At 48.2% G+C, this 113114-nt stretch overlaps 1 protein-coding gene and 1 long non-coding RNA gene across 4 annotated transcripts; one reads left to right on the forward strand and one right to left on the reverse strand.

Moving 5' to 3' along the window:
• Positions 1 to 1445: 1445 nt before the first annotated feature.
• JDP2 (Jun dimerization protein 2) lies at positions 1446 to 40133 on the reverse strand. Of its 3 annotated transcripts, none has more exons than XM_045578515.1 (3): positions 40000 to 40133; positions 33919 to 34139; positions 1446 to 2617 (listed from the first exon to the last, which is right to left on the reverse strand). In XM_045578515.1, the coding sequence occupies exons 1-3, from the start codon at positions 40118 to 40120 to the stop codon at positions 2432 to 2434; spliced, it is 528 nt and encodes a 175-aa protein (XP_045434471.1). In that variant the 5' UTR covers positions 40121 to 40133; the 3' UTR covers positions 1446 to 2431. The 3 variants fall into 3 exon arrangements, with proteins under 3 accessions (XP_045434471.1, XP_036286823.1, XP_045434473.1); XM_036430930.2 differs by lacking the exon at positions 40000 to 40133 and adding an exon at positions 11376 to 11480; XM_045578517.1 differs by lacking the exons at positions 33919 to 34139; positions 40000 to 40133 and adding exons at positions 11376 to 11480; positions 19033 to 19149.
• Positions 40134 to 41887: 1754 nt separating this feature from the next.
• Positions 41888 to 64693, forward strand: LOC123651967. Its single transcript, XR_006740996.1, has 2 exons — positions 41888 to 42372; positions 64493 to 64693. It is a non-coding gene; the product is annotated as an uncharacterized LOC123651967 (long non-coding RNA).
• Positions 64694 to 113114: the final 48421 nt, after the last annotated feature.

Here is a 113114-nt window from a genome sequence, read left to right on the forward strand (position 1 = left end):
CCCAGAAGGCCTCACTCATGATTTGGGAAGCAACGCAGTTATTGCTACGTGAAACCTCATCAATCACTAGTTATCTAGTCTCAGTGATGGAGAAGAGCTAATTCACCATAGAAAGTAGGAGAGCGGCCAAAGCTGGTTTGGCTCAGTGGATACAGCATTGACTATGGACTGAGAGGTCCTGAGTTCGATTCCGGTCAGGGGAATGTACCTTGGTTGTGGGCACATCCACAGTAGAGGGTGTGCAGGAGGCAGCTGATCTGTTTTTCTCTCATCGATGTTTCTATCTCTCTGTCTCTCTCCCTCTCTGTAAAAAAAATCAATAAAATATATATTAAAAAAAAAAAAAAGTAGGAAGAGTAGGGTTCAGCTCCTAGTTCTGCCTCTTTTCAGGTGGATGAACATTCATTTTTGTAAGCCTGTTTGCACAACTATACAATGGAGCTAAAAACACCTATCCCACCTACTCGTAGAGCTGTGATTGAAAATGAGAAAACATGCATGAAGTGCCTCGTGAACTGTTGTGTGCTGAGGTGATGGCAATTATTGCCTACCACTCTGAGCCATCCTTGCTTTCCGGAGTCATGTATTGAGCTGCGCAGGTGAGGCCCTGGCTGAGTGATCCACACCCTCTCTTCTAGGTCAGGCACACATTTCCCTGGGTCACTGGTTCACTCCACGAACATGACATAGCCTGACACTCTATCCAGCCCTCCGGAAACTACATCTGTAAAACCGTGGCCTCACAGGCTTCCTGTTCTAATCAGATGAGACATCCAACCCCGAGGATAACCACAGAGTCCTGGTGACAGGTGGAGAGTCATGGGATCCTGGAGGCAGAGTTCAGACACCAGCCCTGCCCCTCACTCGCTGGGTGACCCTGAATAAGTCACTTGCCCTCTCAGTTCAGTCATTTGTACAATGGGGCAGTGATGCCTATTTCCATGCGTTGGAAGAAGTAAATGAGACCATATTATGTCACACTGTAAAAGTCAACAAATGGTGGCTGTAAGTTCATCTCCCAGGGCCTCTAATTGGTCACCTGTGAATGGCGGCCATTGCTGCTCCCTGGCATGACTGTTGTGAAGATGAACTGAGACCATGTATGGAGCAAGCCCAGGATTTAGCTCAGGACTGGAAGCTCCATCAACGCTGGGCCTAGGTTTGTTTTATTCCCCAGTGACCGCCCTGTGCCTTGTAGGGTGTGCCTGGCACACAGGTGGAGGCACTCAGTGAACATATGTGGAGTGAATAAATGAAGTACTGCAGGTTTCATCAACTTCTCTGAGCCTCTACTTCCTCATCTGTAAAATGGGCAGATCAACACTTACCTGGGAGGGCTGCTATGAAAACCAAGGAGCCCGCAGCAGATATTCCAAACATTCTGGAGGCCCAGTGAGCATGGCCTGCGCCCCATCCCCTCCTAGGCAGATACCACAGGAGGCAGCTGGGTAAGTAAGAGTAATGTTTACTGAGCGATACAGGACTGAGTACTATGAAGGGTTTTACCAGGATGGAAATGCACCCCACCCCCGCCCCTGCCACCCCCAAAACCCAGACTACAGTACTTAGGAGTTACACGCAACGGCCATAACTGCTGAATATCTGTTCGTAACAAACAAACCATAGCATATTTATACTGTATCACATCAAGTGATTATAGAAATCCATTTATATATTGCTTGTATAAAATCTTTTTTTTTTTTTGTAAAAAATATTTAAAAAAACAAAACAAAAGAAAGTATAAAAAAAACATGTGCAGTTGAGAGCCCTGCCAGGACAGCCGGTCTGTAAACATTCAGTGAGTATGTGCTTTGGAAGGGCGCCCGCGCCTTGTGCCACAGCAGCTCCAGCAGGGCCGGCGAGGTGCGCCCCGGCTGCCACTCCGGGCAGGACCACGCTGGACCACGGCGGGTGGGTACAGCAGGGCCTGGCACTGTGCCCTTCTCCAGCCTTGCATCGGGGTCAGGGTCAGGGTCAGGGTCAGGGTCAGGGCTGGGGCAGGCAGATTGCAGTTTCACTCTGAGTTCCATCCTCAGCCGAATTTTGGTTGAACTCATGGCTTTTCCTGGCTGCTCGGAGGTCCTTTGGGTGCATGCCCTGGAGGAGAGGCCAGAGAAGTGCCCGCAGCTGCCTGGTTGGGCGTCTCTCCGGCCCAGAGCCTCTGTCCTGCCTCCTGCAAGGCTGGCCCCGGGCAGAGCAGGCCCCCCTCAGGACTACTTTGGTCTCAGCGCTTGGTCCTGGGTTTCATCAGCCTGGGCTTCCTCCCCTGCTGTGGCTGATCGGAGTTTCACAAAAAAGCAGGGCTGATGATGGCTGTGCTGAGCCTCATTGAAGAGTTTTTCATGCAGCAAGGAAGAGCCCCCTGGGACCCTCCTCCTCCTCCCTTTCCCTGTCTCCTCTTCCTCCTCCTCATCCTCCTCCCAGCCCATGGTCACTTCTTCTCCAGCTGCTCCAGCAGTGGGTTGCCTTCTGAGTCGGGGGTCTTAACGCTGTCGGTCCTGACGATGCAGGTGGGGCGATGCCGGTTGAGCATCAGGATGAGCTGCTGCCGCTCCTGCTTCAGCTCCTCAATCTGGGTTTTCAGCTCCGCGTTCATGAGCTCCAGCCGCTCAGATTCCTGTGGGCGAACACAGAGACATGGCTGTCAGCTTTCACGGCTGGGGACTGGCTCTGGGGACAGGCTCTGCCCTTGAGCAGGAGTACGGCTAGCATTTTCCTGCTTTCTCTAATCCTCACCCGAGGATATTTTCCCATTGACTTTTAGGGAGAGCAGAAGAGAGAGGGAAAAATAGAAACACTGATGTGAGAGAAACACATCAATTGGTTGCCTCCTACATGTGCCCCAACCAAGGCCTAGGCTGGGAAGGAGCCTGCAACCAAGGTACGTGCCCTTGATCAGAATCGAACCCTGGACCCTTTGGTCCACCTCTATTCACTGAGCCTAGCTGGCTAGGGCAACATTTCCCTGCTTTCTCCTCCTCCTCCTCCTCCTCCTCCTCCTTCTTCTTCTTCTTCTTCTTCTAATATATTTTTATTGTGTGTGGTTTTTTTAGAGAGGAAGGGATAGGGAGAGTTAGAAACATCGATCAGCTGCCTCCTGCACACCTCCCTACTGAGTATGTGCCCACAACCAAGGTACATGACCTTGACTGGAATTGAACCTGGGACCCTCGAATCTGCAGGCTGACACTCTATCCACTGAGCAAAACTGGCTATGGCAACATTTCCCTGCTTTCTGTCTGCCAGGTTTCCACTGGAGGAAGCACAGAACCTGCTCCTGAGCTGCTGGGATAACTGACTTTCTGCACGCAGTGTCTGTCACACCATGACACTGCCCTGTGTCCCTGGGGAGATGAACACTGTCAGGCTATACCTGGGCCAGCCTGGCTCATGTCCCACCTCTCCTACCTCACTCAATCCTCTCCAAACACAGTGGCTTCCTTACTGTGACTCAAACATGCTGAACACTCTCCTGCTTCGGGGCTTTTGCACAAGAAGCAAAAGGTGGGAGAAGACTGGAGGCCGAGTGGGCCTAGAACAGGTGGGCAGAGGGCCCAGAGGTGGCCCCTGGGTGGCCAAGTGCTTTGAGGGGTGACAAATGCATGCTGTGGGAATTCTGGCCTTTGGAAAGAACAAGTGTGGCCGTGTAATTCCTTCTACAACCTGTGCTTCCTGGTTATTCGCCTATAATTGTTTGAACAGCCTCTTCCTAGCCCCTGTTAGCGAGACACTTTGCCCATGGGGAGGCAATAACAGTCATTCTTCTCAAACTGAGGTCTCCGCTAGCCCTCAGGAGAGAGTCCCAATGACCTTCCAGCTCAGTTGGAGAGGCTCCGGGAAGGAAAGAATGTTGGTTTGACTGGGGGATTTATATGTTTATCGTGGGGATGGGGAGGGGCATACCAAGTAAAGCCTCAGGGAGCAACACAATAAGACAGAAAAGCTCCTGAATGATTTTCCTTGGACCGAGTCTAACAGCGTATAACCAGTTTGAGAACTGGAATTTATTCAACTCTGGCCGGCAACGTTTTAGGCCAGCGGTTCTCAACCAGGAGCAATTCTGCCTCCCAGGAGACATCTGACCATGTTTTCGGTTGTCACAACTGGCGAGGGGGCTGCTCCTGGCACCCTGTGCTGGGAGCCAAGGGCGCTCCCAAACGCCTGCCCTGTGGTGCCCAGAGTGGCCCCACAGAAAGAACTGTCCTGTCCCAAGTGTCAACAGTGCTGAGGTTGAGCAACCTGTGTGAGACAGAGAACAAGCTGCGGTTGCAACTGTGTGTGTGACAACAGGCCGTGTGGCCCTGGCTCGGGCCTGTGACTGCCCTCCACCTGGGGGGGCCCACACACACACACCCTGGGCGCTGTCTTCCCCACACCAGCAGGTCTGACTAAGCTGTGCCTTGTGCTCATCTCTGAGGGGGCCGCGTCAGCGTCCAGGGACCTCGGGACTGCTGAGACATGCAGTCCTCATGACTAGATGCTGAGGGAGAACAGCTTCACAGAAAGGGGAAAAAACGCTCAGGGGGAAAATATTAAAACTCAGCTATGGTGGCCGAAACCGGTTTGGCTCAGTGGATAGAGCATCAGCCTGCAGACTGAAAGGTCTCAGGTTCGATTCCGGTCAAGGTCTTGTACCTTGGTTGCAGGCACATCCCCAGTAGGGAGTGTGCAAGAGGCAGCTGATCGATGATTCTCTCTCATCGATGTTTCTAACTCTCTATCCCTCTCTCTTCCTCTCTGTGAAAAATCAATAAAATATATTAAAACAAAACAAAACAAAAACACTCAGCTATGGTGGTTTTTAGTTCAACAGGATGAGGCACCACGGAGATGCTGGTGTGGGCCACTGTTCTCGGAATCCTGAGAGAAGTCCACCTCTGAGGGCCAGGAGCGACCCCACATGAAACCATGAGGCCCTGACCTGCCAGGCTCCCTGAGTCTGAGGAGCAGCTGACCTTGGGAAGTTCTCACAAACCCGTTGATCATCTGGCTCTCCCCAGTCCAGGCTCTGACTCTGGATCATTCTGAGCCTCTGCCCCACCCACCCATGAGCCCCCAACATGGCTCCCATATGGCTTCCACTCTGAGGGGAAGAAGAATCCATACAGCAGGGCAGAGCCTACTATGTGCCTGTCAGCCAGGCTGTGCATCTGGAAGACCTCTCGAGGGGACTAACTGGCCAGGTCTGACACTGGGTCGGAAGAATCGGGGGACTCTCTGGTTGAGTAGAGAAGGTTGGTGGGAGTGAGGGATTTCAGGAAGGGAGGCCTGAGTGAACAAGGACACAGACATGGAAAAGCTTACGATGTATTTAGGAGATAAAAGCACCCATCATGACCATAGGTCATTCTAGGACAGAGTGGGGTACGTACAATAGAAAGCTGGGAAGGTGGTGTAGAGCCATCCTGAAAAAAAGCCTTTAGGATTTCAAATAAAAGCCTACCACAAGTTTCTTAACTTCGAGCCCTGGTCTTCTCATTGAAAAAATGGTGATAATCCTGGACTCAGTGGGAAAGGCACTTTGTAAACCCAAGGGTTATGGAGGCTTGAGGAATTTTACTTTAAGCTGTGAGCAAGAGAATAGGAAGCAAGAGAAGAAGGAGTAGAGGAGGATTTCCTGGAAAGCTTGGCAGGTCGTGGAGAGTGAGAGTCAGGGATGGGAGCTGCCTGTGAGCCAGGGGGTTGGCGGGGGCTGTTCTGGAGAGTGGTGGGGGAGGACAGAGAAGGGAATAGGCTGTAGGTACAGTGAGTGGAAGTTACATAACCCAGATGATGTGGCTCAGCTGCTGAGCATATGAACCAAGAGGTCACGGTTCAATTCCCAGTCAGGGCACAGGGCCCGGATGTAGGCTTGATCCCCAGTAGGGGGCGTGCAGGAGGCAACTAATCTATTATTCTCTCTCACTATTGATGTTTCTATCTCTCCTTCTTCCTTCCCCTCTGAAATCAACAAAAAATAAAATAAAAATTTAAAAATGCACAGATCCACCTCCTTAAAATGAATGCATGTCACCCCAGCCTTATGCTTGAACATCTGCATCGCACGGAAAGACCAAGCAGGTGTGTGGCGCCTCGCTTCACACCCGTGTTCATCCCAGGGACACTGAGGCATTTTGTTGGCTCGAATGTTAGGGTACATCACAGAATGCCATCTGGCTGTTCAGAATGTCCCGGACTGCTTTTTGGTTTTATTTCCTGTTTTATTGGCTGGTGCTACATATTTATTTAGTGTGTACAAGTGGAGTTTAGAATAATCTCTTCTTAACCATGACGGTGGATGTGGTTTGTGGCTTTATAAGCACAATGGCAGTATCTGTTTTCCTAATTACCCTGTTTCCCCGAAAATAAGACAGTATCTTATATTAATTTTTGCTCCCAAAGATGCACTAGGTCTTATTTTCAGGGGATGTCTTATTTTTCCATGAAGAAGAATACGGTACACATTTATTGTTAAATGAAAATAAAGGAAATTTATTACCTGTCTACGGTCAGGTAGTATGGTGGTTGTCAACACAAACCAGACAAACTGTGAATCCTACAGTATCAAGAATTTACTCATTTATTCAATGACAATCATGTCATCATCTTCTGGAACATCATCATAACAATCCAATTCCTGAATTTCCTGGTGAATTTCTTGTGACTCCATTTCTTTCAGAATCAGTGGACCAAATCTCTCATGTTTAGCCTAGGGGGGGCCTTATTTTGGGGGGATGCCTTATATTTCACTCAGAAGGAAACCTGTAAGTAGGTCTTATTTTCGGAGGATGTCTTATTTTCGGGGAAACATGGTGATTAGGACCATGGGCTAGGATCATCACATGTTCGTTACGAAGTGAAGAACTCGGCTTGCATTTCTGTTTAGCCTTTTGCCTTCTGGTGAATAGGTACTGCCCTAGAGAAAATGAGGCCACTTTTTGTTTTAGAACAGAATTAGAACATGAAGTTTTGGTCTCCTCCACTTTGGTCAGCAAAGGCAACAGAAAAAAACAGGGTGAGGGGCTGGGCATCCTGGCTGGGTGACCTCGGCCAAGTCACTCCCCTTCTCTCGGCCTCATTTCTGTCCGGAAAATATAATGACTAGCCCAGGGGGGATTTAAGCATTAAGATTCTCTGACTCTATTTTTTATTAAAGTTCCCCTAAAAGTTGGGAAGATGTCTGGTGCAATCTTCTGAACCCAAAAGACCTGTCTGGGTTAAAATCCTGACTCTGCCACTTGCTAGCTCTGCCGCTGTGAACAGTTCCAGTTTTCCTGAGCCGAGGCAATCGGGATAGAGTGCTGGGCAGGAGAGGAAGCCCTGGGTTCTAGTCCTGACTCCGCCAGTGTGTGGCCTTGAGCAAACTCTTATGCCTCCAAGTGTCAGAGTCCTCCTCGGGGAAATGGGCTGCCTTGTCCATTCCAGAGTCAGTGTGGCCGTCAGGGAGAGAGGCAATGAAGAGTGCAGTGTGCCATGGAGTATGAGATGGTGCTACTGTCACCAACACACAGGGAACTGGTGCCAGCACAGCGGTTCAGAGGCTGGCACTGCAAAAGGGAGACGCCTAGGGGGCCTGCCACTCCTCATGGCAGACAGAGGAGGTCCCGAGGTCACCCTGGGGCTGAAGGTGAAAATATGACCCATTCAAAGGCCTGCTCCTGCCTCCTGCCTCGCCTCGGCAGGTCCAAAAGAGTGAACTCTGAGATGTTACAGAAATCTCCTAGGGTGAATCTGGGTGTCCAGGGGTCAAGGATAGGAGAGTTGTTTTTTATATGCATGTGTAGGTGAACATGTACCGGTATATACGTATATACATACACGTGTGTGCATACGCACACACATACAACATCCCTTTGCACGTCTTGGCCTTGTATAATAAATACTTTACCCACTAAAAAGTACATTCTAAGAGAATTCCCCAGGTCTGGACACTGACTGTGAGCATAGCCATCTGTACCATGCCTAAACCTCACACCCAGCCTCTGTTTCCAAGGCCAGGAGGGGACGAGGGAAGGAGGGGGAGGGGGAGACAGACGGGAAGGACTGGCTTAGGCCCTGCCAGACCTGTGCAAGCCTCTCTCCTAGACCCAAAGGCCATACAGTTCTCCACATGCTCACAGCTGCCTCCTTCTCTCACCCGGACAATACCATAGCCACATAGGGATCTTCCCACTCTATTCTCGGCTGCCCCAATCCGTGCCCATGCTGCAGCCAGAGGGATCTTTCCCCTTCTGAAACCCTCCCACAGTTCTCTAGGATCATATAATTCATCTCCTAATGGGGACATTTGTGCGTGCAGGAAGGTGTAATTAATAATGAGACCAAGCCCAGCCATCGTGGCTCAATGGTTGAGCATCGACCTATGAACCAGGAGATGATGGTTCGAGTCCCAGTCAGGGCAAATGTCCGGGTTGCAGGCTCGATCCCCAGTGTGGGGCCTGCAGGAGGCAGCCGATCAATGATTCTCTCTCATAATTATTGTTTCTATCAATTAAAGTATATTTTTAAACATTATCAATTAAAGTATATTTTTAAATCAATTAAAGTATATATATTTTTTAAATAATGTGGCCAGGACAAGGGGCACACACTGGGATTGCCCCAGACCACCCAGCATAGAGGAGCACCTGACACACCAAGGTTCTGGGGCCTGCCTGCCTCTCCTTCCTCCCCCTGTGCTGGAAACCCCAGCCTTTCTTTTCAATCCCTTCACCACAGTCTCAAACACCTCTTGCCTCTGGTGTTTGCTTGTGCTATTCCTGGTATCCACCTCCATGCCTGTCCTTCCCCTCAGCTAGCTCCTCCTCCTCTTTTGTGTCTCAATTAGCAGTCTTTCCTCAGCCCAGGCCAGGAGAGGGCCCCTCTGTATGTTCTCACAGCCTGCCGGGCTTGCCCAACGCAAGGATCGCACACGTTACCATTCCTCATTTCCCGCCGCCGCCGCCCCAATGCAGATACCGCCTGCTCGTCCTCTGTGCAGCGGGTACTCACTAAGCACTTTCTGGATGGACAGATGGGTCAGCAAATGAATCAATGAGGCCCAGCTCTACCGCTTGCTAGTAGTGTGACCTTGGGCAAATAACTTGACCTCTCTGAGCTGCACAATGTCTAAAATGGGGATAATCAATCTTTAGCTCACTGGAATGTTGTAAGACAAATGAGACACATGTAATGCCGGGCAGGCAGTACATCCTGGAGTGTGAAGAGCAGCTGGCAGCATTCACTTGGCGCTGACTGTTTGCTGCACTAGTGTGTTATCGGTTTACATTCACTGGCATAGCTTGCCTGCTTACTGGCTGACAAGCCCTGGAAGGCCGGGGCCTGAGGCTTCTCTGAGGCTGTCTCTGTGTCTCACCCAGCTCTGGGCTGGCACTGAGTATGTGACACTCCATCCATTCTAAAGGCCCATGCGACTCTATCCATTCTAAAGTCTTAGAAACTTCTTGAGAACATCCAGCTCCGAGATCTAGAAGTCTAATCTGGCCAAGTGCTCACAGCCCAGAGGCGTACACACGGCACCATGCTGATTACATCCATGACCTCAGGTTTGCTCTCTACTTGCTGGAAGCATGTGAAGAGAGCCACCATAGATCCCTCACTGCCAGAGAAAAACAAGGCCAACCTGGCCTTCTCTCTCCAGCTCCCACAGGAAGGAGTACATCTGCTCCTACATATGTATCCCCCAATGTACACAGCACAGTGCTGGGCACCTGGTATATTCTTTAAAATACTTGTCATCCAGCCGGGACCGGTTTAGCTCAATGGATAGAGCGTCGGCTTGGGGACTGAGGGGACCTGGGTTCGATTCCGGTCAAGGGCATGTACCTTGGTTGCGGGCATATCCCCAGTGGGGGGTGTGCAAGAGGCAGCTGATCGATGACTCTCTCTCATCGATGTTTCTAACTCTCTATCTCTCTCCCTTCCTCTCTGTACAAAATCAATAAAATATATTTTTTTTTAAAAAGAAGAAAAAAAAAAGAGAAGGATTTCACTGTGAGAAAAAATAATAATCTATAAAATAAAAAAATAAAATAAAATAAAAATAAAAATAAAATAAAATAAAATACTTGTCGTCCAGCCAGCATGGCTCAGTGGTTGAGCATCGACCTATGAACCAGGAAGTCATAGTTCAATTCTCAGTCAGGACAGATACCTGGGTTGAGGGCTCAGTCCCCAGTGGGAAGTGGGAAGGAGGCAGCCAATCAATTATTGTCTTTATCACTGATGTTTCTATCTCCCTTCCCCAACCCCTTCTTCTCTGAAATCAAAAAAGATTATATTTTTTAAAATGCTTGTCAACAAATCAGTGGACAAGTAAAAGAATAAACAAACAACTAACTGAATGTACAAATGAATGAATGTATTAGAGCCAGTATAGCAGAGTGTTAAGAACAAATACTTTGAAGTTAGCATTAGTCTCAAATCTCAGTTCTACCACTTAGTTGCTGAGGGACCTGGGCAAGCTTTTAAACCTTGTCATGCCTTAGTTTCCCCATCTGCAGAAAGAGAAGCATGAAGGCATGTATTTCATAGTGATTATACCAATAAAATGAGATAATAGACACACAGCAGTTAGCACAGTGCCCAACTTTACAAAAATCAGCAACTACTGTTCATTGTTGCACACTATAGAATAGAGCCTGCCCCATGCTGTTATTATTATAATATTGTTACTCTTCTTATTTAGAAGTGAAGAAGGGATTGGGGGTGGGGAAGCTGGAGATCACTGGCCTGGACTTCCTGGTCATGTTCCTTCCCTGCCATCTGCCATTTTGGAGAATCAGAAAAGGCCTCTTAGATGGGACTCAGCGGAGAAAGAACAACCTCCTGCTTGGTGCATTCCAATGAAAGGGCAGGGGCCTGCTCTGAGGGTCAAGGGGAAAGGCAACCCTCCTCCAGCCTTTGCATCAGAGCTGAACTCTGGTCCCCGGGGGCAGGAGCAGAAGCCAGCCAGCTGGGGGCAGAGCTGGAAGAGCCTCCTGCAGCTAAGGGAGGAGCTTTGCTCTGCCCAGATGCTGTGTCCACTGTCCACATGCTTGGCGCTATCACCTCCTTCACCAGCACCCACCCTAGACAACTTTGGTAGCCACCAGGGTACCAAAACGGGTAGTACCAGTCCTGAGCCAAAGGGGTCCATCAGCACCAAGGTCTAACCTCAGGGGAGGGAGCTTGGCTGCTCCCACCTTCTCTGCCCTCCTCTCCTTCCCCTCCCAACCCCCATTCCACACCCGGGATCTGGGTGGGCTGGGCCTGCTGCAGGCTGCCCTGGGCCATCTTGATTCAGGATGGGACATCAGACGGAGGCAGGGAAGAGCAGGTACACATCGATTCCCACAGCGTTGATGACATCTTTGATCCGCACAGCCCCCACCCTGCCCGGCCAGTGCCCTGCTCACCCGCTGCAGAAACTCCGTCCGCTCCTTCTTCTTGTTCCGGCATCGGGCTGCCGCCACTTTGTTCTTTTCCCGGCGCCTTTTCCTCCGCTCCTCTTCCTCGTCTAGCTGTGAGGGCCGAGAGCCACTGGTTAGACACAGACAGGCCTGGAGCAGAGCTTCTCTCCTGACACACAGACAGACGGATCGGCAATCCCCCTCCTAACTCACATCTCAGCAGTGAGGGAGCTGTCCCTGTCTGCCAGCTCCCTGGCCTCTCAGCTGGCGACATGGGAACACTGCCCAGCCAGCCCATGGACCCTCTAGGCACAGGTGAGCACCCCTGGGGGAAGTCAGGGTGCCAGGAGGGCAGGGCCGCCCGGGTTCTGCCAGAGTTCAGGAGGCCCGGACCTGGGAGTCTCCTCACGTAGAGGTGGCACCCAACGGTGACTGTCTGCTCTCCTGCCCAGCCCACGCCCTCTGGGCACTGTTTTCCAGGCCAGCAGTTCTCAGGCATTTCCTCCACAACCAGCTTGGGTGTGGGCACAGCTTTTGCATTCTTCCCCCACCTCCCTGAGGTACCTTCTTCCTCCCTCTTGGTCCTTCCAAACACTTGGGTTAATCGCCTTGTCAACTCAACAGTCTCCCAGCCTCCTTGCCTGGCTCTGACTCTCTTACCTGCATGTTCTCCCCAGGACACCCACCTGCATCCCAGAGTCCCAAGGCTCCTACGGTGCCCTGCACGGGACACAGGCAGAAGGGCCTCCTGGGCCTCTGGACTTACTTCTCCCCAGGACACGTGAGGAAATGCACCACGCCTGAAAGAGGGCCCGTGACATGGGAAGGAGGAAACTCTGCCCACCGACACTGGTTTTCGGTCCAAGTGGCAGCTCTGTGTCATTAGTGACGATGAGAGCTGCTGCTTGCTGCCTTCTTTGCTAAATGCTTTAAATATGGGTCAATGATCCTCAAAAAGTTTGATGATCAGCCGAAACCGGTTTGGCTCAGTGGATAAGAGCGTCAGCCTACGGCCCGAAAGGTCCCAGGTTCAATTCTGGTCAAGGGCATGTACCTTGGTTTTGGGCACATCCCCAGTAGGGGGTGTGCAGGAGGCAGCTAATCGATGTTTCTCTCCTATCGATGTTTCTAACTCTCTATCCCTCTCCCTTCCTCTCTGTAAAAAAAATCAATAAAATATATTTTTTTAAAAATTTTTTCAAGTTTGATGATCAAAGTACTATTACTGTTCCATTGGACAGATGGAGATACTGAGGGTCGGTATTCACATTTTTTTACTTTAACCTTCCTCTCCCACTGGCTTGGCCCATCAGGATCACTTTGATGTGATGCCTCTCAGGGTCCGTTACCTGCAGGGGAACCTGGAGGTGACACACGACCAGCCAGGGTGGGGACAGCCTGGGGTGAGAGGCCATTGGAGAGGTCATGGATTGCTCTGGGCTTGCCAACTCTCTCACTTCTCAAGCCTGTGGGGGTGATTCTGGCAGCCTGAGGCCTGGAACAAGGTCTCAGCCGAAAGGGCTTTGGGCCAGGAAAATAAACAGCCTCTCTCCATGCACTCCCAGCATGCTCTGGGAGGTCAGGACCCAGGGCCTGGGCCAGAGACCAGCACCCAAAGCCATTATGACAGCCCCTGGCAGGGCAGCCCCTTCTCTTTCCCCACCACCTCTGAGCTCCTCGCTGCCCCACTCCCACTCCGCCCGGGAGGCTGGCTGGAGAGGTGCCCTGTCAACACGGCCGCACCCACGCACCTCCCAGCCCCTCGGCCTCCTTTGAAACAGAACCAGAAGTGACAGCTCCTCTGGCTGACCCGCATCTGGGAAAATAGAAACCTGGACAAAATCGATTCCGCCCAACCTCAACCTCACCCCCAACAAAGCCGAGGTAACCGTGACGACAGGCAGAGGGAAGGAACTGGAGGAAGTGGCAGGCGGTGCAATCTCCCCTCGGCCTAGAGGGTTTGCCCACAAACTGCTAAGGTGATGTGTGCAACCTGAGCGCTGCTCCGCTCTGGGCCTCGGGCCCCTCCCCCAGAGCACCCTGGGCTCTGGCAGAGCTGCCGTTTCCTAGGAGACACCACCTCTGTCCTCCAAGACCCAGCTTCCTAGCCCACCCCAGTGCAGGGCCTCAACCTACAACAAGTTGGGAACAAACAGAAGCCGCGCTAGCAGCAGGCTCGAAGAAGGCCGAACGCTGGAAGTTCAAGAAATCTACTGGGACGGGCTGATGCCCAGTCAGAGGACTGCCATACCCTCTCCTCCAGCCACAGGGACCCCCTCCTGCCATCATCCTCTACCCAAAACCTCTCATCTTTGTCCAAGCTAGCCATGCCCTCCTGAGATGGCCTTCCTTTCCCATTTGGAAAACTCTTACTCAACCTTCAAGAGCAAATGTCGCCTCCTCCAGGAAGGCTCCTTTTATTCCGGAGAGAATTAACTGCTCTGGCTGTGCTGCAACAGCACTGAGTACCCCGCTGTAGAGTCTGTCCTATCCCCCATAATTCTCTGTTTACGTAGGTACCTGACTTCCCTGCTGGGGGCCTCGCCATCCCCAGCACCTGGCACAGAATCTGGCACTTAGTAGGAGCTCAGCAAACGTTCTTCGAATGAATGAATAAACAAAGGATTATGGAGGAAAATGACACAGGCTTGGGTTCTATCATATAAAAAGTAATTTATGGCCTGTTTTGGTATCTGCATAACCTTCTCCCCACTGTTCTGCTGCAATAACCTCTCTGTGTGCGGGTGGCCAGCAAAGCTTGGGGACTGGGTCCTATCTTCTCAGGAGCACACTGGTTGAAGGCAGAGCCTAGATCAGGGTACAGAGCCCTGGTGGCTATGGCAGGAATGCACTAGCCCTGAGCAGGTCCTCAAGGCATCCAGGCTGTGCCCAGAAGCCAAAGCCTCCAGTTCCACAGCCACTTGGCACGAGCTTCTAAGGTCACCCCAAGCCTCTCTGCACCCTTGCCCCACCTTGGCGGACATCTCCCAGTGAAACAAGAAATGACCCTAACACTCCATTCCCCACACCTTCCCCACTGACACTGCTGCATCTCACCCAAATCCTCCTGCTGCTATTTAAGAGCCACCAGAGGACATGGAGAAAACAGCTGCTGAGGCCCCACCAGAAATATGGGACTGGGCAGGGTCCCTCAGCCGCCTCCATCCCCCAGGCTAACTCTAGCTCCTTTGCCTGGGCCATTGTGGTCTGCACATCCCCACTGGGACCGTTTGAAGACCCCCCAACCCCTAGCCCTCCTCAAGCCTCCTTTCATCCCCAGCGTCAAGGCTGCCGCCCCTCCTCCTGCCGCTCCCTGGATTAAAGCAATTGGGACGTGAGTGGGTGAGAGACAGCAGACTGTTCTCATCACACGGTTCAGGCATCTAAAACTGGAACCCCAGAACGGGAGATGACAGTTCCTTCTGCAGAACAACCAGGCTGCCTGAGGAGGAGGCAACTTGACATTCAATACATTTCAAGAACTAAGAGACAGGGGCTAGGGGATGGAGGGAAGCCTCTCTTTTCTGTTCTCAAACTTAGTTCTGGCTCTTTTTTCCAAATTCCCAGGCAAACCTGAGGCAAAGCTGTGTGGGACTTGGGGATCCATGCCAAGAGGGCCTCCTGCTCAGGGCTGGGGGACCCCAGCCCCTGGCCACAGCTGACTGGACAAGGGGCGAGTGGCTGACCCAAGCTGGACTGCATTTGCCTCCAGGAAATTTAAAATTGAACTGTTGGACTGGAGAGCAAGCAACCTCAGCCATGTGCCCAGAGGAGCAGAAAAATCAAGCTGCTGGAGATGAGCAGAGACTAGAGAACATGTGACAAGACACACCCACACACATACACACACACACACACACACACACACACACACACACACTCAGCTCTAAGAGGGATTCAGAGAGGCAGAGAGAAGGAGGGGTGACAGAGAAAAACAGACCAGGATGAGGCAAGCAAGGTGCCAGGGAAGCACATTTAAGGAAGCACTCAACCCTGGGGCTCATGGAAGGACAGCGTCAGAAGCCAAGAGTGAGTGCCTCCTTAAATGCCATGCCCTGGGCATGTTATTTGCCTCACCCAAGCTACAGACTGGGAAAGATGAAGACAGAGACAGAGGCAAAGAAACACAGAGAACAGAAACAAAGAGATAGAGAGAAAGACAAAGAGGCACAGCCCCCGAGGCACACACAGAGACACAGACAGAGGCCAGTGGTACAGACAGACTGAGTGGACAGACAGAAGCACACATAAAGAAACTCTCCTGGTCCTCCAATTCCACCCCTGGAGAGGCCTGAGCTTCCTGTCCGTGGTGTCCGTGATGCACAACCCCGACTCTCCCCGGAAAACGCTGCCAGGAGGGAGTCTGAGAAGGTGCCTGCCTCTTGCCCCTGAAAGATGCCAGGACACCAGGGCATCCCTTGTGAAGTCACGTGATGCCAGGTGAAAATGGAGTAGAAGGCGGTCCCTAGTGAGCTAGGGGAGAACCACTGCTACCCAGGAGCCAGCTTCTGGAACAGCTGGAAAGCGGCAGCCTGGGTGCAGAAGGGCCTCTGAACAGGAGTGGAGGGCACCTCTGAGGAATCAAGTACCTGGGTGCAGAGTCCAGTGGACTAAATGGCCTCAGTACCTCACCCGGGACAGTCTCCTCCCCACCTTCGCAGATGAGGAAACTACAGAAATCAAGGCTGCCTGGGAGGTGACAGCCTTTGGCCCCCGGGCTGAGGCCTCCTGCTCCCCCACACGTGGTAACACCTGCCCACCCCACCCCCACCCCCCCATCCCGCCTTTCAGCTCCATCTGAGGGCAATGACCATTTTGTGTTTTTCCCTATTTGGGTCTTTTCAAATAAAAACTATATGCTGCCGAGACCGGTTTGGCTCAATGGATAGAGCGTCGGCTTGGGGACTGAAAGGTCCCGGGTTCGATTCCGGTCAAGGGCATGTACCTCGGTTGCGGGCATATCCCCAGTAGGGAGTGTGCAAGAGGCAGCCAATCGATGACTCTCTCTCATCGATGTTTCTAACTCTCTATCTCTCTCCCTTCCTCTCTGTGCAAAATCAATAAAATATATATTTAAAAAAAAAAACTATATGCTGTACAATTAACAGTGAATGTGTAGCATTAAAGCGAAGTGGTTTCAAGGAGGGGCCTCACCGCTCCACTCCTGCTCACCCTCCTGGGTGGAGGGGGGGTGGGGGGTGGGGGGAAGGGTCCAGAGAGGGGCGGGCCTGTTTCCCAGGCCCATCTGCAGGCCACCTGACTGTCATACAGTGGCACCAGTTGTGCAGATGTGATTGTGAATTCTGACATTTCATAAGCCTTCCCCAAAATGTATCTTGTAGGACCCACAAATAGATGAGATGAGAAAAAGCAACGGTACTTTTTAACCTGAGGCGCTGAACGTACAGAAACTGTCATACGACAAAGCAATAGAGAAAAGAGCAATAAAGCTGGCAACAAGCAGAAATAGCAGAGGCGGGGGGGGGGGGGGGGGGGGGGGGATCAAAACCCCAACACTAATCAGAGCAGCGAAGGTCTGGAAGGCTTCTCTCGGACTGGAACCAGCATGCGCAGAGAGCTGGGCTCACAGCATCAGGGTTGGCAGCATGGGCTTTAGGGTCTAAGAGGCCTGGATCCCCAGCAGCCCTGCTTTGGACTGGCTATGTGCCTCTGGGCAAGTCTCTCAGCCTCTCTGAGCCTCCATTCCTCACCTGCATGAGGAAGGCACCGAGCGCTGCTGCACAGGTGTGCAATGAGGCCTGGAGCCGGGGACAGGAAGGGTCCAGTGAACGCCAGCTTCCCCGCCTGCCTTCCCAGGTGAGACAGGGAGGCAGGGAGTGTGCTGCCTGGGGTCCACCCAGCCTCCAGCTCCCATGGGCAGAATCTGGCATAAAAGAACACCTGAGCCAGGGGAAGCGGGTGGCGGTGCGTCAGGGCATGAGGGCTGTCGAGCAGACCTGGAGCAACAGCTCTGAGGCTTCTAAATCCAGCCCTGGCCAGGCCCGCTGGGTCCCTCCCCCTGCGTGAAGGAGACAGATTTCAACACTGGGGACCCACGAGCACCCTGGGAAGTAAACACCCAAATACCAAACATACCAGACATTCCCCCATATAAACAGGCTGCTCTGGGCAGTCCCTCCCCGCTCCCCTGAACCCCCCCTCTACCAACAAAAAAGTAGGGCAGTCCTGGGACAAGATCTCTCTGGGCATGCCAGCCAGCCTGGGCCCACGGATTCCTCTGCCTCCTCCCACCCGTGTAGGAGGAACGAGGAAACCCCAGAGCCCTTGTCCAATACCCCTGCTGACCCCCTGCAACCCACAGGGGCCAGGCCCTCCTAACTAGCGTCACCCCTGGAGCTGAGCTGTTGTCTCCCATCTCCTCTAGCCAGGCCCCTCTGCTCCTAATGCCAAGGTCTTGACTTCAGCTGTGAAATATTGGACAGTTTCTGTGAACACAAGACAGGGCCATAAGGGAAGAGTCAAGACAAATGGCCAGCCTAGGGCTGCCGTTGCAAACTCAAGTCACCTCCAAGGGCCAAGTAAGTAACCATGAGGGAGGGAGTAGGGCTAGATGGGGCCATGGCCTCTCCACTAGCGCCAGGGCAGTGCGGGCTCCGTGTTGTCAGGCCTCTCAAGTTTTCAAGACTAGCTGAAAATGTGGATTTTTAAGTTAACTCCCAGTTCGTAATGCTGGCAACGAATTCCATTTTGAAAAGGACACCGAGTGAGCCAAACAAAACACATCTGTGGGCTGCTAATTTATGACCCTTGGCAAGCGACCCCACAGGGATTGGTCATCAGACACCTGGTTCTGGCCACCGTGGTGCTCTATTCCTCAGGACCTTGGCCAGTCTGCTCATCTCCCCTGCCCTGAGGCTCATGGGTAACAAACACAATAGCTTCTACTTCTCACTAACCTCCAAGCACCTCTGCAAGATGGGTCATAGGGATCTCATTTTACTCTCCATCCCCAGGTCACCCAGCTGGGAAAAGACAGGGATTCCACCCCATTGCATCATGCTTCCTTCCAATGGGCGGGCTGGACTGAAATCTCTGACCCAGCTCTGACATCCCTGGGTTTTCATTCATTCGCTCTTCAGGGGCAGTGTTGGCTTATCAACACCCCACCGCCACCACCACCCTTTAAGAGGTTTCAGAAATAGTCTCTTCAGAGCCAGAAAGGGGCTCTTGGCAAGCCCCTAGGCCAATCTCTAGATTTTACAGGTGAGGAAACTGAGGTCCAGGAAAGGGAGAGGATTGTTTCGAGGCTCACACTTGAGGACAGGACCTGAGTCCTCTTGACCAAGTTCCAAAGGACAGTGCTGGTCCGACCGCCTGGGCTTCCTGGCTCCACCTGACTGAGCATCACTCCCGCTCCCTGGAATTTTTTTACTTCTCTGACCTCTCCTGTCTGTCTCTTGCCTGGGATCCTTTTCCAAAGTCCTCTCCTTGGCCTGCTGCTTCCCTCATGCACCACCTAAGGATCATCATTTCCATGTGGTTTCAATCGCCACCTACACAATGCCAACCAATTTTAGTTTCAGACCCATACATCCAACTGGCAGTTGGACATTCAACTTAAATATCCCTCAGCCTCTCAAAGTCTGTATCTTCAATTGGTGACTTTGTCTCTATTCCCCAGCCCACTGGTACCACTGCTCACCCGTTCACTGGAGTCTCCATCCCCATTACTACTTTCCAGGCCTCCTCTCTCTCCTGGACCACATCCTGGGTCATCTCCTGGCCTTGCAGGACCATCCTCCATCAAAGGCATCTAAAATGCAAATCCGATCCAGTGATTGGCCTTGGGGAGCAGAGGGGTGGGGGGGTGGGGGGAAGAGAATGGCCATTATCTTCAAGCCCAAGCTCCTAATGAGTCAAGCAAGGTTCCTCATGACTTGTCCCTCCTGCTATGGTCTCACCTCCTGTCTATGGCTCCCCTACACTCCATGTTCCTGCAGTGCTAAGCCACTTTTTACCCTACACGCCCCTAGCTTCATGCCAGTGCCCCTGCTGTCCCCTTGAGTACATTCAGCTCAAGAATCACCACCTATAGGAAGCCCTCCTTGATGCTCACCCCCTACAGGGCCAGGGAGGTGACCCTCTGCTCTGGGCTCCCATAGATTTCTTAGCTTATCTGGCCCCTACTGTGCTGTGTTCTAGACTCGATTCCTACCTCCCCCACTAAACTGGGAGCTCCATGAGGGGCACAGTCTGTCTCTGCTACTTTTTTGTGTGCCCAGAACCTTGCTAAGCGTGTGGCCATCAGTAATGCTCAATAAACTTTTGCTAAAGGGAGGCCTGATCTGCAGAATTGGTGACCTGGACAACACCCAGGACTCCTGCCTCCGAATCTGGTGCCCTTTCCACTTCAACTGCCCCCGGTGCCAGGCTGTAATCACACAGTCACCTACAAACACCCCACACACTGGATGCCATGCTCACTCAAAGCCTCAAACCAGCCGAGCCAACCACCAGGTGAAGGCTCCGAACAAGAGCTGGCAGCGGCGAGGGCTCCACCTGCCAAGATGATTCACTCAGCTCCCCTGGCTGGGAGCGCAGGTGGATAAGCAACCGCTCAGTGCATTGGCCTCTGCAGGAAGCGGTGGGGAGCAGCAGGGCTATCCGCTAAGTTCTTTCCTGAGGTTCTGGGACTGAAAAGACCTAGAGATCCTAGGTGCCTGCTGCACCCGCAGCTCAGGGACTGGAGTTCAGAGAAAGGGAGTGAGTCTGCCCAGGTCCCTAGGACAGGCAGTGACAGTACTAACTAGAGCACACTGCTTTCTGCAGAGGCAGGGAGCGCCTTCTTTATGAACAGAACATCTGACTCTTCTGTCACTGAGCATCAAAGCCCACAGGGGGATCCATCCGAAAGGCTTCCCCATCTGCTCACATCTCAGCAGGATGCAGCATTGACCTTGGCCCTCCCAGCCCACTCCCCTCAGTGAAAACCTTCTCCAGGGTTCAGAGAACCCATGAGAGAACAGGCCGCTGGGGCTCAGGGCTGGTTTACAGGAACAGAACAGGGAGAGGCCTCTCTCTCAGAAAGCACTGGCGGACAGCTCGCTGGTCTCCACTGCTGAGAAAAGATGGCATTGTGTTCGGAACAAAGCCCCACAAAGCCGCTGGCAGAGTGACACCCACTTGCGGATGGTCCCGTTAAGGACAGAGCAAACACTGTTACTACAAAAGGGAGGTAAGAGGCCAGGAGACAAGGGAAAATCTCCCTGGCGCGGGCAGAAAAGCTAACATTGAAGAGAAAAGGGGACTGTGATTAACTGGAAGTTCTTTTGCTGGAGAAGAGCTATTTGGAGAACGATGGCTCTTCTTTGTTGAAATATGTCTATTTCAGGCCCATTTTGTACTTATGGTTTAGTTGAGGTTTCGTTTCCCAGTAGGCAATCAACCAATTTTCTTGCCCAGTTGACAATCGCTTCCAAAGAGGAGAAAAGGAGAGAGATGGTGGCTCTGACAAGGCTCTCCCCACCTCCCAAAGACTGGTACAAAGCAGGCTGATTCTGGCTTCAGAGAGAAAAATCTGTTTTCTTTTCAAAAAGAGTTAATAAGACAGTGGAAACCGTCAGTGTAATACACCATGATTGCACTGGGGCAAAAACACACCCAACACAAAACAAAAACCCCCTGAAAAACAGAGGCAGGAGCTTCTGCAAAACAACCACTTAGAATTCAATGAAAATGCGGTTGTTGCAAAGAATATCTATGAACAGGGATGCTCTGAAAGTCCCGAGTTCGCCAACGTGGGAGAATATTTCTAGTCCCACCATCCTATGAAAGCCCGGGAAGTCATTTGTCTTTCATCGTGAAGGTGAAAGCCAAGGTCCTTGGCTTAATTATTCTCCGCCAACGCAGTTCCGTTTAATCTGTATGCAGGCTGTGCAGCTAACAGACGGAGTTCAGCCAACTTCTTTCAGGCACGAGGCACAGATAACAGACAAATGGCTGAGCAGAACCAGCAACCTCTCCTTTGCGGGGACTGAACTAGCAAAAATCCCACCCAGGTGACGTGGCCCAACGAATTCACGACCAGGGATGCCTGGCTTGGAGGATGGAAAAATGATTTCATCATGAATGATGTATGTAATGAAGTCGATACACATAAAGCTCAGAGGTGGGGGAAGGGCTTCAGAGCACCCGGGCAGACTGAGGAGGAGGAGGAGGGGGAGGCACAGAGCAGAAATCTCCCTCTCCCTGCCCCCATTCTTAGACCAGAGCTGCTGAGAACTTCCAGCAAATGGAGGCTCCTTTGGCATCCGAACAGTCTGTCTGATTCTCCCTTCTTTAACAAAAAAGAAGCTGGCCTTCTGATGAACGCGGCAGCTTAATTAATTAGGAAGTCCCTTAGGGTGTGAATGCTGGCAGCAGGAAGGATCTCTAACCTGGAAATTAACTGCTCTGGAAATGCTTCAGCGTTTGCCTTACAAAGATCTGGGTACCACACACGTTAATGAGTATCTGATGGTGTGAGGGTCCCTCCAGGAAGCTTGAGACAGGTTTGGAGGAAAATGTGGGGCTGGATCCTTGAAGCCATTCTCAGAGACATCATTCACAGTCGGAGCTGGGCATTCAGGTCATTTAAAGACAGGGTCGCCTGGACGACTTGTTACATCCCAGGTTTCTGGGCACACGGGCTGGAGAGTCGGCTTCAGACCCCAAGAAACTGCACTTCTGATATGCGCCCAGAGGCTGGCGCCGCTGGCCTGCAGACCCTGCTCTAAGTAGTGCTCATGTAAACCAATGGATTTCAGACTGGTTTCAGCAGAAGGCTCTTGTTGAAATGATACCATAATATATTAAATAGATAAAGGCCATAGTTGAGGGACTCAGAGTTGTATTTTATACTTATCGTCCTTCAGTACAATGAGTTATGGTTGATGACTTGAACTCAGAGGTTACAGGGGATGGTTACAGATTTCTGACAGCCTCAGAATCCAAATTATTTGCTTTATGTTTTCCTTGCACATGCAGATCAGTAGTTACAAACAATATGGGTATATGTACACACACATACAGTCATGTGTTGCATAACGTTTTGGTCATTGATGAATCGCATCCTGACGGAGGCCCAATAAGATTATAGGGGAGTTGAAATATTCCTATTGCCTACTGATGTCATAGCCGTCATAACACTGTAGCACAAAGCATTCCTCAGGTGTCTGTGGCTGTGGCGATGCTGGTGTAAACAAACCTATTATACTTCCAGTTGTATAAAAATATAGCACATACAATTATGCATAGTACACAGCATTTGATGATGGTAATAAATGACTATATTACTAGTGAATGCATTTACTATACTTTTTTATCATTATTTTAGTGTGTACGTTTTCTACTTACAAAGTTTGCTGTAAAAGCGTATGCCGTCAGCAGCCTCACACATCTCGTGTTTACTTTGTGTTTTGTCTGCCTCATTTTCTTTTGTGTTTGACCTACTCTTGTGTTGTTTTCTACAAAAACATGCTGTGCAGGCTTGTAGCCTAGAAGCAATGGGCTATCCCACATAGTTCGGGTGTGTAGTAGGCTGTACCATCCAGGTTTGTGTACGTGCACTTGATGATGTTCGCACAATGATGAGATGGCCTAACAACGCATTTCTCAGAACCTATCCCTGACAATCCTTAAGCAGTGCTCAACTGTATATGTAAATAATGTCTTATCACCTGGCCCTGCACTCTCAGGATACTCATCAGTTACAGGAAAGTAGCAAGTAGAGCTTTATTCAGAAGTCTATGCAAAATAGATTATGCTGGCACCAGAGGTCACCTTGGCGGTGCTCTCCAAGGTGTTAGGTTTTATAACTAATAGGTATGTGCATGTGTGTGGATTTTGCTTTCTTAGAAAAGCAAAATAAATAAGTAGATTATGCTCTAAAAATGAGACCCTAGCAACTTACTTCATCTCTCTGAGCCTTGATTCCCTAATAATACTAATAACACCTACCCCATACAGTTATTGAACAGATCAATGGAGGTCATTGCTGGAAACCCATCATTGTCTCACTAATAGAAAGATGTGGAAGGCTGAAAGGTCAGAGCCAACCACTCCCTATCTAATTAAGACAATGGTAACTGAGGCAACTTCCCCACCAAATTCCCATGTAAATCCTTACTGATAAAATTATCTGCCTGTTATTGGAATTACCTGCCTAAGGGCAATGAGTGTATCTCAAACCTGAATAAAAGGGATGGCAAGGCCAAAAAGCAAGGTGGCAGTCCTCCCACTAGAGGTGAGCTCCCGCCTGGCCCCCAGTATTTTCAAATTAATACTTTTCTAGTCTCTTTCCTTCATGTGCGGCCTTCTCCAAAACCCAAACCCTGAACCACTTTGGAATCTGAAAGGGGTTTCCACAGGTCATTTCTATAAAAGTAGTTTGTAAACCATAAAGTGCATTGCTCAAATGAGCCTTCTCTCCTGAACGCAGATATTCTCATTCCTTCAAAGACCTGGGCCAGTTTATATTGTACCAGGGCTTTCCACCAATGGCTAGAACCACCTGCCGGCCCCACCCTGACCAACTGAATCAGAATCTCTGGGCTCCGCGTCAATATTTAACAGCTCTCCAGGGGATTCTAATGAGTAGCCAGGATTACTCCATATTTCCTCCTGAGTTCCATACAAAATCCTGCCAAATTGCTCTCATTGCTTCTAGATGGCCACTGGCAATAAAAAGAAAGAGGAGAAAATGCCCCTAACCAGAGTCTGACTTTTCCACTGCTGTTGGCCGGAAAGGGGGTTTTAATAACGACATACAAATTCTGGAGCACCCATAGATGCTGTGCGATGTACATACATTATCCCTTTTAATCCTCCCCACACCTCTGTGAGGTAGATGTGTTCTTCCCTGTTTCTAAAATAGTTTTGCCCAGTAGGTGTGACTCAGTGGTTGAGTGTTGACCTATAACCAGAAAGTCATGGATCGATTCCCAGTCAGGGCTCATGCCTAGGTTGTGGGCTTGATCCCTAGAGTGGGGTATGCAGGAGGCAGTCGATCAATGATTCTCTCTCTTCACTGATGTTTCTATCTCTCCCTCTCTGAAATCAATAAAAATATTTTTAAAATAAAATAGCTTTATTGAGATACCACATACTACACAATTTGTCCACTTAAAGTATAACATTCAACAACTTTCAGTACCTTCACAAAGTGGTGACTATCACCGCAATTATTTTTAGAATATTTTCATCCCCTCCAAAAAACATCCCACACTCCTTAGCTGCACCCACACACAACTTCTCCCATCTCCACCAGCCCTAGACACCAGGGAACTGGTTTTCCTTTCTGTCTCTGTGGGTTTGCCTATCCTGGACATCTCACATCAATGGACTCCTGCAACATGTGGTCCTCTATGACTGGCTTCTTTCACTTAACATAATGTCTTCAAGGTTCATGCATGTTGTAGCTTGTATCAGTGCTTTATTCCTTTGTATGGTCCAATATCCCACTGTATGGACATATCGTGTTTTATCTATGCAGTCGTCATTCATTGGGCAATTGGGTTGTTTCCATTTTGGAGAGATTATGAATAACACGGCTGTGAACATTCACATACAAGTTTTTGTGTGAGCGTGTTCTCCTTTCTATTGGCTGTATACCTGGGAGTGTAACTGCTGTCATATGGCATGGGTCTATGATTAGCCTTTTGGAGAGCTGCCAGACCCAAAGTGGTTGCACCATTTGACATTCCTGCCAGTAGTTTGAGGGTTACCGCTTCTCCCATCCTCACCAACACTTGTGATATCTGTCCTTTCTTATTTCAGCCACCCTCGTGGGTGTGAAGTGGAATCTCACCGTGGTTTTGATTTGCTTTTATGGCTAATGATACTGAGCATCTCTTCCTATGCTTCTTAGCCATTCACATATCTTGGGAGAAATGTGCTTTCAGACACTTTGCCAATTTTCTAATTGGCCTACTTGTCTTTCTTTTTGCTGAGTTGCAATAGTTCTTTACAGCCGAGACCGGTTTGGCTCAATGGATAGAGCGTCGGCTTGCAGGATGTGAGCAGCCTCAAGGGGTCGCTAAACCCAGAGAAGGCCTGTGACCTTGCTCTAGCACCTCAGCAGCCTGCTCTAATCTGCCCAATCACTGAGCTCTAGCCTCAGGCCAGATCATCTGTGACCTTTGTTTTTTTGTGTGTTTTCTGTTGTTGTGGTTGTTAATCCTCACCAGAGGATGTTTTCATTTATTTTTTTTTTTTTTAAGGGAGAGAAACATTGATGTGAGAGAGAAACATTGATCAGTTGCCTTGCTGTGCAATCTGACCAGGGATCAAACACACAACCTAGTCATGTGTCCTAATTAGAAATCGAACCCCAATCTTTTGGTGCACAGGACACACTCCAACCAACTGAACCACCCAGCCTGGGGTGTCTGTGTCTTTTGGACACAGAAGAGCGAAAGAGACTCAGCTGACTTGAGTTGTTCAGCCAGAGAAGGTCACCTGTGAGAAGACTCAGTTTCCCAATCCTAAATCCTTGTTGACAATGGATCTGGAGACACCAAGTAAGATAACCAGCACTGACAGGAAAGACCACTTGGTAGTGCTATTAAAAAATTGATGGTTCTGCCAAAACCAGTTTGGCTCAATGGACAGAGCGTCGGCTTGGGGACTGAAAGGTCCCGGGTTCAATTCTGGTCAAGGGCATGTACCTTGGTTGCAGGCATATCCCCAGTGGGGGGTGTGCAGGAGGCAGCTGATCGATGACTCTCTCTCATCGATGTCTCTAACTATCTGTAAAAAATCAATAATATATATATATATTTTTTAAATTGATGGTTCTTGCCCAGCTGGTGTGGCTCAGAGGTTGAGCATCAACTTATGAACCAGGAGATCATGGTTCGGTTCCGAGTTAGGACACATGCCCGGGTTATGGGCTCAATCTCCAGTGTGGGGCAAACAGGAGGCAACCAATCAATGATTCTCTCTCATCAATGATGTTTCTATCTCTCTCTTCCCCTCCCTTCATCTCTGAAATATATATATATATATATATATATATATATATATATATATATATATATAGTTTTTTCAAAAATTGATGGTTCTGGAAATCCAGCAATGACCTTAAAACATAGAAAATAAGATAAGAGGATACACGAGGCAGCTGAGGGGAAACCAGAGGGCTGAAGAGCCTTCTCATTTACAGTTTGTTATGGAAACGACAACTAATCTGCATAAACAACCAGCATCTAATTTGCATAAACAACCAGAAACAGGAAGGTCTGCTCACTTTCCTGTCACCCAGGTTGTAGGCACAACACACTGGAAAGGCCGAAGCAGTCAAAATTTGTTGTGCCATCCTCTGCAAATGGATTCAGTCTTCATACAGTAAGTGACAGATGCACTGAGCTGTTGTCAGTCATCCTTACACACAGATGAAAAAACAGATGCTCAGAAAGACCAGCTGACTTGTCCAAGGTCACACAGAGAGTGAGTGAAGGAGCCAGACTCTGAACCCAGAAGCTGGACCCCAGCCCAGAGCTCTTCCCAGGCCCCGGAAGCGGTCCCTCTGGGGAGAAGCCAGGATGGTGTCCTGCTCCCACAGCACCTGGGCCCCTCCACACACCTCCAAGGGCAAAGCGCCCTCAAGGAAATGAGAGCCCAAGGAACAGTGTTTGAATAAATTATAAATCTAATTTGCATAATTGACACATTCGAAAAGTAAATCATAATCACGTCTCACACTTCTTGCCCATCTCAGTAAGTGCCAGGCATTCTGTGAAACCCTTTAGCCACATGCGTTCATTTAATCATCACAGCAACACTGAGAGGTGGGGACTAATATTATTCCCATCTTTAAGACAGAGAATCTAAGAAAGCAGTACAGGACTCTCCAAATATCCCGAAAGTGTTTGATTTCTGCTAAGAACATGCATGTCCAGCCGTCAGCTCTCCAAGGTGACCCCATTCGAGGATGACAGCAGGGATGGCCAACCTCTGATGCTAAATCAGAGCTTCAGAACCCCTCTAAGTGCTCAGGGCATGGACTCAAATCAGAGGCCATTCCACAGGGGGCAGTGTCCAACAGTCATAGCTGCTCTAAGCTATCACTCATTCTCCTTCAAATTAAACTATCAAAGGGAGGGGAAACGCTAACAGCTTTTTTAAAATGTGCTAACAAAGTGACGGAATTAAAGTGGAAATTCGGGATTTCAAAGACGAGTCAGGAGATTCTGTTCCAAGAGAGGGACAGATTGGCTCTCGCTGCCAAACAGGCAGGAGACAGAAAAAGCGTCTGAGTCAGGGGGAAGCAGGCCAGCGCCATTCCGGAGAGCCGCAAATTAAAAACCAATTATGCAAGGCTTGCTGAAAAATCTCAGTGGGCTGCCTTTATGTGTTAAATCACTAAAAACACCGCATGCTCACGCCAACATTTACCCAGCATGTCAGCTGGTTGGGGGCAACGTTTTATGCTCAGGCCAAACATGCTGAACATTTTGGTCTTTTTGGTGGCGTGGACTCTGGAGAACCACCTGTGGCTGCTAGTGAGCACACCTTCCACGGCCACCCTGCGGTCCACAGATTCAAATTCACGTTTCCTGCAAAGGTGAAAACTTTATATTTATATATAAATATATATTATTGATTTTGTACAGAGAGAAGGGAGAGGGATAGAGAGCTAGAAACATCGATGAGAGAGAAACATCAATCAGCAGCCTCCTGCACACTCCCCACTAGGGATGTGCCCACAACCAAGGTACATGCCCTTGACGGGAATCAACCCCAGGGCCCTCCAGTCCACAGGCCAATGCTCTATCCACTGAGCCAAACCGGTTTCGGCGGTGAAAACTTTCTAAATGTCCTCAGAGACTCTGGAGAAGTTGGAAAATGACCAGTGCGAAATCCACAGACAGCTATGTCTCCTCTGGGACTCTGAGGACCTGGGGAGCGAGGACCTGGGGAATACTCGCTGGAAGGGCAAACTGCGATGGAACGCACAGAATCCTGAAGGTGAGGTCCTCAGAATGAGCCCTGACAAGGATCAGAAGAGCCTGAAGAGACGTAGAACGAACAAGGTCATCCCTGAGCTTCCTAAGCATACCGATTCCCAGGACTGCCCTCAGACAGCCTGAGTCCCTGGGCCTGCGCGGGGTCTGAAATTTTTGTTTATAAGAAGTTCCCCAAGAGGTTTTGGTGATCAGCCAAGTTTGGGAGTAGTTGGTTGGATTTTCACTGTGTTCCTTTTTTTCTGCCTAAAGTCGATAAAGTTCAGAAACAGAAAAGCAGATGGACAATGCTTGGAGGTTGAAATCAAGGCAGAGGACATTGAAGTGGCTTAACAGAAAAGCAAATGGACAATGCTTGGAGGTAAGAATGGAGAGATATAGAAATCAAGGCAGAGGTCATTGAAGCGGCTTGCCAAACTGACACGGCTAATTCATATTCAAAAACAACAAGCCTACATATAAAACTACAGTCTATGCAAGGCAGCGCACACAGGCTGGTGGAAATAAAAAGAAACGTAAGATCTAGTCCCGACCCTTGGCACCTACAAACAGGTCTCAAACTCAAAAGCGGGCTGGTGACACGGTGTGAAATGGGCTGGGTATAAGGCAACAGGGAGCAGTGGGGTCTGTGGTCAACTGAAGACTGCATGCTGATACAGTGAGCATCTACCACCCGGCGGTAGCTTTCATTGCATATAAGGGTGTGGGCCTAGAGTGGCCAGATAGTCTGGTTTTTTTTAAAGAAGCCAGAAAGTTCACATTTCCTGGCTTTTAAATATAGCAACTCATTCAATTAAAAAAAAAAAAAAAATACTGTGAGGGCCAACAAGATTCATCTGTAGGCTGACTCCTGCCCATGGAATGACAGTTTGCAGCCTCTTTCCTACAAAGTCATCCAGTCCTACTTCCTTTAACTCGAGATCCCTTTAGAGCCCTGCAGTGGCCCAGAGGGAGGGGTCCCAACTAGCAGGTGGTTAGGTAAGTGCCTGGTGTGTACATGTGTGTGGAACTTGTGCGTGGAACTTGTGTACATGTGTGTGGTACATGTGTGTGGAACTTGTGGCCTTCCCATCTGCCCCTGCCCCCACCAGCCACACTGGAAATGCATTCCAAGCTCGGAGGCAGGGCTTGGCCCCTGCAGCCACAGCAGCCCCCTCACAGATTACTCAGGAAGGACCACAATCTTCAGGCCGATGGGGACTGGTTAAGGAGTCCAGCTGGAACGGGCTACAGAATAAAATGTGTAGAAGGAAAAGCTCTAGAGAAAGCCAGAGAGCAAAACTGCCTTGAGAAGAAATGTTGGAAAGGAAAGAAGAACCAAAAGGCAAGAAAGAAGAGGAAGAGGTGGGTGGCGGGAGGTAGAAGAGGGGAAAGAGGGGGAAATTGGTGATGGAAGGGGACTTCACTCAGGGTGAACGTACAATACAATATACAGACGATATGTTATAGAACTATACACCTGCAACCTATATAAATAGCCAATGTCACCCCAATCAATTCAGTTTTGTTTGTTTTTTTTTTAAAAAAAAGGCAAGAAAGAAGCATGTGCTCACTCTAAAAGTCCCAAAATATAGCATCCTCAGACCCAAACCAGCCATCCAAACCAACTCTCTGGCCACTCACCACCCACTTGGTGTGCTTAATTTTTCTTCACAACATTGACTTACTCCATGACCTTTTATTTCTGGATGCCCCCACTACACTACACAGTTTCAGGAGAAAGGGTGGGGGGAGCTTGTCTACTCGGCTTACAGTTCAGTTCCCAGTGTCTGGCACAGTGCCTGGCACATAGTAGGTGTGCCTAGCAAATATCTGTTGGACAAATGGACCGCAAAAACAGCTTAGCATTACGTGTCAACCACCTAACAACATCAGCACAAAACACCTATTGTTTAACTTAATGCGTCCAGTTTTCTTTTACCGAATCGCTTCGTGGATTTGCACATGGCCCAAGAGACTACTGGTCTCCGCGAGGCGGACAGTCCCAGAGGCTGCTCTGGCCGGGCTGCCTGCACGGCCGCTCAGCCCACTCGCTCTCCAAGCCTGGGAGACAATGCGGCCACAGAACTGCTAGACTCAGCACTAACTGGGCCAGGTCATCAGTGATCCAATGTTCCTGGCCGGGTTCATTCCACCCCACCCCCTTCCTCAACCTGATAAAAGAGGCAGCGGCAGCATAAGGTGAGTAAAGCTTTGGCTCTGAAGTTCGCTTTCCAGCTGCATGACCTTGGCCCTCTCCAGGCCTTTTAACCTCATCCATCATGTGGGCATAACAGTAATAACGGTAACAGTAATTAGTACTTCCAAGTTCAATGAGACGTTGCACAAAGAGTGTCCAGCACCGTGCCTGCTGCTTGGCTCAGTGCATCCGAGACGTGACTATTGCAGCAGCAGCCTCGCCATCACCCCAGACGCCAGTTTGCCACTTTCCTGAGTGACTTGACCCCTTCCCTCCTCCTTGGACCTCCTATTCCTCTTCTCTAACCTGGGAAAAACCCAGTCACCAGGATAGATCAGGAAAGGAATAAACGAGATCACACATGATGTTAAACAGCACACATCCTAGTAGATAGTCAATATTTTATAATCCAAGGAACTTGACTAAAATGCCTGTGTGAAAATCCACTGAAGGCCATTTGCTATATGCAACGAAGTATTTGGGACATGTGGTTCTGCAGTGACAAGGTCTCTCCCCACCGCTTTCTGTTGTAGTTGCTCTAAGAGTAAGCACCCGCACCCCAAACCCCCCACCCCCTTGAGTCGAACCCAGAAAGCATTTGGAGGTGAGTTCTCAGGGAGGAGCTGTCCTTACTTCCCGCCAGCAGTCTACTTCATCGGCGCCCCCCCAACCCCCCGCCCCCACAATGCTGCAGGGTGACAGGAGGGAGAGGCATGCAAATACGCCCAGCAGAGGCTGGTTATCTTCACGGCTCGGATGGTGTGCGTTTGTGGGTGTCTGTGAAGACAGCACGTCACTGCCAGGTACGGGGTATATGCCACCAATGTGGGGGAGGCTGCAAAATGTAAAAATACTCAACCCAAATAAAGGCCGCCCCCACCACCTCCACCACCACCAAAAAAAGAAGGCTTCTCCAGCACCTTTTGTAGAGGGAAGAGGTGGTCACTCCACTTCCCAGGCAAAGCTTCAGGGGTCCAGCCCCTGGCGAAGGCTTTCATAAACACTGAAGCCGCAGCAGCCCGGTGATGCACCTCGGGCACTGGTTTAAGGGTGATTACACTGTGGAATGACCCCTGAGCCTGGTGCTTTCGAGATATGAGCCTGGGAAGATGAATAGCAAGGATCCAAAGGCAAGGGCCCTCGGAAAAGAAAACAGAAGCCCCCAGGACAGGTGAGCATTAGTGCTGGGGACGCCCCGGCCCACTTTCCCAGGGCTTCCGATTTGGCCAAAGGCCTGAGGTCCCCACCCAACAGCATAGCTGCCCACCTGGAAGGGAGAAGGAGCCAAGAAGTGCCATCGACAGCATGTTGATCTACAATGTTCATTTATCGACAGCACATTGATCCACAATGTTCATTCACAAGAATGTCATTACCATCAACTCTCATCTTGAAATCATTAGTGGGCATCTATAATGCACCTAATTCAGGTGCCTCAAGTGCAAATGTCTACAATAGGGGCCAGGCAGTTAAGTAAATGAAAGCAGCTGGTGGTAACAAAAGCAAAACCAACAGTGGAAGAAAAATGAATTGCCCTGGCTGGTTTTGCTCAGTGGATAGAGCATCAGCCTGCAGAATTGGGGGGGGGGGGGGGGGGGGGGGTCCCAGGTTCGATTCCAGTCAATGGCACATGCCTGGGGTTGTGGGCTCAATCTCCAGTGGGGGGCGTACAGAAGGCAGCCAATCAATGATTCTCTCTCATCATTGGTGTTTCTGTCTCTCTCTCCTTCTCCCTTTCTCTCTGAAATCAATAAAAATATATTTTAAAAAGAAAAATGAAGAATAATAGGGAGGTGTGGTGGCCTGTGGCAAACGGGGAAGAGGAAAGAAGAGAGGGGGTCTCAACATTCTGTGTAGCCATTGCCATGGGCACCTGTGAGCAGATCTTCCCAGTTTTTAATCAAAGATTAAAGTCCAACTTTTTAAGTGAAGTGTTGGTTCAAGTGTCTTTTAAAACATTGTGTGGGCCAAACAAAACACATCGGAGAGCCGGATCCAGGATGCCCATGGCCAGTTCATCACCCCCCGGCGGCCCTTCTCTCAGTTTTCATGGTATTCCTGGGGAGAGCGAGGGCCGAGCAGTAGCTGCATGATACTCCCAACTCCCCTCTGCCAGGATCCAGACCCCTTTCTCCACAACCTCTTTCTTCGCAAGAGCGCCTCCGCTTTGGAATGTCGAGTCCTCCGAGCTTCAACCTAAAGCATGAGTCCCCTCCAGGGCACCTTTGTCTGTGAATGCTCCTCATCAGAACGGCTGAGCAGCTGCTTCCCATGTCCTGTCCCCCACACCTGTCCCCAGCCTCCTCTCCCCTCCCACCACTGGCTCCTTCTCCCTTCCAAGTGGCAGCTATTCCGTCAAACCTTTGGCCAAATCACAAGCCCTGGGAAAGCGGGCTGGGGCATTCCCAGCACCAATGCTCACCCCGCACTCGCACTTCTGCTTCTCACTAGTCCCCAGGGAAAAGCAGCTCTTCTGCAAGCAAGGCTCATGAGCGACAGCTGCAAGGGACCCGAGGAGGGAGTGCTCCCTGTGTGGGACCCCTGCAAACATCTGAGGCAGACGAGGTGAGTGGCTGAGGCCGAGCCCAGCTCTGGCAGCTCCTTGAGAAGAAAGGCCACACCATCCTTCCTCCAAGTTCCCACCTTCAGCTGCAGCCCGGGGCCAAGGGTATTAGAGCAATGACATGACTAACGATGATTTGAAAGATAACCCAGTATTAGTGTTCTCTTGTATACTTTCCAAAGCATGTGCACAGTTCCACGATATCCCTTGATCCTCCCAACACCCCAACGAGACTGCCAATATATTATTATTATTTTTAAGACACTACATTTTTTATTTCATTATTTTTTAATCCTGACCAGAGGACATGATTAGAGGGAGGAAGGGAGGGAGGGAAGGAGGGAGGAAGGGAGGGAGGGAGGGAGAAACATCGCTAAGTTGCCTTCTGTACACTCCCCGACTGGGGATCAAACCTGCAAATGTGTGCCCTGAGCAGGAATTGAACCAGCAACCTTTTGGTGCATGGGACAACGTTCAAACAACTGAGTCACTCCAGCTGGGCCCAATATGTTATATTCATTATTATTAATCACTCTACCCTTGGCCCTCAAAGAATCAGAGAGGTTCAGCATCCTGTCCCCGCCCAGGACCTCTCACACTTTACCATGTCCGTGAACTCCCCAAGGGAACTCATTAAAACGCAGACTCTGTTTCCGAAGGTCTGGGGTGGAGCCTGAGATTCTGCATTTTTAACAGGCCACCGGGTTGCATAGATGCTACTGGTCCCCAGGCCCCACGATGAACAGTACCGCTGAGGTCGCCCAGCGGCTGTAGGGCTAGTCCTGGGACTCTAACCCGGGCGTCCCACTCCTGGACGCTGCCTGGGAGGACAGGCTCACTCACCTCGCTTTTCACAGGTTGAGGCCTCTTGCCCAGTTTCACCTCCAGGAAGTGCAAGGGGGCGATCATGGCCCCGATGTTGCGGATGTCAGCGTATTTCAGCTCCTCTGCAGTCAGGGCTGAGCTGGGGAGTCCGGTCAGGGGGCCGAGCCCTGGCAGAGAGCCCGCAGTCACGGAAGGGTCCGGGATCTGCCCAGGCATCATAGCAGGAGTGGCAGTCCAGCCTGGAGTAGGCGGGAGGAGAAGACACGTGCTGTCAGCCGGAAGAAGTGCTAGGAGGGGCTTAAGGCCCCATGTCTTGCCAGGACCTCATCCTTTCTTTCACTAATGTCCCCTTCACCCCTTCCTTTCCCAGTGTCTCTCTCTGCCCTTATTTTATTATAGAGGGAATCTTAATCCACATCAAAGTTCTCCTTGGCACTGAAGGTAATGCTTAATCCAACCATCGGCTTATTGATGCAAGCATTCGCCATGTGCTTGGCACTGCTTAATCCTACAGTCCCATAGGGACTGGGTCAGTGTCCATGACACAAAGGAAAAAGCCGGAGCTTAGGAAGATAACTCACTCAAGACTGCACACAGTTGAAACTGGAAGAGCTGGGATTTAAACCACAACCTACTGCCTCCCAAGAGGATGGTTTATAACAGTGGAATCTCAAGCATCTCTGCACCTGTTTAAGAGGGAGCTATTTTGGGCCTGGCATGGTGCCTCCCCTCAAATCACACATCCCGTTCTGCACACTTGTTAAGACACCCTGAATATGAAATGAAGCAAATCGAAGTGAAAGGTGAGTGTGTGTGCCTCTGGAGTCTGTGAGGAGGAGATTGAGGCAAAGGAGAGGCAATTAATTAGCCTGTGCTTTCCCCAGCGGAGCCCAGGACCAGCAAAGTCCTCCTGAGTCTCCTGCTTCTCAAAGCAAACACGTATTCTGGCTGGGCCAGACCCAAAGGGTTTGCAAGGGAAGACGGATTCAGGCATGAAAGGCAGACAGAAATTAGACAGGTCAACATCGAGAGAATTATTTCTCCCCTCTTTTCCGGGAGAAGCTCGTGGGTAAGAAGTGATTACTACAAGGCACAGCAGGCAGTGCAGAAAGCTCGTCTTCCAATAAAGCCAGACGTATCCGGTCCCTTCCAGGGCTCCTACCATTCATTCAATCATTCATTCATTCATTCGTCCACTTAGCCGTCCACCCATCGGACGATGAGCAAGAAGTCACGTCCGTTCTCCCCAGCCTGAGCACGTCCTCCAGGCCATCTCAGAAAAGGATCTGAGACTCATTCTCATCAACTTACAGTCTGAGAGCTGGAGGAGGCCCCGTGCTTATCTAAACCACATCCTCATTTTGTGCACGAGGTGAAGGTGAAGGTTAGAGAGGGCGAATGACTTGGCACGGTCACAGAGCCAGCACGGGAAAGACCCAGAGCTAAGCTCCTGGGCCCTGGATTCTAGGTCCTGCCCTTTCCCCACTCCTGGGTTCCAAGAGAGTTCATGCAGAAGAGATGACCTTCAATGGCAGTTGTTCAGACGCTAGCCCAGAGTGGAGGATCATTCTCCTGCACAGAGGACCCTCTACTTTGCCTCCCATTAAGGTCCGGGTTTGGGAAGCTCCCTGAATAAGCCGGTGGCAGTTTGGGTGGGAGCCCAGACATAAAAGTGGCCCCCGATACGTCTCACATGCAATTGGTCAATGTGCTGTGACCCTCCCTAAACCTGAGCAGGACTTGAGTCCAGGATCAGGAAGAGTCTCCCCTCTACTCCCTGGAGCTGGGCCTGCAAATCGGAAGTTCAAGGTGAGGCCCACAGGGTGCCATGGCAGGAGGCTGCTCCAGGGCATGGTAGATGAGCTGCCCGGCTCCCAGGCTTCCTCCCGGGAAAACAAGAAAATGGCCAGTGTAAGGACTCATTCCTGGGTGGCAAAGGGATGCCTGGCAGGCAGAAGGAGTTGGTGTTTGGCTACCTGAGCCAAACTGACAAAGGAAACTCACATTTCCTTCTCAGAAGAGGAGAAAACCCTACAAAATCCCCTTTTCTAGAACCTGAACGGATGCCCCGAGGAGTCAATGACCCCCAAAAAGATGCTTAATTGAGCTACTCTAAACAGACCGGAGATGTGAAGCTGGAATATGCTCTGTGCCTAGTGCTTCAGTTGAATACAAACCCCAAAGAGGGGCCGGGGGTCCCACACACCAGCAAAAATACAGAGCAAAATCCCCTCCTGGGCCAGAAGCCCCCGAACCTCCCTCAAAGGGAAGGACCACGTTTTTCCTGCGTGGCAAAATATGCCACGTGGCCACTGAGCAAGTGGAAGGGTGATTTCAGGGGGAAAGCAGCAGTCATGGCTGGTTGACCCACATGACCCCGGCGTGTAGCATCATTTCTGGCACAAAAGGAGTCATCCTCAACTTCTTACTGGATTGTAAATATGCAAAGGAAGGAAGGAACAAATGATAAACTCGCGGTGGAACAAAATTCAGTGAGCAGGGTCGGGATCTACCTCTGGAAGTCTGGGTGCTCATCGCCAACCTCCAGCTGGTTGGTTCCCACGGTAGACCCCAGGAAAAACAGCCCAGAGGCTCCTGTGTGTTCCCTGCCTACGCCATCTCTGGGAGATGGAAGCCAGGCCCCACTGTTCCCGGAATGATAGGCCCTGCCTGCAGCTTCTGTTTATTTTCATGCAGATGGTATAAATGAGACACTAACAAATGAGCCCAAAATATCTGCTACTGTGAAATCCCCCCTCCAAGCGGGGCAACCGCTCTCTGGGAGCAGCGGCCTCATAAATTCCTGCCATTCCTGCTTCGCTGTGAACCCAGCCCAATGACAAGCCTCGCTCAGGGGACCAGGCTCCAGGCTTTCCTCTGCAGAAGCAAAAAAAAATAATAAAAATAAATGCCCCTCTCTTTCCTTCCCCCCGACAAGGGCACCCCGAACTGCTCAGATACAAACCACAAAGTCCTTAGTACATGCCTTTCCTAGGAGACAACCACAACAGCTGACATTCACCAGTGAGAAGTCACCCTAACGGCAGAGGATGCAGGCGGTGGGGCGGCTGCCTCTCATAATTGGACCCTCATTAACTGGGAAGAGCTGGCTGAGGATCCAAGGTGCAAGGCAACTTTGGTGATAGGAAAAATAAAACAATTTGATGTGATGTAGAGATCTATAAGGAGGGGAGGAGCGGGGAGAAAGACAGACAGACAGTGGCAGGGAACCAATAATAGCCAGGAGGAATTTATCCACTTCAAGGAAGACATAGGAAAGATGACAAGAGGTGAAATCATCTCCCAACTGCTTGTTCCATACGGAAACAATTTAGCGGGAAAAGGGGAACTAGGCACTAAAAGCTTTAGGGGAAGAACCCGGAGTTTTTTTCCCCCCCTTGAGGGCCCAGTCGGTCCAAAAGGCAGATAAACACCCTCCGTGTTTCCATTAGTAACTGGGACGCATAAATACAGAGCAAGTGCTATACATTGGCAGAAGACCAAAACTGGCAAATGAAGCTTTTGCCTCAAAAGACAGGCTTAGGATCCAAAAAGACTTTGGCAGTTTGGGACACTGACCAGGAACAGCTTGGAAACTAGCCAAGGAAGAAGAACTGGGCAATGGACAGATCAAGATGGGACTGACAGTGGCGCGTGAAGAGGACAGAGAGAGTGCAGGAGGTCACAGCAAACGCTGCTGCTGAGCCCAAGGACACGAGGGGTTTGATGCAGGTCTCTAAAAGCCAGCTTCGGAGAACCGGGGGGTCCATGAGGAAAGAACCTGAATTCCTGGTATTTGGTCTCTCTCCATTCTGACTTCCTCAGGGAGGGGAGGCACACAGATAGGGGTGCTGCCTTGGACAAGCAGAAAAGCCAGGAAAGCCAAAACTGGTTTGGTTCAGTGGATAGAGTGTCGGCCTGCGGACTGAAAGGTCCCAGGTTCGATTCCAGTTGGGGGCATGTGACTTGGTTGCAGGCACATCCCTAGTAGGAGGTGTGCAGGAGGCGGATGATCAATGTTTCTCTCTCATTAATGTTTCTAACTCTGTATCCCTCTCTCTTCTTCTCTGTAAAAATTCAATAAAATATTCAAAAAAAGAAAGAAAGAAACAAAGAAACAAAGAAACAAAGAAAAGCCAGGAAACATTTCAAGTCCAGAAAGTGGACCCTATTGGGAGATATTAAGATGAAACATCATTTTTTAGCTGACAGGAAAAAGATACATGTAAGTTGAGTTTTTCCCCTTTTCTTCTCGTTTCACTGTACGTAAATCTATGAAATATCATGTTTTTTAACAGGAGTATCTACAAATAACAGTCTTGCTTTGATGGATCAATTTTTACTAGAAAGTGCCAATAACTGGCCTCTCCATCTAGAATGGCAAAGATGGGTTAAAAAAAAAAATAAGACAGGTTAAGAGAAAGTTAGGATCTGCATCATGAAAGTTAGGATCTGTCCATAGAAACAAAAGTGTAAGTGAGGTTTTCAAATCCTTGGGCCTCTTTAAGGTCAGCTCCCCTCCAGGCAAACAGCTGACTAGGCTGGAATAAGGAGCCAGGAATGTGTGCAAGTGAGAATAACATTTGAAATAGTGGAGGTGAGTGAGGACAGGCAAGGAGCAGGGAGTTATGTCACAGGATCAGGCCCCAGGAGCACTAGTGGAGTTGGAAGAGCAGGTACCCAGCCCGGCTGGTGTGGCTTAGTGGGATTTGAGCGTCAACCTATGAAACAGGAGTTCACCAATTTGATTCCAGGTCAGGGCACATGCCCGTTAGTGGGCTCCATCCCAAGTAGGGGGTATGCAGGAGGCGATGATATTTCTCATCAATGTTCCTATCTCTCCTCCTCTAAAAAATAAAAACTCCTATATAATAAAAGGCTAATATGCAAATCAACTGAATGGCAGAAAGACTGGTTGCTGTGATGTGGACTGACCATTAGGGGGTAGACATTCAATGCAGGAGCTGCCCTCTGGTGGTTAGTGCACTCCCACAGGGGGGAGTTCCTCTCAGCCAGAAGCCAGGCTCATGGCTGGTGAGTACATGTAAGTTGAGTTTTTCATCTACAGCACTAAGGATGTCTGACTAATGGGGAGCAGGCCTGAGGGCTCCTGGACTGTGAGAGGGCGCAGGCTAGGCTGAGGGACCTCCTCTCCACTGAGTGCACAAATTTCATGCACTGGACCTCTAGTATATATATATTAAAAAAAAAAAAAAAGAGAGAGAGAGAGAGAGAGAGAGAGAGAGAGAGAGAGAGAGAGAGAGAGAGAGAACGAACCAATAGCCAGTACCTGGGAATCACCAATAGCAGGTAGGCAGTCTTAGAAGCTGGAGTCTGGGAAAATTCCCAGGACAGTGTGTATTGGTGGGAGGGAGGGTGGGCGGAGAAAGGTGTGCCAGGCCAGTGATCACAGAACAAAGTAATAACTATCATGAATCTTGGAGAATTAAACAGTAAACTTGTTCTTGAAGATAAGGGATTATCTGAGATGATCTCTCGCCTGGAGATCCAGAAGGCCAGGAGCAAATGGGTGGAGAAAGCCCCTGAGAACAAGGACAAGCTGGAAAAGGCCCTCCCCAGGTGGCTGTCCCAGCTCTTCAGGCAGGAGAGGGAGGCGGGTGATGGGGGGGAGCTTTGGAGTCAGGTCAGCCACATGTGCAAACTAGCTCTGCCCCTTACTCGCTGTGTGACTTGGGCAAGTTCCCTAACCTCTCTGGGACTCACTTTCCTCAGCTGTAAAGTGGGAATAATAGTGGTAGGTGCCCTGTAAGGATTCCAGTGGTGAAAACTTGGAAAGCACCTGGAACAGTGCCTGCCCCAGTATGAAGTCAGTGGAGCCACAGAGCCTTCCTTCCTGAAGGACACAAATGCTGGACGACCCCGCAAGGTCACTGTAGGGTTCCCACCTAACACTGGCCTCCTTTTCCTATAGCCATGAAGAGGACTCCCCCAGAGGATGCTCTGCTCCCCCACTTTCCAGCTCTAAACCCCAAGGGGCCAGGACCATCCTGTATCCAGTTGGTTACTGCAGAGTAGAAACCAAGGGGGCAGGTCACAGCTGTGTATACAAAGGTGCAGAAACCAGGCCCAGCACTTGACCTTTGCCCCAGTTTCTCCAAGGTCTCCTCCATCCTCCATTCCAGAACACAGCTCCACGGCTGGCTGGCACCACCAGCTGGCTAGGTCTCCACCCCTGCCTCCAGAAGCAGAGGGCCAGCATCTTCTGTGTCCTTCTGCCTACTCTATCCTGTCCGCTTAGAGGGGGTCGCCCCTCAGATCTGCCTAAGAAGAAAAAGATGGAGGAGAGCGGTCAGAAGCTGCTGCCAGGTATGGGCACACAGGCATGCATGACCCCTGTGAAGGCATCCCCGCTATGGGAGAAACTGGAACCTCTCCCCAGGAAAGGTTCTTCCCAGGAGACCAGAGAAATGCTTCCCACAAGGCCCTGTCTGAGGGCACTGTTTCCCCTGCCTGGTGTAGGTGTTCAACACACACACAGGAAGTTACTTCCGCCAGGAATCCTTATCCCAAGCTGCAAGAGGAAGCTGGGAAAGAACTGCCACCTGGCAAGCCTCTGTCCTCTCTTCCCTCTTCACCCCATCTCGGTTCCTTGGCTGCAGGAGCTCCCAGCATGATAACACTGCACAGTCATACACGCAGGGTGTGCGATAAATCCGTTGGCCCTTTTTTAAAAACGCCACCGGCCCTGCTGAAGCTTTGGAAACGAAGCTCCTCAGCCGGAATCCCAAGGGCTGCCGCAAGAAAACAGGCTTAAAAAAAGCCCCAGAGCGGTGGGCTCTGGCCGGGCCTCCCACAGCCAGCAGCGAGCGTAAAGAAACACAGGCTGAAATTCCAACCTGGGTCGCTACAGCATTTGTCTCCGCTGAGCTCCGAGAGGCCAAACCACACGCACGCACCAGAGTACACACACACATACACACACACAGGCACACGGAGCTTGGCAGCCCGTAAGTTCCAGAGCTGGTAACACAAGCCACGGAACCGACTGCCAAGACAAGCAACAGAGAGAGCCAGGCCCCGTTTCATTGGCCACCATACGCTGCATATGGCCCAGGACGCAGCCAAAACAGTGTTCTCACCCTCCTCAAAGGCATAGGAGACCCTCTGTTTTCAAACACACCTCCACAGAGCCTTAATTAAAGGAAAATGGAAAAATAATGTGTCTGCTGCTCTCCCCCTGCCTATATAGGTATGCACGTGTGTGCACGCGCGCACACACACATATTCATACACACTCACTCTATTTTTCTCTTCCTCCCATTTCGGTTTCAAGCATAATTCATTCGCATGGAAAAAAAGCAAACTGCATCCTGCAGCAGAAAAAAGCAGAGAAGAATGTTGCTTGCCCTCAGCCCTGGCTCCGATTGCTCAAGCTGAGCTGGGGCTGAATGAATACAGAGCGGGCCAACCTGAGCCTGCACTGACCCCTCTCTTCCAGAGCAGAGCTGGAAACAGAAACACTTGTGAGAGAGACAGCCCGTTGCAACACAGGCTGACCCACACGACAAACAAGGCCTGGAGAGCCTAGCCTTCTCCTTCTGCCAAGGGTTCTGCAGGTTTAAAAAGATGCCCACACAGATTGCAAACAGGTGGGGGAGACAGACGCTGGGGGCTGCAAAAAGCTAAGCAGTGAGCGAGTGAGTGAGTGAGTGAGTGAGTGAGTGAGGAGATCCATGTCCAAAGCCCCTAGGGGACACCGTTACCACTTATCCCCATGGCTCCTTAGACAGGGCTGCAAACAACGCAGGAGAAAAGTCAGAGGCCTCCACGCCCATGCCTTCCAGCAGCCTTTCAAAGCTCACGGCACCCGGCTCTTCAGGAAGATTCTGGAGCTGCCTGCAGCTCTGAACCAAAGCCAACGTAGAAGGGGAACAGAAGAGCCTTTGAGAAATCCGTCCTCCCGGTTTTAAACAAGGCAAAACCTTAGCCAGCCAGAGGCACGAGAATAGACCTTGCTTCTCTTCCCAGGTCCTCGGGTTAATCAGAGCCACTCTCACACCTGATACTGGGCTAAACTCTCCCCTAGAAACCTGCAGAGGAAGATCAGGCAGCCATCCAAGCTGCAGCCAGATTTGCTGGAAAGATGAAAGCAAGGGGAGGTGTGTTTAAAAAAAAAAAAAAAAAAAAAAAAAAAAAAAAACCTTTAGGATCGGGAGATTGGGGAGATGATATGTGAACACAATTTGTAGCAAGGCCTTACAGGACCAAGCAGGCACCGGTCGTGGCTCAAAGCTTCTATCTCTGATGCTCCCAAACCTGAGGAGAGCCCACCCACTTGGCTGCACGCACCCTGGGTCTGCATGCCCTTTTTTGAGTGACAGGCCTGGGTTCATCTGCATTAAGCACATGTGGTCAGGACGCAGCCCCATGCCCAATGCCCTCGATGCCAGTAGGGAGGACTGCACACCGGGCCAGGATCAGGCAACCTTGCAAGTGGAGCTGGCCCAAAGGGTGAGTTAATTTCCTTCCACCAGCCTTTGCATTTCCAGCCGCACGCATGGCCCATCCATCCCAGCACAAGAACCAAGACCTCCCCGTTCCCGGGCCTCCTAGGGTCTGGGGTCCTGGCCTTCAGACCCAATCCCTCAGCCTCCTTTAGAGGGGAGGAGCTCAGAGAGCCTTCTACACCGGGCTGGTCAGGAGAGAAGGGGCTGGTTCCCCAGAGGGAGCGGGCTTGCCTCCTTATGTAACCTGGCTGAGGAGCCCTCCCAGGGAGCGCAGAGCGGACCCGGGCCGCCCCCTAAGCCTCATTCCATCCCAGGACCCGGGAGCAATGCCCCCAGAGAAGCACTTCTCATTGGATGGAGAGAGGCCCGGGCCTTCTCCAGTCCTCAGGGAGGCACGCTTCCACCCTCCCAGGGGGTGGGGGCGGCACACTTGCCAGCCGGTCCCTGTCATCCTCCCCACGCACACCCAAGAACCCTGCAAGTCCCTGGCCTTTCCCCCTCCCATCTGCACCCCCAGGCCCGTCTCCCCCAGGCAGTGTTCTCCCCACTCACCCGCCTTCCCCGCCGGCCGCCCGAGGCGGGCGCCTGTGGGCAAACGCACGGGGAGAAGGGCGCTGGAGGGAGGCGGAGAGAGAGCCCGGCTGCCTGGGAGCGGACTGAGCCTCCCGTCCCAGGGCGGGAACCAAAGGGGACGCCCCACGGCTTCCAGGCGGCTTCTCGGGAACGGCCCGGGCTGCAGCGACCTCCGCCGGGGCTGCGGGAGCCTCCCCGCGCGCAGGGCGCCGGGTTCCGGAGCTCGGCGCGCTCCGCCCGCGCGGAGGCGGGCGTCCCAGGTGCCCGGCGCGCCCCGCCCGCCCGCCCCGCCGGCCCGGGCGCCCCCCGCGCTCGCGCGCGCACCCACCGTGCAGAAGCCGCGGGCGGAGGCGGCGTCCCCGGGGCCGGGGCCCGGCTGCAGGCGCCGTGCCCGCTCAGCGCCGCTGCCGCCCGGCCGCCGAGCTCCGCCCGGTGCCCAGGCCCGTCCCGGCCCGGGAGCCGCCGCGGCGCCAGCCCCGCCGCCGCCGCCGCCGCTGCAGCGTCCACCGCCGCCAGCGCCTCCCGTCGCGGCCGCCGAGCGTCCCTCCCGCGGGCTGTGGCGGGCGGCGGGACGGGTTGCATCAGCCCCGGCTATATAGCGGCCCCGGGGCGGCGGGGAGGGGTCGGGAATGCGGAACCCGCCGAGCTGCCAGCTCCAGACGTCAGAGGGGGACGGAGAGGAAGGGAAGGAGGGGACAGGGGAGGGAGGAGGGGGTGTGGATCCGGTGCTTCACACCCACTGACCTTCACCTCCCCCGCCGCCGCCTCGCGCGCCCTCCTCCCGCGTCAGATCGGGCCGCTCTCCCCGCCGGGGCCGCCTCGGCCCCGCGGCACCGGCTGCGGCTCCATCGCCGTCCCGGGCGCTCCCTCCCCGCGGCTCCGGAGCGCGCGAGGAAGCGGGACGCGGCGGGCGGTTATGTAAGAGCATCCCCCACGCCCGCCCCGCGCGCAGCGCCGGGGGCCACCCGAGACCCAAGACGGAGAAAGGAGGCGGCGGCGGCAGCAGGACCAGCCGAAAGCCCCCTGAAGCGTTCGCAGTCCGGGTGAACCATCTTCCTGGATCCTCAGCGCTCTTGGCCAGCCCGAGAGAGAGCATTTCTTCAGCACATTCTCATCCTCGGACGCTTCGCGACTGAGGGAGGAAGTGATCTCGCAAGCCGGCTTTCTCTTCCCAGGGAGCAGGATGAGCAGGAGATGAAGGCATGTGGGCGCCTCGACCCCACCCACCAGCCCACCTGGCCACCATACGTGCCCTAAGCCCGCGGTAGTTGGCTGCAGGAGGCCTGCCCTCCGCTGCTTTCTCTTTCTGGGTGGCCAGCGCTGCTTGACGTGGGCTTTTTGTCCCGCTCCATCAGCTTCTCCTTTCCTCTCAGGGGCAGAGAGCATACCCAGCCCTCCTCCCTCTGCAAACGGCCTTCTTCCCCATGACAACTTCCATGGCCAACTCGACGCCCACCTTGCATCTTCCCAGAGTGGTAGACGGTTCAGGGAGACTCCAGAGGACATGTGTGTCCCATGATGCCCTCCAGGATATAAAGCCCAGAGAACTCAAGCACACGTGTGGCACCTGAGACCTTGGCACCTTGGTTGGCATCTCCTACCTCCAGACGCCCTGCGGGCTCCGCCAACCCCTACCTTTCTGTGGAAGCCAGAGAGGGGTGACTGTTTATACGCAGTGACTGCCGGGCTCCTTCTCAAAAGAGTGAGGTCAGGTCATCACCCGAAGAAGAAAGGAAGTGAAAGAAAAAGTTCATGCCTTCTTGGAGCGCAGATGTTCAGAGTGAAAGAAACAACAGTGCTTGAGACAGATGGGAGCAGTAAGCAAAACTAAGTGAGCATGTCTCTGCAATGCAAGTACAGCGACGCGTTCTTTTCCTTCTCTCCCCCGTGCAGGGAAATCCTGCAGGGGGGCAAGAGGACTGGGAAGGCAGATCACATCCCCATGACATTGCCTGGCCGTTTTCACCTTCACTCAAAGCATTGAAGTTAGTAAGTAAAAGAAAGTAAGGGCCCTGACCAGTTTGACTCAGTGGATAGAGCGTTGGGCTGTGGACTAAAGGGTCCCGGGTTTGATTCCTGTCAGCGGCATGTATCTTGTTGCAGGCTGGTCATCGATGTTTCTAACTCTCTATCCCTCTCCCTTCCTCTTTGTAAAAAAGTCAATAAAATATATTTTAAAAAATAAATTTCTTTGAAAAAAAAGAAAGGCCCTGAAAGAATCTACCATGCAAAATGAGTAGTCATGTGATAGTTCTGTGGACGAACATGGCTCTCGGCATCTGAAAGGCCAACTGCCCCTCTGCTGCAGCACGAAGATGGAAGCTGGGTCCTGTGAAACTGCCTTATGATGTTTCCCCCATCAGTCGGAGGTCTGGACATTTATATGGAAGAAAACACTGAATAGGAACAGTGTTCCCTTATGCATCTTTGTCTAGGACTTTGGAAATACTGACCTGATCCATGTGTGGGGACTAATAATTAGTCTATGTGGTTAGAGCAAGTCCTTTCCAGGGATTGTTTTGCATGTAGCTGGGCCACTGGTAGTCCGCCTAGGCCCTTGCTTCCCCCACAAATTAAATATGCTACAGGGATGGCACCAAGGGGTGACTTGGGGGTTACTAGCCCCCTCCATTTCCCTGTTTTATCCATCCCGTCTCCTCCATTATTTGGTGCGGATGGTTTTCAGTTTTGATTCCTGTTAAGGAATATAAACGCTATATAATATATTTTTTTTGATTTTTTACAGAGAGGAAGGGAGAGAGATAGAAAGCTAGAAACGTCGATGAGAGAGAAACATTGACCAGCTGCCTCCTGCACACCCCCTACTGGGGATGTGCCCGCAACCAATGTACATGCCCTTGACCGGAATCGAACCCGGGACCCTTCAGTCCGCAGACCGGCGCTCTACCACTGAGCCAAACCGGCTTCGGCAGGAATATAAATGCTATATAAACATAGCTTCTACCACATTGCCCCCACCCGGCCCCTCTCCATGGCCATTGCCCCTGGAAGTGGCTGGAGGGCGAGGCCATAAGTGGGCCCATTTATGGAGACATTGGCCTGCGTCTCCCTGCTTTGCTTGGATGGAGCTCCTCTACCACTGGCTCGTAGGGATGGACAAGTGACCCAGACTCGGGCTGTTTGAACTTAGGTTTCCTATCCCTTTGCAACTAGAAAAGCCCTGATTAATACACCCATTCCTGGCCAGTGGTCTGGTCAGAGATTGCCAAGTATCCCAAATTAGTCCAGGGAGACTAGGAATTTTGTGGATCTGCCAGGAAGAGAAGCAGCCAGAAACTAGACCTGAAATTGCCAGAAGCTACCACATGGAGGGAGTCCACTGAGGCTGACGCTCATGCAAAGAAGAGGAGAGCCAAGCAATGAGGGAAAGAGGGCTACAGATAGCATTGTCTGAGCTCCTGAACCTGTGCCTGAACTCTCCACCTCTGGAGGTTTTAGTTCTAGGAACCAGTAAACTAGATCTTACCTAAGGCAATGTGAATTTAGCTTTCCTATTACTTGCAACTAGAGAAGACCTGGTTAATACATTGGACTTTGTATTTCTGACTTATTTAGACAATTGCATTTTTTTAAAGTTGAAACTTTATTATTATTTTTTTTTATCCTCACCCAAAGATATTTTTCCATTGATATTTAGAGAGAGTAGAAGAGAGAGAGGGAAAGACAAAAACACTGATGTTAGAGAGACACATCTATTGGTTGCCTCCTGCAAGCACCCCAACCAGGGCCTGGGCTGGGGAGGAGCCTGCAACCCAGGTACATATCCTTGACCAGAATCAAAACCAGGACCCTTCCGTCCGCAGGCCAACATTCTACCTACTGAGCCAAACCAGCTACGGCGACAATTACATTTTAAAGCTTAATAGACATTGATGAATCCCAAGCTCTTTGCAAACAGGAAAATATGCACCAGCAAGATAAAATAATTAATTCCCTAGAGATGTGTTCCTCCATTATCAAAGGAGGAAATGATAGTTCTGAGTAATTAACCAGTCTTTATACTAATTTTTTAGAGCGCTTTTATATGCCTGTGAGGTACATAAGTTTAAGACATGATCCCTCACTGGTCCCCACCTCTTGCCTCGTTAGAAAGAATGGCCTGAACACTAATGAAGAGCAAGACAAGGAGTAACTAAGAGCTAGTATGTGACATCGACTATAAAAGACTGTAGCAGTCTAGGTAGGATTGCTGCACAAAGAAAAATCATTCATTAATTGATCCCTTCTCTACTCAAACTGGGCAGACCCAAAACTGCAGACTATAGTTGGCAGGCTGAATTTGGCATTGGCAGTTCAACCTTAAATTCATATATATATATATATATATATATATATATATATATATATATATATATTTTTTTTTTTTTTTTCCCAAAGATTTCTCACAGAAATCTAAATTTCTAATTTCTCTTGAAAACAATCAGTCAGGTAACATGCCATAGTCAAGTTAGGATAGGTTATGCTGAAGTTGCAAGTGTCCTCAAAACTCAGGGGCTTAACATGAGACAACCTTGGATCAAAGTGATTGATGCCCAGGATGGCTGCCCTACAGGTGATGGCTCAGTATTGCACCTCCATACCACCCTATGTAGCCATGGTCACAATGGAGGAGAAATAGGGAGAAGTACAGAGGGCCAGGCACCAGCAGTTAAATGTTGCCTCCAAGAGTGATACATGTCACTTTAGCTTACATTTCATTGGCCAAAGCAAGTCACATGGCTATCCTTCATTTCAAAGAGGCAAAGACAGTCCTCTGGTGTTCCATGCAGGAGAAGGGAGCCATGTATAAGGGAACCATGTATTCGTGAACAATTAATATCTGACACAGCACATACTAGCTGATGACAACAATGAGCTACAGCCCACTGGAAGCTGCTCTCTTGAGATGGAAATTGACCTCCAGTTTGACCCAGTCTCCACCAGGCCTGCCAGGACATTTCTTAGCCCCTAGCAGCATCTGATTTTACAGCCTCTGATACAGATAAAGCCAATGTTGTTATCAGTCTTCCAGGTGTCCTTGGTGTTCCACTGAGTTAAAACAGTTGATTTGCTAACTTTAAAATAATAATACTTTAGAGAATTCATAGGTGAAAGGCAGATGGTATCATAAGAGCCAACAAAACGCTGAGGCTAGCTGTTACATTTCCTGCAAATGGCGCAGACCTGTTTACAATGGTTTTTTTCCTCCTGCTCTTCCCTTGCTTGATCAAACACCTACCAGGAGAGATCAGGGTAAATGAGCCTCTTGGAAAAAAAATCAAAGCCAGACTACATGAGAAGAGAAGTGGCATGGTAGTGATTTGGGGGGTGGGGGATGGGGGCGTCTAGTTTAAAGCTTAACATATATATGGCTGAACTATTTGAGAAGAAAATGTGTAAGTTGGGAATGAGAGGACATCTCTTTCAATAGCCACCAATGAGAATTTTATTAAACAACAGGCAACATGTCTAAAGGTTTAGTAGTAAGTCAGCACCCATAGAAATGCAGCCATCGCTGAGGAAAGCCCAGTATCTTTAATCTCCTAACACAGTAAGTCTTGGGAAGGTGAAGAGATAGTTCATTCTCTGGTCAAAATGCTGGGCCAAGGAAAGGAGGAGTGTGGTGGATGTATGTTCTCAGTATTTCTTTTTGGGTTTTTGTTGTTGTTGTTATTGCTGTTTGTTTATTTTTGTTTTTATTTTGGGTTTTGTTTTTTGTGGGGGGTTTTTAGTATTTCTTTCTTTGAAGAACCATTACTCACCCTCTCCCTGTGACTCTGGAGAGGTGCCAATCCTGGTGTCCCATCATCCCCAACCAAGTGTGGGTGTATGGCCTAAAATGGCCAATTAGAGTAGTTAGTCCATTTCCAAAGCTACAGTGATTGGTTAAAGGATTGACTCATGACCCAAACAGAGCCAATCACAGTCTTCCTTAAGATTTGATATGTGAATATTAAGAAAGAGGGGAGCAATCTTCCTTTTTTTAAAATATATTTTTTAATTTATTTCAGAGAGGGTGAGGGAGAGATAGAAACATCAATGATGAGAGAGTATCATTGATTGGCTGCCTCCTCCACACCCCACACTGGGGATTAAGCCTGCAACCTGGGCATATGGCCTGACCAGGAATCGAACTGTGACCTCCTGGTCTATGCTCAAACACTGAGCCACACAGGCTGGGTAGCAATCTACCTTTAAAACACCTTTTCTAGAATGTAGTTTGTGTCTGTCCACCGCCATTTTTCCTGTCATCTGACTGAGAATGTAACTAATACACAGAGGAATAGAGATCTAAGACACGTAAAGGGAGAATCAGCCATGAGATAACCATCTGAGTTTCTGGACCTAATGCACATGTTGAATTGGTCTTTGGACTTCACAGTGATGGAGTCAATACATCCCCTTTCTCTCTCTGCTAAGATGGGTTACGTTTTCTGACACTTGCCACCAAAAGAAGGCCAAAGAACACATGAATGAAATGGCCCGAAGTCAATCTTGTACAGGACTGCTGAACTGACACCGTAGAATTTTATCTGCTTGCTATTCTTGCCTCATCCATCAAGTGCCACTCAACCATCTGAAACTAAATACAGGACTGCACTGAGCTGCCTTCTCGAAGCTCAAGGTTCAGTTGTTTGAATAATTTAGTCAGACAGCCTTGTTTAAATGTTTTCTATGAGTCACGGACCATGTGTGTGTGTAACCGCCCCCCCCCCCCCATTTGAGAAGGCAAAGCAAAAAAGTTATTATCCCTGCCCATAAAGGGTGACAGACAAGAGGCCCGGGAAGACGGATGATATTCATAAAAATGGGGAAAGGAGGACTTGAGTGATCTAGGGAAAGCCTAATGCATTCTGCTTCCAGAATATTATGTGTCAAAATTAGTCCTAAAAACACCTGGGGAGGAGAGGAAAGCCCCATGTTGGGGGTGTCACTGGGTAAGCCATCCACACGCAGGTGCTCCCTGAAGCTGACACCAGGAGTGCAGATAGAATCACCAAACTCCTTCAGATCGAAGATGATTCTTAGGTGTGTTAAATTTCAAATATTTCATAATTAATAAATAAATGTTGAGTTAATGAATGAGTGAACAGAAGCTGGTCTAGGACTCAGTCTTAGGAGATGCTGACAATGAGTAAGCTGGAGAAATCAGAGAAGACAAAGAAGATAGAAGAAAGGTAGGCACAGACATGGACTTGGAGAACATCAAGGCTCTTCAAATCCGATTGCCCTGAACAAGGGAGTGAGCTTGCCCACCGCCATGGAAGCCAAAATAAGTTGTCAATATGGTCAAATATAACAGGGAAGTAAGATCTGAGATGAGTCTATTGCATTTATTCAGATCTAGAAGGTACAGTGTAACTTTAGGGATGTATATTTGAGAGGCTTGAGATTATTATTAAAAGAGGAAATTTAGCCCTAGCCAGGTTGCTCAGTGGATAGAGCATCGGTCCATGGAGTGAATGGTCCTGGGTTCAATGCCAATCAAGGCAAGTACTGTGGTTGCAGGTTTCCCAGCCCTGATTGGGGTGCATGTTAAGAGGCAACCAATTAATGTGTATCTCATACATCGATGTTTTTCTCTGTCTCTCTCCCTTCCACTCTCTCTAAAAATCAATGGACAAATATCCTGGGATGAGAATTAAAAAAATAAAAAAAGAAGGAATTAATCTGAAAATGAACATTATGCTACAAAGATGTTTATTTATTCTGATCTGGAAGGTACATTGTAACCTTAGGGGTGTATATGCAAGAGGCCTGACTATATTAAAAGAGGGAATTTAACCTGAAAACATAGAAATTGTGCTACAAAGATGGTTTCATCTAGCACCTCCACAATGTTGATTCTGGAGGGATTAAAGATCCTTTCCACTCTTTCCTTTCTTCTTAATCCCTGTCCCTTCACTCCCAGAAGGTGTTATGATGGAATGGTCAGATACTTAGATAAAACATTTGGACCTCAGTTTCCTCTTCTGTTAAATGGGAATAATATTAATAGTGCCTACATTAGAGAGTTGATGTGAGGATTGAATGGGATACTTAGAGGCCCTGGCCAGGTAACCGGGTAACTCAGTTGGTTAGAGCATCATCCCCATATGCCACAGTTGTGGGATCCATCACAAGTAAGGGCATACACAAGAATCAACCAATGAATGCATAAATAAGTGGAGCAACAAATCAATATTCTCTCTCTTTTTCTCTCTCTCTTTCACTCTCTTTCCCCCCCCTCAAATCAATAAATAAAAAGTTATAATTAAATGTGATACTTATAAAGCACCATATGAATACCTACCACATGGTAAGGTTTGGCTCAGTGGATAGAGCGTTGGCCTGCAGACTCAACGGTCTCAAGTTCGATTCCAGTCAGAGGCATGTACATTGGTTGCAGGCACGTTCCCGGTGGGGGATGTGCAGGAGGCAGCTGATCGATGTTTCTCTCTCATCAATGTTTCTAGCTCTCTGTCCCTCTCCCTTCCTCTCTGTAAAAATTCAATAAAACATATATATATATATATATTTTTAAAGAGTTCAATAAATTGGGCTGTATTCATCATCACCATCAACATTACATTTCAGCCAACTCAAGCCCTACTGTCATGTGGCTCTTCTTAGATCTGTCAAACCCTCAGTGATCTCTCCCTCTTCACACCTTACGTAGCACTTCCCTGCCCACCTAACACGAATTGTATGCTATTTTAAACTGTCCTGTTTATTCACATATGTCATTCTGTGGTGCTTGGGATTACCTGAAAGATTAGGGACAATGTCGTAGGTTTCTAAAACTCCTATCACACCTACCAGATACTGAGCTTATGGTTGGCTCTCAATGGGTACTTAAATAAACGATGGTCAGGGGCCAGAAATTTTTTTATTTTTTTTTAAATCTCCAATAATGTCAAAAACAGTCTGGGCTCTTGGCACGTAACGAATATTGGTTGAACAGATGCTGAGCAGAAGGCAATGCTCAGGCGCTCATTGTGCAGTGCACACCGGTGGAATGCTAACATCAGAGAGGGGCCGTGTTTTATAGATGAGGAAATTGAAGCCCACATTGATGACACAGATCGAGCCGAACAAAAGTTATGATGGGATTAATTCTCAGGGCTCTCTTTAGGCGACGTGTTTTAAAACAACCGCCAATAAAAAAGTTATTTCAGCCAATGTTTATTGAAGGGAGGGAAAAAGTCCCTCAGGTTTTCTGCGGGAGGTGGCCGTTTCCTTTTGCACTCAGCAATCTTGGTGGTGTGGTAGAGAGAGGTGTGGGAAGCAGCCAGGGGGCCCTATGACTGGGCTGTTGTGCAGCCTGGGTGGGTGGGGGAGGGCTGGAATGTTCACTCCTAAGGGAAGCTCTTCCAGGCCCGGGCAGTCTAGGCCAGGTTTTGACACCTGCTTTTGTAAGCACTCTGCCTTAGGTTGGCTCCTCCGTGCCTTCCAGAGGGTCCCACAGTTCCAGCTCAGTACCTGGGCTAGGGGAGCCCCAGGCCCAGCCCACAGACACTCCCGCCAAGGGCCAGGGAAGTTTCCTACGCTCAGAACCTGCTGTCCTTGGGCAATGAGAATAAAATGCTTACAATTAGAAGGCATCTCGGGGAGCCTCAGGAACTCTAGGAAGACCGGTGCCCTGCCCGGCTTGGACAAGGGCTTCTTTGGAAGTCTGGCCAGTTGCACAGGCTCCCTTTCAGGTTTTATGCCCACATTTCCCCTCCCCTTGCCTCTCCACCAGTGTTTCTCTATCTCTTAAATACACCTCCCTAATCCTCTCCTTCCTCCTTTTTAAAGCCTGCCCTTCCTTTCAAATACTTCCTCAAATGCCAACTTGTTATTTGTGGGCCCTCCCATTCAAGAGCTCTGGCGGAAAGTCTACTTTAGACCTCAGGGCCGGACTTTCACTCATACTGTTCATTCAACAAATATTTGCTTAACTATATGTGCAGGGCCGCGGCGATACAATCCTGGACCAGGCTGGCCCGGAGCTTCGGTGACTAAACAATTACAAGGGTGCAAAAGAGAAGGAAAGGGTGTGTTATGAGGCAGGGAGGAAAACCATCAGAACCAACCTTTGTCAACTTGTCAGGAACCATATTCAAGTCAGCTTGGCGTCCAAGACCTGACCTACTCACGGGCAAAGGGGCAGGTGTCCTTCATAAAGCTTTTCTGAGACTTACATGCTCCTTCTGCCCATCAGGCCAAGTTCCAGTGTGGCAGGGGGTCTTCTCAGACTCCACTGTCCAGCCCTAACTGTCCCAGACCTGTTCTCCATGCGGGGGGGGGGGGGGGGGGGGGGGTGTCTCAGGTGGTCATCCGTCATCCTATACACAACTTCCATCTAGTTGCCTGGTCTTCTAAGGTGAACACATCAAGCCGGGCAATTGAGCCTAGCAATAAAGAGTGTGGACTCTGGAACCAGATGTTCCCTGTTTACATCCTGTTTCTGATGCGTACTAGCTGTGTGGCCTTGGGCAAGTTACTTAACCTCTCTAGGCTCCATTTCATCGTCTTTAAAATGGAGAGGGTGTGATACTACCCAACCCAGAGGGATATTCTAACCATGTAAATACACAGATATACAAGCAGTTACTGCCTGAAAAGCACTGAGAGCCGCACTTAGCATGAGTAAGGGCGTGGGGAGAGAGCTGTTGGACGCTAGAGTTTGGATTTGCCCCTGACAAGGTGTCCAGCCATGGCTCCTGGAACCCAGCCTGGGTCAGCGTCTCAGGCTGCTGCTTGCCTGGGAGGAGAGGCTGGAACTTTTAAAAAGAGACAAGGTACTGGCAGCACTGAAGACTGCCCGGAGCTAACTAGACAAGGCGCTGAAGCCAACTGGCTGTGCAACATGTTGATCTCAGTTCCCTAATGCGGGAGCCATTCCAACTGTCCACTGCTCGGGCAATGAGAAGGGAGCCCAGAGGCCTGGCTTTGAGCTGGGCTCACCTACCTCTCGTCTCTTCTGTGGCCCCAGACCATAATCATTTCCATGCTTCTATCCCATCTTTTAATGGCAGAGGATACTGTTCATAGAGTCATTGCGTTTGAACTATTATACAATTGACCTCAGAGAGCCCATTTTGCAACCCTTTTATTTTCCACCTAAGGAAATTGAGACCCAGAAATATCATGTGATGTGGGCACAGGGGCTAGATTCAAATCCCAGCTCCACAACTTAGTCTCTTCTCTGAGATTCATTACACTCTTAGAAAAGTGAAGATAGGGCCCGGCTGGTGTGGCTCAGTGGTTGAGTATTGACCTATGAACCAGGAGATCATGGTTTGGAGGTCATAGTTATAGATTCCCAATCAGGGCACATGCCTGGATTGTAGGCTCAATCCCTGGTGTGGGGTATGCAGGAGGCATCTGATCAATGACTCTCTCTCATCATTGATGCTTCTCTCTCTCTCTCTTCTCTCTCTCTTCTCTCTCTCTCTCTCTCTCTCTCTCACTCTCTTTTTCTCTTTCTCTCTCTCTCTCCCTCTCTCTCCCTCTCTCTCTCTCCCTTCCTCTCTGAAATCAATGAAAAAAATGTTTTTAATGAAAATAGGAATTCCTACTGCAAGGCTGCAGCGGGTCAGGTGAGGTAACTTAATGTTCATGCAAGCCTGAGCGGACTTTCACCTCCCACACTATAGGACGTCCTCTCTCTCACAGTTGTCATTAGCAATGAAAGTGGGGCGACACACATAGATCTTTTTTTAAAAAAATATATATTTTTTATTTTTATTTTTTTAAATATATTTTATTGATTTTTCACAGAGAGGAAGAGAGAGTAATAGAGAGTAATAGGTCATGATGAAGACTAAATGAGACCACATATGATGTACTTCACCCAGGGTCTGGGTAGGATTGTGTAAGTATAAGGCCATTTTCCAGTGTCACATGACCATCCCTTTCTTACCTTCTTCACTGGGTTGACAAAAGAGTACAGCAAAGCAATATAAGATTCACTCTGGATGTAGAAATGTTCTGTAATCATTACCCTTTCTATTAAGATTTACTGAACCCTTTTGGGGAGCTGGCCAGGGTCCTAAGAATTTAGGGGTCGATATCCATGTGTGAAACTTACTTTCTGGTTCTTGGAGGTTTCTCATTAGGGATTGGGTCTCTCAAAGAGGACTTGGTAACCATGGTCTCATGAAGAAAGCTCACTGCTAGTAATGGAGCATGTGGTCTGGGGCTTGGCTTTCCTCCTTCTCCGAGAGCAACTGGGAGGCCTGAGTCCACAAACATTACCATCGGGTCAGCCACTCGGGCACAACCAGCAGGGCAGCTGCTCCCTCTCCATGAGCAACTCTCCCTGCTGTGTGGAAGGGCAGCCAAGTGCCATCAAACTGCAGAACAGCCTCGGTGCCTCAGAGATGAGCCAAAGCTCACAGGCCCAGAGTCAAAGGCCGCTAGCCAGGTGCTCTTTAAAAGAGGACCAGGAGCAATAAAGTAAGAATCAAAATAAAATGAGTCTGATAGAAATACAGTTAAGTCCTCACTTAATGTGGGGAGGTTCTGCAACTTTAAGGGAAATCATGACTAACAAAACCAATTTTACCATACACCGATCAATATAAACAAGAGGTAAGTAAGTTCCTGTGGCATCTCATCAACAATGTGGTAAAATGATGTTGAATGAAAAGCTATTCCAGGAGCTCTGCTCTAGTGAAGACAGTTTCTTCCATATTCACTTAATATATATATATATATATATATATATATATATATAATTGATTTTTTTACAGAGAGAGAGAAGGGAGAGAGAGTTAGAAACATTGATGAGAGAGAAACATCGATCAGCTGTCTCCTGCACACCCCCTACCGGGGATGAGCCTGCAACCAACTTGACCAGAACGGAACCTGGGACCTTTCAGCCCACAGGCTGATGCTCTATCTACTGAGCCAAATCAGTCTCAGCCCATTTTCACTTTTTAAGGTCAAAGAAACCTCTTCCTTAGATCTCTCCTGGCATGTCATTGGCCAGACGTAGTCATGTGTCCATCTCCAAGCCAATCCCTGACGAGGGTGCTCAGAGGATTGTGATTAGATTAGTTGCTTAGAATCCACAGAGGTACCTGAACTAAATGAATTAAGACTCTGTCTGCCGGGAAGGAGGAGGTGGACTGTGAGATGTGCAAGTAGTGATAGATAACCTACTCCAGCGGCCAGGTCACCGCCACAGGAGAAAGTGTTAAAATGTAAAGGATTGAATATGGCTTTGAATCGAAAGAGCTGAGTCCAAGTTATGCCTCTTACCAACTGAAAAGCCTTGAGGGGGACTTTGGCCTCTGAGAGTCTCAAATTGATGTAACAAGGCTGCAGCGGGTCAGGTGAGGTAACTTAATGTTCATGCAAGCCTGAGCGGACTTTCACCTCTCACACTATAGGACGTCCTCTCTCTCACAGTTGTCATTAGCAATGAAAGTGGGGCGACACACATAGATCTTTTTTTAAATATATATTTTTTATTTTTATTTTTTTAAATATATTTTATTGATTTTTCACAGAGAGGAAGAGAGAGTAATAGAGAGTTAGAAACATCGATGACAGAGAATCATTGATCAGCTGCCTCCTGCACACCCCCCACTGGGGATGTGCCCGCAACCAAGGTACATGCCCTTGCCCGGAATCGAACCCTGGACCTTTCAGTCTGCAGGCCGACGCTCTATCCACTGAGCCAAACCGGTCCCGGCGACACACATAGATCTTGTAGGGAAGGGAAAGTGTTTGCCATTGCCTTTTGGAGACACTCCCTCCTTGGTCTTTACAGGCTGTGGCTCAGTGACCCTTTTTTGGCCAAGGTCCACTGTAGTACTTGTTCTTATGTTAATAATTCTTTTTAAAAAATATTTTTTATTGATTTCACAGAGAAGCAGGGAGAGGGATAGAGTTAGAAACATCGGTGAGAGAGAAACATCGATCTGCTGCCTCCTACATGCCCCCTTCTGGGGATGGAGCTGGCAACCAAGGTACATGCCCTTGACCAAAATCGAACCCGGGACCCCTTCATTCCAAAGGCCAATGCTCTGTCCACTGAGCCAAACCAGTTAGGGCTATGTTAATAATTCTTCATCTGAAAACAATATATACAGCAGAATGTATAACACCAAAACTAATCCTAATAAAAGGGTCTTTTATTAGTCTTAGGACCTAAAAAAGTATGTATCCTTTTTTAAAAAAAATCCTAAATTGCAATGTAAACTACTTGAATTAATATGTATATGTATACATTCCAAACACAACTATGCCATTAGATCTATTTGGAAGAACTCCAATAAGTATTAAATGCACTTAAGTACCAAAAAAAAAAAAAAAAAAGTGTCGAAGTTTATCAGTGGTTCTCAACTACTCTCTCAGAGGCCATGATGTTCAAGGCTAGTTGCTAGGATCAAAAGATGTTTAGATCACCTTACCCTTGAACACCAATCTTAGTTTAATCCAGCACAGAGCTTTCTTCGCCAGAGTGACATCGGAAACAAACAATGCTGGTGAAGGAAAGAATGGGGACTGGCAGATCTGCCAAGTCATTCAGGAAAATGAGACATGGATTGAGCTCTGTTTTCCCTGCCTGATCCACTGGCATGGTCCATTAAGAGGCACTTCCTCTAAGCCTTGGAACGTGTGTGGGCTTGAAAGCTCTGGCTCTGCAAAGATCTACCCCAACGCAGAGAGAAAGGAAATCATCCCATCCCATCAGGCATCTGATTGTCTATCCGAGTGCAAGGGATCGCTATGGCCAAAGGGTAGTGACAGCCAATCAATTGGAATCAGCTCTTTAAAAGGTTTACTCTTTGAATAGCTAGTACTGGTTGAGTGCTTACTATATGCCAAGCACTGTGCTAAATGCTTTGTATTTGTTAATTAACTTAATCCTCACAAAACCCCATGAAGCAGGCATTATTATTATCCAAATTTTATAGATGAGGAAACTGAGGCATTTTATTTGTGTGTGTTTTTTTGTGTTGTTTTTTAAAATATATATTTTATTGATTTTCCACAGAGAGGAATGGAGAGGAATAGAGAGCTATTAATAGAAACATCGATGAGAGAGAAACATCGACCAGCTGCCTCCTGCACAACCCCTACCGGGGATGTGCCCGCAACCATTGTTCATGCCCTTGACCGGAATCAAACCTGGGACCCCTCAGTCCGCAGACCGACGCTCTATCCACTGAGCCAAACCAGTTTTGGCTGTCTGTTGTTTTTTATTTTATTTTATTTAAATATATATTTTATTGAGTTTTCACAGAGAGAAAGACAGAGGGATAGAGAGTTAGAAACATCGATGATGAGAGAAACATCCATCAGCTGCCTCTTGCACATCCCCTACTGGGTATGTGCCTCCAACCAAGGTACATGTCCTTGACCGGAATCAAACCCTGGACCCCTCAGTCCGCAGACCGACGCTCTATCCACTGAGCCAAACCGGTTTCGGCTTGTTTTTGTTTTTTGGTTTTTTTTGTTTTGTTTTTTTAATACACTTAATTTAAAACAAAAAACAGTTTTAGATTCACGGCAAAATTGAGGAGAAGGTACAAAGATTTCCTATATATCCCCACCCCCCACACACAGCTTTCTCTACTATCAACATCCCCACCAAGGTGGAACATTTGTGACAGCTGATGAATCTACATTAATACATCATTATCATGCAGTGTCCAGTTTTCTTAGGGTTTACTTCTTGTGTTCTACATTCTATGGGTTTGGAAAAATGTATAAGAGCATGTATCCCCATTGTAGTATCGCACAGAACAGAATAGTTTCACTGCCCTACAACTTCTCTGTGCTCCACAGACTCTTCCCTCCTCACCCCTGGTAACCACTGCCCTTTTTACTCCCTCCATAATTTTGCCTTTTCAAGAATATCATAGGGTTGGAATCATATGGTATGTAACATTGAATAATACCCCATTGTCTGGATGTACCACAGTTTATTTACCCATTCAGCTACTGAAGGATGTCTCGGGTACGACCAAGTTTTTGGAATAAAGCTGCTACAAACATTCTCATGCAGGCTCTTGTGTGGACATAAGTTTTCGACTCATTTGGGTAAATGCCAGGGAGCACAATTGCTGTGTCGTATGGTAAGACTATGTTTACCTTGTAAGAAACCAGCCCACTGTCTTCCAAAGTGGCTCAGAGACCCCTTTTTGGCCAAGGTCAACTATACTACTTGCAATTCCCACCAGCAGTGAGTGAGTTCCTGTTCCCGGTGTCCTCCTCAGCATTTGCTGCCACCAGTGTTCTGGATTCGGGCCCTTCTAATAGGTGTATAGTGGGATCTCATTGTTGCTTTAATTTGCAATTTCCTGATGACATAGGATATGGGGCACTTTTCCTATGCTTATTTGTCATCTGCATATCCTCTTTGGTGAGGTGTCTGTTCATCTCTTTTGCCTATTTTTTAATAGGGTTGTTCCTTTTCTTATTGCTGAGTTTTACAATACAGTGTTTTTTAAGAGTTCAGCACTCCTTCACCGAGTGCATTCCATGGGGCAATTTCCTTTGAGAGCAGTTAACTCCCCAAGGACAGGAGTCACACCTGGCCACCTGTCTGCCCCTCCCCCACACCATCCTGGCACACATTTAGCAAATGCGTGTGGGAGGGAAGGAAAGAGGGAGGGAGGGAGGAATGACTGTCCTCTAGCCTCCAGGCACCCTTTCCAAAGGGAGGCCCCTCTGACTTCTCTAATCTGTGAGGGAGGGAGAGAAGAACATTCTAGATATTCTATGGTGCAATAGTGGGGGCAGAGGCCAGATCAGGGTGTAATTCTTAACCTTGTCATCATCCCCTATGGAGCTTGTTAAAAATTGGATGCCTAGCCTTAGCCGGTTTGGCTCAGTGGATAGAGCATCAGCCTGCGAACTGAAAGATCCCAGGTTCGATTCTGGTCAAGGGCACATGCTGGGGTTGTGGGCTCGATCCCGTTAGGGATTTGCAGAAGGTAGCCAACCAATGATTCTCTCTCATCATGGACGTCTCTATCTTTCTCTCCCTCTTCCTTCCTCTCTGAAATCAATAAAAAATATATATATTTTTTAAATTGGATGCCTAAGCCCCATCCCCAGACATTCTGATTCCATACATTGCATTGCTGTTTACTGTGTACTAAATCCTGGGAGAAGCCATTCACCCATTATCCTATGTAATCCTTCCTTATGCAAATCTATGACAAGGACCGTATTAGCATTCCCTGCCTGTGAATGAGGAAACCATGGATCAGAAGGATTAAGGGACTCACCCAGGGTCACACAGCTAGCACGTGTTGGAGCTGCGTGTAAATTAAAAAACAAACAAACAAAAACAAAACAGAATTGTCGGCCAGCCTCTCTCCCTCACAGGTGAGCGTGCCCACAGACACTGAGGTCTTCACACTCCACTTGTGCGACCCCTACATGGTGAGCCTCTGAAAGCTAAAGGGCACATACACAAGACCCCCAGAAGCTGCCATGAGAAAGCTGCTCACAGGGGTACGAGAGCTATCTGTGAGGACGCGAACTAGAGCCCATCAGCTCCACCAAAAAACAAACACGGGGACCACGAACCCTCGTTCTCACATGCACACTGCTCAGACAGCGCTCACTCCTTTACTTTTCTAATACTTCAGGGGATTTTTGTTGAACAGCGACATGCAAACACAAGAGTGCACACAACTCCAGTGTTCAGCTGGACCTGTGTTCACAGTGGACGCATCTGGTAACCTGCTCCACTGATTTCAGGTAACATCCTTAGGCATCTCCGGTTACCTTTAAGGGGTCTCCATGAAGACTTCAAAGCAAACATGTTTTAGTTGAATTTCATATCACAGATACATATCCTTTTACAAAAGGGATATTTACAAAGACAAAAGAAACAGCCACCACCAAAAACAGAGAATTGCAAATCCAAAAAGACCGGAAATCACTGTGTTGCTATTCTAAGCCAAATTTGAACTTTTTAGGGGGAGGCTGATATTTATTCCAGATAATTAAATCCTGACAAGTGTGCTTCTTGCTCAAAGCATGCCACTCAGTATGGTAGGGTTGGAGGCCTCTCTCCTGGCTGTATGTCCTCTGGCTACTGATAGATCCTCCCTTCCTCCAACTGATGGACGGAAAAGACGTAAACTCCACTGCAGCTGGACATTCCTGAGCACCTAACCAGGCACCTTATATGGACTGTACATTGAACCACCAACCAGCACCTGCCAAATACCTAAGCCCCCAGTTCCTAAATCCCTGGGTCCCCAATCATCTGCCTTACATGAAATCACCAATCAACGTGTGCTGATTGGCCTAAGCCCCGTCCTTTCTCTTTCCTCCCCTTAAGGTGCCTGCACCCCGGCCCTCCTGCTCTTTCCCCTCTGGAAGGCAGCCGGCAGCGGTATTCTCCTCCAATAAAGCCTGTGTTCTGGCATCCCTGACTCCGGCCCCTCTGTTTCATCTTTCAGCTACGTTTCTACAACTCATCCTGTACCCTGCTTCCCCGCTGTCTGCTCACAGGACCCAGGCCGAGAGGCAGAGCGCTAGCGGTGCCAGCCCCACACTCAGATAACTGGGCTCAAACCCAGTTCTGCCACAGCCGGCTCCGTGACCCTGGGCAAGCCACTGACCCTCCCAGGCTCTCAGAGCCCTGCTCTGTGCCTGATGTGGCTGCACAGAGGGAAAATGAGGCGTGGAACATGCTTATCACAACAGCTGGCATGCTGATGACCTACTCCTCAGTCCCTGTCCCAAAACCTGCATCCCCCGTCCTGGGAAACATACAGGAACGAGAGCAGTCAATGCGGATCCAGGACCGAAGTGGGGGGAAGGGAGACGGTGAAGGGCAGCCCATGGAATACTCCTTCTACATTCAGGGGATATCTGTCACCTGCCTTCAGGCCCCGACTCAGAGCGTCAAGGGGCCGATTCATTCCTGCAGGTCAGCAAAGAGACTTCCGCCCTGAGACAGAAATAAAAATATTGATTCTTGAGGTTGAGTGCAGGAAGCCTAAGGTGTCAAAGCCAGAAATGCAACGGCCCCTAATTCTAGAGGGTCTCCGAGCTCAGCTTAAATGGAGGCTGTCAGCCAGGAAGTTATCAGCCTGCCTTCAGAAACACCCAGATCACCATGAGATTGGCTCAAGGAGGGGTTGCCCTGACAACCCAGGGCCAAGGACTTGAACCCTCTCCCCACCCACCACCACCCCACATGTGCACACACCACAGGTCAGATCTGCCTTGGAAGGACCGGGCTCTCTAAGCCTCAGAAGTTGTGTCTGGTGATTAAGAGAGAGCATGTGGCCCTGCCTCTCCGTCTCCCCACTCAGCACTGCAGCCTTAAGAGTCTGTATTTGGGAGGAGGGTAGGGGATGAAGATGCTCTGAGGATAATTGCCCTCCCAGAGTAGCTGCTGGAAATGCTCAGCCTTAAGGCCCCTGGGAAATCAGGTAGGGAGCTAACCTTGGACTGATCAAGGCCCCAGGGAAAGAGGCAGTGGGCCAATTAAATACTTTCAATCTGCCCCTCTCCTCCCTGCCCTGAGGCCCTCCTTCTGGCCCTCCCACAGGACTGCTCCATTAACCCCACCCTCTACACCCCCTACTCTTAGGCTATAAAATAAGGTTTAGGGGATTAATACTTCCCAGAGGCGTTTGTATTTTAATGGAGACTCTTAAAAATCAAAATGCTTTCCGTCTCAAAGAATAAATCTCTTAATAGGGAATATTTGGGCTCCTTGGGAGTTTGGGGGGCTGGGAGGAAAATATTTGAGGGGTCAGGTGAGAAACACCCAAAACTATAATTCAACCTTAAAGTCCACCAGATTTGGGTTTGAGTCCTTCCTGCTTGACCTTGAATATTGAGCACCTCCGAAGCCTCAGTTTCCATGTCTGTAATATGGGGTCATAATGCTTAAAGTCTGTATAAAGACCGAATAACTCTACTTGGATAGATTGTGAGTTAAATGTCATGAATATAAAGCAACAACCAGGAACATGTAGGTGCTCAACAAATGTTAACTTCCTTCTTTGGCAAAACGTCTCTCCCCACTATTTTCCCCTTCACCCTACACCCCTGCTGGCATGCCATCTACTACAAGTAATAGAAAACCATCTACCAATGAACTAAACAGGCTTTCGTTTCCTCAACTGAGAAGGATAAGAGATAAGAAGCCATTGACTCTAGTTCTGTGGCTCAGCAATGGGAGGACTATTGTCTCCTTGATTCTGTTGGTCTTTCATGGTTAAAACATGGCTACTATCTCTCTCCCAATTTTGGGGGGGAGGAGACAACCAAAATTTTTGGTGGCCCTAAAAAAACAAAAACAACAACAACAAACAAACAAACAAAAATGTGGCTACTGCAGCTGCAAGCATCACAGCTCAATTCCAGGCAGGAAGAAGAAGAGAAAGGAGCAGAACCAACTGTGAGGTCTCCTTGTTTTTTTGTTGTTGTTGTTATTGTTTGTTTGTTTATATATTTTTTATTAATTTTTTTTTTTACAGAGAGGAAGGAAGAGGGATAGAGAGTTAGAAACATCGATGAGACAGAAACATAGATCAGCTGCCTCCTGCACACCTCCCACTGGGGATGTGCCCGCAACCAAGGTACATGCCCTTGCCCGGAATCGAACCCGGGACCTTTCAGTCCACAGGCCGACTCTCTATCCACTGAACCAAACCAGTTTTGGCATGGACAGCCTTTTTGAACACAGAGCTATTGGGGGAGTAGAAAACTGGGGAGCTGCTTTGAGCAAGCTCAGCTGCCCTGCAGGCAAGGTCATTGGGGAGAGGAGAGACTCTAGACCTGGCCGGCTGGGCCCTGCAGTCTGGGAGGTCTCCACCTTCCATGGAATCCTTTACAGGAGACCTTGGCACCTGCCTGGAATTCTCAACCTCACCCTTGGAAATGTAGTTCCAGCCACACTTCCTCAGAGATGCCTCTTCTGACCAACACCCACCCTGAAATATGTCAACTCAAGGACAGTCCATGCACCAGGGATTTCCACCTTGTCACTATTACCACAGTAGTGATTTGATATCTATTTGTGTGAATTGAAAATATATGACCATCTCTTCTGGTAGACTTGTGCTCTATGGGGCAGCAGCCAAGGCTGGTTTTGCCCTATATCTTGCATTTTGCCTGGCATGTAATAAAAGCTCAATAAATATTAAGAGCTAGACCATATCAAACATAGAATGTGAGTAGTCCGAATATTGAATGAATGAATGAATGAATGAGTGAATTTGAGTTTTTCTGAGCACGACCCACTGCCGCATAAAGTTCAGTACAAGGAGGGTCCACCTTGGGCCTGTTCAAAGGCAGCTTTTCCCTGAAATGACAAAGAGCTGAGTATTTAGTCCTGGTCCTGGTCTGGACTTGAGCAGTAAGTCTCACACTTCTATGGACCATGGGAGCCCCTGAGGACCTTGCTACTGTGCAGAGTCGGACTCAGTAGGTCTGAGGTGGGGCCTGAGATTCCGCATTTGTAATGGGCTCCCAGCGGATGCCCAGGGGAAGGCAGCCAGAGGGAGGGAGGTCAAAAGGTTGGCCAAGATGCTCTGTGCCTCCAAGGAACTCCCCCTAAGGCTCCTCTTTCTCAACCAATTCAGAAATTCATTTGTAAAGCGACTGGACTCGGGTCATTGCCGTAGTAGCTGAGAAAGAGCTGAGCAACTGTCACATACAAATGAAAACTTTCCGGATCACTGAAAGTGAGCCCTCCACGTGCCCAAAACTGTTTTTCTTTTCATGGCTATTGGTGGAAATGTTTCAAATTAATGTTATTAAACACTGTCTTGCTTTCTTAAACAGAGTAAATTAGACCAAACCTGGCTCTTGCTTTTTTTTCTCCCTTCTTTTAAAAATATTGTTGGTGAAATACGTATATAAATAAAACATCCATGCACAGCTTAAAAGGCTATAAATCAAGTAAATATCAACAGAACCATCACCCAGATAAGGAGAAAAAATATTACGATGGTACCATAAGAATCCCTCTTTCCTGCCAGAGGTAACCTATGCACCAATTTATATGGTAATCCTGTCTTTGCTTTTCTTAATTGTTTTACTATATTTGACTGTAGCTCCAAACAATATAATCAGTTTTTCCTGTTCCTGGACTTTAAATACATTGAATCCTACTATGTGTTTTGTTGTGACTAGTTCCTTTTGTTGAATATTGTGGTTTTTTGTGTGTTTTTTTTATTGATTTTTTACAGAGAGGAAGGGAGAGAGATAGAGAGCTAGAAATGTCGATGAGAGAGAAACATCGACTAGCTGCCTCTTGCACACCCCCTACTGGGGATGTGCCCGCAACCCAGGTACATGCTCTTGACCGGAATCGAACCTGGGACCTTTCAGTCCGCAGACCGACGCTCTACCACTGAGCCAAACCGGTTTTGGCGAATATTGTGGTTTTTAGGTTCATCCATGCTGCCATTGTGTGGCAATAGTTTGTTCTGTTCTCTGCTGTATAATATCCATCGTAGACTATATACCATTGCTGGGAACCAATTCTAGCATGTAATAATTACACGAGTTCCATCAAAAGGTTGATGGGACTTGGGGGACTCAACAAGGGTGAGCCTCACGTGTAGTTTACCTGTTGGAAACAGCTGAACGGCACTTCCCCCAAACCTGAATAGGATTGTTAACTGCCAGACAGCTCAGGGCATTTTATTGCCTCCTGTTGGTCAAACACCTGAACAGCTGTAGGCTATTCCCCAAACTGATAATGCTTCTGTACTCTACCCTTTGATACCTTACCCTTTGAAGCTTATATTTCCACCTTGCCTTGGGACAAATTGTGTTAGAATAAAAGCACAGGTCCTAGTCAAGGAGGGAGTCTTCAGTTTCCTTTAGCTGAAGCTCCTCTGATCCCCAATGCCTTTCAAAAATATCTTTCGACTTGGACTCCTTCTTAATAATCTATGCGGAGCCCCTTTCTCCAGAATACTGAACCCTTTGTAAGGCTAGGAAAAGAACCCTGCCATTATGACCCCCTAACGAGGGACACCAACAATTATGGTGCCCAAACAGGGACTGGACCTGAACCCTTACAGCACCATCAGTGGAATGCTTCTGGAGAAAGAAGGATTCACCTGAGCGGATGGTCAAGTTCACTGTGCGTAGAGCCCATGTCAGCTTCAGAACCCCTTGGATCTGCAAGTGCGTGAGTGATTCTTTGTGTTTACATCAGATTATTATGGGGGGAAATTTGGTCAAAAGGCAAAATTATAAAGAAATTAGTATATCAAAAGGTACTTTTTAAAATCAGGCTGGAAAAAGAGTTCTGTGGTCATCTTTAATATGGTTTCTTGTTCAAATTAAAATTTTAATTTGTATTTGGAATCTAAAATCTGTAATAAGAAATGAAACCCAGCTGCTGAAATTGCCTTTAGTGCAGAGAAATTCAAAGGTGGCAGGAGAGGGCAGAGCAATCTGCTCTCCTGCAATGAGATTACTTAAAGTTTTGTTTAAAAATTATAGAAGAAAAAAAAATTATAGAAGAACTTGCTGGGAAATGCAAATTTAAGCAAAAATAAGCTTAAGTGCTAGTAATTACTTTGGAATTCAAAAAAGGGAAACATTTAAGATCTGTCTTTTATCTATTGAACATGAAAAGATATGTGGCCGAAACCGGTTTGGCTCAATGGATAGAGCGTCGGCTTGGGGACTGAAAGGTCCCGGGTTCGATTCCGGTCAAGGGCATGTACCTTGGTTGCGGGCATATCCCCAGTGGGGGGTGTGCAAGAGGCAGCTGATCGATGACTCTCTCTCATCGATGTTTCTAACTCTCTATCTCTCTCCCTTCCTCTCTGTACAAAATCAATAAAATATATATTTATTAAAAAAAAAACAAAAAAAACAAAAAAAAAGAAAAGATATGCGGCCAGATCTGTTACTGAAATCTTCTCCCAAAGCAGGATGTGGGGGGAAGGGAAACACGTGGCAATCCAATATGGATGCCAATTCTCTCAATATGCTAATTTAAAGTCTTCTTCTTCACCATGAGAAACCGGGAACCAATTCCAGTATACCATCATGCATTTATTCGTTCTACTGTCTGATGGACGTTTGAGGAATTTAAATATTATTACAAACAGTGCTGCCATGAGTTTTCAGGCCCCTGTCTCCCATGACCATGTGCAAGGAAGGGCTCTCTCTACATATCCTTAGAAGCAGAACTGCTGGGTCCAGGATTCTGCACATGCTCAGCTGTACAAGGTGCTGCCTGTGTGATTATTCTCCCAGCAGCAGTGGGGAAATCCCCGTTGCCCCACAGGTTCACCAATACTAGATACTTCCCACTTTTAAATTTTTCTTAACTTTTGGTGATGCCCACAGTTTTCAGTCCACCATTCTCCCAGGTTATGCAGCACCTGAATAAACCTCTTTCCTTTTGCACCAGCAAATAAACAAACAAACAAATAAACAAACAAATAAATAAATAAAAAGTTAATTGGCTCTGAGGAAAGGTCCTAAGGTGGCACTTGCCTATCAGTAAACATCAAGTGTAAGGAATGAATTCTGTGGCACACCTTGGCTGTGAACAGACTTGTTTTGTTTTGAGATGGTTGTTTGTTTCCTCATTTGTTTTTGGTTTGGGTTTATTTTTGCTCCTTTCTGGTTCCTGACCTTGTTCTAAATAACCGAGGCTGCTGTGCAGCTCGCCTCTGGATAAGTGAAGTGCTACTGCCCTTTGCATATACGTCTAATTTAACTTTATGTTAAATTTAATTAAATTCCTACTTAATTGTGGCTGCTTGTATCCTCCCGAAATACCATAGCTTCAGCCAACAGATGGCTTAAATCCCTGTGATGAGACATCAAATATTAAAACAAAAACAAAACAAACAAAAAAAAAAACCATTAAATCTCTCCCTATCAGTAGAATCTTCAGAAACAAGAGCATTGGAAAAGCCCGACCTAACAAAGAAAAGATTTGGAGACCATCGGAGCCAGGCAAACCTTAGTCTCATCACAGGTTTGTAGGAACAGGGCTGGAGTCAAATAAAGACCCACCTTCCTATGCATCTAAATATTTAAAAGCTGTTAGTCAAGCCAACAAGTTGCTAAAAATAAAACACGTCTTAGCCTCCTGCCCTCACAAATGTACCTTCATAACAGTCTGAAAGGCCACACGTGACTTGAGAGTCTCAGACTCCTCGGGCCAGAATGTGACAGCACAGGGACAGGTGGTCCCAGGTCGGGGCCTGGCACCCTGTTCCCACTCACCTGCATGTTCCTACACCTCCAGGTTCTGTCCACTGCCCGAGCTCCAAGCAGCCACCGCTTGGCCACGGGCTGCACGAGCCACCCTGGATGGGGTGGACCACATGAACAGGCCCACATAGGCCCTGGAAGTAGGTTTTGGCCATTTGGGCAGAGATTCCGGGGTGTTTGGTACTAGGAGCAAGGTCTAAATGGGGGCAGGTGTGGGGATGGCCATGGGCTCTGACTGAGCATCTCCCTCAGTCCTGAGGACTTCTCACCCCAAAGACACAGGGAGGCCAGGGCATGGTTGGCCAAAGGTCAGAGAGGCATTGGGTCACATTGTCATATTTACCGGCAGGCCAGACCATAAGTGAGTTGAGGAGAACTGAAGCTATTTTGAGAGTTGTTCCTATTAGGTCTGAGGTCTGGAGATTGCCTCTGCATTCATTACTGACGATGGGAGAGGATCTCTTTGGCTGTGACTCGGCAGTAAGTGCCAGATTCAGCGCTTACATGCCTGTCTCCTCGCCTCTGGAAACAAACCCAAACTAAAAAAAAACACAAACAAAAAAAAACCCACCATAACCAAAATAGACCCAAACAAAACAGGAATCCCTCGTTTCGCTCGGTCTCCTGCTCCAATCAGGCTCTCCCATCCTGGCAGCGCTGCTTTTCCTGCTCACTTTCTTCCCTCCGCCCTCCTTCCCTGGCTCCCGGCTTAATCCCTGCCATGGCGACAGGGAAAACAACACAACACTGGGCAGAAGGCTGGATCTCAGAGCCCTCGAGGAGGGGCGCCGGCTCACAGGGGGCAGGAATTCCCACCACGAAACAGACCAAGGGGAAAGCTTGAAATCTCGGAGAGGTGGTGAGGGAAACTTTGGGACGGAAGGGGACAGGGGCATCTCAAATCTCGGGGAAGGTTGATATAAAAGAGAAAGAGAAGTGGCGTGCAAAGTCGGTAAAGGTTCCGATAGCTCCCCGCAAAACTGCTCGGCCCAGGGCCGTCCTGTGGGATGGACAGCAGAGTGAGAATTGGTGAGGAGCAAGCATGAGGCAAAGTCAGACCGCTCTTCTGAAAGGAGCCAAAGGGTTAACATTTTTGTGGAGCGGAACCCCAGCATTCCCAGCCTGATGGGATGGCGAGGGAATGAACGCTCCCAGGGAGCAAACCTGGGGTAGCTTGGGAGGGTGTGGTCCCGAAATGGATTTATTTTAGAAGCATGGAAAGCCAGCGAATGTACTTTTGGCCACAGGACACAACAGGTGAGGAACAAGAAAGGAAGAGGCCTGCTTTCTGCTTCCAGAAAAGGGGTGGGGGTGGAGGGGTGGGGTGTTGCAGATCTCCTGGGGAGCTCACTCAGCCCCTCTCTCGTAAATGTATACAGCCCTGATGACTTGGCTTGCTCTCACCCTCCTAGCGTGTTCCCAGTGGCTGGCTCCCTGGTGCTTGGCGCTCAGGGCTGCCAACAACAATGAAGCTGGGTATCGCGGCTGCAGTTTTTGGAGACTACTTATAAAAGAGATGACTAAGCCCCCAGGGCAGGAGGAGGGTGCAGCAACACCTAGCTCAGCAAGAACCGGTATGCTATCCACTTCATCCAATTCACAGCCCTGACCAAGTGCCAACCATGTGCCAGGCTCCGGGGATGTGACGATGACGAGGCGGGGTCTCTGCCCTAGAGGACCAGGCCTGCCCACCAGGCACTGTAATCAGAGATTTGAATGCGCCACACAGGAGAATCAGGAGTCTGGCTGTCGGAAGGATTTCATGGAGCTGCCCTGCTGGAGGCAGAAAGAGGACGTCTCCATGGGTGCAGTCACGCTCAGACTTTTAGCCTTCCCGAAGCTCGCCCTGTGCTCATGCCCCCTATCGGGCCAGTCCTTGAAGTGGTCCTCAAATTCTCCCGCTTTCTCCTATCTTGACTCAGATCCTTATTTCTAGCCTCGATGCAGGCTCTTCGCACTCAGCACCCAAGGTCACTTCCTACAACTCAGGTCCAATCCTCTCCTGCTTGGAAACATTCGATGGGAAGAGAGGCAGCAAATGGTACGAGAGGGAGGAGGTGGACAGGACCAGAAATAAAACTTCGATTGCAGTAATAGGAAACTGAAAGTCTCTGGGGTTGACAGGGGGAAGAAAGGAAAACAGAGATTCCTAAGCAGCGGGAGATGAGCAGCCAAAAGAAATGACCAAGCCGAGGTGTAATATAAGCAAAAAAATTACTAAAAAGTCTATTTACTTTTCCCATGTAAGTCTTTTATAAACATATGATGTTAAGAAGAAAGAAAGAAGAAAGAAAGGAAGGAAGGAAGGAAGGAAGGAAGGAAGGAAGGAAGGAAGGACAGAAGGAAGAAAGGAAGGAAGCCATCTATAGTTTCCCATTGCACCCAGAATAAAGGCTAAGTAAGTCCCAAGGTCCCTCACTATGGCCCAAACCTGCTGAAGTTTGAGCACCCAAATTTTAACTGTTTGGGACAACTTATCCCTCTGTAGTTCCAGTGAGATCGTACCACACAGGCTCCAAGTCACTGAGTAAAGAGAGTTTAAATCAGGTTAAAGTCCTCCTTTCTTCATTTTAGTTATTGTTTAAGAAGATAACCATGCTTTAGAAATGTATACATAAATCAGCCTCCATATAGATGGCTCCCAGGCCACCTTCCTCCTCATATCAGGCCCCACTCCACTCCCTGAGGGATAAATGCCCCACTCTGCTCTGACCTGGAAATCTCTGCGTGGCTCCCTCTCTTTCTCACAGGCAAAGCTGGCCTCTCAGAATTCCCCCGGGTATCCTGGGAGCTGGGCTCTGCAACAAAGGTGCCATAGCTGGTGTGCTAATGAGTTCACAAAGCCCCCTGGTGGAATGAGGTTACAGGGAGGTGTTGTAAAAGTTTCTTTCTCTCTTTTCTTAAAAAAAAAAAAAAAAAAAAAAAACAGTGGCCTTTCTTTTGTGAGGGACACACACACACACACACACACACACACACACGGCCTCTAACCTGAAAAAAACTCTCTTTCCAATTGCCCCAAATTACTCAAGGTAATTTCCCCATCTCTGAGATCTCAGAATGCTCAGGTTTGGCCTGATTTCTGCTCTTCCCTTTCTGAGCTCCAATCCCCTTTCTTAAAACTCAGCTTTTTTTTTTTTTTTTAATTGGTCTCACTCACATGGCATTCCTCCCTTTTGACATGTTAGTATCTGCTCTCTGCTTGTAGACTCAAAATGCCCAAGACCAGAGCCCATGTCTTATTCTTCTTTATATATATATATATATATATATATATATATATATATATATATTATTGATTTTTTTTTACAGAGAGGAAGAGAGAGCTAGAAACATTGATGAGAGAGAATCATCGATCAGCTGCCTCTTACACACTCCCTACTGGGGATGTGCCTGCAACCAAGGTACATGCCCTTGACCGGAATCGAACCTGGGACCTTTTAGTCCGCAGGCCAATGCTCTATCCACTGAGCCAAACCGGTTTCGGCTTATTCTTCTTTTTAATTCTTGTATCTCCCAAAGCTCCTGGCATCCACAATACCTCAGCCAAAAATGCAAAAGACATTGTTTCCATTTATTCCTCCAATAATAATAATAACTACTACAACTAACACATTGAGCATCTACCATGTGCCAAATGCTGTTCTAGGTACTTCACATGGTTAATTTATTTAATTTCTCAAACAACGCTGATATTAATCCCATTTTACAGATGGGGAAGCTGGTGCACAGGTTGGTTACATCACTGTCCACAGATCACACAGCCAGTGAAACATTGTAGATCTGAGCTTTGAAGCTTGGCCGCTCCTCTGAGTATCTTCTAAGAAAATCACTTGGCTAATTGCCTCCCTCAATGTGCATAAGAGCCTGAAATGGTTTATCAATTTAGTCTCCTGAAAGCTATCCTTTGCTGTCCTAGCAACAGAACAACAGGCTGGGATTTAACTTTTAGGGCGTATTTATCTGTAACGATAATCGCATCATAAATGAGCTCAGGGAGTTTTGCTTCCACCCAACCAATCTATGCATCACCAGGAAGTCCTGGGTATGTGTGGAAGGTTTAGTGGGGATGAGGGGCTGTAGATTTCTTTTCAAATTTGAGATCCACTAAAAAAAAAACAAAAAAAACACACAAAACCCACAAACATGACACTGGTGAAAAGCAAGAACACTGTGATGGTTAATTTTATATGTCAACTTGAAGCCCAGATAGTGGTTAAACATTACTTCTGGGTGAGTCTATGAGGGTGTTCCTTCATGAGACTAACATTTGAATCAATGAATTTAGCAGATTGCTCTCCCCGTGTGGGCGGCATCAATTAATCTGTTTCAGGCTTGACTAGTTCAAAGGCAAAGGCGGAGGAAAGAGGAGTTTGCCCGCTTTTTTCCTGCCGCCTGTTTGAGCCGGGACACTGGCCTTCTGCCCAGGGACTGGGGTTTACTTCGGCTCCCCTGGTTGGAGTTCCACCGCAGCTTCCTGAGGTCTCCAGATTGTCTATAGCACCACGTGGGGACAACCAGGACAGTCCCCGGCTTGTAGGCTAATCACTTTGTTTCAGCTTCCACCATCATCTTCTGCTGTTTATTGTTGTTGTTAAAAATTGCTTTTAAAAATAAAATAAAATAAAAAATTTGCTTTGAGAGAGAGAGGGAAACATTGATCGGTTGCCTCCCACACCCTGACAAAGGATCAAGCCCACAACCTGAGCGGGAATGAGACTGACCACCTTTTGGTGCACGGGACAACGCTCCAACCAACTGAGCCACACCAGGGGGGTTATGCACTGTTTTTTATTTTGTTTTGTTTTGTTTTATTCTTAATATATTTTATTGATTTTCCACAGAGAGGAAGGGAGAGGGATAGAGAGCTAGAAACATCGATGAGAGAGAAACATCAACCAGCTGCCTCCTGCACAACCCACTGGGGATGTGCCCAAAACCAATGTACATGCCTTTGACCGGAATCGAACCCGGGATCTTTCAGTCCGCAGGCCGATGTTCTATTCACTGAGCCAAACCGGTTTCAGTTGCACTGATTCTTTAGAGCTAATTGCCCTTTTCCTTGGATCCTTTTGTTGAAGGGCACACATTTCCAGAAGAAAAGTCATGTGTGGTGCAAGCAAAAGGCTCTCTTGATGTGGAGCAGGGTGACCCATCCAGTCACTATCTCTGTAGGTAACAGAGACCCAGTGCCCCTTCCTCCCCTCTTGCCGGTGAAAAAAAAGTGCCGGGCTGGCTATCACTGAGCCCTTCCAGCTACAAGAGCCTGTGGTCTCTGATGTGGGTGTGGGTGGGCTCCTTGACAGCCTTTGTCCAGATGAAGGAAGACAGCACAAAGCCCAGTTAGAAGGCTGGGGTCCCAAGACCTCACAGTATGGGTCGTAGAGCTGGCTCTGGCCACGGGCAAGGAGAGCCTGGGTCCGAGGACGTTGCCAGGCCTCGGCCAGCTCCCGCAGCCCCAAAGCTCCACATTAACAGAGCTGTGTTTTGGAAAGGTCCAGGAATAAATTTATTGATATTAGCCGGAAGTTGGTTGGTTACATTAAGAACTCAGCTTCCTCTTTCCTTTGGTCCCACTGGTTACAAAAGGAGCTTTGTCTGCCGTGGGGCAGCCAGTCCAGGATGTGACCACCAGACGGAATTCAACGTTTTAATAAGCTGCGATGTCTGCTCAGAAACACACGCCAAGCTTCTGCACCTCCAGTGCTGGAAACCCTCCACATCACTTGGGTCAGGGTGCCTGGGTCTGGCCTGGTGCCGAAGAGTAGGACCCGGGATGAGCACCAGCTCAGCCGCCCTTCTTTTCCAGAGCCTCCCATGCCTGTCCTGAAAAGGAGCATCAGTGGCCAGGAATGTGAGTGGGTTAAAAAAGGGATTTTTCCTTTCTCTGGTTCCCACGCAGGTATAAGGAGCCTGGGAGCTGTCCAGGGCCTCACCTGGGTCAGGAGAGAGAATGGAGCATGAGTGGGTAGAACCCTGTACTCAAAGGCTACATCATATTCCATTCCATCTTCTCTCCCAACTCCTTCCTGCCTTGCCTGGTGACCAGTCAGGCTCCATCATCTCTGAGGGCTGAACTGTGAGATGAAGACAAATCTGTCCCAGGCACCCTTCAACTCTGTGGATCCTCATCCATGGAGGCCCCCAGGGCCTTCACAGTCTCCTCCAGAACCATCCCAACCCACATAGCCAACTACTAGCCCTCAAATACTCCAGCCTCCTGCTTTCAGCTGGCAAGTGATCTTAAGTCTAAGCTAATTGTGATTTCCCTGTGGGCAGGAATTATGTCTTTCTTCTCTGTGTCTCCAAGTCCTCTACAGTGCCTGGCTTACCAGAGTCAATTAATATGTCTGAGTGAGTGAGAGAGTGAGTGAGTGAGTGAATGCCAACGTTAATAAATTATACTAATGTACATATTTCCCAGGGGTGTGTGCATTTGTTTCTTTAACTAAATCCCAATGGAAGAGATACTGGATGGCAGAGCACTTCCCAGTGTTCAGAAGGTCCCTAAAAGTAAAGTTGGCCCTTCCATGGGGTGAGGGTGAGAGATGCTGATTATGGATGAGGGAAGCTACACTGGCAAGAGAGAGGAAAGAAGTAGTTTTTTGGCTCTCTGAAAATGTTGCCTAGAGACATCCTGGATTCTGCCCAACCTGAAAAAGGGGACCATTCATCACTGCGGCTGCCCTGCCTACAGAGAAGCATTGGAAGAGTTTGGTCCATCCACAGGTGGCCAGGCAAGTGGGTAGCCATAATACCTATAATACCCAGTAGAAGGGGATAAAAGCCAGTGGAGACATCTGGATTGTTTGTACCTGGAGATCAGAGAAGGATGTATGGTGGAGACAGGAAATGGGTTTGGACACACATTATGGGAAAAGCTTTCAAAGACAGACAAAGAGAACAAAGAAAGTCAAGCCCTGATGGCTAGGAGATACAGGTGTGCTGGGAGAAGATTTTGGCAGAACTGAAGGTACATGGAGTAATAAGTACGTTTGAAAAGGTCAATTGAGATCCAATTATGGAGGGTCTTGGACCATGCTAAAGCATTTGGACTTTATTTCATAGGCAATGGGAGCATTTTAAGATCTCTTAGTGGCTGAATTAGGGAAATGAACCAAAATTTGCTCAGCACCAAGAATCAGGCACTCTACCAAAGTCGTCATATATAAAACTCACATGAGATAGGTGACATAATCCCCATGTCCTAGTTGAGGTAATTGAAATACAAAGAGTTAGGAACTTGCCAGGAACTTGCCAAAGTCACACAGCTAAATCCTCACGTAGGTACTTGATATTAGGTCTAGTAATAATTAATGTCGTTTTCTAATACTTTTTTTAAAAATCGAATTTATTTAAACAATACAACAAAATTTAATCAACAATATAGTTGCCGTTGTTTTCTACTACTTGTGCCCAACGCTCAGGAAGCATTTTAATCCCTCTGTTGTAAAATTCTTGTGATTTTGATGCAAAAAATTCGGTCAATGCATTTTTGAGGCATTCTTCATTATTAAATTTTTTTCCGAGAAGAAAGTTTTGCAAAGAACGAAACAAATGGTAATCGGAAGAGGCAATATCAGGAGAATATGCAGGTTGAGGGAGAACGTCCCATTCCAACTGGCGCAGTTTTTCAGCAGTGATTCTTGCAGTATGTGGTCGTGCGTCATAGTGGTGAAGAATTACGCCCTTCCGATTAATCAGCGCGGGTTCTTTTTCTCTTAAAGCTTGGGCTAACCTTTCCAATTGGGCACTATACACTGCACTTGTAATGGTTTGGTTAGATGGTAAAAGTTCATAATGAAGAATTCCTTTAAAATTCCACCAAACACACAACATCACTTTTTTCGCATGCAAGTCAGGTTTTGGCATGGGCTGCGGAGCCTCATTTTTGTCCAACCATTGAGGCCGCCTTTTCAAATTAACATACATCACCCATTTTTCATCTCCGGTAACAATTTGCTCTAAAAACGGCAAACGGTTTTGACGAGAGAGGAGCGAACTGCAAATTGTGACTCTTTGACTACGGTTGTTGTCGGTCAACTCATGAGGAACCCATTTTCCAAACTTTTGGACTTTGCCAAGTGCACGCAATTGATTGGAAATTGTTTTTTGTGAACACTTTAAAGTTGTCGCAAGCTCTTGTTGGGTAATTTGAGGATTTTGCACCAAAAGAGCTTGAAGAGCTTCTTGATCAAAATTGGACACACGGCCTCGACCACTCTTGTCATCTAACGAAAAATTTCCCTCGCGAAATTTCTCAAACCAATGCTGGCATTTTCTGGCGCTAACTGCATCTTGACCAAGAGCACTACAGATGTTTTTTGCAGCCTCACTTGCTTTTCTTCCTAATTGGAACTCGTAAAGCATGCAGTGCCGAATATGCTCTTCATCCGCCATCTTCTTAGCCCTAGTTTTGCAACAAAAACCAAACCAAACACAAACTTTTTCAAGCAAAACTTGTTAATTGCACTTCACACGTTCTGTAGATACCACGTGTTTGAAGGTTATGTCAACGCCAAGCAAGATTTTAAACGAATGTTTAAAAATGACATTAATTATTACTAGACCCAATATTTCCTTCTTGAGCATGCCTTGTGGATAAGCTAAGTGAAAATGAACCTCAGAAAAACTTGAGTGAACACAAGGGAACAAAAGAATAATGTGAGAATATAAGAAATTGTGGCATTAATCTAGAATCCAAAAGAAATTTCAGGATGACCGCAAGCCTCAAAAGAAATTAATGTGCATTAAAATGTCAGTGGGTCCCAAGGAGAAAGTCTTCTAGAAGAATATAATAGAGTCTAAGAAACACATAAAATGAGTAAAAAACTATTGTAGATCATTGAAACATGATGACAAAGACCTAGCTTTCTTTGTCCAAACAGGAAAAAAGAAAACAATCAAAAACTGGGGAAAACAGCTGGGACCAGTTTGGCTCAGTGGATAGAGCATCGGCCTGCGGACTGAAAGGTCCCGGGTTCGATTCCGGGCAAGGGCATGTACCTTGGTTGCGGGCACATCCCCGGTGGGGGGTGTGCAAGAGGCAGCTGATCGATGATTCTCTCTCATCGATGTTTCTAACTCTCTATCTCTCTCTTCCTCTCTGTGAAAAATCAATAAAATATATTTAAAAAAAAAAAACTGGGGAAAACAAACCACTAAACAAGAAAGTTATGGATCCAAAAATGAAATAACATAAGAGGTAAAATGCTTTTGAGCAAATGATAGCACATTAAACAAGACCATCTATTTGATCTTGGGGCCAAGAACATTGTTCTTTGGGTGACACAGTTGTCTGTCCTTGGACATAGAGGGAAAGAAATATGATAACAAACCATCTCTAGGCCACGTGCCCGTTTACCCATATAAATTACACAACTCCAGTTGCTGTTTATTGGTCTTCAACTTTTAGAGTGGCCCAGGAACAAAGAAAGGAAAGGTTCACTATGATTTTAGGGCAGGATGTAATGTTACCAGGCTGGAAAATGTAGAAATTTAAAAATACCTAAAGCAAGAGGTGAGATAAGAAAAAGAGTGCAGGGAAGACAAGGATGGTGATACTAATATCCTACCTGTGGGAACTCCTTTCACGTCCCGAGTGGTTCCGGGTTCCAGTTCAGGGTTCAGGTTCTGAAGAAGGTTGCACACAAATGAAAGAGACTAGAAAAGCATTAATTTGGGAATATTGGGGACCACGCGGGAGCCCACCTCTAGTGGGAGGATTGCGGCCTTGCTTTTTGGCCTTGTATCCTTTTTATTCAGTCTTGGGATACATCCATTGCCCTTAGGCAGGTAATTTCAGTAACAGGCAGGTTATCTTATCAGTAAGGATTTACATGATTATTTGGTGGGAAAATTGCCTCAGTTACCATTGTCTTAATTACAATAGATAGGGAATGGTTGGCTCTGACCTTTCAGAGCTTAAAAGTTGACCTGCCTTCCACATCTTTCAATAAGTGCGACGATTATCGGTTTCCAGCGCCTACCTTTAAGGTAAAAAGTAAAGTATAATTAAGAACTGATGAAACAAAGTTATCAATAGAAGAACTAGAAATAGTTAGCAGTTGAATCCAAGAAAAAGAAAACTGTATGGGGATTGGACTGTATGTAGTTATGGGTCCTGGTTAAATAGCCTACGTAAAACTATTGCCTCTGTGTCTGGTGTTGGGCCTGTGGACTTCAGACAAGCAGGTGCCCCATCGTGGAGCTGCACATGCATCTGGCCAGGACACGGAAGAGCTGGAGGAGCCCGGGTAGCATGCCAAACAGGTGAGTCGCATGTTGGAGTCAGCAGACAAGATTGGCGCCTGGCTCTACTCGAATCTTCTAAGAGTATATAAATGGCTGTTCCTTCAGTTCTGCCTTCCAAATTTTGCACACACCTCCCTCAGGGCTAACACTAACTTCGGACTACACACGGGAGGGAACTGGAGGAAATGTGGTTCCCACTGACAGTACAAATGGATAAATTCTGAAAAACTGGGAGAGCGATGAGGGCATTTGTTATAAGTAGGCTCCCTGGAAGCAGACACTGAGACACTTAGGGACACATGATGCTTATTGGGATGGCACCTGTGAAAGAAAGGGAAGGAAGCAGGTGGCAGAAGGAGAGTCAAACAGCAATGCAGACCCTATCCACCCCCCCTCTCCTCCCCCCACCCCCACCCTGATGGCTGGGCCCAGAGCACTGAAGTGAGTGTTCACTGTCAGAGTCCCACGTTGAGCGGAAATAGCCTGCCTAGTCCCTCACGAGGCTCAGTCGCTGGGGGCAGGCTGGCCCAGAAAGGGTGCCACCTGGGGTGAGGCGGCTCTGTACCCCTGAGGCTGCCCCTGATGGAGCTGGCAGTTGGTGGCCATCTGTTGACCACACTCCCTGTAGCTGGGCAGCAAGTCTGGTTTTGAAGGGAGGGTCTGGGAGACGCTTCTCTGAGTCTGGCCAAGAGTACTGATGAGCTATAGCCTCCTTTATCAGAGCAGGGAGACAAAGTCCCCAGAGGATCCACTGGGACACAGTAGGATTATTAACCGACCACTGAGAGATAGAAAGGAAAGTTGGCAGAACCAAACGTTAAAAGCCATTGCCTCTGGGAGACAAAACTGAATCCAAGAGGAGTGGAACTGAGGTCTATTCTTTACTGTAAGCCCTTCTGTATTGTTTTATTCTTCTAACCATATGCATGTAGTTCTTCAGTTTAATACTTGTGCAGTTTTTCAAAATTCCGATCTGTCTGATACCAAGCTGCATCCCAAAGTCACGCCCCGACAGGCCTACCTGGAGTGGGCAGGCAGGACCTCCGCTCTGTCCAGGGGAGGCAGGAACAGCTGGGAGTGCCTGGCCACCGCTTGGCATGCGGTGCCCGCCCCATCCATTCCCACGGAGGGAAGCAGGCCAAGTGTTTCATCTCCTGCCCCAAATGGACGGGCGCCCGGGCCCTGAGAGTCGGGGGAAATACCAGCCCCCGCAGTTGTGCTGGGGTGGGAACAGTTTCCACCAGAGAGCTGCTGAGTCGCCATCACTGAAAACAGGGGTGCCTCTTTGTTTATTCGGGCCCCTCCCAAACTTTTTTTTTTTATATAATATATTTTATTGATTTTGTACAGAGAGGAAGGGAGAGAGATAGAGAGTTAGAAATATCAATGAGAGATAGACATTGATCAGCTGCCTCCTGCACACCTCCTACTGGGGATGTGCCCGCAACCAAGGTATATGCCCATGACCGGAATCGAACCCGGGACCTTTCAGTCCCCAAGCCGACGCTCTATCCATTGAGCCAAACTTTACACGTTTGATTTAGATTCCACGCACCAGGGCCTGGAACCTGGAAAATGTCAACAGTCAAGATGGGCTCGCCCAGGGTAGAGGGCTCCTTGCAGGTTGGCTGGACCAATGTGTGAGTGTCAGATGATGTCCCTTCTTACTTTTTAGATTAACCGATGGAATATAATTACTACAGTAATCGAGGAAAATAAAGACAAGTAGACTTCATCATCCTAAATACAACCATTCCTTCCTTACAGTATTGTCCTCACATCCCTCGCCTTGGCACCTGTCTGTTTTGTCATCTAGCTGCCATCCGATTATACATAAACGCTGACCCTTGCGTCTCCTGCCAGATGTACAATATATAATATGCATTTTCCATATTGTCACCTAAGCTTCATAAGTATCATCTTAAATAGCTGCATAATACAAAGTCAGCGGTTTTGTCCCAGAACCTAAGTGCACAGTAGACAATTAAGACTTTTTTTTTTTAATGACTGGAATGTGTGATTGAGCCATGATTTGTTTCACTATTCTCCTATTGTAACTCAGATAAGGAACTGGTTTCCAATTTTTTAAATATCTTCTTGTCATTTCTTTCTTGCACATCCTCCTTTTCCATTCAACATCTCCCATTAATCCCTAAACCCTGCTCCATGACTGATTCTCTCTATCCCTCATTTATTATAAATCAGCCATGTGTGTGTTGAGCAAATACCGAAGCCCAGCATGGGGATATATGAGAAAAGGCAGACGGAGGTGATGGGTGGGCCAGCGGAGTGGAAGCCTGGGTCCCGTCTGAGCTGGGCCCTCCGAGTACAGTCAGCGCGTTCTGTCAGCACTGCTGTCACCATCGAGTACCTTTCCTCTTGGAATAGTGGCTCCGACTTGGCCAGTTCATTCATCTCAGTGCTTACTTTTTTCATGTGAATTTAACATTCGAACATCGTGAACATGAAACATAAACACTCAACCCACCGTGGCAGTTTAATGAGGTTCAGCTGGGTTCAGCACGTCTCATTACTTACAATTGTGTAAAAGCTTTTCGACCCAGATCATTCCTTAGGTCTGGCCCATTACAGCCAAAACAAACTGTGTTCTCCGAGCACTTTAAAGATTGGGGAGAATTATTCTGGGCACATGATGAATATCCACCGAGCCCTCCTTGGCTCTGATTAGCTGGACCAGCAGTTTCGCTGAGCCACGGAGCACTCCTGAAAGGAAACATGGAGTAATAAACTATGATCAGAGACACTCACTCACCCTGAAAATGCTCCCCACGCACCTTTGCCTTGCTCCTGCGCTTTCCAAATCACAGCCGCATCTGCAGCTCTTACAGGCATTCCTTGGAGCAAGGAGAGAGTTACTATTATAGCATTCCCGTCGGACAGACGAGGCCTAGAAAGATAAGGTGATTTGTCCCAAACCTTGGGACAAAGAACTGCTTGTCTAAGGTTCCTGCTACTAAACAGATTCAGGTACAGACGCAAGTATGATAAAGAGTCTTAAAAAAGACACCAGGACAGCCTAGGCGGTGTGGCTCAGTGGTTGAGTGTCAACCTATGAACTGGGGGTCGCAGAGGAGATGGGAGGGGAGTAGTGTCATGGTTCAATTCCCCGTCAGGGCACATGCTGGGGTTGCAGGTTCAATCCCTAGTGTGTGGTGTGCAGGAGGCAGCCAATCAGTGATTCTTTCTCATCATGGATGTTTCTATCTCTCTCTTCCTCTCCCTTCCTCTCTGAAATCAATAAAAAAAAATTTTTTTTTTTTTAAGCCAGCAGAACACAGAGTGGCAGTCTAGGCCATTAGGTGGCTCTGTCATCTTTAACCCACAGCTTCCATGCTGTGTCCAAGGTGGCTTCTCCGTGTGTGAGAGGGGAGAAAAGGGAGGGCAGCTCAAATGTGGGTCATTTCTACTCACACCCCAGGGGTGGGACATAGTTATATGGACATACAAGCAGCCAAAGAGCTGAGTGGTATGTGCCCTGATCAGACTTGGCATTTTATTATCAAATGATGGGGAGTGGAAGTCAGTGGACAACCAGCACATGTGAACGTATACATCATGGGCAACCCCAGAAGGTAGATGAGGGACCCCCAGCAACTCCGATTGCCCTGGAGTTTGCTCCCCAGCCCAAAGTAGAGCTCATGGCCACCCAGTTCCTGTGATATACTTGGACCATGCAGTGCCGGGGCTTCTGGTTATAATGGCACTGTACCGGGCTCAGGACTAAAAACAACAACATGAAAACTGGGCAAATCCTTGCCCACTGGGAGCTGACATTTTAAAAGGCAACAAGGCCAAACTAACCAGAGAACAATAGGGCATACTATCCAGAGAACAAAGCATGAAACCAGCAGATGACTGAAAAGCAAGTGGTTTCCCTTCCCAGGGACCAGGGCATCAAAGGATAAAATGAGCCGGAACCGGTTTGGCTCAGCGGATAGAGCGTCGGGCTGCGGACTGAAAGATGCCAGGTTCGATTCCGGTCAAGGGCATGTACCTTGGTTGCGGACACATCCCCAGTAGGGGGTGTGCAGAGGCAGCTGGTCGATGATTCTCTCTCATTGATGTTTCTAACTCTCTATCCCTCTACCTTCCTCTTTGTAAAAAATCAATAAAAATATATATTTTTAAAAAAGGATAAAAATGAATACTCCTGGGCTGGCCTTCCAGCTCAGCCTCCTTCCCACCCTCCATTTCCCTCCACTTCACCCCGTGTGCCGACCCTCCCCACTCCACACAGCTCCCATTCACCCAATAAGCTCGCTGCACACTTACCTTTGTTCCTTTGCTCTGCTGGTCCAGCTCAAATAACATCTCTTTATCAAGAGTTCCCTGAATCTCCCAAACAAAAATTCGCCACTTTTATCTCTATAATCCCAATGTACTTTTTCATATGCTGATCAAATCACTTATCACAGGTGTATGTATTATGATCCATTGGGCATAAATGTGTCACTCCACCCAACCTAAAATAAGAATGTCACCAAATTTTGTACACCCAGTGCTTAACACAGTGTCTGGGAAGCAATGGGGGTTAAATGAATGAGTGACCCTTAAGAAGGCAGACATGACTGATCACATACAGTAATACACATGGCGCACAACATAGGCACAATGCCTGGCATATCATGGGAACTCAATAAATGGAGTTTGATTAATTTAAGTTGAACTGAAAGAGAAGCTCAATCAGACCCCAGAAGGTACAATTTACTTGGTGCCAGCTCAGTCCAGTTGCACTGATGGGATTTTCAGAATCTATAGATCCCACATGTCCATCTTGGTCGGCCCAACAGATGCAAAGATTTGTAGTACCTTTGTCAATGGTTGTCTGAAGATGGAGCCAACCATGCTGCACTGTGGGCTCCCCTCCTTCTCTCTCCCCACATCGCTCCCTAAGACTCAGTCCTTGGCCTGCAGCTCTAGTCCCCACCCTCTAACCCCCAGAGAAGATTCGGCAGGTAGAGCAGTTAACTAGAGAGGTAAGAACCTTTCACGTATGCCATGGTGCACCTAGTAGGAGACCATATAAGACTGAATGACCCCAAAGACGCATGCTCAGGTATGCTTATTACCTTGAGAGTAGCATTTGCCTTTAGGATGCCAGACACCTCACACTCCACCTGCTCTCCCCTCCTGATCTCAGAGAACATGAGTGTGAGTCCATTATCCGAGTCCCAGACGTGCCACCTGCCAGCCATGAGCACATCATCTATCCTCTCCAACCTGTCCCTTCATCTGTCAATTGAGGTCAGAAACCTGTTCTGTCTGCCTTTCAGGGTTAGATGAGAACTAAACAGAAACGTAAAAGGGCGTTGTAAGCTGTAAAGTAATAAATATTGTTTATTACTGTTGTTATACTTAGTATTGTTATTCCTAAGTAACCCTTCCTCCTAAGTTTTCCTTCTGATTATCAGTGGTGCCAGCATGCCCCCAGACCCCAAGGACAAAAATTTCTGTTGTTTTTTGTCATTCCAGATCTTTTGTCCCTTTCATCAGATACTGAGGCCCTTTTCCCTGTGGGAAGCACATTCTATGTGGCACATGTCCCCAGGCTCAGATCCTCCATCCCCCTGGCTACAGTGATTGGCTCAGAGATGGGCACATGACCTAAGCCAGCCAATTGGAGTCCTTCTGGGATTTTCTCACCAAAGCTGTGACAGAAAATGGTCCCTTTCTGCTAAGAGGTGATTCTGGGGCTCCAGCAAGCGCTGATACCATCATGTGGAGGAAAGCTTGTCTGAAGAATAAGCCAAGTAGAACCCAGAGGAGGAAAAAGAGAAAGACTGTCCTGGATCAAGCTGTTCCTAAAGCCAGATGTAACTAACCCTGGACTTCCCACCCACACAAATGAAGATTAGCTCTCTTTCACATAAACCAGATTGAACTGGGTTTCTATCACTCAAGATGGAAGACTCCTGACCCATACAAGACTCAAAACGTAGGTGATACGTTCTATTTGCCTATTTCCTTCAATCCCAACATGTCATCTATGGGAGCTTGTAAACAAAACCCTCTGCTACAGGCATGTAGTGGAAGGAAACAGCCTGGTGGGAAAGCCTGGTGGGGAGAGCTGTGGGATTAGAGCCAGACAGAGCTAGAGTGAATCCCAAATCTAGCAGTCATGTGATCTTGGGTTTCTCTGACCCTCAGTATCTTTTTCTGTGAAGTAAGATGCGTAAATCTGCCGAAGCCGGTTGGCTCAGTGGTAGAGCGTCGGTCTGCGGACTGAAAGGTCCCGGGTTCGATTCCGGTCAAGGGCATGTACATTGGTTGCGGGCACATCCCTGGTAGGGGGTGTACAAGAGGCATCTGGTTGATGTTTCTCTCTCATCAACATTTCTGGCTCTCTATCTCTCTCCCTTCCTCTCTGTAAAAAATCAATAAAGTATATATTAAAAAAAAAAAAAAAAGATGCCATGCACGGCTATTATATGAAATGAAAAGATCTCTAGCCCTAGTTTGGCTCAGTGGATAGAGCATCAGCCTGTGGACTGAAGGGTCCCAGGTTTGATTCCAGTCAAGGGCACATGCTTGGATTGTGGGATCAATCTCCAGTAGGGGGGATGCAGGAGGCAGCCACTCAATGAGCCACTCAGCCACCTACAAACCCCACACGTGGGATGGTCTGCAACCTGAGCCTGTGCCCTGACCTTGGAATCGAGCCAGCAACCTCTTAGTTCCTGGGTTGACACTCAACCACTGAGCAACACCGGCTGGGCTTCTTTCCTCTTCTTGATCACTAGTCTGGCTTATTATTCCCGAAGAAAGAGAATAGGACTAGGAGGCTGGTGTCCAGGACTCTGGCCTCATTTGTAACTGATGAGCTCTGTGACGTTAGGAAAGGGCCTCCCCGCTCTGGGCCTTGGTTACCTTCCTGTAAAGAGGAATGAAATGGGGGTGTGGCAGGTGTTCTCTAAGATCCCTTCCAGAGCTAACGTTGGAGCCAGGGCATCCTTAAGCCCTAGGGGCTCACCAGGCTGCGTCCCTTCCTCAGACACTGGCTCCCACTACCCCGGACCACACTGAGAGCTTTTATTTTTAAGGAATTCAAGGCGGGGCGTGGGTGGGGGACCGGCCTCCCCAATTTCCATAGATGTTGATCCCAAGAGAAATGATGAGGTGCGTGTGGAAGGTGGGGAGCCCCGGGGACATTCTCCCCACTGGACAGGGCTGCCTCTGTAACACCTCCACGCGAAGGAAGGTAAACCAGGAGGTAGGGGGTGAGCGTCCCTGTTTAACAGCTTTCCGTTTGTTTACCAAAAAAATACTGTTCCACCATAAAAATTCCCAAAATAGTTACTTCCCTGGCCAGACTGACTGGCAGACGCCCAGCTTGGGAGCGCAGCCTCGCTGGAGACACACGCTCAGGGAGGCAGAGTGAGCCGGAAAGGTTGGGGCTGCAGCTCGAGGACCACCAACCCCACACATCCTGTGGGGCGGGGCGCGGAGGGTTAGCCACAGAATGGGCTCTCCGGGGCTCTCGGCAGTGGCAGGATTGTCTCCAGAGGCTCAGCACGTTTATTTTTAGCTGAGAAGGGCTTCCTCTGCTCTGGGGGGAGTGGGGGAGGGGGCAGGGAGGAGAGGGGAGGGTTGATAGACTGGAGGTGGGACAAATGCTTTACCCTCTGCTGGAATGCTCTCTCCCACACTTGTATTCCGGCCAGCACCTTCTCACCCCCCAGTTCTCCTCTTAAGACAGCTCTTCAGAGAGCCACTCTCCCAAAATGGCCCACAGTAGGGCCTCAGCTACACAGTCTCACAGGATTCTTTCTTTTTTCCCTTGGGAGAACTTACCACGGTATGAATGTTGGTCTTTCCTATGGGTTCTTGGGCAGAGAACGTTGTTCAGTACTTATCCCCAGTACTTTCACATAGCAGGTGCTCAATTGGTATCATTTCCATTGACAGAGTGATTCTAAGACTTGCTTGAGGCTCAGAAAGGCCAAATACCATGATCAAAGTCATGCATCTCACAAATGCCAGAAGTAGGATTGGAACCCAGTTCTGTCTGACTCCAAAGCCAAGGTCTTAATTACACTATCCTGCTCTGCACAATCATGAGCAGCCATAAGTGTGTCTTCTCTGTCATTTCCTTCCTGCCTCAATGGCAGAGAAGAAGGAAATGGTGTATAGGCTGCCCCCAAGGAGGCTCAGTACTTACCCTGGGAGCTTCACATATAATAGGTGCTCAATAAGTATGTGGTGGGTGCCTGGCCAGTGTGGCTCAGTGGTAGAGCACCAACCTATAACCCAGGAGGTCATGGTTCCATTCCCAGTCAGGGCACATGCCTAGGTTGTGGGCTCAATCCCCAGCAGGGGTGTGCAGGAGGCAGCCGATCAATGATTCTCTCTCATTGATGTTTCTGTCTCTCTCTTCCTCTCCCTTCCTCTCTAATAAAAAGATAATATGCAAATTGGCCATCACTCCATCACAAAGATGGCGGTGCCCATAGCCACAAGATGGCAACACCCAGTCCTCTTGGCCTCGCTGGAGTCCCCCAGTCCCGAAGGGGGCAGCTGCTGAGAGCAGGCAGCGTGAGCGGCTTGGCGGAATGCTTGCTTCGTCGCCATGGCAATGAGGCAAGCATTCCACACCCAGCCACAGATGGGCCTCTGGGCCACGGAGAGCCTCTGGGCAGCAGGCGTGGAGCGGCCAGGCTCTGCAGAGAGCTACTGGTGCACGGATTCGAACACAGGGCTACTAGTAAAAATATAATTTTTTTAAAAAGTATGTGTTGGGTGAATATTCCCTCTGTGTGGGACCCCAGGTATCTCTCAGGGACATATCAGTCTTGTGAGAACTTGTTTCTATTTGGGGAGTGAGAGTGAGGGAGAGGATTAAATAAAAATGACTCCACTCCAACCTCCAGCTTACCTCTCCTCCTGCCCCCCACCCCAACCTAGCAGAGCAGGGTCCCACATAGAAAAATGACCCATAGTTAAGAGTCGTTCTCACAGATGACTCTTGCTATAACCAAGAGCTCCTGGGCTAGGTTTCCAAGCAAATGTAGGCAGGCACCCTCATGGACCCCTAAAAGGCCCTGGGTTTTTTTGGTTTTTGTTTTTTGTTTTGTTTTTTTTTGGGGGGGTTGTTTATTTGTTTGTTGTTTTTTAAAGCCCTGTTTTTATCCCTAGAACTATCCCCATTCCTATCCCCCTACCTAAAGCTTTCTTAATCTTATGAGAAGTAGACACATTCACCTTAAATGCAATAAATTAAATTAATTCACTTCAGAATAAAATGCCAATTTTATTGATCTACAATATGCAATCTAATATAATGGCTTGCCTTGCAAGCCCAGGTTTAAGACAAGGCTCCCGCACACCATATCCTGCAGGGAGAAAGACAGAGAGAGACAGAGAGAGAGAGAGAGAGAGAGAGAGAGAGAGAGAGAGACAGACAGAGAGAGAGAGAGAGAGTGCACTTTGACAGTGAAGCTGTTTCCTCAAACCGTTCCACTCAGTGAGTATAGACTCCACAGACTGAAGGACAAGATGGCAGGTACACCCTCAGCGCCGGTTTCAGGTCCCACCAAGTTGAGCACTGCTTGGCACCTTCAATGGGTTCTAAGGTAGAAAGATAAAGGCATGCATCTTGCCCTGGCCAGTTTTGCTCAGTGGATAGAGCATCGACCTGAAGACTGAGGGTCCTGGTAAAAATCAGTGGAAAAATATCCTCAGTGGAGGATGAACAACAACAGAAAAGGGATGTGTATCTTTCCATGACTTGGCCCCTAAATGCAAGACCACTACTTTGCGCTGCACAAAGCCACATATATTTTATTTTAACAGGGACTTTATCTTCAATGGCAGTTTTATTGGACATGGCTTTCTTCTTTATGTACTGACTTTAGAACCTGACTTAGCATCCAACCCCATCCTCGTGTACTTCCATTGCGGGGGAATCTGAGCATAGTGCGAAACAAGAGAAAAATACTCCCCTGGAATCCCACCACTCAGAGATAACCGCCATGCTTCACTAAGAGGGTACAAATTAGTATTTATTGTGTCACATCCCAAAAAGAGAAAACTGGCAAGATGTTCTTTTGAAATGTACAAGTTGTGATTTCCCACCCCCAATGTCTTTTCTTTAAGAACACAATGGGCTTGATTCTCTTTTTCGAATTCCTATCCAGACTGGGCTAATTTTCTGCATTGTTAGTATTTATACCAGAAAATCTCCTTGGCATCCTCGGTTCTAAGCAGGTGAGAGTCAGAATCACTCCCAATGGGGGGGGGGGGGGGGGGGGGGCAGGGAGGCCAAATAAACAAAGACCAAGCTCTTTCTCCCTCCCTACCAATGTGGCCTCTGGTTGGTCCTGAAGGGAAGGGGGTCCAGGAAGACTGAGTCACTCCCATAAGTCATGCCTACGCTCTGCCCTCCCCGGGATGCTCAGTCATACCGGTACTTGTACTATCAAGAAACAGGTAGGCTCTTATCTGTTCCCTTTTGGGACCAGATGACACGGGGGGGAAGCAGAAGGAGAGAGGCATTCAGAACATCAATGCCCTTCTTTGCCCCTTCAAACCATTTCAGCCTCAGCTTGTTTCTTCTCCCAGTTGAGGGGAAAGGGATAATTGGAAGGTCAACAGCATTCAGTGTTGAGTGCTAACTGGAGGGTGGGGGGGGGGGGGCATTATGTTCAATACACTATATATTTTGTAAAGGCCTAGGTCCATTTTGCTTTGCTTTCTTCACTACTTGGTGGTTGCAAATCTAATCCAAGATTGGCTAAGGATTTGCAAAATCAGTGATTTTGATTAAGTATTTGGACTTGGATCTTTGAGTGGGTATATACATAGAATTGACCTTAAAAAGAAAACAGTGTTGCTTAGATGAAAGAAATGGCCAGTGTCTCACTCCCCTGAATGTGAAGGTGCTTCTATACCATGGCCAAATGGACTACGAAGGAATTTGATAATTACCTTTCCAGTTAGAATGGCACATATTCACAGCTCCGATTCAAGAATTTGTTTAAAAATGCAACTATAAATAGTGCAGGTACTTCCAGAGTTTCTAACATCAGTCTTGCAAATTTCCTGTACTTATGAATAGCCTGTTGTTCAAGCCACCCAACCACAGTCAGCAAATGGATTTGTGTGAGCTAGCACCCTTTCACCACGTTTGTATTTATTTAACCACCTTATCCCCCAAACAATTTCAGATGACTTTAAAAAAAATACATGGATTATAATGAAAGCAAAGCAATAGGTGAATAAGGAAATAAAGGGAGAAACAAGGAAGAAAACATCAGATGCAGATGCTAAAGAATATAATTTCACTCCCACACCCTGGTGAGGCCCTGACACTGGCTCACCATTGTTTCAGATTTGAATGTGAGATCCTAGTGCAGTGGTCAGCAAACTCATTAGTCAACAGAGCCAAATATCAACAGTACAATGATAAAAATTTCTTTTTGAGAGCCAATTTTTTTAAAAACTTAAACTTCTTCTAACACCACTTTAAAATAGATTTGCCCAGGCCATGGTATTTTGTGGAAGAGCCACACTCAAGGGGCCAAAGAGCTGACTGTGGCTCGCAAGCCGTAGTTTGCCGACCGTGGTCCTAGTGGATAAGAGACATAGCCAGCTACATGATTCACCGTGTTCACAAAGAAAAAGCCTGGTGTTCAAGAGAAACAGCTATTCCTGGAACAAAAGCCTAAGAGAAATTTCTTCCATTGATCCTTATAAAGAAAGCAATGTTCTTATCATAAATATGACACCATAATTTTGTCTCTTAAACCATCCCCCAAAGTAGGCTGATGGCTTCTTAACAAAGTTGAATTGTTCCAAGCATTTCACTGGAGACCAAAAGCATGTAGATTCATCCACAGCCAGTGTGATTCAAGAATAGATTCTAAGAATTTAAAAAGGATGGATGGACTGCATGATTTTCAGACAATTCTCATCAACCTCTATTTCCCTAAACCAAGCATGAGTTAGCATCGTGAGCACAAAGAATTTACGATTACTTTCCGCTGACCAGCACCCGTGATGCCAATTAATTGCTCTGTTTGCTTTCACTTGAGTCAGGCCAGGAGTAGGACCAATGTCCCTGGTAGATGGTGCAGGGAAGTGGTCACACCTCATCCCCTCTGTCCCTTTCTCCTCTTACAGGGGAGACTTGAAGTGTCAAGTCCTCTCCTTCTTCTGCTTTGCCATTCGAGGCCTGGTTGGGCATCTCCGAATAGCTTTCTCACACAGTAATGTTCTCTAATCAAGTGAGACTCATGCCCCACCCAAAATGTTTTCAGTCCTTCTCTTTTTTCTGCAGATCCCATGTCCTCTCACTGGGACGCTCTCCAATCACTCTGATCACTCGCTCCCGAATCTTCTTCCCACTCCCCAAATGTATGGGGTTGACCAGATGCCTGGAGGGCTTCCACAGTTCCTATCTGTGGAATTGTTCTGGAATTCTGGCCGGGTCCATGTTTCAGGAGGGCATCACATCTCTCCTACTGGCTAACAGGATGTTTGTTTCTTTCATAGGCTCACCTGCCACCAGGCTGCTTGAATGGTGCCAACATGCTAATTTGTGGTTACATTGGACACAAGGAGAATTCAGGGTTCTGGGATATCAGTGATGACTATGAAACACTAGGCTTGAGCCACATAAGTGGGATATGCATCTATTCTCTCTGCTCCCCTCACGCTCCTCAAAGATTTAGTGTGAGGGAACCCGCACCCCGTGAGGTGTTCCTGCTCACCTATGCAAGCAGTTTCTTCATCCACTTTCCTCCAACTTGGACTTAAGGATCTCAGGAGGAAAAGTGTTTCCCTCTTTCTTCTTTCCTTCATGTTATTTGTCAGCAAAAGCCCAAGCCCCAATCTCACCTTGTCACATCTTTAAACAACGGGGTTAATGATGCCATAGGATGGCAGAGAAAGTCACATCCAATACACCATTCCCAAGAGCCAGGGTCATCGACACCCAAAGCCCTTGGAAACCTGAGGGGTCCATTCAGAACTCTCAGAGTCTCCATCTACCTCCACTTCAAACCAGTGCTGCACACCTTACCACCAACATTCACGGCAATATTTAAAATCTCATTTGACTTTACAGTTCTCCTATGTAAGCCCTGATGGTGAAAAAGTAGTGTTTCATACTTGCATTAATTCCAAATGGGCAGCATTTCAACTCTATATGAATTGAAGCAGGTTCCAAGCATTAATTAAACCACATATAATGTTTTTTATGGGAAAATGTATTTCCAGTCCCCATAACCACTTTATAAATGAACTTCTGGAATAGGAAGTTTGGTACTTCCTTTCCAGTATCATTTACACATGGGAAAAAAAAAAAAAAAGAATTGGGAATACTGACCACCACTGGTAATGAATAATGCCTGAGCATCTATCTAGAAAAGACAGATTCTGCCCTGGCCGGTTGCTCAGTGGTTAGAGCATTAGCCTGAGGACCAAAGGGTCACAAGTTTGGTTCCCAGTCAAAGGGTACATACCTCAGTTGCAGGCTCGATCCCCAGTCTCGATTGTGATGCATGAGGGAAGCAACCAATCAGTGTGTCTCTCTTGCATATCTCTCTCTCTCTCTCTCTCTCTCTCTCTCTCTCTCTCTCTCTCTCTCTCTCCCCCTCCACTCTCTTAAAAAAAAAAATCAATGGGAAAAATATCTTCAGGTAAGAATTTAAAATAAATAAATACATGAATAAAATAAATAAAAAGAACAGATTCTTCCAGAAACAATCACTTCTGGAAGAAATGAATTCTTCCAGAAATTTATTTTGAGATACTGATGCGACAAAAACGATTATAACAAAAATCCCTGTTGTAGTGTGCATGCATCGGTGCATGTGCATGTACACACACACCCTGCACCAGTTTCACGGCGTGAAAGGGACCAGTTATTAAAGCACATGCACCACAACATGCTCACATTGGTTGTATGAAACTTTTTTTTAAAATATATTTTATTGATTTTTTTACAGAGAGGAAGAGAGAGGGATAGAGAGTTAGAAACATCGATGAGAGAGAATCATCGATCACCTGCCTCTTGCACACCCTCTACTGGGGATGTGCCCACAACCAAGGTACATGCCCTTGACCGGAATCGAACCTGGGACACTTCAGTCCACAGGCTGACACTCTATCCACTGAGCCAAACTCATTTAGGCTGTACGAAACTTTTCACTAACGAGCATGGGCTGGTGCGGTCCTGCCAGGGAAGTGATGCAGGCCTCGGGGAAAGTTGTAGTCTTCTCTTTCTGGGCTATTGGACATATGAACCATTTTTGCTTGTACTTTTCTTCATGAAAATGCAGACATGTATCTGTATGGAATTAATTTTCTGTTGATGGGTTAAGTGTACATGGGCATGGAAGAGCAGTTAATGAAGAGACAGGCCTTCCCAGTTCCAGGTCAGGCCTGCTGTGGGCTGTGGGACTGAGGGTGAGCTATCTCACATCTCTGAACCTCAGTCTGCTGAGCTGCGAGCGGGCAGGTGAGGCCAGATTCACACCCGAGAGTCCTCCCCTCTGAATGTCCGAAATTTTGCCCCTTGGTCATGCCTGAGTCATCTGAGGCTGTCGCTGTATCCACACAGGCCCTGGAGCACCAGTGCCGAGGCTGGGACTTCTGACCGATTTCCTAGGTAGGAGCGGAATCCAGCTGCCACTTACTGGTAAGCAAACGTCTGTACATCGTACCTCCCTCCTTCTTCTCCAGACATTTGGTGGCCTCCTGTGTACACAAACCCACAGAGCTTTGTACCGCTGAGTATAAACAGGGACGGTCAGACCCTGGAACTATGAGAAACAGCTGATGGTATCATAACCCCGGGCAGAAAACTCAGGAAGCTTGTCCAGCCCACACAGCGAACTCACAGCTGACCGTCATGGTCAGTCTGCTCCAGGAGGAGCTGGGTGTGTACCAAGGTGAGCGACTCTCCTCTTGCCCACCTGCCAGCTCGGCACCCCGGGAGGGCCAGACGGCAGGCCTGGAGCGAGGGAGAGGATGGATTTCGTCTCCAGTTTCCACCCTCTTGGAACAGCGAGTGCTGGCGGCCCCCGAGAATGTTTGCTGGCTGCAGTCTTGGCCACACTACAGTCAGAGAAAAGCCCCTCCTAAGTCCTGGTGTTCTTAGCACAGAAGTGCCGCCTCCAGGATCCAATAGGAAGGGACGGGAGCTGTGTGAGGGGGATCCTCTGGTTGGCCAAGTGATGCTTTTATACTTCTAACAAGTTATGAATGTTCCTGCCACCTATAGCCAAAGGCTAACCCGGGATACACTAAGAGCACACAACTAGGTCTCCATCGCGGGCTGACTCAATTATTCTATCACTGGAGTACACGTCCCTAGAAAGCCAGGATTTTATCTGTCTTGCCCACTCAGCGGGCACAGCTCCCTATCCAGGAGGTCTTCAGTAAAGATGTGTTGTACACTTGCTCATTAGCCAAAGAGCAGGTCCTCTGGGTGAGAGGAAGTTCATTTTAGATGAACAGTGACGAGAGGAGCAGGCCAGGGGAAAGGAGACTTCAGTCAAAGTTGTGGCATGGGGAGAGGAGCTGCTTTGCATGCTGGGCCAGTGTTGTAAGCATTCCAGAACCATAAGCGTTCACCCCGGAAATCTTAGTGAGCTCCCCCAGGGATGCTGTTTGCCCCGATGTTTTAAATACATTATATACACCCAGCCAGCATGGCCCAGTGGGTGAGCATCGGCCTACAAACCAGGAGGCCATGATTTGATTCCCCGTCAAGGGCATGTGCCCGAGTTTGGGCTCAATTCCCAGTGTGGTGCTTGCAGGAGGCAGCTGATCAATGATTCTCTCTCATCATTGATGTTTCTAGCTCTCTCTCCCTCTCCCTTCCTTTCTGAAATCAATCAAAATATATATTTTATAAAGACAGTATATACAGGGGTTTAAGCTATGAGCTTTTGGAGTATGACAAGTGGGTGAAATCTCCCCTTGGTCTAAACAACCTAGCCTAGCAAAGGAGCCCCTTACTAGCTGAGAGCTAGGGGTGCATTCTCCTTGGAGCAGCTCCTGGCCAGGCCAGAGCCCTCATTCCCTCTGAACCTGAGGCAGTGGAGGACAGCCACTGACAAGGAGAGGAGAAGGCGGCCAAAACAGCTCCCCTTTATCTACCCCAAGCCCTCACCCCACCCCCACTGTCCTGAGATCTTCCTCCCCTGGGTCGACAGGAGGCTGAAGTCCCCTCACCATTCCCATAGATGGCTCTCTGTTCTCTGGCTTGTTGCTAATTTATGAAAAGAGGGTTCTGAGAGCTATGATTATCCTGTTCTCCCAAGGATTTTCACACCCAGGGAAGTGTGAAAGCGCTGGGATCAGACGCTGTGAATAGCAGCCAGGGTGGACCCCCCTGAATGCCTGGCCTTGTGAATTTCTCAGCCTATGTCTGGCTGGTCTCTCCTGAGGGCTCCTTACACCCGGGTCCTGCCAGGAGAACGCAGGAAAATGTACTGGGGCGACATATATACTTCACAATCTGCTGAAACTGCTTTTAGGGCCCAGGGTGGGTAAACCATGGACTTCAGAGGATTCAATGAAATTAGACAGAGTCAGGACCTAGCACAGTGCTTGGAAAATAGGCAGGCATTCAACAAGTATTTACTAGCAGTTTGCTGAGCGCCAAGTATTGTTCTAGGCACAAGAGATACAATTCTGAACAAAATAAAATCCTGTTCCTCTAGTAAGAGCTTCCATTCCACCCAGGGAGGCGGATAATTCATCAGTGACACATAGCATGTGCCTTGAAAAAAATTAGGTATCTAAGCTGGAGAGTCAGGTAAGGCCTCCCTGAAGGAGGCCTCAGGGCATCAGGCACCAGCATATCCAGAGGTAAGAGGGCTGAGTCTAGCTGAAACCGGTTTGGCTCAGTGGATAGAGAGTTGGCCTGCGGACTGAAGGCTCCTGAGTTCGATTCCGACCGAGGGCTTGTACCTTGGTTGCAGGCACGTCCCAGGTGGGGGATGTGCAGGAGGCAGTTGGTCGATGTTTCTCTCTCATCGATGTTTCTAGCTCTCTATTCCTCTCCCTTCCTCTCTGTAAAAAATCAATAAAATATATATTATAAAAAAATAAAAATAAAAGAGGGCTGAGTCCAGAGGGAAACGTGGCTCTGCCTTAACACAGAGTGAAAGGTGATGGGGAGGGAAGGAGGAGGTGGTTATCACTATCCATCCTCAACCTTAAGGCATCCTTGACCTTCATTTGGTTTGAATGAACTTTCCAGAAGCCTTTCCCTTGGCTGTTGCAAAGGAGCCACTTGTTTTTCCGAAGCTCTGCCTATTAGAAAGTGTCCCCAGTGCCTCAAGCCAATATGGCAGTGCCCCTCACAACAACCAGTGTCTCCCAAGGACTGCCTCGATTTCCCTAGGGTGATCAGTCTTTGGAAGCCTAAAAACCAAACCATTTAGGACGAGCTCTTCATCGGACATTTACTGAGCTGTGTCCTTGGGTGGGGAAATTATGTAACCTCTGGAAGCCTCAGTTTTCTTTTCTGCGATGTTGAGATTAGAATGGTGTCTACCTTGTGGGGGTGGGGTGGACATGAGGATAATAAAATGTGATGATCCAGGAAATCACCTGGCACAGAGGCTGGCACATGTAACGGTCTCAAAAACATTTTCTTCCTCTTTATTTTTTTAAAATATATTTTATTGACTTTTCACAGAGAGGAAGAGAAAGGGACAGAGAGTCAGAAACATCGATGAGAGAGAATTATCAATCATCAATCAGCTGCCTCCTGCACACCCCCCACTGAGGATGTGCCCGCAACCAAGGCACATGCCCTTGACCGGAATCAAACCCGGGACCTTTCAGTCCGCAGGCCGACGCTCTATCCACTGAGCCAAACTGGATTCGGCCATTTTCTTCCTCTTTAAAAGCAGCACGCCTCTACTGCTGTGTGAACATGTGAACAGTTGTATAAGGCAAAGTTCCACTTCCAGCCTCAATTCTTGCTACTCCTCCCACCTGTCATGATAGGCTTCAATAATGCAGAATATATCAATATTTCAATTCCTCAAACGCTACAAGCTCTTTCTCACCTCCCAGCCTTTGAACATGCTGTTCCACCTTCTCAGCATCGGTTTCATTGACCAACTTCTCAACCATTCTCTGCTCATTCACAGAGAGCTTCAAGACCATTCTCCCTGTTCACCCCAAGTTTTGCCATCACCTTGGGTGATTTTGCTGGCTACACAGTAGGCCAGTCCAACTCTACACAGAAACTCAAGCCTGTCATCCTAGTGGCTCTGTCATCTCCACAGTCCTCGGAGTTCTCCATTGCATCCTGTTGTGTCCAGTCAGGGAATGAAAGACAAGAGATAGTGTGATAGGTCACAGGGAAGTTTCCATAGGCCAGGCCCAGAGAGGGTCAATGGCACTTTCACCCACATTCCATTGGTCAGAACTCAGTCAAATGTCCTCACCTAAGTGCAGAAGAGGCTGAGCCCCGAGGAAACGGGGATTGGTGAACACACAGCAGTGACTTGAAGAACTCCGCCCACAATGCCCTGAAGAATTTCAGCCTCTATTAAACCAAGTAGCACAACCTCAGCTACTCCACTTACCCCAAAGTATCAGCTTAATGTCATTAACCTTTAAACAACTGCTAGCCTTCATTCATTCAACAAATGTTTATTGAGCACTTATGTGCCAGTCACTATGTACTATGTGAGTGACCCTTACCACCTCAAGTCTAAACTACTTTGATTGCCACTGAATGAATCTCCCTGGCTTCCCTCCCTCCACCGTATCCTATACACTGCCTCCAGATTATTATTTTTTTAACATATTTTTATTGATTTCAGAGAATAAGGAAGGAAGAGGGAGAGAGAGATACAAACATCAATGATGAGAGAAAATCATTGAGTGGCTACCTCCTGCATGCCCTCCACTGGGGATTGAGCCCAAAACCTGAGCATGTGCCCTTGACCAAAATTGAACCTGGGACCCTTCAGTCTGCAAGCTGATGCTCTATTCACCGAGCCAAACCAGCTAGGGCTAGATCATTTAATCTTAGTAGAAAAACAAAACACATTCTGCTAGTCCTGGGTTCACAAAATTATTTAATGGTTCTTTATTATCTATAAAATTAAATTCAGTATAATAAATATTGTTTTAAGATCTTCTATGTACAAGATTTTGGGACCACCACAGTGAATAAGCTGTGTACTTCCCCTTAAGGGCTTACTACTCATCCCTAGGAGGAGGCAGACATGTAATGGGCAAGAAAACAAAAAACTCCAAATCATTTGACCAAGGGAAGTTAATATCCACTGTTCTGCCTACCCAGTGTTCATTTCCCTAATTCTGGCCACAGCACCCTGCTCTTCCGTTGGAGAATATCTTAGTTTCAGTTTCTCAAAAGCAGACCCTGAGACACAGATTCAGGTGTGAGGACTTTACTTGGGAGGTGATCCCTGGAAACGCCAGGGGGCGGGTGTAAGATGGGGAAAGGACATCAATAAAGAGTGTGTTATCAGTCAAGTGACCACTCTGGGCAACTGGAACTTACTCCCACTGGGAAACTCTGCAAAACACTCTGAAACATAAGCCTCAGAGCTATCCCACCCAAGAGGCAAGAGAGTTGGGGCATTTGCTGGTATACACCAACTCCACCAGCCACTGGTTGCAAACTCCATCAGCCTTTTGGTGTGAACTACTCCTGGGGTGTGAACTACTCCTAGGATGTGAACTTTGGGTGTGAACTACTCCTGGCACTTCTGGCCTGTCTTGAATGTGCACAGGTGGGCTCTGGTGATCAGAGAAAGCCCCCAGGCAAAGAGATGCAGATGTGAACAGTTGAAAACTGAGCCCCCATCCACTGAAATGGGAAGGGTCAAGGGGTGAGGATGAGGCATTGACAGCATCTGCTACAGTGACCATCCCTCCCGGGGGTTGGGGTGGAACTAAACTTGTGCTCTTAGGCCATGTCCAGACCTGGTTAAGTGAGAGTTCTCACTCTCCCCTGGCCATGGTTATAGTTCCAGTGAGAATAGGGGATTATTACTCATGACTCAGGCTAAGCCAATCAGCAAGCCCTGAGAATTCTGAAAACTCTGCTAGAAATATTGAGCAAGAGATTACTGAACTGATAGTGTAAGCCTGGGTTAGCCAGGGACCATCACATAGAGAAAGTCTGCTGGAAAAATGAAACCAAAGCAGATGAACCCAGAGCTGAGAGATTCCGATTCCTGACTAAATCACCTGAATACCTGAATTTAGCTTGTCTCAAACTCATGCCCTTGGGCTTTTTAATTAGATAAAATAATAAATCTCTCTTCATCTTAAGTTAATGAGTTGGATTTCTATCACTTCAAACTAAAACAGTCCCAACTAATGCACAGGGCAATCAGGAGTCTCCAAAACATTGTCCCAATTAAAGTTTCTATTCTTATTGTCTACAATTCTTCTATTCCTTTATATGCACACGTCCCACCCACTCTGAGCATTGCTCACCTCATTCCCACATCATTCCAGGACCACCTGCCTAAATCCTACCCAGTATTCAATGCCCAGCTCCAGTTCTGCCTCCTCCAAAAACCCATCCTGACCACCCCAAACAGAGCTCCTTGATTGCTGCTGTCTGCACCATTCATGTGTGCTTTCATAACATAGTTTTCCTGTTTTCCTGTTAAGACTAGAGGCTAGACACGTAACTGCGTCTTTCATAAAGCCCAGAATGAACTAGCATTGTAATATGCAAAACAACACACTGGTTGACTCAAATCTCTTTTTCAAAGTATCTTAAAATGAAGTAAATAGTGATGACAGTTTGGGTTGGTTGCATGAACATAGGACACAAGCTTTTCTTACTTCTCTATTTTGCCTAAGACCAACGGAGCATAGTGCTGCTGAGACAGAGGGGCACTTTCTCACACTCACTGTTCCTGGGTATCCTAGGCCACAGCTCAGACACCTTCAAGTGGTTATCTGTCATTCCCAACTTCCCAAAGGGCTTTGCGTCTCTCTCCCCATTTTAAGGGCATTCACATGGATTGATTGTGAGTGTTTGGAGATATTTCCTATCTTCCCTGGCTGCTAGGTACAGATATGTGGCTTAGATTTTGCCACCTAGATGTCCTCACATGAGACTTTGATTTAGAAATGAGCTACATGAGGGAAAAAGGAGGGTGCGGGCACATTTCTTGTGGGCCCAAGTGATGGCAGGTTTCTGGGGTTAGAGGTGTAAGTGGCAGCATCCTGGCTGTGGCAGAGGCAAGCATGATTCTGTGGTTGGCAGTGGCAGCCTCGCCCTACCAACCCAAACTTGCAATGTGGCTCTGGGGGCTGTTCATAGAAGTTCAGCCTCAAGCCTGCTCCTCCAGCTCTTGTGACAATTCTGCAAGCTTTCCGGTATCCCCAGATAAATTCCTTCCTGCTTAAACCATCTGAAGGGAACACTGCTGTCTGCAGCTGTGCACTCTAACCAATGGGACCTTGATGTCTTCGGCTCAGCCAATGGCTCTCCCCACATTCCCCACAGCACAGGTGTGAATCAAAGTCATGAGAGCTTACCAGGCAGGTGGCCAGCTTCAATTCCTTCACAGGTCAAAAGCCTTGGAGCCTTGGGGTTTATCTGCTATTTCTCTCTTGGAGAGAAGAGAAGGGGTTGAGCAGCAAGACCAACAGACGGCCCTGGAAACTCTGCTTAGGTTTCTGGCATTGTGGAAGTTTTTCCTAGTCTGATTAGGGATTCTGCCATTTGCCCCAAAGGTGACTTTTGACTACAAGCTATTACTAAAGAAATGTAAATTTTCTTTATGTCTCTTAAAGATTTTTACGGCACTAGAAATTCAAGATTACAAAAAAATAAAATAAAATAAATCTCTCCCAGGGTGAGACTGCCTCTGACTGTAGACCAAGTTCCTCTAGTTCAGGTTCCTCTTGTTGGCTTCTGAGTCAGCTAATTTTCCCCTTCTTGGGCCTCTTGAAGACCTTCTTCAGCTCCCCCACCCTGCTCCTGCTCAGCTGCCTAAATCATATTTTCCCCTGAAGTGCCTGGTAACTTCCCAATAAAACTTGACCATGTGTCTGCGAGGTCTGGGGGTCTGGAGCTATGGTTAGGGCCGGTTCATCCTTCATAAATGCCTTTTCTCTTCTGCCTGATCTGAATTCTAAGGTAAACCTTTCCTCCCTCTGCTTCCCATTCTCTACTCCAGCTGGCTCCAGACTAGGCCAGGAATTCCACCATCAGCAAGTTGAACTGTGTGTCCAAACTTTATAGCTTCCTTGAAGGATGCCACCAAGGACAAGGATAAGGAGTCATGGGGACTTGCAACTCTAGCACAGAAGCACGTGCATGCTGGGCTGATTTCCATGTGGCCACCAAAGATGCTCCATGGGAATTCTCCCCTATGACCCTTCCAGTTCATCAAACATGTATTCCCTGGAGAAATTACTCTGGACCAAAATCCTATAAGAAGTTAGATTCAGGATGGCTTGCCAGATCAGCTTTTGTGGACAAGTCCCGGCCAATGGCTTCAGAGGAAGCAAGGTCCCAGGAGGCCTCCTGGCTATCTGATCATGTGACCCTCTTGGCCGTGTTACAAGGACATCCTGTTCCTCTTGGAGTGATGGCTCTATTGGGGAAGTGACTGTGTCATATATGGGGCAGGAAAAAAGCTATTTCAAGTCCTGAAGTAATCACTCACTCTGTGCAGCCTTTTCAGGAACTGCCTGGAAGGCAGAGAAAGACCAATGTTGGGGAGGGTACTGGAAGCTGATGTTGTTATGGCAAAGGCAGACCACCCGGAGGGAGAACAGGGACTTGTCACTCCTCCACTGTGACACATCATTGGATGACTGTGAACTGATGACAGGTGGGGATCAACATACACGATCCCCCAACCAAGAGGCAGAGGCCTCTCCACACTTCCAGGGAGGCAGGGAGGAATGGGAACATCTTCACATCACAGAATCCTTGGGTTTCAAAAGCAGAAGGAGCAACAGGATGGTACTTGAGGGCTAAGAAAGTCTCTCCTTGGCTGGCTAGCGTCCCCTGTGTGCAATGAGAGATTTAAGGAACCTCATTGGTATATTTCCTTGAGGAATTCTGGGACTCAGACCCAAAACTTATAATTTCCTCATCACTAGAGTAGACTGGTGGAAATAAGGGTTACATTCAAAAAGCTCATGGACTCACACACACTAACCATTCAGTGGCTTGGCCATCACTCTTAAGCAAACAGGAGAAGGGAAAAGGCCTATTCCTGGAGAGAGCCTCTGCATTTTCAGCATCATGCATTTACCTGGGGCTGCCAGGCACACTATAGGTTTTAACATGTACTTGGAGGGTGAACGGGTTCATGTTTATGCGTAGTATTTTCATACATTTCTACAGTCTCCTGCATCTGTCTGTGTCTCTAGTTGGTAGGAAGATTCTGAGTCTGGATTTCAGTTCTCAACAGTCAATTAGTCAATCATGTTAATTTTTTTTTTTTTTACTTGCCTGATAAAATTTCTTAAATTACAATAAAAGGCGGAAGGATGATTTGTTGCAAGTCTATAGAGTTCTGGATTTACTTTCCAAGAAACCCTCCCCTCATCCAAATGGTGACTCCATTGTCATGCAAAATCAGGGAGAAATAACATTGCTCCCAGAAATTTCTGAGCAGCTGCTATTTTGAGCACCTACGTCAGTTATGGTATTTGTTTGACATGATTGCTACTGCTTTGTATTCTGTGTTCACCACAGACATCACTAACTCTATAACTCTATGCTATGAACCCTCAGAGCCTTCTCAACATTGCATTCCAGGTAGCCATTACCAATCAACTGGAATTCACTCAGAAAAAGAAATCAACGTGTCTTCCATGACTGAGCCCACGGTGGTTTGTGATGCTTTTGTATCCTAAATCAGTCTAGAAATCCCCACAATAATCTGTAACGATGAATAGTGAAATTACTGAATTACAAATCAGAAAGGGACCTTAGAGATCACCTAATTTAATTCAAACTATAAGGTAAACCTGGAACATTCTGTATTGCAATTGTGGACAGTGAAGTCCAGATAGGTTATGCAACTCACCCAAGGTCAGAGCATTAGTGAATGCCATTAACAATCCCTTATGTCTGCATAGTGCTGCAGAGATGACAAAGCACTTTTACCTGAAGCATCTCATATGACCCTTAATTCATCCATTCAATAAGTATTTATTGAATTCCTACTGTGCTCCATGTACTATGCTGAAGATTAGGAAATCAGCAGTTAGTAAAGAATAAGAAAAAGGCAAAAATTCCTTCCTTATAGTTAGGTAGGGAGCTCTGAAATAACTCAATAACTCCATGGTCTGGGCAAGACAGATACTACTCTCAGTTTTTTAGGCAGTTAAGTGATGATAATTAAGAGAGGATATGACACTGATAAAAAAAAAAAAATGGTAGTTCTGAAATTCACTAGATCCCTTAAGTCGCCACTTTTGAATGAAGTCATCACTGTGTGACATGTAGGCCCCTCAGTCATTTCTTAATCAGCTACCCTCTATTTCAGGGTGTACAAAGTGTGAAGGAACCTGGGTCTATCTGTCTATTCAGGAAATGGGCTTGCTTTTTTTTTTTTTCTGCAGATCCTGTGACCTCTGACTTTATAGCCCACACAGAGTGGTGAGAAGAACACAGATATGGGAGTTTCAAGTCCTGGCTCCTATCCCCACTTATGGCTCTAACCAGCTAGCTCATCTTGGACAAGTCACATCATCTCCAAGCCTCAGTGTCCTCATCTACACAGGAAGTAGGTTGAGCCATGTGATCTCTAAGTTTCCCTTCCTTCCCACTGACCTCTGATGATTCTACCTGACCAAGGAAGAGACAAGCTGCTCAGCCATATTTCACCTTCTGCTGTAGCCAGACCATCTGTATAACAGCTATCTCCGCAGCTCAGAGAGCACCAAGCAAGCAGCAGCTCCGGGAAAGACAGTGTGGTCTGGCAAAGCCCATATCAATCATGGATCCAGTTGATCATGTGACTAGAGGCAACCAATCAACCTCTATGTGTCAAGACTTCTCTCAGACAACAATAATGGTACAATCAGCCTGGCTGGTTTTCTCAGTGGTTAGAGCATCGCCCAGAAGACTGAAGGATCACAGGTTTGATTCCGGTCAAGGGCATGTACCTCAGTTGCAGGTTCAATCCCTGGCCCTGATTGGGGCCCATGCGGGAGACAACCAATCCATGTATCTCTCTCACATCTATGTCTCTCTCTCTCTCTGTCTTTGTCTCTCCACCTCCCTTCCATTCTCTCTAAAAAAAAAAAAAAAAAAAAAAAAAAAAAAAAAAAAAAAAAAAAAAATCAATGGAAAAATATCCTCTGGTGTGCATTGACACAAGAAAGAAAGAGAGAGAGAGAGAGAGAGAGAGAGAGAGAGAGAGAGAGAGAGAGAGAGAGAGAGAGAGAGAGAGAGAGGAGAAAGGAAGGAAGGAAGGAAGGAAGGGAGGAAGGAAGGAAAGAAGGAAGGAAGGAAGGAAGGAAGGAGGAAAAGAGGGAGGGAGGGAGGGAGGAAGGGAGGAACACAAAGGAAGGATTATCACACTTGTATTAAGGGGTGAGGCTGAGATTTTAGACTTAGAGCATTAGCTACAAAGGCCACTAACTTGAAACAAATTCAAGGAGAGGCCCAGGGTAAGGGAGGGAGGCCTAGGAAGAGTTGATGGCATGAGGTCAAACATGGAAAGCTGCGTGAGGCCTTCGCAGGCTTCCACGGACTTCTCGGTGACGGTAACAGGCTTCCATGGGGACTGACTTCTGTTGTTCACTCAATTCTTACCTGTGGGCAGTCAGTCCCTGGGGAGCTGTTTCCCTGAAAGGCCTGGTTTGTGATCAGAATCTATTGTCAGGGAGAAAGAAAGTTCCTTCTCCCACGCAAATGCCAGCCAGGCAGGGGACGGTGCCAAGTGGACACAGGACCCTCATTTTCTGCAACAGTGATTGCTTTGTGTAAAGGGGGCAAGATGCCAGGGCAACTGCTGCCCGGCATTGCACAGCCCCAAGCGTTTGGGGAGTTTCAGACTGAGACCCGTGGAGGAAAGAGAACTTCCCCACGTGACCCCCGCCATCTTCTGGGAGGACTTGTGGGGAAATAATGGAGAGAAGACGCTGCTCGTTCCTGTTTCACTGATGCAAAGGCAGCACTGGTGACATCAGAGCAGAGGGGACAATGTTTAAAGCTAACAGTCCATTCGAATGAATGACCAGAGGAGCCGAGCTTTTCAGAGAGGGGTGAATTCCTCGAAGTGTTTAACTTCGGTGGTTTGGTTTTGGGGGAGATCTTGTTAAAGCCTGTTACTCCCCGACCTTATTAAACAGAACTCACAACATAGAAATTAACCTTTCCCCGGTGGTGGCCATCAGTTGTGGCACGTGCCGAGACTCAGCCGTGCATGCAGCGACTGGGACATTTGCCGAGGGGGTGCTGATCGCAGTGATGGCCCTAAAATTTGCTTTCTTGAAATAATCCCTGGCCAAAACTGGTTTGGCTCAGTGGATAGAGTGTCGAACTGTGGACTGAAAGGTCCCAGGTTCAATTCCAGTCAAGGGCACGTACCTTGGTTTGTGAGCACATCCCCAGTAGAGGGTGTGCAAGAGGCAGCTGATCGATGATTCTCTCTCATCGATGTTTCTAACTCTCTATCCCTCTCTCTTCCTCTCTGTAAAAAATCAACAAAATATATTTAAAAAAAAAAAAAAAAAAGAAGAAAAAAAAGAATCCCTGACATCAGCTTGTTCTTCCGTCAGGAAAGTGCAATGCGTGTTCCTCTTCTTCACAGAGACAAACCAGAACCCTGGCCCCAGGAGCTGTGTGACCCTTGGCCAAGTGACATCACCTCTCAGAGGCTCAGATTCTTCATCTGTAACATCAGAAATACGGTTATGAAACTAGATGATGCGTGGTTAGAAGGTGCACGAGATGCATTAAAACAATCTCAGCAGAACAGTGAGGGCCACATAGGAAGACCTCCGCGTGTTAATTATTACTGTTCACAGGTCGAGAGGAGTCCCCGGATCTGGTTACTTTGGTCTACCTCCTGCAGCTCTGTGCTCACCAACATCAGCCCGCTGTCTAGGAAGCCACACTGCTGGTGACTTCATCCCCGGGGTTTCGTGGCCACCAGCCATTGTGCCAATTTTAATCCCCACACAGCTCACCTCCAGCCTGAAAGGGAAGAAAGATTTCCCTGGATTGGGTCCTCGAGGAGCCACAGGCTCTTGCAATCCCCCCTATAAGGTCTCAGAGGGAGGCACTCAACAGATGTGTACTCGGGCAGCGTCAGAGACAACCTTAGCAACTGCAGAGACTCCGTTCTGGGCACTTCCAACCTGGTTTGGAGGCTGAGACAGCACTTGTATAAGATGGAACTAGAAAGCTCTGGGACGGAGGGGCCTAGAACTTCATCAGGAACCAGGGTTGGGGGAACAGTGAGGGACTAGGAGCCCCTCCAGGCAACCAGTGTACAGGATGGCACGGCCCCCATCACCCTTTGCCCCAAACCTCGCAAGGAAGGCACTCTCTGGCCTCCAAGCTCACCTTCCCACCGGTGATATCAATATCACCCGCAGCATTTCCAGCTGGAAGTCAGACATGAACAGCACCAGCGCAGCCTCGCCCTGCACCTGGGCCACCCCCTACCCAGGCCCAGGGGGCTCAGGAAACTCTCCCTGCCTACTTACAGGACCCCCTCCTTCCCCAGCTCACCCTCCCCTCACTTGTGCTGCTCCCGCCCCCTCCTTGCAGGGCTGGCACAGCCTAAACCAGGAGGCAGCTGGAGAGTCTGATGCACCTGCTACCCCAGCCTTTAGTGTGGACTCCAGCGCCGCGCAGACCCAAGACTAACTAGGGAGACTGCTGCCTCTCAGCCCACCTCTGATGAGAGGTCAACCCCTTAATGGCCAGTTTGCCTTTGTCACTGTCCTGAGTGCACATTTGCTGAGTACTTCTCTCTGGGGACCTTGTAGGATGGATTGCAAGAGCCCGCGGCTCCGTGAGGGCCCCAACTCAAGGAAACCTTGCTTCTCTTTCTTACTAAACCAGGTGTCGCTGGCAGGCAGTGGGTGAACCTTCTCCTCCTGTGCCAGAGACGCACAGCACTCTTTCCCTATAAACCCATACTCGCCCCTAACCTCATTCCACCAACAGAGTAGCTCACTGAGGGGGTGAGCAATGGACCAGGCAGGTTTGGGCAGAGCAGGGGGAGACGGGGGGAGGGAAAGAGGCTCTCCTGACACCTGGTGTGCTGTGGGTGTTCAGTTATCTATTTCTGCTCTCCCCTTCCTCTTTTTCTTTCTCAATATAAGGCACTCTCTCTCCTCCCACCTCTTTCTCTCTGCGGGTCCTGCTCCTTCCCTCCTTCTCCCCCTTGCTCTTTTGGACACTGCATATTGCCGGCAGGGACACCCAGTAGGGCTGCGGGGGTGCCCGTGGCTCCATCACAACTTCTCCTGGCCCACTGGCCGCCGACCCCTGAACCAGCCTCCTTCACCACCGTCCCGGGCCTCCCTAATTCACTGGGGCTTGCCCAGTGTGGCCAAGTTAAAGGAATCAGGTCCACAGCAACCTGAAGCACAGTCATGGGGTGGTCTGGCTTTACCAAACACCTCCCCGGTTTTTAAAATGCCACCTCCTGAATTAGTGTTCCTCTTGCTAGATGTCATTGCAGTTATATCTTAAAGTCCTTGTCCATTTGGAGATATTCTTTGAAGTAGTCATAGGTGAGATGGTGTCATGGGAGGGGCAACTTTCATCATACAAATTAGCATATCCAGCCCTCAGCTCTGCCCTACAATTGTTTTACTTTAATTTGTCTTTGGTCCCCCTTTTCGTGGTAAACTATTAGAAATAAATGAGGAATTGGAAGGGAGGAAAGTTCCCCTTTGTAATGACTTACACTCAGCTGAGGAAACTAAATACAAAGGCTGACAATCTACAGCCAGGTCCTTACTCCACCCCTCCCTCACTGTTTTCATGTTGGTTTAACTTTTCCTCCCCATTACCTGGTAGGACCCAGAGGACCTGCTCTGGGCATTAAAGTAGCAGCTATGTCAATAAAGGAAACATCTTAAGTTCGGGGCCGTTTAAGGCCACAGCTGCCCCTTACAAGCACTGCTGTCGAATCACGTCAAATACACCTGCGCAGCAGGCGCAGTGCTAACCCATCTCTGCACACGAATCCCATTTTGTAGATGAGGAAACTGAGGGTCAGGGAGGATACGTTACTTCTTCTAGATCATACAACCAGTCTGTTGCAGAGCCAGACTTTCTGCCCGCAGGATGTGTTTCTACATCATTCTCAGTAAACATTCTCACCTGAGGAGGCAATAGGGCACTCCTTAAATTTTTGAAAGACTCTTACTGTAAACTGGTAAATGTACGCTTTGTTCATACAAAAATACAAGAACGGATTGTGTCCATCTCGCTGACTTCTTCTGTAATTTTTGACAAGTCACATAGCTTCTCTGAGCCTCAAGTTTCTCATCTGTAAAACAGGAATACAACAGCTTCTTATCATAGGATTGTTACTAGGGCTGAATGAGACAGTGGGTATAAAGCACCTAACACCAGGCCTGGCATATTGTAAGCAAACCAGTAAGTGGTACTTAGTAGCTGTGACAATATTTATTTATCACCTACTATTTGCCAGGCCTTATGCTATGTATTATAAAATAGTATCTATATATATAGAAGCCTAAGTGACTGTTCAACCTTTCTACTGTTAGCTACGAAGCACACTGACTACCAGGGAGCAGATGCTCAATGTATAAGCATGGAAACATAGAATAGACTGATAACTCTCAGAGGGAAGTGGGGAGAAAAAAGAGCGGGAAGAAATTAACCAAAGATCTTATATGCACACTAGAGGCCTAGTGCACTGATTCATGCACCAGTGGGGTCCCTCAGCCTGGCCTTGGGGGATCAGGCCATAACCAGCAGTCTGACATTCCTCAAGGGATCCCGGATTGCAAGAGGGCACAGGCTAGGCCAAGGGATCCCACCAGTGCATGATTCTGTGCACCAGGCCTCTATATATAATAAGACTCTAGCATGATGTATGGAAAATACATACATGAAGAGATGCAAATGGACATGCAAAAGTAGGTTAATAATTAATTAATTAATTAAGAATACAAAAATAAAGTTTGGCATACTCACAACTGTAAACCTACTTTGCCAGCCCTGGGAGTATACAGAAAAAGAGTATACAGAAATGACTGGGAGTATACAGAAAAAGAGTATAGAATGACATAATATTAACAGTTATTATGAGAGGTTTTCATTTCCTTCAGTGTCTTTATTTCCCAAAACTTTGTATAAAAACAATGGATGGATTACTTTTATAATGAAAACAAGAAAGTCTTGGGGAGTCCGTTTGAAGTGCAATTCATGTTGAAATGGGTAAACGCTTTTTTTTTTTTTTTTTTTTTAAGAAGTCATAAAAGTTTAAAACCTTTTAAAAAGGTACAGGAGCTTAATAGCCCCAGCAGGGGGAAGAAGTAGGCACTTCCTAGCAAAGCTGAGCCAGCTGACTTCACCAGCAGCTGCCAGTGGCCGTGACACCTGGTAATAGAACAAGGACCTTAGGATTGGAAAGGGCAGGCTCTTCGGTTGTCACCGAGGGAGGCGATTGGCCACCGCTCAAACCACTGTTTTGTTGTTCTGAGGCCAAGCCCAGCTGGGACTCGGAGCCCTCCTGAACCCCAGGCATCCCTTCACCTTGACATGTGCAGGCTTCCCATGTACAGACCTCACACTGACCAGGGTGCAACAGCAGCAAGGGGCTGCCCGCAGCTCGCCCCACCTGGAAGGCAGACCCAGCCTCTAAGCAGGGACCCACCTGGGCCTGCTCCATAGACAGAAGCAGCGGGGCCTGGGGAGGGAGCCCAGTGGAGAGGAAGTGGGAAGCGGCACATGGGGAAGGCAGAGCGCCTTCTGCTTCTCGAGGACGTTCTCATCCAACCCTCACCACAGATTCTGGGGCCCATCAGAGGTTCCATCTTTCACTTGAAGGGTCTCAGGGAAGGTAGAGCTCTGCTCAAATCCCACAGCTGGTGTGAGGAGAAATACTACCGAGTGCTGCCAGAGTGGTGAGGACCATGGCAAACTGGAGAGCTGAGCTAAAACAGGACCAGCTTTTCAGCTGTGGGGATGGGCCATGCTGGAACACAGGCCACTGTGGCAGGATCTTTTGAACTGTTTTGTGAAATATCTCCATTTTTGACTGTTGGATTTATTTTATTTTATTTTTAATATTTTATTGATTTTTTTTACAGAGAGGAAAGGAGAGGGGTGGAGAGTCAGAAACATCAATTGGAGAGAAACATTGATCAGCTGCCTCCTGCACACCTCCCACTAGGGCTGTGCCCGCAACCAGGGTACATGTCCTTGACCGGAATCGAACCTGAGACCCTTCAGTCCGCAAGCCAACGCTCCATCCACTGAGCCAAACCGACCAGGGCTGTTGGATTTATTTTAAAGATAAAATAAAACAAAGGCATCTGCAGGACAGTCGGAACTAGACCGAGTGTGGCCAACTGACCTGTGCATTAGGCCACAGGAGCTGCCTGGATTGGAGACAGGCTTCCTGGTTTGCCAAGCGGTGGCACTTGTGTGTGCTGCTTGACAAGGGTCCTGGAGTTTCGGGTCCCCTGGAGAAGAGGTAACACTTCCCATTGGGCTTGGGAACTTTGGGGGTGATGGAGTCATGAGAGTGGAGCCTTCATGAATGGGATTAGTGCCCTTATAAAAGAGGTTCCAGAAGAGCCTCTTGCCCCTTCCACCATGAGGGGACACAGAGAGAAGAGAAAAGGCACCAGCTCTGAGTCAGGAAGAGGACCCTCACCAGAAGTGCTAGGACCTTGACCTTGGACTTTCCCTCCTCCAGAAGTGTGAGAAACAAATTTCTGTTGTTGATAAGCTATGCCGTCCGTAGTATTTTGTTACAGCAGCCCAAATGGACTAAGACACAATGTGATATCAACCACTGAATGAAGATTTAGGAAGAGATGCATGGTAGCCTACAAAATATATAGTATTTCCAACATATGGGTAAAGAGGGATAAATAACCTCAAGGGCATAGAGATAGTAGAAAAAATATAGTAATTAGGAAGTGATAAGTTTGGAATATTTAATACCATAGTTAAATTTTTAATAATGGCTGCGTTTAACAAGCAGCTTGCAAAATTCCCAAACATTTAACAGTCAGCCCTTGTGAAGCACACTGGTGAGGCACCACCCTGAACTATTTAGCGGTGAGGCCAGCTGAGACCAGAGGCGTGAGACTTAGTGAAGCCAAGTGGGACCAGGTGTCCAGGCAAGGAACCAGCATGGAACAAGGTGGAGAACACATTACCCCAGCAGCTGAGCAGGGGGGGTGTTGTTCAGAGACTCCTTTCTTGTTCAAGAGAAGGAAACTTGGGCAAAAGCTGAACTCCCAAGTCCAATGCACCTGATGGCCTTATATTTCAAAGGAAGGGGGGCAGTTCCTGTGCGTGGGGAAAGGAAGGGGTGAGCTGAGTGCTGCACGAGGGACCCCCCCTAGAACAGTCTTCTCCCTCAAACTCCAGGAAAAGCCATGCCACAACGAGGCAAAACCCTTGAAATGTTTAATTTCTTGTGGAAATGCAGTAGAGGCCGGAATTTGTGTCGGGGTCATTGCATATAGTAGCCCAGAAGTGAGAGAGAATAAAAAACGGCTCATCCCCCAGAGCCCAAGCTGTGAGGGGGGAAAGGGGAGGGAAATGGAGGCCTGGGAGTCCAGTGGACAGCAATGGATCCTGCCTTGCGCAGCTCAAGGCACCTGGTGCTTCACTCCCACGCACAGTGCTGGCCTCTTTGCCTTTCTTCTGTGGTTCCTCCAGGTGTGGGCCCAGCAGGTGACCCAGACCAAGCAGAGCCCCACAGCACAGTCAGGCTTTTCCTGCTGGGTAGGCCTTGGTCCCCTGCCCTTGATCCCAAATAGCCTTCCCAGAACCCAGAGGTCATGGTGTGACAGGACTCAGGCAAAGCTCACTCTGAAGAGGCCACCAACACCTGCCCCTTCACGAACAGTGGCCTTTAAAGGGCATCAGTGGCCCGGAGTGAGAACAGCAAGAATTCCCCCCGGCTGCAGAACGTCCTTCCCTTGGACTCCTAAAATTCACCCTGTGGTGACACAGCCAGCACTGGGCAGTGACTAAGCCGGGTCTGAGGTGTCTTTCCATGATGGGGCGATGAAGCCATGGAAAAAGCCCACCCCCTCTGCAGGGGCTTTCGGCAGCTGGCTCATCCTGAAGCCACAGAATTCTTGCCTTCCTCTTCCCCATTCTCTAAAGCCCCCAGCCGTCCTGTTCCTGTGGGAAAGGAGAAGAGCTCCCTCAGGGCCCAGAATCCAGGTCCAAATCACTCTGATCCTCTGCCCCGAGCTCCTGCACGCCTGCCTTCCAGGAGCCAGAGCTGCCTCCCGGGACAGTCCAGCGGGCTGGGGGGCAGACAAACAAACCAAGAGTTGCAATGCAGTATGACATGCGCCCTAATAGAGATAAGCCCAGGGCCCTCTGGAGACTGGAGAACCTAATCCAGCCTGGGTGCGGTGGGAAAGGTGGCCCAGAGCTGGTGGCAGGTGATCCTAGCCTAGCTGGAAAGCAGGGACAGGACATTTCAGACCAATGCAGTTAGCATATGCAAAGACATGAGCAGGAAGGTACACTCAGGTCGAATGAGTGGGTTGGTGGGGTCAACTATATTCTTGTTTACATTTCTACACCCTGGACTCGAGCATGGGCATGGGACTTACTTTGTCAGTGAAAGTGGAGCAAAACTGACACCCATGTCATTTCCAGACAGAAATGTATGGTCCAAGAGCCCTAATCTTCCTTCCCTCCCTCTCCAATAGTGGAAACATGTCAAGATAGAGTTTCCACCGAAACCAGTTTGGCTCAGTAGAGTGTCAGCCTGTGAAGTAACGGGTCCCAGGTTCGATTCTAGTCAAGAGCATATACCTTGGTTGTGGGCACATCCCCAGTGGGGGGTGTACAGGAGGCAGCTGGTAGATGTTTCTCTCTCATCAATGTTTCTAACTCTCTATCCCCCTCTCTTCCTCTCTGTAAAAAATCAATAAAATATTTTTTAAAATAAAAATAAAAAAAGATAAGAGTTTCCATCAGCCTGGATCCCAGATTGACCATAATGAATAGAGCCCCCTGCTGGTTGGAATGGCCATTTGCTACGGCAGCATAGCCCAGCCTGTTCTGGTATCATTGGCCTGGCTAAAACAGAGGGCATATGTTGAGGAGTAACAGGAGACAAGCCTGCATATGTCTGTAGTCAGCTAGATCCTCACTACTCTTCCTCCAGAACTCAGTTAGCAGTCCAGTTTGTAGTTAAGTGGGTTGGAATCCCAGCTCTGATATTTACTAGTTCTGAGATCTTGGGCAGATTAGTCCAAATCTTTGAGCTTAAGTTTATCCATCTATAAATTGAGACTAATGAAAACAATTTTACCTTTCTCCCAATGCCGTTGTGTTTCCTGTATAAGTAAATGCTGGATCTTCCCTAACCCCAATTATGATCCTTACCCAGTCACCAGGGCACTTGTTTAAAATGCAAATTCTTCCCATTTGCAACAACACGGATGGATCTTGAGGACACCATACTGAGCAAAATAAGTCAGATGGAAAAAGTCAAGAGCCATATGAATTCACTTACATGTGGGATATAGAATTGAAAGCAACAAATGAACAAACTAAAACTCATAGACACAGACAAGAGTGAGGGA

Source organism: Pipistrellus kuhlii, unplaced genomic scaffold (assembly GCF_014108245.1).
Source record: "Pipistrellus kuhlii isolate mPipKuh1 unplaced genomic scaffold, mPipKuh1.p scaffold_m20_p_1, whole genome shotgun sequence".
Classification (NCBI taxonomy): Eukaryota; Metazoa; Chordata; class Mammalia; order Chiroptera; family Vespertilionidae; genus Pipistrellus; species Pipistrellus kuhlii.

Coding starts and splice junctions, on each gene's coding strand:
- JDP2 (XM_045578515.1), bottom strand. CDS start 40,120: ATGCTGGCCCTCTGCTTCTGGAGGCAGGGGTGGAGACCTAGCCAGCTG. Junction 34,140..39,999: donor TTGGAGAAACTGGGGCAAAG/GTCAAGTGCTGG, acceptor CGCCTACTCCAG/GCTGGACTGCCACTCCTGCT. Junction 2,618..33,918: donor CTCAACCTGTGAAAAGCGAG/GTGAGTGAGCCT, acceptor GTTCGCCCACAG/GAATCTGAGCGGCTGGAGCT.